Source organism: Saccopteryx bilineata, chromosome 1 (genome assembly GCF_036850765.1).
Source record: "Saccopteryx bilineata isolate mSacBil1 chromosome 1, mSacBil1_pri_phased_curated, whole genome shotgun sequence".
NCBI lineage: Eukaryota > Metazoa > Chordata > Mammalia > Chiroptera > Emballonuridae > Saccopteryx > Saccopteryx bilineata.
In genome coordinates this window covers 345,832,759-345,956,227 of record NC_089490.1, presented here as the reverse complement: position 1 = coordinate 345,956,227, position 123,469 = coordinate 345,832,759, and the positions used below count along the sequence as shown (strand labels likewise).

The 123,469-nt window shown below is 49.7% G+C and overlaps 2 protein-coding genes across 5 annotated transcripts; one reads left to right on the top strand and one right to left on the bottom strand.

Moving 5' to 3' along the window:
* The first annotated feature begins 24,623 nt into the window (after window positions 1-24,623).
* TPBGL (trophoblast glycoprotein like) lies at window positions 24,624-27,505 on the top strand. Its single transcript, XM_066253716.1, has one exon. The coding sequence runs from the start codon at window positions 24,863-24,865 to the stop codon at window positions 26,030-26,032; it is 1,170 nt and encodes a 389-aa protein (XP_066109813.1). The 5' UTR covers window positions 24,624-24,862; the 3' UTR covers window positions 26,033-27,505.
* A 15,381-nt stretch (window positions 27,506-42,886) lies between these two features.
* ARRB1 (arrestin beta 1) lies at window positions 42,887-121,308 on the bottom strand. Of its 4 annotated transcripts, none has more exons than XM_066250024.1 (16): window positions 121,175-121,308; window positions 69,222-69,252; window positions 67,408-67,468; window positions 63,545-63,589; window positions 62,699-62,895; window positions 61,339-61,398; window positions 60,393-60,460; window positions 58,157-58,292; window positions 56,486-56,570; window positions 55,967-56,039; window positions 55,502-55,639; window positions 55,339-55,422; window positions 54,144-54,167; window positions 51,653-51,723; window positions 50,792-50,843; window positions 42,887-49,448 (listed from the first exon to the last, which is right to left on the bottom strand). In XM_066250024.1, the coding sequence occupies exons 1-16, from the start codon at window positions 121,192-121,194 to the stop codon at window positions 49,337-49,339; spliced, it is 1,257 nt and encodes a 418-aa protein (XP_066106121.1). In that variant the 5' UTR covers window positions 121,195-121,308; the 3' UTR covers window positions 42,887-49,336. The 4 variants fall into 4 exon arrangements, with proteins under 4 accessions (XP_066106121.1, XP_066106131.1, XP_066106104.1 ...); XM_066250034.1 differs by lacking the exon at window positions 121,175-121,308 and adding an exon at window positions 85,044-85,176; XM_066250007.1 differs by lacking the exon at window positions 121,175-121,308 and adding an exon at window positions 72,039-72,257.
* Between the last annotated feature and the right edge of the window lie 2,161 nt (window positions 121,309-123,469).

Sequence of the window (123,469 nt, the reverse complement as noted above, 5' to 3'; positions counted from 1 at the left end):
GTAGATAACCAGAGCGCCTTGTTCCGTTCTCTTCTCTCTTCCTGATGAACATAATTAACTCTGCCAGGCTGGGAAGACTTGCTCTTAAATACTGCATGCCCAGCCCCTGCCCCTGTCCAGGCGTGAATGAGTAACACATGGAAGATTCACATGTTTCTTCCTGGGAAATGGAGGTGGGAAAGGAAACTTTCCCCCAGAAAAATAGGGGCTATAAATGGAGTCTGAAATGCGGTAGTTGGGTAAAGAAACCCGGAATGAAGTCAGGAAATTTGAAGTTTAGTTCTGGCATTGCCACTAATCTAGGTATGATCTAGAGCAGGTCACATGACCTTTATGAGTCAGTTTTTCCATTTGTAAGATGAGAATGTTGGACTAGACACTGTGTTCAGTGCTCATATTCTGAGGAGATGAAGAAGAACCTTTAAAACAGAGAGAGCAAGAGACTTGCCTGAGGTCACATAGAAAGACCATGGCAAAGCTGGGTTTGAATTCACAGCTCCCGGTTTCTACTTAAATCCTATTTCATTTGCACAAAACTTCCCCTTCATCCACATCACAGACTTTGTTGCCTGGGAATGGAGCTGAGGAAATTGAAGATAGGTGGAATTAATTTCACTAGTGCTGACAAACTAAATAAATTTTAAGATATGTAGAAATGCTGATCTCTCTGCATAAAGCAGAGAGCATAGTAGAAATAATTAAAATTGGGAGAAAAAGACCTCCTGATAGAGACAGAAATACAGGTTCTGTGACTTGTCCAAGGCCATCTAGAGAATTCTCTTAAAGATAGTGAAATCTTACCCAGATCAATGTTGGGCAGTGCCTCTGTCAGAGAAGGTAAAATATCAATCAACAAGTATACATTAAGTTATTATAGTGTGCCCAGCTCTGCACTAAGCACTTAAGCGGGATACAAAGAAAGATACATGAATTATGCTCTCTATATCTTTGATGTGCTGCTTCTTCTACTTGAAATTACTTCCAGTGCATCTATGTATGTCTAAAAATACTGCTGTTCCATTAAGGCCCAAACCAAAAGTCTCCCCTGGTGGGAAGTCATCCATAAACTTACCCAGATGCCAGTTCTCCCTCCTCTGAATCCCCAAAGCATTTTTCATTTCTGTTTTATTGTACTCAGTATCATCTGCCTTATTGGCTCTCATCTTCTCCCCAAAGAAGAGTGAAGACAGAGAGACAGATAGACTGAGAAACAGAGGGGGAGGGTAACAGGGAGCCTCTATTTTACTCAGCTTTGAATCATTCATAATATTCAAGATTTGAAATGTAATAGAATTTCAGTAAGTATTAGGAAGATGGGTGAATGGATGGTGAATATAGATGTATGGGTGACTAGGAGAAAGAACAGATGAAGGGATGGGTGTGTGGATTACTAATGGGTGTATGGGTGTCTGGTGGGTGAATGAATGGATAAAAAGATAAGTCCATGATCAGATAGGTGAATAAAAAATGAATAAATGGGTAAATGGGTTGGTTGGTAAGTGGGTAAATGAACAGGTAAATGAATGCATGAGTAAATTTGTGGACAGCTGAATAGAAGGGTATGTAGGTGAATATTGGACTTGGTGAATGGATGGTTAATATATACTTAGGTAGTTGTGTGGGTGAAGGAATAGATGAATAATCAAATGATTGCATGGAAAGATAAATGTCAGAGTAGAAGGAAGAAGAATTATGGAAAAGAAACATGGAGATGTTCCTAATATCACAAAGATCATTTTCATGGAGGCTTTCCATTGCTAATGTCAGAAAAACATGACTATGGGGGCTAGCTGACTCTGAGTTTAAGTAAAAAATGTGCTAGGCCCTGGCTGGTTGGCTCAGTGGTAGAACATTGGCCCAGTGTGTGGAAGTCCCTGGTTCGATTCCCAGCCAGGGCACACAGAAGCGCCCATCTGCTTCTCTACCCTCCCCCTCTCCTTTCTCTCTGTCTCTCTCTTCTCTTGGCTGTCTCCTGCAGCCAAGGCTCCATTGGAGCAAAGTTGGCTCGGGTGTTGAGGACGGCTCCATGGCCTCCGCCTCAGGTGCTAGAAGGCTCCGGTTGCAACAGAGCAACACCCCAGATGGGCAGAGCATCACCCCCTAGTAGGCATGCCAAGTGGATCCCGGATTGGGTGCATGCGGAAATCTGTCTCTCTGCCTCCTCGCTTCTCCAGAAAAATACCCAAAAATGTATTAAGGCCCAAAAGATCTCAGGCAATTTCAGGCTGTATCAGTGGATGTCTAATATCAAGATCAAGAAAGGTGATGTTCCTATCCTGAACTGAGCTATTCACACTGCCCTGGAGTCTGTGTTCTGCTCTGCACATCTGGGGTAATGAAAGCCACAGAGGAGTTACGTTAAGGAGTAATCTCTGAAGTCACCAGTGAGAAACTAAAGAAAGAACCAGGAGTGTTCCACCTAGAGAACAGCAAAGTCATGGATGACAACCACCATGTCTCAGGATCTGGCTGTCTTTCCTGGATGTGTCCTGTGGTCCCAGGGGAGAAGCTGGGTCCCAGAGGAAGTCACAAGGCTGATCTCTCAGCCCCTTGTGAGAAAGGCCATCACACAAGAGAAGGACTATCTTTGGGAAGTGAGCTCCCTGTATTGGGGGTATACAAGTATGATCTGAACATATCCTATTAGAGAAGCTGCAAAGTGGGGACTTCTTTGGTGTGGAAAGTAAATAAAAGCAACTCTAAGTTCTCTTCTCACCTCAAAATTAAGTCATCTCTTCATCTCTTCATTCCTCAAAAAGTTAAGTTTAGCTGTGCCTTGTGCTCAGACAGAATGTTGGAAATTTCTCCAAAGCTGAGGGTTTAGGGAGATTTGAGAGATAGATAGGGTCTTATGAGACCCTCAACTTTCTCTCCATGTAGGACTGGGGTTTGAGGATGAAGGAGGAGCTGAAAATGTCTTTTCAGAGACCCAAATGACTGGGAGAGGGAGAATCAGAGCCAATCCATGACCTAGATTCCCTGTAATTAATGAGTCTACGTCACTAATGTTTTGGATTTTGATCAACACTGTCTCCCCAATCCTGCCCAGCTCTCTTGTATGAGAAGATTAAATCAATTAGGAAGAGGAGGAGGAGGAGATCTGGCTGGCGCTGGTTGGGAACAGCAGATAATTCACTTACATAACAGGGTATTGAGGTTTGGCCTTGGCCCTTGAGTAATGGGGGTGGAGCCCAGAACACAAGCCTTTGGGGAGAGACATCAGGACTTGGGAGTGAGTGCAGAAGTGGAGTCCAGGGGAGGGGGCAGCAGTGACCCCAGGTGGAGGTCCGTCTTCCATCTTCCTGCTGAGAACTAACCCCTTGCTCTCTGGGCTGGGAGAAGACCAGATTAAAAAATCACTTTTCCCCAAATGAGGGGGTCCAGCCACCATTATCATTCAACAATTAAAATCTGATTAAGCCTCTCTTCTTAGCCTGGAATTCAAGGCCCTGCAAGCTTTCCAGCTGAACTTCCTGCTTCCAAGAGATGGGGGTGGGTAGAGAGAAAACATCCTGGTTTTCCTTTTGTGCCAGGCCCTGGCTAGACACTGGAGGTACAGAGAGAAACAGATCCAGTTCCCTCAGAAGCTTTGTCTGGCAGGAGGATACATACCCACAATGCTCTGTGCCAAGTGGTATAACGGAGGCCTGCTTGGGCACAGCCCAGAGGGGCACAATGAGGGAACCTCCCTGTCCAGTACCAGAAGGCTTCCCAGAGGGGGCAGTACTTGCACTCACTCAGCCTTAAAGGAAGGGTGGATAGTAGGGGTTCACTGGGCTGACTGGGTTGAGGGAGAGCCTTGGATGGAGGGAACAGCATGTCCAAAGGCGTGGAGATGTACAGAAGGTTGGCACACATTCAGGGAATAGGTTGGTGTGGATGGAGCCTAGAGCTCAAGGAAAGAATAAGAGATATGAGCTAGCTGGGTCCAGGTCTCACTTTTGATGGCATGCTAAGAAAGGCCTAAGGCAATGATCCTAGAGTTTCTGATCAATACACACTTCCTGAGCACTGATGGCAGGCCAGGCCCTGCACTGGAACTGGGGGTAGGTGGGAGTGGGGGAAATGAACTCAGGTCCTGTCCACCCAGGAGTTCTAGAAGGGCACACAAATATTTCCCCCTGCCAAGACTGCCAAGATGGATAACCCAGCTTGGCTCCAGGTGGGATTCAGGTCTGGCTTGAGTCTTTGGAGCTCTGCTTATTGACTGGGCCTGCCCACAACCCCTTGCCTAAGAACTGAGAATCCCAGGCCAACAGTATTGCTTGTTAAAAGTGAGCTGGCCTCGGGGGACCTGCTTCTGCCACTCAGATGGCCTCCCAAAGATCAGTGCTGTGGCAAGTAAGATTCCCATGAGCAAATTCAGGTAGATGAGAGACAGTGATGGACTGAACTGGTGTCCTGGGGAGGCAAGGCGTGGATCGGAAAACATTTAGGAGGTAGACTGTAAGGGTCTTGGGAGATGCGCAGGGTTGTTTGTTTGTTTTTTTATCTTGGGTCATGCCATCTTCTGGGAAACATGGGAGCACATAATGGGTGGAGGGGAAGAAGATAAGTTGCAATAGTTTCAGACTGCTTACGTCACAGGACTCATCAGATGGAAGGCCAAGGAGCCTCAAGAATTCAGGTGGAACACAGGCAAGCTGCCTTAAGGAAGTGGGCATGTGGCAACAGCCCTCCCTTGCCCGCTCTCGTTCCCTTGGTCTTTCCTTCATCAGCTCTCAGCACCTCCTCTCTCCGGGAAGGCTCTGGACTGAGCTGTGGGACACAGATCTAGGGTTGTCCTCCCTGTTCTTTGTACAAAAGGCCAGCATTAAGCACGACACTTCTTGCACATTCAGGATTTGCCTGCATGAAAACTTTGGCTGGGAATTGAAGCTAGTGCCTGAAATTTATTCTACTATTGAAAAGACATAGGAAATAACTTTGCGGTTGCAAGCAACAGAAACTGACTCAAGCTAAACTAAACAGAAAAAATAAATTATTGGCAGGTCCACTGAGCAGCTCAGAATGAATGAGAAAGCTGAACAACCAAATGAATAGGCAACTTGATTCATAGCCAAGGTCATACCATAGGAACAGCTGGTTCCAATGTCTCCACCAGTAGGGCCTTTAAACATCACTATAACGCTGCACACCCAGATGTAGCACCGCTACATGATATAGTACAAATAAATTCTAACAAACATTCCTCCTAGCCTAATTGTCACATCGAAGTCCTGAGCTGGTACAGCTGACGAGATTGCCAGGGGGGTGGCAGTGGGGGTGTATCTAGCCTCCTTTGGCTTTGAAGTGGAAGGTGGCGTCCTAGTTTCCATAAGGACTTGTCTAGTGGGAGATTAATGCAAAATACAAAGCCAGGGGTTAGTTTTAGGCAACAAAAAAAGGTGAAAAAGTCTATTACACCTTCACTGAGGACTCACTAAATGCTTCATGCATGGCCAGGAATTTTATATTTACAAATCTGCAAAGCAGCTCTCTTAACTCGGTAACGGTTGATCCCATTTTAAAGCTGAGAAAATTGAAGTTTTAATGGTGGAGTCACTTTCCTAAGCAAGTGATAGAGCCAAGATTCAAATACAGGTGGGAGGCGGGGCAAGGAGGGTTATTGTATAAATACATTATACTGTCTCCCAAATTTTAAACACAAAGCACTTGCACTTAAGGTTCTTAACATGTTTTTAATAAATGAGGTGAGGGGCACAGGAAAATGACTAGAAATAAATATTCCAATGTCTTCACATAGCAGTTGATGGGATGATGAGTAAATTTTTCCTGCTCCTTAATGTTTTCCAGTACTTTTATTTTTAAAAATCTTAATAATCATGAGAAAAGATAAAGTTAAAACAGTTTTAAAGATTATAGCAGTGTTAACACAATTATGAAGAAAAATATGTATAGAAAAAAAGACTAGAAAAAAAATTGTCAAAAAAAGGTCAGTGGAGCCCAGAAATAAACCCACGCCTATATGGTCAATTATTATTTTACAAAGGAGGCAAGATCATACAATGGGGTAAAGACAGTCTATGCAATAAATGATGTTGGGAAAACTGGACAGATAGATGCAAAAAACAAAACCAGACCATCTTCTTACAGCATACACAAGAATAAACTCAACATAAATTGAGGACTTAAATGTAAGGCTTGAACCAGAAAATTAGAACAAAGTATAGGCAGTAAAATCTATAACATTTTTGGCCCTGGCCAGTTGGCTCAGCGGTAGAGCATCGGCCTGGTGTGCGGGGGACCCGGGTTTGATTCCTGGCCAGGGCACATAGGAGAAACGCCCATTTGCTTCTCCACCCCCCCCCTCCTTCCTCTCTGTCTCTCTCTTCCCCTCCTGCAGCCAAGGCTCCATTGGAGCAAAGATGGCCCAGGCGCTGGGGATGGCTCCTTGGCCTCTGCCCCAGGTGCTAGAGTGGCTCTGGTCGCGGCAGAGCGACGCCCCGGAGGGGCAGAGCATCGCCCCCTGGTGGGCAGAGCGGGCCCCCTGGTGGGCGTGCCGGGTGGATCCCGGTCGGGCGCATGCGGGAGTCTGTCTGACTATTTCTCCCTGTTTCCAGCTTCAGAAAAATACAAAAAAAAAAAATCTATAACATTTTTCTTAGCAATATTTCCCCAATGTATTGCTATCAGAAACAAAAGAAAAAATAAACAAATAGGACTACATCAAATTAAAAAGTTTTAGCAAAGGAAACCATCAACAAAATGAAAAGACACCAACCATATGGGAGAACATATTCCCAAATGATACATCTGATAAACGGTTAATGTCCATAAAAAAGAATGAAACCTTACCATTTGGGACAACATGGATGGACCTAAAGCAGTGGTAGTCAACCTGGTCCCTACCGCCCACTAGTGGGCGTTCCAGCTTTCATGGTGGGCGGTAGCGGAGCAACCAAAGTATAAATAAAAAGATAGATTTAACTATAGTAAATTGTTTTATAAAGATTTATTCTGCCAAACTTAGCGAAAATCCGACATGAAGTACTTGGTAAGTAATTATTATAATATGCTTTAACTTGCTGTAACTCTGCTTTATAAATTTTATAAAGTAAAGTTACTTCCCTATTTTATAAATCACCATGACTGTGGAACCAGTGGGCAGTTAGAAAATTTTACTACTAACAGAGATACAAAAGTGGGCGGTGGGTATAAAAAGGTTGACGACCCCTGACCTAGAGGGTACTATGCTAAGTGAACTAAGTCAGACAGAGGAAGAGAAATACCACATGATTTCACTTATAGGTGAAATCTAAATAACAACATAAGCAAAACTGAAACAGATTCATAGCCACAGAGAATAGACTGATGGTCAGAGATGAGGGTGGTGGTGACTGGGGGAAAAACGTAAACGGATTACAAAGTACAAATGGGTAGTTACAAAACAGTCACAGGAATGAGGCCCTAGCTGGTTGGCTCAGTGGATGGAGCATTGGCTCGGCATATGGATGTTCTGGGTTCGATTCTCAGTCAGGGTACACAAGAGAAGTGACCATCTGTTTTTCTCCCCCTTCTCTCTCTCTCTTCCCCTCTTGCAGCCAGTGGCTCAGTTGGTTCAAGTGTCAGCCCTAGGCACTGGGGATAGCTTGGCTGATTCAAGCATTGGAACCAGACAGGGGTTACCAGATGCTTCCGGTCAGAGCACATGCAGGAGTCTGTCTCACTATCTCCCCTTCTCTCACTTAAAAAGGGGGGGAAAAAAGTCATGAGGATGTAAAGTATAGCACAGGGAATAAAGTCAATAACGTAATAACTATGTATGGTACCGAATGGGTACTGAAAATATTAAGGGAAATACTTTTTAAATTTTTTAAATTTTAATTTATTGTGTTGACATGGTTTCAAGTGTCCTGCTCAATATAACAAACACCCTCAACCTCCTGGATTACATGCCCTCCGTGTCCCATGCAAAGTCTCTTTCCATTCCCATTTCACCCCCTTGGCTCCCCTCCCACCATCCCTCCCTTCCCTCTGGGACTTGATACCCTGTTGTCTGTATCTATGTGTTATGTATATATAACCTGGCTCAAAAAAGGGAACACTTGGTAAAGTATATATTATCTAACTATGCTGTACATCTGAAACTAAGACAAAATAATATTAAATGTAAATGTAGTTGAAATATAAAAATTTAAAAACCATCTCTGGCCTGACTAGGCGGGGGCGCAGTGGATAAAGCGTCAGACTAGAATGTGGAGGACCAAGGTTCGAAACCCTGAGGTAGCTAGCTTGAGTGCGGGCTCATCTACTTTGAGCAGGGACTCACCAGCTTGAGCGCAGGGTCACTAGCTTGAGTGTGGGATCATAGACATGATCCCATGGTCACTGGCTTGAGCCCAAAGGTCACTGGCTTGAAGCCCGAGGTCACTGGCTTGAGCTCAAGGGTCGCTGGCTTGAGCAAGGGGTCACTCGCTCTGCTGTACCCCCCCCCTGGTCAAGGCATACTTGAGAAAACAATCAATGAACAACAAAGGTGCTGCAATGAAAAATCCATGCTTCTCATCTCTCTCCCTTCCTGTCTGTCTGTCCCTGTCTGTCCCTTTCTCTGTCTCTGTCTCTGTCAAAAAATGTAAAGAATTTTTTTTAAAAAGTCACTGAATTGCAGGATTACAGGTATGTTTATTTTTCTTTCAATTTATAATTTTCAAATTTTCTATGGTGAATAAACTCGGGGGAAAAAATAAGTTGTATTTTAAAAGCAAGCATAACACTGGCCAGATAGCTCAGTTGGTTAGAACGCCATCCTGATACACCAAGGTTGTGGGGTCCATCCTGGTCAGAGCACGTACAAGAAACAACCAGTAAATGCATACACAAGGAGAACAAGAAGTCAATGTTCCTCTCCCCCCCTCTAAAATCAACAAATAAATGAATAAACAATGAAAAAACCAAGCATGGAAAGTATATTAACAAAGAGATACTACTGGTGTGCCTTGCTCCTTTTAAATTTCTGTAGTCATAGTCCTAGCCAGTTGGTTGGAGCATTGTCCTGATGCGCCAGGGTTGTGGGTTTGATCCCTGGTCAGGTCACCAAAAATGAACAACAACAATCAAAAGCAAAAACAAATAAATTTCTGTAGTCGTGTCCTAGAGTAATTTGGAAGCCAAGGTAGTTCTGGGTTTTCTGGGGCAGCCTGGCAGTCCCTTGCAGTGTTTGTGTCTGCCATCAGAGCTGGCAGAGCTGGCGTGGATCAGTCCCCACAGCTATCTCAAGTTGAACACTGAGCCAGGCTGGGAACAAACCAGCGTGCCCGCCACTTGTAACAATGTGTTAGCAGGCCCTGCAACTCTGAGAGTTTTGCTCAGGAGGTTGGTTGGAATCATGCTCCCTGCTGGTTTTATCTATTTCCCAGGCTGCAAGTTTTACCTTCCCCTCTGTGAATGGGGCAGGGCTGCGCAGTCACGTGAAGTTTAGACCTCTCTGAGATGCCTTCTGTATCTCTTTGTCCCAGTCTCTTCTCTGCGCTGTCCCAACACCAAGGGCCGTGGATACACAGAGGATGAAGGTTTGGTTCGGTCTTGTCCTGGCCCCAGTCTGGTGAAGGAGCCAGTCTTACAACTTCAGGAAGACTCCAGACTATTCTCTGCCTTAGAAATGTCCCAATCAGATGGAAGAGGCAGTCCCTGTTTTTCAGGGGCTCCTAGTGTGATGGGGAGACAAGCAGAGAGAGAGTGGGGGCTGATGTGTACAAGTAGAAATCAGTCTTAGCCAATCTTAACTACTGAAACTTCCGCCCCAGGATGCCCACACCTCTCCACCCATTCCTCCAGGTGGGACAGTCACCAGCGTGACCTCCCCTGGGCTCCAGGCCCTCTGCTCCTCCCCCCGCCACCTCTCTAAGCACTAGAAGGTTTCTGGTGCCCCCTGCATCCTCTGGCAAGTCACTGCTGCCCCCCCGCCACACCCAACCCACACCTCAGGTTCTTTCTGGACAAAGCAAGGGAACCAGACGATCTTGAAGGTCCTCCAACCCAGGGGGACATTTTGTGAGTTGTTTGCTCCTTCTCAGGCCCTCCCCTTCCCTCTCCCGTGCCAGTATCTTCACTGATCTGCTCCCTCTCCTCCTCCTTCCAGGTACATCCTCTTCTTGCCAAGCCCTCTGGATCTCCAGGCAGAGGTCCACTTTGGCTCCTGCAGTGGCCAAGCTGCTGCAGTAAGGGATGCAGTGGGGTGGAGTAGAGATGGCTGGGAGAGAGGAGGGCCCAAGCCAAGGCCGAGGTCGAGGAGGAGGAGGCTGGGCAGGGCACACAGCCAGCCCTGGCAGCCCAGGCCAAAGCCACCTCAGCAGCTTCTGCTAAACTCTAGCAAGGCATCTACGCTTGGGTGGCAGCTCCAGAATGGACAGGCTTGTGGGGGAGGGGGGCATCTGCTGAGGTCAGCATAGACTCCAGACACGCTCCAGAGGCCAAAGAGTCGCAGCCCAAACCCTGGACTCAAGAATAAGAAGAGATGACACTTCCTCCTCCCTAGGGGAGATGCTCAGGTCCTGGAAAGCTAGAATCCAAGGCTGAAAGGGTCCCCAGAGGACACCTGCTGTATGTAGAAATCTCCTCTCCTGCCCCATTAGCTGTAGAGTCTTTGCTTACAAGCCTTCTGGGGCAGGAAGCTCACTCCCTCTCCACTGAGAGCTGGTTCATGCATTAATTATCGAATTGCCCCCAATGCCTTCTCTGTGCCAGGACCTGTGCAGGGCTCTGGGGGTGCAGAAATCATGTGGCCCCTACCCTCAAGGAGGTCGCCATCTAAGGAGCGAGGCGACACTGCACACACACTGTGATAGAGAAGCTGTGAGGGCCCGGAGGCAGCTCTGAGCCAGACTTCGGGCATGGTGGGGGCTGTGAGGAACTGCTTCCCACAGCAGACAATGGACCCCCAGGGGTCCTGAATATGCAGGCACCTTCAGTTATCACTTCAATGCTGACTACTCCCAGCTTTGCATCTCTAGCCCTGAAACGGCTCCTGAACTCCAGACTTAAATATCCAACTACCCATTCAGTGTCTCCACTTGGATATCTCGGTATCTCTAACTCATTAGGACCATGGCCAAGTTCACCCTCTGTGCCCACCTCGCACCTGGTCTTCCCTCTCAGGGAAGGATCTCAACATCCATAAACCAGACTCCCCAGAGCCACCCCTCCCCCTCGCGCCACATCCAGCTGTCAACAGGCTCCGAATGACAAACCCACTCCCCCGCCTCCACACCACCACCCAGCCCGAGCCCCAGTCTTCCACCCGCACTCCTCCCAGCATCTCATTTGTCTTCTTGCACTCAAACCCCTTCAATCATGCAGTGACGGTGAGCTTTCCAAAATGCAAATAAAATTGTCACCTCTCTGCTTAAAAGCCTTCGGTGGCTTCTCCTTGCCTCTGGAATAAAGGTTAAAATCTTGAATAGGGCCTGCAAGGCCAGCATTGCCTGTTCAATCGTATTCCACAGCACACCTCCTCCATCTCCTGATTTCTCGTCTCCAACCTACCTAGCTCTGTCCCCCACCTCAGAGACCTTTGTACGTGTTAATCACACTGTCACCCGCATGGGCATAGGACTTGGGCTGCCCTCCTTGCCTCTTCTAAAGGACTCCTGGGACATCTGTTCTTTGCATGTTCGTTGCCCCTGAACATCAGTCTCTGGCTCTTCGCACTTGAAGAAACAGCTGCAGGACACAGCCGGTGGCTATAAAGTCATCAGCATGCTCACAGCCTGTAGTCCCAGAACCTGTCAGCATTCCCAAATGCCTTCCAGAACTCCCACCTCTGCTCTCGTCTTCCATTTCCGGATTGGGGGTGGGGGGTTGAGAGTTGGCAAACCTCCCCATCTCTTCAGCCTGGGTCCTTCCTGGGCCTTATAGTAGAGCCCAGAAATGAAGTATTCAGACTGGTACACTCCACCTGGACCCACAACCCACGTGTTGCCTAGGCTCCCAGACAAGTCAGCCATCCTCAGGCCTCAGGCCTCAGGCCAGGCACTGCCTCCTCTGTGCAGCTTGCTGGGACCCCCTGAAGCAGGAGGCCTTGGTTTTCCTTGGGCTCCCATGACAATCCGTATGCCCAGCACTGTCAAATTTGCTTGTTTTGTCAGTTTCTCTCGTGAGACCAGAGCTCAGGGGCTATGTTTTCATCTCTGTACCCTGAGCCTGGCTCAAGGGAGGTTCCAAAGGCTCTCCTCAGAAAAGCCTCAGCGTTAGAATTTGATACTAACATCACACAATGCATAGATTTGTTTTCTTTTTTATGTAAACAATTATTCAGCTCTGTCTTCTCCCTCCTGAACTTTTTTTTGTGAAAAGGCACACCTACCAGTCGGACCAGCCTGTTTTTATCTCAGCTACACCTCTTATTAGCTGTGCCCTAGAGCAAATGCTGAGAGCTTCTTAGGGCTTCAGTTTCTTCTATTAAATGAAAACATCCTCCTCCTCTGAGGGTGTTCATAACTACATGAGCTATTATGTGTAAAGAGTATAGCATGCAGTCTATGCTCAATAATTCCTTTCCCTCTCTCCTCCCCCAGCCTTTGAGCCCCAATAAGGATCTGACATGTACCTCCATGAACTGGAACCTGTGGTTGTCACCTATTATAGGTCAGGTCAATCCAGATCATTTTGAAACCCAGTCTTGCCGTCTGACAGTCACTCTCCTGCCCACAGATTTTGATACGTTTTATTTGGCCTCATCCAGGTACTTCAAAACTACATCCGACTGAGCAAGTCAGGATAGAAGACAGAGCCTCAGGCGGGCTCCGGTCCGCCTTCCAGGATGCTATTGATTCACTCATCAATTCTCTCTGGGCAGCCCTCCAGGCAGCTAGGGCTCCCCAGGAGTAGCACTGTGTGATGCTGTCCCCCTCCCCATAAAAATACTTTGCGAGATGTTCTAAATGCCTTTTAAAGTCAAGATTCTCAGGACACTGATAGACCCCTGATCTATTACTTGGTTCTCCCAAAGGAGGAGAGTGGGGAAATTAGCCTGACTTTCTTTAAATAAACCTATGCTGGGTCCTGGGGACCACGACATTTTCTTCATCATTTTTTAATGATGTACATCAATCTTTTTCTGCTGTCTTAGGTAATGCTGTTAAGTCTGAAAATGTTTCAGTCCTCAGTGGAATGATCTCACTTAGAAATGATCAAATTAACCCATGCTACTTGCCTACAACAGTTGGCTGTTGGTTGAAAACAGTTGAAAATACTTGAGAACCTCCCTCTACACCGGAAATTGGCTTCCTGAATGAAGGTTCTCTAGGAGAAGGCAAATTTCCGTCCTGCTTTTCTGATTCCTTATAAATGCGAAATGGTGCAATCCAAATAATTGCTGTGGTAATCTTGAGTCAAACATTCACTTGTTAAAAATATAAAAACATTGTGTCTTAATAAAAGCCTAGCTGTACGTTTTAAGACCGAGAAAATAAGCTTGGCCAACTATGATTTGCAAAGTTCTGTTAAATCTGTTGAGAACACAAAAAGCCAGTACGAGAGGGAGCATAATGAAATCGAGCAGGAGTAATTTGTAATTAGAAAACCCCACGCAATTCTTCGGCCAAGGATAATGGTGATTTATCTTAAAAGCACGTGTCCCATGCTGGGCACTGATGAGCCCAATCAGACACACTCCGCTGACATCTTTCACAATACCTAGGGGCCCCTAATTGCTGGTGGGTGCAGACAGGCAAGCTTCTTGCTGCTCCTCTCAGGAGATCACAATGACTGAGAGCAGGCCTGGAGCCAACCAGCCATTCTTGCACTCACTCTGTGACCTTAGGCAACTTACTGACCTTCTCTGTGCCTCAGTTTCCTCATCTTTAAAATCAGGACTAAGAATCACTACCTTTCAGGGTAGAGGTTATGAAGACTGAACCAGATGCCATGGCAAGTCTGCCTGATTCGAAATGTGTCTCTACTACTTCCTGGTTGCTATTGGGGTGCTCAAGGGCAAGGCCAAATAAGGGTCCCCTCCTCCCACCCCATCCTGCTGCCTCTCTGTTTTGTTAGGGACACCTGGCCCCAGCTGTGTGGTTCCAGCCTGTGTGGAGGGGCACTGAGCCCACAGTAGCCCAGCCCTGAGGCCCGGTATGGCCCGGTATGTTCTCTCCTCTTCATTGCCCCTCACCCCACCCTGGACCACGCCTGGCCCTGGCCCTGGCCCTGGCCCAGCTGGATTGCTGGTGATCTGCCCAGGCTAAGCAGGGGTGGCTTGATTCCAGCAAGGGCTAAATGTTCTTTATTTTGTTTTCTCTACCGCTTACCCATCTGGGGTGGTGGAGGGTTGGAGAAGTGGCAAAGAGGGGCAGAGAAACGCACTGTGTCCATGCTCCTTCCTCCTGCCTCCCACCCCACTCCGTGGCCGAGCTGCAATCACTCCAGATTGTCTTCAGCCCTAAGAACGCCCCCCCAGGGGCCCCTGCATGGTGTCTCAGGGGGGAGCAGTGATCTGCCCATCTCTGTAGCACCTCCACCATCCCGCACCTGTCCCCCCCTTTTTAATGTCCTCCCTGGTTCAGCTTGTCCTGCCAGTTGAGTTCAATAGCTTTTCTCAGCACTTGCCACATGCCTGTCCCCTCCCCCACCACAACCCAGGGCTGAGCACGGGGGCACAGGGATGATGCAGGCGGAGCTCTGCCTTCCCAGCACTCACTTTACAGCAACAAGAGCACAGGCTGCAGAGTGCACAGCCTGAACTGGACTCTCCATGTGGCCCCTTTTAAGCCGTGTGATCTTGGATCAGCTATTTAACCTGAGTGTCCATGTCTTTACTTTCAAATAGGAACCAAAGTACCTCCATTTCAGGGCCCCTGTGAGAATTAAATACAAACATGTATGGACAGTTCTCAACTCAGTGCCCTGCATATAGTGAATGCTCCTTCAAGTCTGCCTGCCTTCACCCTCCCTCCCTTTCTCCCTCTAGCTAGCAGAGGGTCATAAAGGGGTCCAAGGGTGGATACAGAGCCCTTCCTGAGCAGGGGGCCCTAAGCGCCAGGCTCGCTGGGCCTTCGTGGGGCGAGCCCCGTGCTGGGCAGTGTGGGGCGCAGACCAGCACGGCTCCGCCTGCCAGGTGCTTTCTTTCGGCAGTAGACCCAGTCCTCCGACCTCCTTTTCTTTCTCCCAATGGCTAATTAGGGCTGATTGTGGGCTCCTTTTTAGCCTTTCCTTTTCTGAACTTCCAACTGGCTTTTTTTTCCCTTTCCCAGGGCAGGGATGGAGACACACTGGCCGGGCCAGACTGAAGCTCCCGCCTCAGCCGGACCTCACACAAAGGAGGGGTGGGAGTTGCTTATCCAGGGCATGTCACAGGGGCTGCTGAGGCCGAGCTGGGGTGGCCCCAACAGAAAACTGCTTGACTGCTCAGGCTGCTTGCTGCCCAGCCATCTATCCTGAGTTTCCTGTTCTAAGTTCAGGACTCTGCGGGGCAGCAAATACTCAAAGTTCTGGCCAGACTTCAAGGTCTTCCTGCCCACCCAAACCTTCCATGGAGTGATGAATTTAGAGACCCCCAGGATTGTCATGCCTTTATTGGGGTGGCGGAAGCTACCACACACACACCCCCAAGGCTGAATGTACAATCTACCATTTTTAAGTACAGGTGGGGAAATCTAGGGACCTAGAACCTGACCCACAGAGGGAAATCAGCACTAGATCATTCTGGGAAATAGCCACCATGAGGTTGGAAAGGGAGAGAGGCTCTAGGGTGTGAGGGAACCTCCAGTTCTTGAGGCGTAGGCTGGTGGCAATAGACAGTCTGTCTTCAAAGGGTGAGACTCCAATGCTCCAACGTGGGGAATGAGTCAGTCACGAGTCCCAGAGCCAAGGACTAGCAGCAGAGGGGGCTGAGACACGGGGTGGGGTGCAAACCTCTCCAATCTCTAAGAAAGGACTGAAAGAAACCACAGTCAAATAAAGCTGCTCCAGCTGGGCAGGAAGAAGGAGGCCATGGTGGCTGGAGCCAGGCATGGCTGTCACACACAAAGAAGCCCAGAGCAACGGGAAGGGTAGGCAGGGCAGGAAGTCGTCATACAGGAGCTCTGTGCAGAAGCAGAGAAAGAGACAAGGGCATGGGGACAGACGAGTCATCAGGAAGACTTCCTGGAAAAGGAGTGTCCCTATAGAAGTGAGGAAATCCAGTGTCCAAGATTCAGGAGGTGAACTGGAGTGGGCTCACCACCCGTCTTGAGCACCAGGGCCAGTGCTGGGGTTCCAGCTGCATTTTAGTGGCTGCCGGGCGAGCGACGCTGCCACTGCTCAGGCCAAGGTGTCCTCTGTGCTCCAGCTCCAGCGGGCAGGAGGCTGCCACATGTTCTCCTCACGCCTTCTCACCTGGAGCCAGAGCCTGCTGGCTCCTCTGCTAATGGCTTCCAGGTGTGTCCTTGGGCCCATGGGGGGAGACATCCTGAAGCACACACCCACTCCTTCCCAACTCCCACCCCTCTGGTCACCTTCAGCCACAGAACTTGGGCTGGGCTGTGCCTCCTCGCGAGAGTGAGTGTGCCTGTGCCTGTGGACCTCCATAACCGTGGACCTGTTTCTCCCTGTATATCCCGAATTCTTTCTGCACGTGTGTCTTTGCAACCATTTGCTTCTGTTTCTGATCCATGTATGTTTCATATCAAGGCTTTCCTTGACTATAACTACTTCCATCAGTGTTTATTGTCTAGTAAAAGGAAATTGAATATCACCCTTCCTGCTTCACCTCCCTAAGGCCCTAAGTTTTTATTCGAAAGTTATTTCTAGCCTAAATGGGGAGGACCTGATTTATGCTCTGCAGGAGGTGACTTAGAGACAGGAAGGTAAGAGGCTCGTTGCTGATGAACTGCAAAAATCAAGGGTGCCACAAATCATACCCCTGTGGCTTGAAGCAGGCCCCCGCTCTGGATGCTTTGTAGTCACTGGGTCCATCTTCTGGTATTCTCCTGATCCAGGCTGATGCTTGAGTAAGTCTGTGCTCCTGGACCAGAGCTCATGTTGACCACCAGCTTTATCCTCACTATCCTCACCATCAACCTCCTTTTTCTTCATTATCATCACCACTACCATTATCACTGCCTCTACCACATCACCACCACCACCATTCCCATTGCTGTCACCATCAACGCCACAGCTAGTATACCATGGTGACCATCATGGTATACTGTCACCATGACACCATTATTCCATTGCTAATGTCAGAGATTTCTAGGTACTTTTCAATAGCTATTTCTTCACCTTCCTCAGTAATAAGGACCACAATATCAGGCTAGGCACATTGGTCACCCAGTCAAAAGACTGTATTTCCCAGGCCCTTTGAAACTAGTTAAGTGTGGTCATGTAAATAAAAGTGTTGAATGAAATTACAGGAAATACTCATAAAGGAAAGAAGCACCCTTATTTGTCCTTTGCCTCCATCTGCTAACTGATGTGATGGCTGGTGCTCTAGCAGCCACTTTGCACCACAAGAATAGGACTACATTCTAGGGAAAGCAGAGTGGAGGCTGCCTTCTCATGACTGTGGAGAAACCATTCAGACTTTGGACTGCTACGTATGGACATTTTTGTGAGGAAAAAAACGAACTTCTAGTTCTGTGTTATTTAAGAGGTTGTTGTTTTAGGCATTCTGATGCATAAAGTTGAATCTAAACCTGACTAACATACATCACCCCTTATCAGTTTGTTTTTATATTCCTGGCCAATGATCTCCACGTGAGATAGAGAAGGGGGAAATGGGATATGGGAATGGGCGGGGGGGGGGAGAGGGAGGGAGAGAGAGAGAGAGAGAGAGAGAGAGAGAGAGAGAGAGAGGTGGAATTCCAGGACATGGGAATGATTCCATGATTCCTACCCTCAGAAGTAGCCATTCTGAAGGAGACAGTGGCCAGGAGAATGAAGACGTTCAGCACCATGGACAGATCACCCACTTCAGTACTGGGGGACAGGGCAGGAAAAAGTGAGTTCTTTTTGTGATGGTGGTTTTCCTCAAGATATGTTCATTAACCCCCACCCATGCCAGGTGCTGTGCCAGGAACTAATACAGCTACCAAGACAACTTTCTACCAAGTACACATTTCGTTCCCAAAACCAGAGCAAGCAAACCAACATAGGAAAGCTTCCTAAAGCAGAAGAAAGATCAAGAAGCCAGCTGTGGGGTGGCAACAAGAAGACTTTGACAGAATAAATAGAACATGGGGCGAGTGAGTTAATCAGTCTGTGAATTAAAGGACAGTAGTACTAGGCGGGAGTTAAAGAAGTGAGTTCTCAGGCCCCTTCCATGCCTCAGACACTACATCAAAAATTTCAGTTTCTGCTCCCAGGAATCTATGATACTGTGATTGTATGGAATCTATAACTACGAGTCTACAACTCCAACCCTAAAGCTCTGAGTCACTTATCTTCTGCTGTGTAACAACCCCTCCCTCCCACCAGAACTGGATGGATTAAAACAGCAACCGTTTTATTTGCTCACAATTCTGAATCAGCAATTTAGGCCCAAGCTGGGAGTTCTCTTGGTCTTATCTGGGGTCACCCAGACAGCTGGAGCCCGCTGGAAGGCCACCTGGGAGCTGGTTGGTCTAGAGGGCTTTCGCTGAAATGGCTTATTTCTGGTCTCTTCCTCTAAGAGGATTGCCTGGGTTTCTACACCTAAGGGATCTCAGAGGAACAAGAAGAGGGGAGTCCCCATGCACAAGTACTTCTTAGCCCTCTACTTGAATCACATTAGATGATGTCTCAAAAGCCAAAGGAATTCACACAGCCAGACCAAAGTCAGTGTGGAAAGGAACAGTATGAGAGTAGGGAAACAGGCAGGAGTCACTGTGGAACATTTGTGTAACACCCACGGCAGGCTCTGGGTATTTCATTCACCACCATTCATGTTACCAGCACCATGAGAGTTTTCTGTTCTGATTCAAATAGACCATGGTTCTATGGCACTACGAGTCTTTGGTTCTTAGAATTCAATGTTTTGACTCCAAGATTCTGTAATTCTGGAAGCAGAAGGCTCAGGACAGCTGAGGAGTATCATGAGAATCCAAGAGGATGCAACAAAGTCAAGCACACTAAGGTCACTCCCAGGTCTCAGCAAGAACCCACCTGACTCCCCCATCTCCATCCCTTAGCTCCCAACCTCCTTCCCGGAGAAGAGCAGTGGCATGAGCACCAAGCTGAGAATCAGAAAATGTACATCATCAATCTAGGGTGACGCCAAGCACGGCTCTTAACCTCCCAGTGTTCTCAGATAACCAACAGGGGGATATCAATCCCTGTCTTCCAAATGACACAGAGCAGTGGTGAAGCCAGGGGAACTGGGCCCACTGACCTCCAGTATCAGGAGCCTGACCCTGGTGCAGCTTAAGAAGAGGATTTTGTTCCCACCCCCTCAAGCTGCATCTGCAGCTGCTGAGACCCTGAGTTTTAAGGAAATACAAATTTAAATAGATTATTGCCCTTCGTCTATCCTGACCTCTACCTACAAAATAAAAAAAAGAGGGGAGGAGAGGGCAGAAGACAAGAGAAAAAGAGTCCAACTCTGCTCTTTCCCTTTCCCAAACTCACTCCTGCTCCCGACTCAAGTAAACATACACTGGAGTCCTGGGGCCAGCCCCTGCCTGGCCTGAGCCTCAGTCTGCTCGGCCTTTAGCTTTCCTAAGAAGAGGAGTGTTAAGGCAAAAAGTAACTCTGTGAGAGAAAATCTAGACCAGGGCAGCAAGTCATTTTACAGTGAGAGGGACCAGTGGCAACCACCAGCTGAACCGCCTTGAAGCACTGATGAGGAAAGAGAAGTCCAGAAAGGGACAGGGACCTGCTCACAGTTGCACAGCCAATCAGCAGTAGACCAAGAACAAAAGCCAGATGGGTCACTTCCCTTTCCAAACTTCAGTTTCCAATTCTAAACCGAGGATAACAAACCCAGCCTGGGGTACCACTCAGGAACCGTAAGGCACTGTGGGAAGGCAGCAGCGAGGAACATGGTTTGCCCGCAGCCTGAGTCTGGGGGTGGTAAGGGCGGGAGGAGGGGGCGGGAGCCCTTATGACTTTCAGAGGACTCGCCCAGCTCATTTACTCCAGCCTTTCCCCAGAGGCCCTGGCTTCGGAGCGGAGGAGGAGGATATTAAATATCAGAGAGTTATTTAAAAGCCAGTTGTCCGCCCCTCAAAAGCAGTGTGTGGCCTCTGCTGATTCAATGAGGAAAATGAATCTAGGGCCTATGGATTTCCCCGTGTCTCACAGCGCTGGGGGCAGGGAGGGTGAGAAACGGGAACAGCAAAGCCTGCAGTGGAGTTTTCCCCTCCCGCAAGTGCAGAAGCCACACAGAAGGGAAGGACCTGCGGCCTCCCCCCAAACCTAACGCTGGAGCTCCACCATGTCAGCCCTGCCCATTGCTCCTCACTGCCTCGGTGGGAGGGGGAGCAGAAAAAAAGGGAGGCCACCAGGATAAAGGGACCCTGCAGACTTCTACAGCATGACTTAGGAGAACCCCCAGACCACTCTATCCCCACTTTCTAGTTGGCTGGGGCCAAGTTCAAGGTCATATATTGAGAAGGTAGGGACACCAACTTGGGCAAATCATAGTATTACCTCCCCCTCGATGACCCGCATCCCTAAAAGGCCAATGGGCACAGGACTAGCCATCACACACACACACACACACACACACACACACACACACACACCTTTGTAGACAGAAAACTTAATCTGGAAAGGGAGACTTGATACAGACCCCTCTGATGAACAGAATGGCATGGGAGGTGGATGGAGGAGGAGCTACTGGCTGGGTGACCTCAGGAAAGTTGCCAAACCTGTCCAGGCTTCCTACCAAGGAAGTGGAGCTTACAGAGGGCAGGGCTTTTGTGGGGAGAAAAGGACCCCAGAGGAGAAAGTGAAATAGGGGAGGAAACAGTGCTTTGGAAAGCTCAGAGAGGGGCTCTGAAGCCTAGTGGGATAATGCAAGAATTGGGGTCCTGCGTGGCTGACATGGGGGATTCTCAACCCAGCACAGGCAGACAATCGCTCTGCTTGGGTGGGGCTGGGGTGACTCATTGTTGGGTCTGAAGGAAACCCTGAGGCCTAAGCTCTTGGCCCACAGGCTCCACAGGGACCTGACCCAGTCACGCTCCTCAGAGGGAGAGAGCCTGGGATGAGAAGGGCTGCGGCAAAGGGGGAGGAACAGGAAACCTGAGCTCCTGTCAGGCTCTGGTCCAGTCAGCTGTGCAACCTTGGGGAAAAGCACTTAACCTTTCTGGGTGGGTGTCTCCTGGTACAAGGTGTAGATGGGGGATCCTCACCTAGCTTGCCTCACAGGAATGGGACGATCAAGCCAAAGATTTTTAAATCACAATTTCATTCAATAAATGTTCCCTAGTGTCTTCTCCATGCCAAGCTCCAAGCTGTGTGCTGACAACACAGGAAATCAGACCCCCTACAACCAGGGGCTGCAGGGAAGCTCTGATGTTCTGACTACTAAGTGAAATTCAAAGAAGAGAAGGAAGCCATGAAGGCTCTCTGGAGGGGGCAGAACTCAAGCTGAGCCCGGAGGGGCAGTGGGCTGGACTAGAGAAAGTCAGTGACAGAAAGCACACCAGGTGTGACAGTCTGAGCAAAAATACTTCCACTGCACGTCTCAAGGAAGAAACACACAGCCTCAAATATAACTGGACATGCATTTATTGAATACCTATTATATGCTGAACACTGACAGCCCTAAGATGGACAGGGCTGTTCCTCCAGAGAAAAGACTCGGCTCCGATTGGCTCACAGACTTGGCTCCAGGGGGAACCTGGACAGAGAAGGGGACACCTGCACAAAGAGGGGAGGGTGGGGAGGAGGCCAGGTAGAGGCACAGAGAGACAGTAAGTGGCAACTCACTCCTTTTACTATCTACCATGAACTTGCTGTGTTGGGAGGAAGACAGAACAAGGCAAAATGACACGGGAGCTAATTAGTCACAGGCAACGCCTTGTCCAGAGTCACCTGGTGAAAGTGTGGCAGGATGGGTGTTAGGTCCCCAGCCCCTAGGTGATAACGGCTTTTCTTGTTTCAAAGCACTCTGCATTCATTTTATCACAACAGCTTTGAGAGAGCTAGGATAGAAATTCAGAAGCCCCCCACTTTTCAGAGTAGAAGCTGACAGCCTAGAGAGAGAGATCCAACGCCACACTAGACCCACCCTGGCATGCTCTTGGCCTCAGCTCCCTGGGCTCAGGATGCGATTTCCCTGTGGCACTGTACCCTCTCAGATGCAGCCACTACCTTGGACAAAGCCAAGGTCCTAACCCTGGAGCCAGGCTTCCAGGCAAAGCCCTGACAACCACTGGCTTTGGGGGCCCTGGCCCTCTGACCGCAGTTTCTCTATTTATAAAACATAGTTTTTGCATTGTGCTCTGGTACCTAACAGTTCTCGCTTCTCTTTGGGTCTCCTTTCCCCGATTGAGGTGTTTAGCATTCCCCAGTCAAGGCTGCCTACTGCCCTGCAGCCCGTTCACGGGGTTTATCGGCCAACCAGGAACCAATCACCATGGGGATCTGGAGAGGGACTTCTTGCCTTGGCAGTTGGACTGTGATTCCTCAGAGGCTGGAAGCAGAAGGAACTGGGAAGCAGAGACTTTTTCATTCATTCATCTACAAACATTTGCCATACACTGTCTTGTGCTCGTGCCTGTAGTAGAAACACAATACTGAAGAGCCAGTGCCTCCTGCTGGGTGATATGTCAGCGTTGGGGCTTGGAACTGTCACAGACCAGGACTGGGGAGAATACAAGAGCTGAGGGCGCAGCCCCAAAGGCACCTGTCTAAGCACTTGTGCTCTTATGAGAAAAGACCACATAGCTGGTTTCCTCCACAGATCAGGGGCCTGGTGGCAAGCAGGACTGGGCTCAGAGTATGCTGGCCAACCTCTAAATGCACACATGAATAGGTCTGTAAGCTTGCTCCTCCCAGAACCCAGGAACCTGCATGGGTCCAGAAGTATGAATGTTCAGGTATGAATGTGCTTATGAATCCATGGACACATATCAGGATGCATGCAAATCTATGTTCATATATGCACATGTACAAATAAGCCTGAATTTGCATGAGGCACATCTGAGCCTGCCTGGAACCCTGCACAAGTTTATGCAGCCTTCCTATGCATGTGTATTCACACTCAAGTGAGCATGAGTCTGTGTACTCACATGTGGACAACTTCACATGCACATATGTATAGACATGTCCAACCAGGCAGGGCAAGTTACTGTTCTCATTTGTCATTACCTGGGAAAGGGGGGGACGGTGGAGGGAAGGGCCAGCTCTCTTGCTCCCCCCAGCATCAACAGCCCTGGTCCTTAACATTGATCCCTGCCAGAGACCCAAGTCACAGCAGGGTCTGCCTCCTCTCCTTAAGTAGTATTGATCCCTTGGCCGATCTGTTAAATATAACCTCAGGAAAGGAGTCAACTCAACAACCACCCCTAATTCAAGAGACTGATGATTCTTAGGTGTGAGGGGGGGCCCTCTATCCCAACCAGCTCTGCTGATCCAGAATGGCCTACAGGCTCAAGTGTCAGCCTCTCCAGTCTGAATAATTCATGCCAAGGCTAGGAATGCTCCCTTCTCAGGAGCCTGTTTCTTTAAATCAGGTCTGAAGCTTCACAGTTCTGCCTCCCCTCCAAAAAAAAATCCAGAACAAAGCAAACCTATATACAGCTCAGCCCTGTCCCCCTCTGAGAGCCCACCTTCCATGCTGCAAACCTGCTCCTGTCGTTCCAACCCCCAGAGCCCCCAAACCCTCCGACCCATTCACCATTTACAGGTGAGGTACCCTGGAGGAATGGAAGGGACAGTTGATGGTGTCCAATAGCCCCAGGGGCCTGAGACCCAGTAGAACAGTCTTATGGGGTGCCTGGGTGCTGGATTAGGGAGGGGACAGCAAAAAGCTGAATCACCACACCCACTGGTCCCAAGGACTGGGGGAGTGCTTGGGGGGAGGAGTCCAGTCTGGTGGAGGAAACCAGATGAAAGAACTCCAGGCATAACAGCTGGTGAGTTGGGAAGAGGAGGCCGGTAGAGGTGATGTCGATGACTTTCTTAAAAGGGGTGGGATGGGGGCGAGAAAACGCTGCTCCCATAGTACTTGCAGTGGTGGTAACCCAGCCAGGCCCGATGTAACCGGGGTCGCAGCAGAGGGGGCCTGAGGCTAGGGATTTTCCAGTCTCTCCTGGCACAGCCCTCGCCAAATCAGAGATTAGGAAGAAGCTGAAAATGAGTAACTTTCTCAGCCCACCCTTCATCCCTGCCTGCGCTTGTAGGGGGGACGCTAAAGTCCTGCCCCAATATTCTCGCTCCACGGTGCTGATCCACCTGCCTGCTCTCCTCTGTCTGGCCCAGCCTGACATGTGCCAGAGAGAGAGGAAGGAACCAGCTTCAACATAAGAAGTAGGAGATATGAAGGGGATGCAAGTCAGAGCCTGGGAAAGCCAAACTTCTCAGCAGCCCCGGAGCCCGTGGCGGGATGAGAAAGCACGGCAGCCAAAAGCCTAGATTCTTTGGAGCCTCCCACCCCGCCTCTCTGCAAGGAGGGTGCGGAGATTCCGCTGGGGGCGGAGGAGGAGGCCGGGAGGCGGGGAGGGGGGAGGCAAACCCTGCCCACTCGGCTCGGAGCCCGGAACGGCCGCGGAAGCCGGAGGCCAGCGCGCAGGGCGAGTAGGGCACCGGGGGCGGGGGGCTCCGCTCCCTGCCTGACCCCTCTCGCCCCAGCCAGGAAAGTGAAGGCTCCTCGGATATTAGAGCCAGCGGACCGACCGACCGCGACTGCCAGCCTCTCCAGGTCAAGGATTTTTCCCACCCGCCCCCTCCCCGCCCCCAAGGCGCTCCGAACTCACTGGTGAGCGTGGCGGCCCGGGCGCTGGATGCGGGGGCAGCCGCGATGGCCCCGCGCGCGGGACAGCCGGAGCCAAGGGGGCCGCTGCTACCGGGGTTGCTGCTCGTGGCAGCAGCGCTGAGCCAGCCCGCTGCGCCCTGTCCCTTCCAGTGCTACTGCTTCGGCAGCCCCAAGCTGCTGTTGCGCTGCGCGTCGGGAGCAGAGCTCCGGCAGCCGCCGCGGGACGTGCCGCCCGACGCGCGCAACCTCACCATTGTGGGCGCCAACCTGACGGTACTGCGCGCGGCCGCCTTCGCCGGCGGGGACGCGGATGGGGAGGAGGCAGCGGCCGGCGGCGTGCGCCTGCCGATGCTGACCGCTCTGCGCCTCACGCACAACAACATCGAGGTGGTGGAGGATGGGGCTTTCGACGGGCTGCCCAGCCTAGCGGCACTGGACCTGAGCCACAACCCGCTGCGCGCCCTGGGCGCCGGCGCTTTCCGCGGGCTGCCGGCGCTGCGCTCGCTGCAGCTCAACCACGCGCTGGCCCGGGGTGGGCCCGCGCTACTGGCCGCACTGGACGCCGCGCTCGCCCCACTTGACGAACTGCGCCTTTTGGGCCTGGCAGGCAATGCGCTGAGCCGTCTGCCGCCCGCTGCGCTGCACCGGCCGCGCCTTGAGCAGTTGGACGCGCATCTCAACGCGCTGACGGGTCTGAGCCCCGACGACCTGCGCGCGCTTGAGCGCGATGGCGGCCTGCCCGCTCCGCGCCTGCTGCTTGCTGACAACCCCCTGCGCTGCGGCTGCGCCGCGCGCCCCCTGCTGGCCTGGCTTCGTAACGCCACGGAGCGTGTCCCCGACGCGCGGCGCCTGCGGTGCGCCTCCCCGCGGCCGCTGCACGACCGGCCTTTCCTGGAGCTGGACGAGGCGCGGCTGCGCTGCGCCGGCCGCGACGCCGAAGGTCGCGGGGAAGAAGTAGAACTCACCGGCCCAGAGCTGGAAGCCTCCTATGTCTTCTTCGGGCTGGTGCTGGCGCTCATCGGCCTCATCTTCTTAATGGTGCTCTACCTAAACCGTCGCGGCATCCAGCGCTGGATGCGCAACTTGCGCGAGGCCTGCCGGGACCAGATGGAGGGCTACCACTACCGCTACGAACAGGACGCCGACCCGCGCCGCTTGCCCGCCCCAGCCGCCCCCGCCGGCTCCCGCGCCACTTCTCCAAGCTCAGGCCTCTGAGCTTCGCCTGTTGGAGGTGGGGGTGCCCCTTCCAGCTGATGATTTCACTGGGGTTACCTGGCCTGAAGCAGTGGTATGAGACACCCGCGAACTTGGGGCTTTGAGACCTGCCCCTGACCGGCCTGAGACCTTTGGATTATGACATCACCCCCCTTATATACACACAGACATACACACCCGGAATCCCCAAGCTGTACCCCTTTTTTCCCAGCCTCTGAGAGCGCTCATCAGAGACCAGGGACACTCCCTTCTGATTCCAGAAACCCACCCATCCTAGGCTTCGGAACCACCAAAACAAAAACAAACCCTCCTCCTTTAAGACTTACCCAGAGACCATGTCTAAAATCCAAACCCCCTGAAATTGCCTCCACTTCCCCTGTGCTTTGAGCTCTGACATCATGGACCCAAGGACCCCCATCTCCAGCTTGGAATTATCAGTTCCCTTTTCAGAGCTCAAGTCCTCACATCGCTTCTGGTCTCAGAAGCAGAGCACTCTCAAGGAAAGGGTTTTGTAGACTTTGAGCCTTTGTTCTCATACTGGAGCTCTGAGACCTCCATTCTGCATAGACACCCACATCCTGGGGCTCTAAGAGTTGGACACCCTCCTCCAGTCAAAGGGTGTATTTCTTACCACCCACCACCCTAGGCCTCAGCTCTGTTGGTCTCTCCCATCCCAGGGATAGGCACACCTTTTTATAGCCTTAGTGTGGAGCCAATCCTCACTTCCTACCCGGCTCTTATCTCCTAGTACTCAGCACTTGCCTCTAATCTCAAACTCTCAGCTCTTCACCCCCATCCGAGTTTCATCCCCCTGCCCAAATCTTAGGCTCTTGAGTCCCCACCACACCCATAGCTTGCACTCAGCATCCATCCTGCCACTCACTAGGTCAGGGTCCAGTGAGGATCTATCCCTGTGATGTGCCCACCCCCTTTACCTCCTAAAATGAGCTCTGTCTCCAGCCTTGCAAGACAGGTGCAGATGCCACATACCCCCATCCATGGGCAGATCCCCACGGAGAAAGGAGATTGGGCCTCAGAACCAGGGTTACTCGCCCATCATGGACTCAGAGAAGAGTAAGGAAGAGGGCTCAGAGGGGCTGGAAGCTGCTGCCCACATGTTCTTTCCCAACCATGTGACTCTTTTACCCTAAAAATTCCTTGCTGCTACACACACACACACACACACACACACACACACACCCATGCCTTCCAGAAGAGGAAGGGGATCTTGCCTCCTATCTCAGGCACAAGCCCTTTTGTTCAGGGTCAGAGCCTCAGCGTCCTGCCTTCTGCATGATCCCAAAGCACAATTGGTGAGTGGGGAGGGGGCTGCCTCTCCCCGACTCCCACCTCCTTGGTCAGGCAGAATGGCTCGCCTGTGCTGCTTCCACACACTGGATCTCCTTCAACATACTGGCTTGAGGCCTGCCTTCCCACCCCTACCCAAGAAATCTGGATGTCCCTTGGGCAGTTTTCTATAAAGTCTGCAATAATCTCTGATTCTCTGCTCTGTAAGCGGTGCCATGTCATTCCTGCTGACCTCGGAACATTGAAAGGGGTTGGAGGGGACACTTGGGAGGGCATTTTGGACCTCCCTGAGGTACAGTGACCCTTGGTATCTTCTCCCAGACTATGAGGAAAGACATAGGCTCTGACTGCGCACAGCGGGATTGGGGCTAGGCACATAGACTTCCTGTTGGGATGGCATTGCTCTCCAAACCAGTCTGCTTTTTATCCTCTGAGATGCGGTCATACACAGCCAGGGTGGGACCCTGCTTTTCCTCTACAGTGTCTTACCCTTCCTCGTCACAGTGGGGGCTGGGGTTGTGGGGAAGATGTAACTGGACCGACAAATGCTAGCGTTAGATGAGGCTATCGGAGGAAATCCAGCCACAGAAAATTGAGGGAGTTAATTCAAACAAGAAAGAGGATGGATCATTTATTTACTGCTTTGGCATCATCCCTCTGACAAATTACCTGAAATTTGCTTATATCCTTTGTCATGCCAGTGTCCTGGCTGGAAGATTATGAACTGCCCCTTGAGTATGAGACAGGCTGAGAGGAGAAGCAACCTAGTGTGTGTGTGGGGGGGGGGGAGGGATAAAGTGAAACCTTGAGACATGTGGAGCAAGGAGGCAGGTGGGTTCTGGGCCAGTGGGGCCAGGCTAAGGGGCTTATCTCCTGCCTCGAGGTCCTCAGGCTGGCTTATTTCACATTTCACATCTCAGAGCCCTGGAACCACATGGTGGAAGTCTAGAATTCTGGCATTTTAGAATTTTAGGGCCATATCATCCTAGAACTTGTGCCTGCCTTCTAAACATTGAAAAGGACCTCAGTGGTAGTGTGGGAGCCATCTCAACAAGGAAACCCCTCGATAAGGAGCTCACTCTCTCTTCCTGGGAGCATCACTTTCAGCGCCAGAGGAATCTGCCTGGGACTTCCTGACAGCCCAGTCCCAGCTTTGCCATGAGGCCAGTGGCACAGCTCACTCCAGGATAGCTCTTTGCAGAATCAGAGACATGCATGAGTTCTTCTCCCAGTAAATCTCCTACTCTGGTCACTCCTCATGAGAAGAGATTGAATTCTTTTGAAGCATTCCTGTCTGCCAATAACCTTCAAAGGGTGCTCTGTCAACCCTCCAGGGCAAAGTAGTGATAGTATCTCTAACATAGAGAACTGTTTTTAACTGGTCACCTCCCCAGTTCCAAAGACATGCCCTTTTATAATATAGCCAAAGACTGCAATAAGTCCTGGCAAATAGAACATGCTATTAGCTGTGGATTCATTGTCAGCAAAAATCTTTGAGTGGTTTTTTTTTGTTTGTTTGTTTTTTTGTATTTTTCTGAAGCTGGAAACGGGAAGAGACAGACAGACTCCCGCATGCGCCCGACCGGGATCCACCCAGCATGCCCACCAGGGGCAATGCTCTGCCCACCAGGGGGTGATGCTCTGCCCCTCCAGGGCATCGCTCTGCTGCGACCAGAGCCACTCTAGCGCCTCAGGTGCGGCCAAGGAGCCATCCCCAGTGCCCGGGCCATCTTTGCTCCAATGGAGCCTTGGCTGCGAAGGGGAAGAGAGAGAGAGGACGGGGGGGGGGGGGGGGAGATGGAGAAGCAAATGGGCGCTTCTCCTATGTGCCCTGGCCGGGAATCGAACCCGGGTCCCCCCCGCACGCCAGGCCGACACTCTACCGCTGAGCCAACCGGCCAGGGCCTCTTTGAGTGTTTTATATGAGAGCTGCTGTTAAGTATAAATCAACAGTTGCCAAATGTCAACCAAGTGCCTAATGATTGCCAATTGATATTTAACCTTAGTGCCCATTAAATGTCATCTCTAGGTTGCCACCCTACTTGCAGCCTGTTAGTGGCCCTTGGTATTATGGGACCAGTATTGGTATTATCACTAGGTCCCCAGGCAGAGGCGGATTAAGGTCAGTTGAGGCCCTGGGCACAGAAGAAAATATTGGACCCCTTACATTAGAAAAAAAGTGTAAAGTTGGGGTTTTGCAGGGCCCTTTAGAAGTCAGGTCCCAGGGTGTGCACCTGGTGCTCCCACCGTTAAATCCGCCTCTGTCTCCAGGGCACCCAGCCTTGCCTCCTCTGCTAAGCCAACCATTCATTCAACCTCTGAATACAACTTGGCCCATCCCAGAGAAGCTAATGATCCGGGGGAGGAGTCACATTTAATCAAGATTTAGAGTAAAGTCTCAGGAAACTGAAAGCTCAAAGTAAGGACCCCTGACTCAAACCAGGGAGACTTAGAGGAAGTCACACTTGCGCAGGGTTTTGAAGAAGGAGTAGGAGTTTGCAGAATAGAGAAAGATCCGAAGTTATCCGCTTCTGTAAAGGTCTCTAGGCAGGAAAACCATGTTAATCGGAGATTTGGAGAATACCATTCATGGCTGGGAGTAGGTAGGAGGCTGTATGTGGGTAAGACAGATCTGTGCCCCCACATTCTCCACTGGGCAACGGTAGAGGGACCTCCGCCTTTCAAGAGGTCAGGGAAGTGGAGAGGTGTGATATGTGGGACAGGGGAGCTGCTTGGTGTCTTTTACCTGTTCCTTCTGCCCATCGTTTTTGTGCCAGGCCTCATGCTGGGCACTGGAAGCATAGGGAGGAATCAGCTCTAAGCCCTGTCTACGGGGGCCAGATGGGCAACGGGGTATGGAAGGGGCATCTGGAGAAGCCCTTAATATACCTTCTACGAAAAGGAGGGACCTGGCGGCCCTGCCCCGACAGCCTCATGCCGCCCCCCCAGCTCCAGACCCTCTCTCATCAATACCAAGGCCCCACTGAGCGGCCAGCCTCCCTCTCTCATCACATGCTGAGGGGCTGCTGCTGGAAATCTGAGGTGGGCTAGAGACTGCAGGGACTGCAGGAGCCAACTGCCAGGGGGAAGTTCTGTCCAGGATGTCCCCTTAGAGAGCAAGTACGGAAAAGGGAAAAGGGAGAGAAAAAGTGTGTAACTGTCAGAAATGTGATAGACATAAAACCAGCTATGCACTTTGAAAAACGTCAGACTCCCCAGAGTTCTGTGACCCTGTAAAAATTGTGAAATTTTCTCTCAAAAACAAACAGAGCCATCTCCTTGAGCAGTTTATTGCCATGACTCTCAGGCCTGGGGTGGGAACCAGTGGGGACCCAGCTCGAGTCCAAGGCCCAGAGCTCAGCCTGACTTGCCATGCCATTCGGTCCTTAGAAGTACCAGCTGAGATGTGACTGTGTGCTGGGTGCGGGCTTCAGCAGTGAACACAGCAGGGCCGGCTCCAGCCATCCTGATCCAGTCTGACACTGACCTTGGACACCCCTGCTCATCTATGGCTCCAGGTTCCTTTTGTCCAGGCTGGGGCTGGACTTCTGACCTCCAGAGGCACTGCCTGCTCTCACTGGAGTCCATCTCCTTCTTCATTAAGTCGCTGCCTGGCAGACTCACAGCCCTAATTTATGGGCATGGCCTTTCCCGGACTAGGAGAAGTGATGGGCACAGTAAATATCCCTGGTCTAATGCACTTGGCTCCTTCAGAGTCCCCTCCTCCGTCCCTTCACCCCTCCTTCACTGTCCCTACCCTCTTCCCTCCGTACTGCATCAGGGCGTTTTACCCAGGGCTGGCCGGTCCCATGCAGACCATTCCAGCTAACCTCTCATCGTACTGGTGGGGAAACAGGCCCAGAAAGCCAGCAGCCACCCCCCACCCCCGGGGTCACACAGAGCCTCAGGAGCAGAGCAGACCAGGGCCTAGGGTGCTCCCCTGGGGACCCCTGCCCTGCTCTGGGTCTGACTATTTACCCAGGGCTGCCTCACCTCCTAACCCTGCATCTCTACCCCTGTCCCTCCTGTGGCCAGACCCAGGCCTGTGCTGGCCTGGGGATGGAGAAAGGAAGCAGATAAGGGAGGGTTGGGGAGGACTCTTCAGCCTCCACTGGTAGTTGCCAGCAGGCCTCAGAAACCCGCTCCAGCCTCCTGCAGGCGGGAACCCTGCTGGGGGTCCTTCCTGATAGGAGGGGCACCTCTCCCTCTCCCTGAGAAGAGAAGGGGATTTGTTCGGACCTCCAAGCTCTGAGGTCCCAGACATGAAACTCATTCTTCCTGAGCCTCTTCCTCCATTGAGCAGCTGAGCCTGCTTCTGTCCTCAGTAAAGATGGGTCACTGTGATCTTGGAAGCACACCGGGGGCCCCTAACTAATGTGACCATCCATACTAGAAAACTTTGGAGAGTGAAAGAGGCCACTATTAAGAACTACATGGGGACAAGCATAAGCTAGAATTGTGCCAGGCCGGTGGGCCCTGGACTCCAGTGACTTTTGAGACGAGCTGGAGGGGAAGAGGAAAAGTGCAGGCCTGCTGGATGAGCTAGGCAGCCAGCACTGGATAGCTAATGCACGTCCTGCCCTCGACCCTGTCCTCCAGCCACGCCACACAGCAGCTCGAGCACCATTCTCCAGCCACACCAAACCACCCAGAGTTCAGTAAGTGAGCCCAGGAACTGCAAGCTCCATACCTTTGCTCCCACAGTACACTCTGCCAGAATGCCTTCCCCACACCAATGCCACAGGACAGCTCAGGAGTCCTCTCCACTTTCCGTACCTCACCCTCTTGCTCTGTACCCACCCCAGGTTATTTGTACTGATTGGTTTTCTGGCCCAAAAGCTTCCCCCAGGTGCCCTGTTCCCTTCGGGACCCCACTCCTGGTGCAGAGACATCTGAGCACTGTCCACACCCCCACAGAGATCCACAGCATGGGGGAGAAGCAATGCAGGGCTGTGGCCTCCTCCTGCTGCATGTCAGAGGCCCACTCCCTTTGACTCCCAGAATCTCCCACCTCATTGAACTGAGGTTTTGATTACATAAAGTGCCTGCCTGGCCACCTCCTTGTTGCTGCTGTTCAGTCAAGTGAGAAAATAGAAAGAAAGTGCAGCTTTAGAATTTGTAATCATGCAAAACATAATTTCACCTTAGCTTCTTGATTTTGGCTTTTTAATACAATTACAGCTTTCTGGTCCTCCGTTTGGAATACTAGTCCGGAGTCCTGTCTGATTACCTGCGCCACTGGCTCAGCCTAGGTTCCTTGCCTCCAGGGAACCACAGCGACATCTGTTGGCTGAATTGTGTAGAAGCCAAACCAGTTTTAACTTTTTTTGCATACAAGCGCCATCTTCTGGTGAAGATGTAGAAGTTCCTTCTTTCGTTTAGGCACAATCCCTTCAACAAGTATTGTATTTAAAGTGCTTACGATTGCCAAGCACTGTGCTAGGAAGGAGCTGAGGATGCAGTATTGAAGAAAAATGATAAGGTGTATGCCCTTTTAAAACAATAACAGTAATAACACATATATGCTTACTATATCCCAGGGATTATTCTAGGCACTTCAGATATATTAACCCATTTTAACCTGATGATAATTCTATGAAGTAGGTATTATTATTCCTACTTTACAAATGAATAAACTAAGGCATATAAAGATGAATAATTTGTCAAGGTGCACTAATAAGATGCCAACTTAAGCTTAGAACCATGTGCTTAGACTATAAACAAGTAAATAAATAATCAACACACTTCTTAGGAGGGAAATAAATAGAATGATGGGAGATCAGTGGGGAAGGTGCCTTTGAATGGGGTGGTCAGGCAGACCCCCTGAGAATGTGACTTACCCTAAAGAATGGGAAGAAACGCACTTTGTCAAGAGCCTAGGAAAGATCAATCCAGGCAGAAGAAACAGTGAGTGCAGTTTCTTCTTTGAGACTGAATGTACAATTATCAAACGGGAGGCAAGTCCTGACCAGTCTACCCCTACATACCTCTCTACTCAGCCCTTCTCCTGCTTCCTCACCTGGTCCCAGGCTCTACATCTTTCGGTAGATCCTTGCCCCTGTTCCTCTCTGGTCCCCCTGCCTCTAGCCTCCTGCTCTGGTCCATCCTCTACATTGCAGCAGACCAATTGTAAAAATGCATGACTCTGATCCCTTTTACTGCCCTGCTTAACACCTGGCCCATCATCATCTTCTGGTTAAAAAATCAAGCTCTTTGGACTGATTACTTGTAACCTCCTTCCCCGTGGCCATGGCCAGTGGTCTGCTGCTGGCTCTACTGCTTCCCTTCATCCTCTCTATGGCAAAGTCCTCCCAACTGCCTGTGGCCCCAGGTCGTCTCACTCCCTGAGGCCTTCCCGTGTGTCTTCCAGCCCATAGCCTTTCCACCCCTGACCAACTCCTTCTCATCCTTCAAGACTCAGTGGAATCCATTCCTCCTCTAGAAAGCTTGCCTTCTTCCCCACCTCACCCACCCCTGCTGAGCCTGACTACCTTCCCCCAGTGCTCTGATGGCATGCCATGAACAGTGGTGGGATACAGCCGGTTTGCACCAGTTCGGCAGAACCGATCTCTAACTTTCTGTTGAATTCTGTGAACCGGTTGTTAAAATGGCACGTGTAATCAGGGTTCTCTCTAAGGTGGGAGCCTGGGCAGCCGCCCAATGTGGAAATCACAAATTTACATTCCTTAGCCTTTAACGTTCATTTGCGCAACAGCATGTTCTAAGTGCCGTAGTCATGTTCATTCCGTCCACGGTGAAAAAAATGACAAGTGAGGGCACCAATCAAGAAGCAATATGGAAATATCTTAAATCACAGTTTTATTGTTTTTATTTAGGTATTATTTTATATTTTTTCATTAATATATTAAAACTCTTATAATCTAGTTTTGTGTACCTCTTTTATTGTTCTTATTTAATTATCAAATGCATGAAATAATAAGCTACCTTTTGGTATATCTTTTTTTATACTTAAAACAGTCATTAGCGCAGAAAACCGGTTGTTATTTGAATCCCTCCGCTGGCCATGAGTACCTGTCAGCCCCCATCTCCAGTATCCCTCAACGGCAATTCTAACTCTTTGATGCCGTGCCTTATGAGTCTGTGAGCTCCTTGAAGGAAAGCATTGTCTTATTTATCTTTGTGTCTGTTAGGCCCAGCCTAAGCCCCCGCAAATGGTACATGCCCAGTAAATACTGTTTGCAGTTTGTGAGCTATAAACTGTTGAGTTCCTTTTTTTTCCATCCCTTTTGCTTTTTTATTGAGATACACCTTTGCATATAGTAAAATACACTCTTTTGGCATACAGATGATTTGGACCATCAAAATTTGGAACAATTCCCCCCAAAACTCCCTCCTGCTGCCCTTTGTAACCACCCTTCTTCAACCCCAGACACTGGCAACTAGTGGTCTGTTTTCTGTCCCCATGGTTTTGCCTTTTCCAGAATTTATAATAAATAGATTCATACAATTTGTCCTTTTAAGTCTGGCTTCTTTCACTTAGTATAATGCATTTGAGATTCATCCAGGTAGTAGCTATCGCTAGTTTGTCCATTTTAATTGCTGAACATGTCCCACTGTATGTGTACCATAGGCCAGTGGTCCCTAGCCCCCGGGCCGCGGACCAGTACCGGTCCGTGGGCCATTTGGTACCGGTCCGCAGAGAAAGAATAAATAACTTACATTATTGCCATTTTATATATATGTAAGTCTGAACGATGTTTTTTTTTAAAAAAATGACCAGATTCCCTCTGTTACATCCGTCTAAGACTCACTCTTGACGCTTGTCTCGGTCACGTGATACATTTATCCGGCCCACCCTAAAGGCCGGTCCGTGAAAATATTTTCTGACATTAAACCAGTCCGTGGCCCAAAAGAGGTTGGGGACCACTGCCATAGGTCATCCACTCATACTAGTTGAAAAGCATTTTAGTTGTTTCAGGTTATTGACAATTATAAATATAAGCATTAATGTTTATGTGCAGGCTTTTGTAGTAATGTAACTTTTCATTTCTTTTGGGAGTGGAACTACTAAGTCTTGTAGCATGTTTATTTTTAAAAATTTTTTAATTTTATTGAATTTGGGTGACATTGGTTAATAAAATTATATAGATTTCAGGTGTACAATTTTATAATACAAATGTATAAGGAACTGCCAAACTCTTTTCCAAAGTGTCTGTACCACAGGGTAGGGAATATAGTCGATAATATTGTAATAACTATGTATGGTGTCAGATGAGTGCTAGATTTACTGGGGTGATCACTTCATAAGGTATATAAATATCTAATCACTATGTTGTACACCTGAAATTAATATACTGCTCACAAAAATTAGGGGATATTTTATACCTTCATATTTATTTTGAAATATCCCCTAATTTTTGTGAGCAGTATATAATATTGTATGTCAACTATAATTGAAAAATAAATTTTTAAGAAAGTGTCTTACTGCCTGACCTGTGGTGACACAGTGGATAAAGCATAAACCTGGAATGCTGAAGTCACCAATTTGAAATTCTGGGCTTGCCCAATCAAGGCACATATGAGAAGCAAGTACTATGATTTGATGCTTACTGCTCCCTCCCCCCCATTTCTCTCTCTCTCTCTAAAATCAATAAATAAATCTTTTTTTTTTTTTAAGTGAGAGGAGTGGAGATAAAGAGACAGATTCCCACATGCCCTTGACCAGGATCCACCTGGCAACCCCTGTCTGGGGCCAATGCTCAAATCAACTGAGCTATTCTCAGCACCCAGGCCAGCACTTGGACCAATCGAGCCACTGGCTGTGGGAGGAGAAGAGGGAGAGAAAGGGGAGAGGGAGGGAGATAGAAGCACGTGGTTGCTTCTCTTGTGTGTCCTGACCGGGAATCAAACTTGGGATGTCTATACGCTGGGCCAATGCTCTAGCCACTGAGCAAACCGGCTATGGCCAATAAGTAAATTTTTTTTTAAAAGTACCTTATCGTTTTTGCATTCCCACCATGAGCATTCCAGTTCCCCTACATTTTTACCAAGTTGAATTGCTTTTGCACCTTTTTGAAAAATCAATTGACACTATATGTACAAGTCTATTTCTAGATTTGGGATTTAGTTTAATCAATGTAGGTGTCTATTCTTTCAATACTACCTCACTTTATTGATTACTATAGCTTCATAGTAAGTCTTAAGATCAGGTAATGGAGATTTTCAACTTTGTTCTTCCTTTTAAAAATTGTTGGCTATTCTAGTTTCTTTACCTTTTCATATAAATTTTAGAATCAGCATGTCCATATCTACAAAAACAAATCCTACAGAAATCTGATTTGGATTGCATTGAATTCATAGTCAGTTTAGAGAGAACTGGTATGTTAACAATACTGAATCTTCCAACCCATCAACATAGTATGTGTCTCCATTTGTTTAGGTCATCTTTGATTTCTTTCCTCAACATTTTGTGATTTAGAGATGTGCATAAAGAATATGCACATATTTTGTTATATTTATACCTAAATATTTCTATTTTAGTATCAATATTATTTATATAGTATTATCTTTTTATTGGCACTGTCTTTTTTATTTCAATTTCCAGTTATTTGATTTTACTATACAGAAGTACAGTTGGGTTTTGTGGAGTTTTTTGGTTTATTTTTGTTTTTTTCAGAGACAGAGAGTCAGAGAGAGGGATAGATAGGGACAGACAGGAACACAGAGAGATGAGAAGCATCAATCATCAGTCTTTTGGTGCGACACCTTAGTTGTTCATTGATTGCTTTCTTATATGTGCCTTGACCGTGGCCCTTCAGCAGACCGAGCAACCCATTGCTCAAGCCAGTGACCTTGGGTCTAAGCTGGTGAGCTTTGCTCACACCAGATGAGCCCACACTCAAGCTGGAGACCTCGGAGTCTTGAACCTGAGTCCTCCGCATCCCTGTCCGATGCTCTATCCACTGCACCACCGCCTGGTCAGGCAGTACAATTGGTTTTTGATTGATAATGTATCCTGCAACCTACACTCATTTGTTCTGGTAACTCTTTTGTTTTATGTAAATAATCACATTGCCTGTTAATAGAGGCCATTTTATTTTTTTCTTTATAATCTGCAGACCTTTTATATCCTTTTCTTGCCTCATTGCACTGGCTAGGACCTTCAGGAGGATATTAAGTAGGAGTGGTGAGAACAATCATCCTTGTCTTGGAGGAAAAACATTGTTTTTCACCATTAAGTACAGTGTTAGCTGTGGGTTGTAGATGCCTGTTACCAGATTAAGAAAGTTGAGGGGTGTTTTTTTCTTTTTATGAATGGGTATTAAATTCTGTCAAATACTATTTCTGTGTCTACTGAAATAATTTAGCTGCATCTCATAAATTTAGTTGTTTGTGTTTTCATTTTCATTTAACTCACAATATTTTCTAAATTTCCTTATCATTTTTTCTTTGACCTATTTAGAAATATGTTGCTTAATTTCCCAGTATATATGAATTTTCCAGATTCTTTTCTGTTGTTTCTAGTTTAATTCTGTTACTGTCAGAAAACATTTTTTATTATTTAAATTCTATTAAATTTGTTAAGGTTTTTTTTATTTAGATTCAGAAATTGTTCTTTCTTGATGAATGTTCCCTCGGCACTTGAAAAGAATGCATATTTTATTGTTTTGAGGTGAAATGTTCTATTAATGTCAACTAGGTCAAGTTAATTAATAATGTAGTTCAGGTCTTCTACATCCTTGCTAATTTTTTCTTTTTGTTCTGGAAGTGTGTGGATTCATATATTTCTCCTTTCTGTTCTATCAGGTTTTGCTTCAAGTATGCATATATATTTAGATGCATATATATTTGAAATTGTTAGAACTTTTTGCTAAGTTGACACTTTTACTTCTTATATTATGTCCTTTTTTATTCTTGGTAACATTCCTTATTCTGAACTCTACTTGTCTGATATTATAACCACTTCAGCTTTCCTTTTTTGTTGTTTGTATGGTTACCTTTTCTACCTTTTTACTTTTACTTATCTTTGTCTTTTTTATTTAGAGTGTTTTATTTTCTGTAGACAGAATGTAGCTAGATCTTGTTTTGTTTTAATCCAATTTGACAATCTGTCTTTTAATTATGTTTAGACCATTTACATTTAATGTAGTTATTAATATATTGGATTTAGGTCTATCACTTTTATTTTTCATTTGTCCTACATGTTTTTTATTCCATGTTCCAATTTTCCTACCTTCTTTTGAAATATTTTAATATTTTTTAGTATGCCATTTTAATTCATCTATATTTTTTTGTTCTATTTTAGTTGTTGGTCTAGGAATTACAATTACATATACAACCTTTTTCAGTATACTTAGGATTAATAGCAGATCACTTCAAGTATAATACAGACATCTAACAAAAATATAGATCTCTTTATCTTCCTTCACTAACCTTTATATTATAATTGTCATATGTGTTCCATTTACATGCATTGGTACCTTATCAGATAATTTATAATTACTTTCTTTCAACTGTAATACTTTCTTTCTACTGTAATAATATTTTAAAGAACTTTAGATGACCAATGTGGCCTCTTATATTTACCCAAATAATTACCATTTCTGTTCCCCTTAATTCCTGAAGATACGGGTTTATCTCTGGCATCATTTCCTGTCAACCTAAAGACTTCAGAATTTCTTTAGTTTTTGTGTGTGTGTGCAAGTCTGCTGTTGACAAATTCTCTTAGATTCTCTTCATCTGATTCTCTTCATCTTTATTTTACATCATTCTTGGAGGATATTTTCCCTGGATACAAAATTCTGAGTTGACAACTCTTTTTCTTTTTTTTTTTTTTTAATAAATTTTTATTAATGGTAATGGGATGACATTAATAAATCAGGGTACATATATTCAAAGAAAACATGTCTAGGTTATTTTGTCATCAAATTATGTTGCAAACCCCTCGCCCAAAGTCAGATTGTCCTCTGTCACCCTCTATCTAGTTCTCTGTGCCCCTCCCCCTCCCCCTAACTCTCTCCCTCCCTCCCTCCCATGTCCTCCCTCCCCCCCCACCCTTGGTAACCACCACACTCTTGTCCATGTCTCTTAGTCTCATTTTTATGTTCCACCAATGTATGGAATCATGTAGTTCTTGTTTTTTTCTGATTTGCTTATTTCACTCCTTATAATGTTATCAAGATCCCACCATTTTGCTGTAAATGATCTGATGTCATCATTTCTTATGGCTGAGTAGTATTCCATAGTGTATATGTGCCACATCTTCTTTATCCAGTCTTCTATTGAAGGGCTTTTTGGTTGTTTCCATGTCTTGGCCACTGTGAACAGTGCTGCAATGAACATGGGGCTACATGTGTCTTCACGTATCAATGTTTCTGAGGTTTTGGGGTATATACCCAGTAGAGGGATTGCTGGGTCATAAGGTAGTTCTATTTGCAGTTTTTTGAGGAACCACCATACTTTCCTCCATAATGGTTGTACTACTTTACATTCCCACCAACAGTGAATGAGGGTTCCTTTTTCTCCACAGCCTCTCCAACATTTGCTATTACCCGTCTTGTTGATAATAGCTAATCTAACAGGAGTGAGGTGGTATCTCATTGTAGTTTTGATTTGCATTTCTCTAATAACTAATGAAGCTGAGCATCTTTTCATATATCTGTTGGCCATTTGTATCTCTTCCTGGGAGAAGTGACAACTCTTTTTCTTTTAGCACTTGAAAGACATTGTTCCAACCTCTTCTGGTTTCCATAATTTCTGTTGAAGAAGCTACAGCAAATCATCATGCTTTGTACAGAAGAATATACAAGAATGTGTCATTTCTCTAGATGCTTTCAAGATTCTAAAATTTATCTTTGGTTTTCAGCAGTTTGGTTATGTGTATCATAGGGTTTTATTTGAGTTTAACCTGTTTGGGATTTGATCAGCTTCTTGCATTTGGATATTTATGCCTTTCATGAAATCTCTTTTTCTGCAGTAGTATCTCTCCTCTCCTCTGGGAGTTCAATGACATAAATCTTAGACCCTATGCTATTATTCCATAATTTTTTCAATCTTTTTTCACTGTTTTTCTTTCTTTTTTAAAAAGTTGGCTTTAGAGAGAGAAAGCAAGACAAGAAGGGAGAAAGATAAGAAGCATCAACTCATAGTTGCTTCACTTTAGTTGTTTATTGATTACTTCTCATGTATACCTTAACCGGGGGCTCAAGCCAAGCCAGTGACCCCTTGATCACGCGAGCAGCCTTGGGATCATGTAAAAGATCCTGTGCTCAAGCCAGCAACCCCACACTCAAGCTGCTGGCCCACACTCAAGGTGATGACCTCAGGGTTATGAACCAGAGACTTCAGTGTTCTAAATCAATGCTCTATCCACTGCACCACCACTGGTTAGGCTCCACTGTTTTTCAGTTTGAATAATTTATACTGATGTATCTTCAAGTTCATTGATGCTTTCCCCTGCCACTTTCACTCTGCTATTAAACTTAGCCAGTTAATTTTTAATTTCAGATATTTTATTTTTCAGTGCTAAAAATTCCATTTGGCTCATTTTCTAGTTTCTATATCTCTGTCAAGAATAACTATCTTTATAGTTATAATAGCTATGAAGCTATAATAGCTATAAACAGTTTCAAGTTATAATAGCTACTTCAAAATATTTTCTAATAATTTCAGCATCTAAGTCACCTTAGAGTTGAAGTTGACATATGCTTATTATATAAATACTTTCTCTTGAGAACTGGTTATATTTTTCTGGTTCTTTTTATGGTGAATAATTTTAAATTGTATCCTAGACACTGTGAATGTTATGTTCTGTAGACTCAGTCCTGTTAAAATCCTTTATAGAATATTGATTTTGTTGTGTTTAGAGGCAATCCACTAATTTAGGTTCGGACCCTAAGTTCTGTCTCACCTTCTGTTGGTGGTGGTTCTAATTCAGCCCAAATTCCCAAGAGAGAAGAGGAAAGAAAGGGAAATTTATCCAAGGAAGATTACTTCTCCAATTTTTGACTCCAGTGCACCATCTTCCTGCTTTTGTTTAATTTTCAGAATCATTAGGTAGTTGTTTTGTATTTTTGTCCAGAGTTTTTATGTAACCAGGAAGAGAGATAAGCTATAGCAGACTTTTGAATTCCTACCCAGTTTATTTTGATTTACTAGAGTTTTAAAAAGCTAGATAAATGAAGTCCCAAAGCACCATGAAAACAATGACAGCAAGAGAAAAAACTCAAAGCTAAGAAGTAACAGCAAATACCTCTCCTGTATTTAGTCTTGGTTAGACGTCAAAAAGCACTCCTAAATTGTGATGCCCAGCCCAATGTGATTATTTCTATTTTCTGGATAAGATTAAAAAAGAGCTGGTAATTTGCCTATTTATTCCCTGATCTAATCCCCTGACCTTCTCTTGCTCTGTACTACAGGGCACTGATCATTATAAACTATATTTTCACAGATTCCTTGAAAATTAGCTCTAATTTAGTTCTGCCAATAAAAGGCACTCACATGAGATTGGAGGGCTGGAGGAGAGGAGAAAGCAGTCCTTCTTCCCCTCTTTCTGCTTCAGGCAGCATCTCCAGCAATAGCTATGTTTCTTTTGTAGTCTAGATTTCTCAGATCCCCTCTCCCTCAATGTCCCTAACACCACCTCCATTCCCCATCCTTCCACCTTACAGGTGGTTGTGATTTCCTGTTGTGTCTGATCTCTGGGTTGCCTCACCTCCTGTTTACCCTTTCAACTTTCACAACCTTTTTATAACAAGTTTCTTCAATTAAATTCATGCTACTGAAATACTGGCATAGGCTCTCTTTATCTGGACTCAGACTAATATAGTCCACGCAGAAGGGAAGAGTGAAAACTCTAGCTTAAGTCTCCTGATTCAAATGTCACTGTCTTCCTGCTGCCCTTCTCTGGCCAGGAGGGAGCATCAGGGAACAGACTACCTTCTGGCCAACCTGGAGGGCATTGCTTTGATCTACGTTGCAAATCATTTTAAAGGAACGTAAAGATTTGTTTTTTATATACAACCCATTTTCTTAGAGAGTCGTCTTGTACTCATCAGCAGCTTCCTTTTGTGTTAACACAGTATATTGTCATTTAGAACTCTGAATCTTTCATATCTACACCGTAGCTCCTCCCATGTGTTCCTTTGGAAACAGGCAGAGGGTAAGTTGTGGAAACTGAAGTGACTTCAGGAAGACCCGGCAGAGCAGAAGGTGAGAATCGAACAAGAACCAGGGCTGGGACTGGGTCAGGACCCAGTAGAGATGGTCGATGGTGCCAAAAAGATGGGCTGGCTTCACCCCAGGAATAAACCAGGGGTCGTGGGATCCAGTGGTGTCTGAGAGGATCAGAGTTTTTGCAACTTCTCCAAGGCCATAAGGTTGGTAAATGGTAGAAAAGGGAGAGGAAGCTTCCTGGCAGTTACCAGAGGGGGTGCAGGAACCAGGTGGGAGTTGGAACCACAGACGGGACAAAAAGCACCTGACCCAGACACGAACGAGCCCTTTCCACCAGTCCAGGGTATCAGGGACCACATTTGCTGATCTATGTTCTGCTGGGGGCGCATGAGACAGAAAATAAGCACAGCCAGCACTTGTCACAAAAGACCTTTAATGGTCTCTTATTTATGGTTCTTTTGTTCATTGTCCTGTTAGAGTCGAATAAATTGTAATAACTTATCTGAAATAATAAGGAACACCACAGGTACAACAAATAAACCTGGCAGGTGGCCCAGGAATGAGGATGTCACAAAATAATCACTTCACAGAGGAGCCACAGACCTGGAGACCTATCCCAGCCATCGTCACTCCCCACACCCAGGACCCATACCCAGTCACTGTGCCAGGCTGAGCACTGACTCTTATTGAGTAGACACAGGTGCCACCTCAAACCTCCAGTGTCTGTGGCTGGCCCTGAACACTGAACAGAGACGGTCCAGTAATACTGTCCTTCACTTGTTCCCCTGAGTGCTCTGCTGATCTGCAGTGCAGGCCATGATTGCTCCCCGAGTTTGTGAGGATCCCACTTCTCATGTGATGCCACGTCTCATATCCATAAACCCCATGATCCTTGCAGTAATTCTTGTGAAGCGGGCAGATCCTGGAACTAGCCACACACTACATACACGTGGGGAAACTGAGGTCAGTGGGTTCCAAGAGCACGCTCAGACTGAACGTAGAGCACTGGTGGCACTCTTCTCCCATGCCACATGGCACTCCTTCTCCCATGCCACATGGCTTGCAGGGCCCAAAGCCTTACATTTTCACCTAGAAAGCTCTGGTTGGGGGAGAGGCAGGACTCTGTGCCAGGGGCTGGTCCAGGTCTCATCAAAGTGCCACCCTCAGCCCTGATGAAGGGGCCTGGGCAGAGGTAGGAAGGACTTTGGGAGACTTCGGGTGGGGGACCAGCCTCTCCTCAGGCACCCTCCTGTGGCCCACACACTTGATTGTCCACAAATGTGGGAGTGGAATCCTATTAGAATTACTCCAGGGAAACTTGTTGCCTAAAAAGTCTTTGGACAGATCCTGCCCTCACAAGACAGTCTTTTGCTATAAAGCAGAGGTCTCAAACTCGCAGCCCGCGGGCCGCATGCGGCCCGCCCACCAATTTTGTGCAGCCCGCAGACTGGCCCGCAGACTGGCCCGCAGATTAATCCATGAAGTTTGATTAGTCTGCGGGCCGCACAAAATTGGTGGGCCGACCGCATGGCAACGAGTTTGAGATCCCTGCTATAAAGCCTCCCTCAGCATTTTTTTATGAAACTTGGACTTCCATCTGCCTGGCTTTGTGTAAAGAGGATCCTGATTCTAGTTTCTCCTCCTGTCACACTATTCCTTCTGCCACCCCATGTGCCTGGGCCAGGAGAGCTGGGTATCACACTGGGATACAGACACAAGACCTAGGGTGAGGGCTCGGCCTGTTTCCTTGCTCCACAGTTTCCCATGCTAAACAGGCCAGTATCAGGGTCAAGACCCATCCTCACTGAGCACCAGGCCCCTGCCTGAATGAAACCTAGGCCCGAGCTTCAGGGTGGAAGGCTATAAAACCAACAAATGTGTGTGTGTGCGTGTGTATAAGCAAATGTTTGGGCCTGGGTCCTGTGACCCAAGTCCCAAGTCCCAATACGGAGATACTTTGCATTGGAATGCTAGAGCCTCTCCAACATGAAAAGCAAGAATAGAACTTGTGCTTGCTGGTCTAAGATCAAACCTCAAAATGGTGGTTTGAAGAATGTTTTCTTCAAAAGGAAGTTTGAAGGTGAAACCTCAATAGGCAAGACAGATAAAAGCAGAGTTGGTCTGGTGGAAGTGGGAACGGGGTGGGTGCTGGAAGTGGGAAGTGGTGCTGGAGACCTAGCCAATGCCTCCACCCTCTTCCCACTCTAGCAGCCCCTGACAAGGCTCTGTGGAACAGCAGGGTTCCACCGCACCTGGTTTGAAAACCACTGTGTCAGAGTGTCTATAGATCATGGGCCCTGGAGACCTGTGCTTTGACTTCCCTTTCAGGGTGAAGAGTTGGGAGAGAGCGAAGGCAGGGAGGATACTCCCCATACAACAGGCCTCTCTTTGAAGCACTGTGCAGTGATTCCATAGGGGAGTATCACAGGTAGAAATCCTGTCCCAACAGGTAGGCCATTTCAGTCCTGGAGGGAGGACACAGTGATGGAGCTGCCTGGGCCAAGATGCAGGCCCAATGCAGGTTTATGCATGAGGATGAGGAAGTCTGTTTTGGTCCTTGTTAACTTTAAAAAGAAAAATATCAGAATAGCTATAGGCCTATGGACAAGAGACTGTATAAGAGTTCAAGATTCGGGGCTAATGTCTTCCTCTGGGACGGGTCAAGAATGTCCAGTTCCCAGTCGGTGGCAGGAGAGAAACTGCCTTTGTATGCTGTTGAGACCACTGGGGGGCAGGTCAGCTGGGGCTCAGGTCTGTGTGAGAGGCCTGGGTTTTCCCTGAGCCTGAATGCCTCCCAAGGATCATCAAGCAGCACTGGCAGCTTCAGCTGACCCTGAAAGGGGCCTTGTACTTTGAAGGGAAGGGGCAGGCATTTTCCGCTCCACCTCACTCTTGGGTTCTGTGATGGAGTGCTGATTCAGGGCCTGGGGCTGGGGTTCTTACTAACCTGGGACCAGAGCCAAGGCTTCCTGGCCTCTATGGGGTCCGAGGGATGAGAGATGTGGGTGACACCAAGCCTGGGAGGGCCCAAGATGCCCTCAGTCCCAGCCACTGACAATCTCCATGTCTTGTCTCTCTGTCCTCGTTGTTGCGACCATTACCTGTCCCTGGGCTGGCACCCTCCTGTATACCTGTGTGGGCACAGCATTCCTGGATAGCGTCTCAGTTTCCCCCTCAGCTGGATCACCAGAGCCGACCTGGCTACATCTCATTCTGGTTGATATCTGACTAAGTGAGAAGAGGGCAAGAGATGACCAGTGGGAGGAGTGCTCAGCCCACAGCAAACTTCCTGTGTGACCTCGAGCCACTCTCTTGTGGTGGCAGGTCAGCCATTTGCAATACACAGGGCTGACTTTTATCTTTATTGACTTCTATCCAGCTGGGCCTCAGCATTCCTTGAGTGGGGTATAGCTGTCCCATTTTATAGTCAGGGAAACTGAGCCCAAGAGGTTGAGTGACTTGCTCAAGGCTACTCAGCTGGTTGATGACAGTCAGAATGGAGAGACATCGTGGACTTCCAGGCCAGGGTACTTTTCACTGCACCCTGTGAAAACCAGCTCGTCAGCAGCTCCCCCGGATGAAGCAGGGTCCCAAGGGAGCCCCCTCTCGCCTGTCCGGGTGCTGAGGCTGATGAGGTCCGTGTACTCCAGCCGAATAAGCTCGTCCTTCGTTTCACTGGGACTGATTTCTCCCGTAGTTAGAATGCTGAGGCCTCCAGCTGACCCTCTGCCTGGGGACTTCTCAGTCCGGGCCACGGTCTTCCCGACTAGCCTGCTACCTACATGCCACCTTCAGGGCCCACTGGAAAGTCCCAACGTGGCACCACATGGCCAGTGCAGGCCTCACATGTGTGCAGAGAGAAAACTGACACTGTGGGCTGGTGCCTGGGGCCCAGTGGGGCTCCCCACACCCCACTATACTCCAAGGGCTCACGTGAGTCCAGAGGGAGAGGGGCCCTGTAGAAAAGGACTCGGGCACGTTTGGGAGCTGCAGGGAGCGTGGGGTCTGGAGCAGACCAGAAGTTTGGAAAGATGATCTGGGCTTTTCTTTCAGAAAGAGGCCAGAGGAAACACTGGCCTGGTGTCCCCCCGAGCTGCAGTACATGGCTGTGCGGGAGGGTGCCGGACCAGGGCAAGGAGGGCTAACCTCCAGCCTGTGCACCATTCACAAAACTGTACATTCGAACGTAGGCTGACTCCACCCGGAAAGGGCACTGATTCTAATTCACATCAAGGCACTAAATGGACTAGCAACAGCCATGGAACCCTCAATAAAATGGCTCCATTCTTCCCCGACGACTTTTCCCCGACCATGAGTTACCTGAGGACAGGGGCTGGGACTGACCCATCTCTGTGTCTTTGCTTGGCACCAAGCAATTTAAGTTATCAGCCAAGGATGGTTAAGCCAAATTCAAATGAACTTGACCACTGCCCTTCTGCAGTCCTGCACTCAAAGAGTGAAAGGCTAGATGGGGCTCTGGTGCTTCCTGCGGCTGGAGAAAGTTCAGGCTGACTCTGGGATAAACCCACGTGATAGATGTGGAGGGGGTGCAAGCTCAAGAAACCAGAGGCAAGTCTTTTGTGCGCACACATTAGAGATGAAGGAGGAGGTGTGTGGGGCAGTGGTCACCACAAATCCTAATGTGTCTCATCCCAGCCCCAGTGGTTCCAGAGGGAGACGCAGGCGCCCCTGCGCTTGTGGTGCGTTGTGCCAGCATGTTGTCAACCCTGCAGCTGCCCGGCGAGGTGCAAACTGCCCAGCAAGCTCTGGTAGGGGCTGCGTGCCCGTGGCACCTGCAGCTAGGACTCCAGGTCTGGCCAGGGGAGTGTGACTGTCCCAAGCTGACTTGATTCTCACCTAGGTAGGAGTCTCTAGGGTTGAGTCTTCGTGAAAGTCAGAAGGGAAGGGCTAGAGTGCAGTGCCAAGCATGGGAACTGGGGAATCCACCGTGGCAAATAGCTGCCCAGTCCAACCCAAAAGGGGCTGGACAGAACAGGGCTGAGATTCAACTTGGATAATAAAATTTCATTGTCTCCTTTTTCAGACAATTCTAGGCTAGAGATAGAAGGAAGCAGGAATTGAGGAGCCAGCCCCTTGGACCCGTAAATCAATATATTTGCTTGGGTATAAGGTAAACCTCAGGCGTCTGCATCCACAAGGGGCCATGAGTTACTTCAGGCCCTATCATAAGCACCCCTCCACCCCAACAGGCTCAGCAAGTACAAACTCTGTCCTTGTGTAATACTCAGGCCCCAGGGCCGAGCAGCTCGGGCTAGTATGGCCACACTTTGACATCAGGCAACCCTCCAGAGGCCCCAGAAGGGGCCTTCTCAGGCCTGGGGTGGGAAAGTAGGAGCTCTACCTGGCCCTGCCACCTCCGGGGTCTAATGAGTCCCCTCTGGAGGCATCCAGAACAAAGTCAGTGGCTCTGGCTCCGCCCTCTAAACCAGAAACTTTAATGTTCACAAATTCTTGGAAGCCAGCTGGGCGGGCCCTGTGTGATCATCTGGTCTAACCCATTGATTTTCCAGGTGAAGAACTGAGACCCAGAAAGAGAAAGGAACTTTCTCAAGGTCACACAGTAAGTGAGGAGCAAAGGCTTTTAACACTTCCTACCTTATCATCTGCCTGCCCTGTTGCCTTGGAAACACCCCAGGTCTCAATCACACAAACACCATCCAATGGGTACTGTGTCACCATGACACTGGGAGCTACCAGGGGGGTCATCAACTCCCCAAGAAAATAAAGGGTTCCTTGTTACCCAGCAGCCCCCTACCTTTTAGGTGAGGGCATCCCGATGGACCCTGCCTGCCACCTTTTGGGGGAGGACCCCTTTGGTCTGTGGGTATGGTGGCCTCAGGCACTCTCTCTCAGCCTGCAGGACCAGGACAGCCCAGCCCTGGAGAACTGCAAGGGAAGGCAGAACCTGACACCCTCTGGATGTCCAGCCTTATTTGCCATGGGGTCACCAATCGTTAAGTCCATGAAGACAGGGGACAGGGCAGACTCTCCCCCACTGCCCCTGCACCCATCTGTCGGTCACCCTTCAGGAACCCTCCTCTGGAGCTTTGGCTCACTCTGCCTGGGGTTGGGGGAGAAAGGGGTGCTTTCTCGAGACCCCTCCCTTCTCTCTCTCTGTGCATATTTATAGACAGGACACACACATAAGAAACGAGGAGGTTATATCCTGACAATACTGAAATAGACTTGGGCGAGTTCACGCAGCTTGCCTTAGACTAGGTAACTGCTGGTAAGAAAGTCAGTCCAATTGCTTTTCTCCACTCCTTGGGTTAACACCAATGTCACCGTCAGACACAGTGGGACACGGGGCAGAGATGGGGGTAGAGGGGAGAGCTGTTGAGTGGGTCAGAACTGCAAAAAGCTATTGAGAATCTATCCACAGTCCACCCTCCCAGCCAGAAGAGGGTCGCCTTCAATGTGGTCACCTTTTAGCTGCCAGGCTGTATTAACCACCTGGGACTGTGGACATCCTCTCACATATCTCGATCCCCCATCCCCACCCTTCCAAGCCCTGGGCTCTCTCCTCCCCCCTGCTCCCTATCCCAAGTCAAATTCCAAGGCCAGAGCCAGGGTGGCCTTTCTGCAGGTCAACAGGAAAAGAGGGAGGACGGAGAGGTGACTGCAATGAGAGGGTTATGGTGGTGCATGTGGGCCCTGTTGGCATGGTGATGTGGGGCTCAGCCTGAAGCCAGAGGTTTACCACCACAACCTGGAAGACCACTGGGCCCCCTAGTAGAAACTGGAAGAACAAAGGGGAGGGGGCACCAGGACAGGAAGAAGACAAATAAGCAGCCTAGCGCAGGCGAGTGGCCCCGGGGCTGCCCGGGGAGGGCCGGCCGTCTATCTATTGTTGAGCTGTGGAGAGCCAGTACCATCTTCCTCCTCCTCCTTGTCGTCCTTCATGCCTTTCAGTCTCTGACGGGCAAAGTCCTCAAACACAATGTCGTCATCGCTGGTGGGAAAGACAAGGAAAATGGGAGGCTGTTTGCAGGGCAGGGAGAGCAGGCTTACTTAGAGGCATCAGAGGGCCAGCCTGCCGGAGGGGCCTCGGCTACTGGCCTCTGGGCTGACCTTGGGCAGAAAGGCCTGCCAGGCTGGCACGTCTGGTGACTGAGCTAGTGCACATGGTTTGCCTCAGACTATGTGACTGCTGGTAGAAAATCAGCCTAATTGTGACCAGTGACAGTGGGACTGGTCACATCTGGCCTCTAGCCAGTTGTGGAAATACCAGAGGAAGGCATAAGTTTGCCTTCTGTGTCCGAGAGCTGAAAAGTGACCCGGTTTTTGAGGAGTTGTGCTTGGGGGGCAGGGGGGGCTTGGGCCAGAGGAAGAACTTATTCCCACTGTGAGAGGCCAGGCCCCCAGCAGTTCCACAGCCTATTCTGAATCCCCCAAGAACAGGCCCAAGAAACCCCACCCAGTCACTGAAAGGAAGCATCTTGGTTTCTGCACAAAAAGGGGTGGGTTTGGCCCACTGGAAGAGAAACTGTGAGCTCACACTCAACCCAGAGGGACCTCAGAGAGGAAAGGCTTGGGGGTGGCAAATCTAAGTAGGGGGGCAGAGGAGGGGTCGGTGGGGAAGGGGGTACCTGAGTGAGGTTTCTAAGGACTAAGGACTGCTTCCAAGCACAGGAGTTCCCTTCTACCATGAAATATGCCCACTCAGGCCACCCAAGCCCCTTTTCCCCCAGAATTCAGCCAGCTGTGTGAGGTGTCCTCTTGGAGTGACTTGAGACCCCAAATATCTTCTGGGAAACAAGGGAAGAGCAGATTTGGATGGAGCTGGCATAAAAAAGCTGGTTTGCCCTGGACGTGGTTCGTGATGTCGGCCCAGGTCCTGCCCCTCTGGTCACTGGCCAGAGACCTGATGGCCTTTGGCCGCAGGAAAATCCACATCAGTTCTCAGGAGTCAAAAGCAACAATACCCCCAGAGCCTTCCCACCCCACAGCCTGATTTGCTGGTTAGGTGCGGAGAGGGCAGGAGAGCCCCAGCCCAGGGCTGTGACCCAGCCCTGTGTGAGCTGAGCAGGTGCTGTGGACGGACTGGCGGACGTGCAAGGACGAGAGAGGAAGACAGACCCCAAGGCAGGAGGAGGAGGAACAGGCACGGAGGGTCCTTCAAGTCACATGCAGGCAAGCGGGTTGCTGAAGAGGTGAGCAAAGGTGGCTCTCAGCAGGCGGGGTTAGCCCAGCTGCTCCTCAGGGGTTAATAAGCATATATGCAAATGACCCTGTTACCCCACCCACCTCCCCGAGGCCCACCCTCCAGACGTCTGCAGGCAGGGTTTGGCTTACTTTGTGTCAAGTTCTATGAGATTGGTATCTACTGGCGCCTCGTTTTCTGGAACTAAACACAGGGTGGGTGGGCACCCATGGGTTAGTGGTGAGTGGGTATGGGGGCACAGGTCCTGCCCCAGAACTAAAATGAGGAGGGCAAAGAAAGAAGGGAGTGGGGAAGGAAGGTCGTCCCTGGTCTCAGAAATGCCCCAAGTCATCCTAAAGGAAGGCTGAAGGGCTCAGGGAGGTTCCGGAGGCCCTTGAAGCCCCAGGGGAATGGGAAAGCCTCTGGACCCAGCTCTTTTTGGCATATTTCCAACATGACTTAGGCTTATTTCTTGCATGCATGACTTTCATTAATTCTAAAACAACCTTTTTTCCCACACATTTTCACATCTCTGAAGTTGAGGTATTTTTACAATCAATGGTATTGCAAAAAATGTGGGAACATTTTTCTTTCCTTGTGGTACATACTAGAATGTCTCTATTAACTGACATAGTCTTAGACTTAACGTAGTATGACCAGTCCCGTATTACTTGGAAAAATGATTGGGTGGCATGTCCAGGGGTCATCTTATCCTTTCCCCCACACCTGGATGTGAGACAAGGGTTCCACGCATGGGCAGTGGGCCACCCTCCACTCCCAGCCTTGCCCCACCCCGAGAGAGAACAGAGCCAGACCTCTCTGTCTCCTGGGGAGTTAGATGTAAACAAGCAGTGTGGGCCTCACAAAAAAATCCTGGGGAGCTGGGGAAGCAGGAAGACCTGGGCTGAAGGCCGACCCAGAGGGGCTGACCCAGATGGGAAAACAGCAGCTGGTAGAGGAGAGGGTTGGCTATCTAGAAACCTGTACCCCAGTGACCCACAGATCGTGCTCACCTTCCCGATGCGGGGGTTCCTCTTTGGGCTTGGGGTGCATTAGGGTGAAAGGCAGCTCCACGGCCACATCACTGAAACGGAGACCCAGACCCAGTGAGCCTCAAACCCACTCTCTGTCTGTGAGACGCAATACCTTGTCAGTGTAAGGGCTGGGGAGGCTTTTATGGTCAGAAGCAGCAGCTCTGAGCTGAGAGGCAGGAAATCTGGCCTCAGGTCCTGAGTTTGCCATTCTCTGAGCCTCTGTCTTTCTTGGAGTTGAATTAGGAGACTTCCTCTCCTGACTCCCAAAAGAATGGAAACCTCCTCTTTCCTGAGAAGGATCCCTGGTTTCCCATGAGCTGGGAGGAGGCATAGGGGTAGAAAAAGATTGCCCAGGACATTGTGTGCATCTTGGTCACTGATATTTCCAGAGGTGCCAAGGGACCCTGCCAACCTCAAATCACCATAGCCAGCCCAGTCCTCCCTGACACAGCCCTTCCCAACATCCTGGTTGGAACTCCCCCACCCTCATCTGTCCCATTTCCCAACATCTCCAGGAGGCTCCTGTCAAAGTGCTTGGATGGCCCTACCCCTGCCATCTCGATGACACACTGCTAAGGTCAGTTTAATCAAATTCAAATTGAATGGGACCCAGGCCCTGGGGCTGTCTACATTGTGCATAGAGGCTCAAAGCCTTGTGGGTATGGAGATGAGGGGGGACAGTGGGGGAGAACAAGAGGGGGTGGGGTGCTGTCACCAGCCAGTGCTTCTGAAAGACAGAAATGTAACACCAGACATTTACATGGTGCTGACTGTGCCAAGGACTATCCTAGAGCAGGGGTCGGGAACCTATGGCTCGCGAGCCAGATGTGGCTCTTTTTATGGCTGCATCTGGCTTGCAGACAAATCTTTAATAAAAAAAATAATAATGTTAAAAATATAAAACATTCTCATGTATTACACTCCATTTCCTACCGCTCATGTTCATGGTTGCAGGTGGCTGGAGCCAATCACAGCTGTCCTCCGGGACAACACCAAATTTTTATTGGATAATGCCTAACGTACACGGGTCATTGTATGGCTCTCACGGAACTACATTTTAAAATAATTGGCATTCATGGCTCTCTCAGCCAAAAAGGTTCCCGACCCCTGTCCTAGAGTGACTCTAATCTTCACAACCATATGATTGCACCCAATGTACAGACTGGGAAACAGACATAGGAGTAAACATATCTTCCCCAAGGGCACACAACTGTTAATGGGAAGGGACAGACAGGATTCTGACTCCATAATTCATACCCTTACGCACCCAGTGATAACAGTGGGTGGGAACTGAAGTGATTCCTACCCACTCTCCACTCTTACAAAGGCAGCCTCAGAAGCCCCTGCTCTCAGCTTGAGGTGCCGTCTGTCCACTGTGAGTGCTGCCAGGCACATCCTCAGCCTACTGCCCTTGCTGCCCAGGGCCTGTCGGGAATGAGGGAGGAAGGGACAGGGGACACAGGGGACAGGCAACCGGAAAGGTCTGTTCTGCCAGCCCCACCACTCACCTGGGGGCACTTTACACCTTCAAGTCTCACTGAGCTCATCTGGAAAATGGGGATGACAACACCTACATCCTACAGAACCACTAGAACTTCCAGGAGATGCTGTAGGTAAAAGGCTTGGTCACACTGTGAGGCTTGTGCCTTGGTGAGAGCAGGGAGGTCTCGTAAGGCTATTGAAACAATGGGCTCTTTCTCTTTCCTTTTTCTTCCAAAGGGGATTGCTTTTCCAGGTTCACTTGGAACAGTGAGCTCTCAGAATGGAAGCTGGTGGAAGACTGAATGTGCCAGCCTCCACTAGAGCCATACAGGATACGGATAGAAGAATCTGGACCTTAACCTGCCACCAGGCTCTGAGTGAGCAAGGACCAGGGCTGTGTATGATCCCTCTCTGGAATCTCAGCACCCAGCACAAGGCTGGGCACAAGGCTGGGTGCAGGAAATCTTTACTGAAATATACTGAATTGAATGGAACTGAATTTCACCTTTCTAAATGGACTGATTTCTTAGGATGAGGAATATTGCCATTGTGTCAGAAGGAGGCAAAACCACTGCATTTGGGGCACACACATTTTTGGATGTATGTGGCTCTCGAGCTGGCAACAAGGGAATCTCGTCTCCTAAAGCAGATCTCCACAGGACCTCTCCTTAGCAACACCCGGCCAGCAGTTCCTTCTCATTAGTGCAGAAGTTTGAAAGCCATGAAGCTGGCATTTCTCCAAAACAACCTATAATTCAGACTAATTTGGAGCTACTCCCTAGATCAGTAAAGCCCACTGCGCTGTCTACAAAGGTCCTTATCACTGGGGTGTGATGCAAGAGCAGGGTGAGGTTTTTAAAAGAAAAACTGCATCCCCCGGTCCTTCAGGGGAGGGTTCTAGTCCCAGCACATGACATACGATTCATTCCAACTAAGTGCCCTGCAGTTCTGGAAGGTGGAACAATCAGGTGGAAGGGAGGGACTTTACCTGGATGCAAGGTCTCCCAACAGGCTGGGTGGGTCAGAGGAGGCGGGAGAAGTGGTCAGGAGAGGTTCAAAGAGGAAGAAACAGAAAGCATGTTCATTTCACCACCTCGGCTGCCCAGCGGGGTAGAGAAGACCCTGGGACACAATCCCACCCACCCCCTGCATAGCTGTCACTGCTCATTCAGAAATAAACAGACATGACATGAGTCTTCCCCTGGGGGACTGAGATCCAGGTCCAGCTCAGTCAAACCCCCTACAAGGCCTGGCTGAGCCCCAGGATCCACATCCACAAAGGAAACATAAAAACTAAGCCCCATGCTGTCCTCCTGGGAAGCAGCTTGGGATTCACCGAGGATTCTCCGGGGAGCAGAATGGGGCTGCAAGGGTTGCAGGACACGAGACTTGGGTTGCGATTCTGAGATGCTGTCCTGTAACGTGTGGTCAGTGCTGCATGCCACCATCTGCGTGGGGCATTATTCTCCTAGTAAAGGGGACTGAACATCTAACGCTCTTAGCTTTCCAATCTTTTTGTAGAAATTTATGAATTATAAAAAAAAAAATCCCTGTGGAAATTTAGAAATCCCAATTCTATGTTTATAATAACAACATGTAGGTCCAATATATGGGGAAAGTAGATTTTCCCGTGCACTGCTGTGACCCAGCACCCAGCCCATGACCTGAGAGTAAGGGAGGTGACTGCAGGAAATGTCTGGGCCTCTGTTTCTCCATCTGTAGAATGGGAGAGTCAGAACACCCCCAAACCAGCTGTGGGATTCTCAGCCCCGTTAGCCATTTCCCCAGCAGATTAGCATGGGCATGAGTGGGGGGTGGGTGCTGTATCCCAAGGTACAATGAAGGGCACAGAACCCTTGGATCTCCTACACATAGACTCTGGGAAGACTCCCCCCACCATGCGCCCAGAGAGGGGCTAAGGCAGAGGGGAGGAGAAGGAGAAAAAGATGGGAGGGGCAAGGAGGGGCTGAAGGCTTCAGAAGCAACAGGATAAAGGGGCAGAGGAGGAGGAAGAGAAGCAGGAAGGAAGAAGAGAGGGAACAGGAAGTCCTCAAGCTTGGTTCACCCTCGAGGTGGATGCAGCTAGGAAGTCCAGCAAACAGGTAGAACAGGGAGGTAGGCTGCAGGGGTTAGGGGCGCTCCCCTCTGCACTCAGGGGCCCCGGGCCAGATGGGCGCACTCACCCGCCCCGAGACACCACGAGCTTCACTTTCACTTTGTAGGAAACGATGATGCCCAGGATCTCTCGGTTGGCTCCTTCCCTCAGCCTGCAAGGACATGGGGAAGCCAGTTCGTGGGAGCTCACTGGGTGGGGAAGACAGGGCAGGGGTGAGGGCAGGTCCTCACAGGGTGCTGGAGGCCAGGTTTGTGTCTTCATGCTTGAGCTTCCCATCCAGGGCGAGGCCCCGCTTCTCTCGATTGTTGGCCAGGAAGGGGGTCAGCGTGTAGACCTTGCAGAACGTTGAGCTGGGTGCCACTGTGTCACTGGGAAGAAGGGAGGTGGGTGTAGCAATACCCACTCCCCAGAGCTAACCCCAGCCTAGCCAGGACATCTCAAAGACCATAGTTACACTTTAAAAATGGCCTTTTAGTGGTTCTTGTCCTTGCCTGTAACATGCATTCTCTTGCAGCTAAATCAAGTGGATGTTTTCTAAAACGCTATTCAGGATTATGTACCATGAGTGGCAAGGAAGTCTGAAGCCCAGCCCTCTGCCAGGTGGAGAAGGGACATCTGAGCCTGTAAGTAGGCCAAGGGTTTCTCTTTTCCCCACCCAATCCCATGCGCCCAAGGCTGGGCTTATGTTCACTTACTCTGCCTCTTCCATGGCCACAGGGCACTTGTACTGGGCTGTGTTGAAAAGGCAGATGTCTGCATACTGGCGCACTGGGGCGGAAGAGGGATATGGGTGGTGGGAGTCAGCGACATAGCTCCCAGGCATCCCAGGCACCCTGAGTTGGGGATGTGTAGCACCAGGCAATACCCAGAGTCACCTGGGGCTTCCACAGGAGACTGTCCCCATCCTCCACCCCAAAGGCAGCCCAAACACACCCTTTCCCCTTCCATAACTAAACCATCTTCCCCTCAAGGACAGCTTTGCCCCAAATCCAAGAAACTTAACAGGAGGTGGCATAAAGAGTAAACTCATTACCTGGCCAATAAGCAGCTTCAAAAGCTTTACCCTTTGGCTTAAGCAGGCCCTGGGCTTCTATGCGGGCCAGTAGTTATTTATAAAGCTGTTAACAAGCCGAGAACCTTCAGCTAACCCCTACCCTTGAGAGGATTGCCCCCCCCCTTGCCCACCCCCTGGGCTGGGCCTCTGCCTGGGGTACCCGAGATCTTGATCTTCTTCACTGTCTTGTTGGTGTTGTTAGTGACATGAACATTGACGCTGATGGGTTCTCCGTGGTAATAGATCTGGAGAGAAGGGAGAAGGGTTGGATCGGAGGACACCAAAGCTCTAGAGAGGGGGAGGCACAAGAGACCTCACACACATCTCCTGGGACTCCCCAGACCTTGGCCACTCTGACATTGGCCCTTAGCTTATCAGCCACTTTCCAATGACTCTAAGCCACCAGGCATGTTAGACTTCAGTTCCTTTGTAGGACCTTGAAGGATAACTGAATTAGAAGGTACTATTCTACTCAGCCGTAAGAAATGATGACATAATGTCATTTAAGACAACAAGAATGGACTTTGAGAATATTATACTGAGTGAAATAAGTAAATCAGAGAAAGCTAAGACTTGTATGATTTCACACATAGGTGGGATATAAAACAGATTCATGGACATAGAAAAAATAAAGTGGTCACCAGGGGGAAAGAGGTGTGGAGGAGAGGGGGGGGAGGTGTAAAGAGGAACAAATATAAGGAGATGGAAAATGATTTGACTTTGGGTGGTGGGCATACAACATAATCAACAGTTCAAATGCTATAGAAAAGTTCACCTGAAGCCTATGTACTCTTATTGATCAATGTCACCCTGTTAAATTTAATTTTCTAAATATAATTTAAAACTTAAAAAAAAAAAAAAGAAGAAGAAGGTGCTGTTCCTGGGCTCCAATCTGGGTTTAGTCACCAGAAACAATGAAAACAATAATAAGAAGAATGAGAATGAGAGTGGTGTGACCTTGGACAGGCTAAGCCTCAGTGTTCACCTCCGTCCAATAGGGGAATCGGACTAGGCAATGACGTATAAAGTTCCTGCCAGCTCTGGTTGTCTGGAAGTTTAGGCACAAGTGGATCTCGAAGAAGCAGAAGGTGAGGAGGGTTGGCCCGCTCAATAAGGGAACCTGCTCTGAATCTTTACTGAAGGACCCCAACTTGAATCTTGCCCCAAGTACTTGCTTTCAGCTGTTCCCAAAGAAGGAGAAGAGATGCTCACGGCTCCAGGATGAAGGTGGGGGGCGGGGGGCGGGGCAAGAAGATGGCCACAACCCAGAATCCTTCGGGAGGCACACTGATTTCTTAAGTCAGTTACACCAGTGGTCCCCAACCTTTTTTGGGCCACAGACCAGTTTAATGTCAGAAAATATTTTCACGGACGGGCCTTTAGGGTGGGACGGATAAATGTATCACGTGACCGAGACAGGCGTCAAGAGTGAGTCTTAGATGGATGTAACAGAGGGAATCTGGTCATTTTTTAAAAATAAAACATTGTTCCAACTTAAATATAAATAAAACGGAAATAATGTAAGTTATTTATTCTTTCTCTGCGGACCGGTACCAAATGGCCCACGGACCAGTACCGGTCTGCGGCCCAGGGGTTGGGGACCACTGAGTTACACCCTTCAGGTTCATGCCCCCTTCTGCCAACCCTTTAGGTCTCAAGAGGCTTCCCCGAATCCCCTGAGGAAAAATTCAGGTCCCCTGAACCCTGTGCTCCTGGATCTGGGGGCAGAAGCTCCTACCTGAGGAGTCCTGAGGCCAGGAAAGAGCTAGGATCTGAAAGGCCCCGCCCTGGTAGAGCAGTCCCCATCCCCCACCAAGTCTGAGCCTCCTACCTCTTTATCCAGGGAGGCCTCTAGATGCAAGGGTTTGTCCGACATGAGGAACTGCCTGGTGGTCTCGGCTGTGGGCTGGGGGCCAGGCCTCTCTGGGGCATACTGAACCTTCCTGATAACCAGGCGCACAGAATTCCTAATGGACAAGGGCAGAGCGAAAGATGACCAGAGTCACCTGCCTCCATCCCCTTCCCTTGCAATCCTCACATCCATCTCCTGCTCAAGAGACTGCTGCCACCGCTCCCCATGGCCTTAGACTCCAGTCCAAACTGCAGAGATTGGAATAGGAGCCTTATCATCTGGCCCTACGCCATCCTCCTCCATTCTGTCCCTAGCCATCGCCACCTTCTCACTATCATCCTGGGTGGTCCGTCTAGCCCTTTCTCTGAAGCTCCACTTGCACTGGGTCCCTGCCTATAATACTCTCTTCCCACCATATCTGCCTTCATTTTCTTCCTTCTCCAAGGCCCAGCTGAATGCCTCCTTTTCCAGAAAACCTTCTTGGTTCACCCACTTGGATCTTCTCCTGGTCTGAACTCCCACATCAGGGCCAAACCACCCCATGGCAGCACTGCATGTATGTCCGTCTTGGTAGCCAGGGATGGTAAGAAAGGGACTATGTCTCACTTTCTGCTGATAGGGTAAGCTCCGTAAAGGCAAAAATTTTGGTCTAAATTGTTCACTGCTGCATTCTCAGCAGTGACAATGTTTGCCATATAACAAATGCCTGCTAAATATCTATTTAATAAGAATATGCAGAGGAGACACTGACCTTATGAAGAAACAGGGCCTTAGAGAGGTGACAGGTTCAGTGATGGGGCAGGGATTCAGTCAGGGGTTGCAGGCCAGGGAAGGGGGAAAAGATTCAGTGAAAGGTGGAGGCCCAGAGACAGGATGGGGCTCTATGAAGGGGACAGGAGCTCAGGGAGGAACAAGGACAGGGAAAGGACGGGGACTCAAGGAGGCAGTCTCCATGACATGCCAGATGGGCTGGCATCCCCGCTTCTCAGCTAAGCTGCCTTCATTCCCTGGAACCGGACAGCCAGGGTTAAAGTCCTAGCTCTCCCCTTACTAACTTATGACCCTGAGTGAATTAACCTCTGTGTCTCAGTTCCTCATCTGAAGAACAGTGACAGTATCAGGACCAACCTCTTAGGGTAGCTATGAGGGTTAAATTAGTCCATACATGCCCATCACTTTGAATACTGTCCAGCACTTAATAAATCTTTGATAAATGATAGGTGTTGTATCATTATTAGTAATAACTCTAGTGAGGATTTAAAATGTCCCATTGGTGGTGAGGTGAGGAGCAATGTGTTGCTTGCTCCTCTTCCTTGCTTTGATTAGGCTCCACCCCCAAAACCCACAACTCCCCTCCTTTCCCCTGGTCTCAGACCTTAAGAAGAAATGGGGGAGAAGCAAGGAGGAAGGGTCTCATTCCTCCCCCACCCTGATCCCCAACACGCACAAGCTGCCGAGGCTGGAGATAGAGATGCATGCAATACATCCTGAAGTCACCAGGTGGCACACTCACCCCACTCCCTAAGAGAATGCAGTTCCCTCTGCCAGTCTCCTTTGGAAATTGTAACAGGCAAGGTGTAGTAACTACCTGAGTTGAGGGCTGAGGCAGCCCACTGGGGCAACTCAGGGCCAGCTGTTCCAGGCTGCCAGTCTGGGCTGTATGTCTGCCCAGGGCTGTGCCTCTCCAAGGGAACACTTCCCTCTCTGAGACATGAGTTTACCTCCCCCTCATTTGCCCCTAGGTGGGTTCACTTTCTCTACTCCCCTCTCTTGCTTAGAAGCCTCCATTGACACCCCCCGCCACCACCTGCTGCTGATGGCCTTCCAGGAGGAGAACTGGGAAATGGGGTCTAGGATGGCGTGGGAACAACTAACTCACTATTTAAGACAATCTAAATTTCAGAGTTTTTCCTTAACAAATTAAAAAGGCATGCACTCTGCAAGGGACGAGACCAGAGTCAGGGAGATGGCGAAAGCGGGTACAATGGTGTAAAGTAAAAAATGCCAAGTCGAGTTAATTGAGTTACCTCCCCCAGGAAGCCCTCCATGACCTGCCAGCCTTCCAGAGTTCCCTTCTCAGAGCTCCCGAGGCTGGAATGTGTGGCCTCTCCTCAAATGCTTCCAGGTATTGTTACTTATCTCTTCCGAGGGACCGGCCTCTCCCTCTCTCTGCCAGCAGACAGCCCACGCCCAAGCCAGAAGCTGAGCCACTCACCGCTTGTGGATCTTCTCTTCCAGGTTCTCAGCACAGAAGGCTTTGACTTCATAGTCCACACCACAGGCCTGTGGGGAAGGGCTCGCTCACCACAAGGCCTGGGAGTGGGAAGGGTCCCAAGAGCACGGGCAGCCACCCTCTCGTTTTATAAACAAGGAGACTGGAACGGAGCCCCCAGCCCCCACAGTCCGACAGGCCCTTGGTCTGACTCAGGAGCCCTGTGGTCGGCCCCAGGGCTGAGCTGCCTCCTTCTGTGGCTGCCTCCCCCACCTGACCTTCCCACAGAGCTGTTCCCTGGCTTCCTCACCAGAGGTCATCCAAACCACCCTAACTGGACTCCATTCTAGGGCTGCCTGCCTTGTCTGGGTGGCCATCCTCACCGGGGCGGCCATCCTCACCGGGGCGGCCGCCCAGACACGGCAGCAGGAGCCTCGGCACCCTGTCCGGGAGCACGCCCTGTGGGCAGACCGGGCACTGGGCACATTGCTTTGGCTTCTTACTCCATCCTCTCAACCACAAGAGGAGGCACATCCTTTTATCTCCATTCCGCAGATAAGGAAATTGGGGCTCAGAGATCCGAGGCCTGTGACAGAGTGGTATCACTTCTCTCTGAGCCTCAGTTTCCCCACCCATGAAGTGACTGCACCTCCATATGAGGTGTGAAGCCAGGCAGTAGTCCAGAGAACATCTGTTCCTGTTGTAGCCCACACCAAGGTCAGTGAGAGGAACTCAGGAGAGCCTCTGGACACGTAACTGAGTGTGGGGTAAAGATGATGCCGTATCTGCTGCCCTCTTTATAAAGAGACAGATTAGATTGGCCTAGGTACGAGAAGGCTTCTACAGGGCAGGGGTGAGGGTGGTTTTAGCACGTCCTGGAGAGAAAGCCAGGGACCGGGGGACACAAGTATCTTGTACTCAGAGAGATGCCCCTTTTGAAATGACCCACCTTCCCTGTGTCTTCAGGTCCTGGCTGCAACGTCACCGAGCATGGGAGGTTCAGAGGGATCTAAGGAGACAGACAGAATGAATCTCCTGTCACATTTACCACTTACCTCCCATGTCTCCCACCCCCACACATTCATCAGACCAGGGGTCCCGAAGGACAGGCATGTCTCTTCCATTAGATTAGGTGCTCCAAAGGCCAGCCCATGTCTCCCGCATCAGACCGTGCCATGCCGTGTCCCACATGGGGCAGAGGGCACCTCCAAAAAAGCCAAGGAGGCCAGTGTTTTCTTAACTGAAGGGTTTACCTAGCCCAGCCCTCTAACAACAGTTGAAGAAGGTCCTTCCATGATGTCTATTGCGGTGGGCAGAATAATAGCCCCAAAGATGTCTACATCCTAATCCCCAAAACGTATACCTATGCTACCTTACATGGCAAAAGGGACTTTACAAGTGGGACAAAGTTAAGGATCTTGGGATGTAGAGATTACCCTGGATGACCCAGGAGGGCTCGATGTAATCACAAAACTCCTGAGCAGTGAAAGCAAGACTGGACATGGATGGGGGAGAGGAGGCTGCAGGCAAGGACCCTGCGTGTCTCTAGATGCTGGAAAGGTTAGGAACAGATTATTCCCTGAGCCTCCAGAAAGGACGCAGCCCTGCTCACATTCTGACTCTAGCCTGGGGTTGGAGGTGGGGAGAGGCCCATTTTCGACCTCTGATCTCCAGAACTTTAAGGTAATAAATCTGGGTCCTAACTGGCAGTTTTAATCACCAGCAGGTTTGTGGTGGTTTGTGAACGGCAGCCATGGGAGATCAATACATTCACAAAGGAGAGGATGGTCCATAGCCTCTCCCCTTCTCTAACCCTCCAAGAAGGCAGGAGAGTCCACTTCATCCCAGAACCAGAGTCTGAGAAACAAAAAAATTCAAAATCCAGAATCTTGGAACTTCGGACCAGAAAGATGGCAGAGCAGGGAAATCCACTCCTTGCCACCCCTCGTTTGAGCCGGGCTGAAGCTGGGCAAGTAGACAGCCAGTCTGAGGGAAGAGACAGCCTTGTAGTGACCCAGGGGTGAGAAAGGGCCCCTTCTTTCTCTGCAGTCCCCTACACCCCCTTTCCCTCACCAGTGAGCTGGAACCTGGAGGGTCTGAGGAGTGACTCAGAGGTAAGGTGATGCCCCTGGCAGAGGCCAGGGAAGAGACACTTACCAGGCAGTGTGACAGGGCCCTAGGTCCCAGCGTACACCAGGAAACCAGGTGGGATGGAGCTGCTTCCCCAGCTGCCCCCATATGCCCACCCAGGGGGCTTCCTATAGGTGGTGCTTCCGGAATGGGGCCCCAAGGGGCTGCCGGTCCCTGACCTCGAAGGTGAATGGGTAGGCGTGCTCTCCCAGCTTCTTGATGAGGCGTTCCTGCAGCCGAGTCAGAGGCTTCTTGTCCTCGGGGGCTGGTGGGAATGACTGCACATTGGCCACAAACAGGTCCTTGCGGAAGGTCAGGCCCAGGACATCCAGGTCCTCCCGGCCGTAGCGGAAGGCACAGGTCAGTGTCACATAGACTGTGGGAGCAGCGGGCACTGAGGAGGGGCCTCAGAGGGCAGTGAACAGCCACCCTTCCACACAGAGCAGCAGCATCTATAGTCCTACCTAAGAGTGGCCTGACTGGAGGCCACAGGTCTGTCCCAAAGTGCCTGTGGGGAAGGCTGCACTGCCCTTGGGACAGGGGGACTGGGTACCTGGAAGAGCCACCCATGGCCTGGCACCTGGAGTGGGTAGGCGCTGACTGCTGGGACATTTCTGTCCTCCATCGCCCCTACTCTAGCCCAGGGCATGTGTGGAGGGGCATGGATGGAGGAGGTGAGAGGGGGGAAACAAGTGCTGCTTGGGACCCAGAGGGCATCAGGTCTTATCCAATCTCACCCCTGCCTCCTGCCCACCCTATTCCCTATTCCCAAGCCAGCCTTTGGATCATTGTGTAAAAACGCTCTGGGCATTAAAGGGGTATGGGGCACGGGGCAGGGCTGCCCCAGGCCGGAGGAGGCCAGGGCACCTGCTTGGATGTGCGTTGGGGCTGTGGACGGAGAACCAGGTGGGGATGGGCAGGGAAAGGCAATACGATTGGCTGCTGCCCTTCCTGGAAGTCAGAGAGGCCCTAGGCTGGAGGTCTGGGGGGGGGGGGGGCTGGACAGGCTGGGAGTGGGGCCTCACCTCTCCTCTCCTTGAGGTACTCAGGATCCACCAGGACCACACCATCTGGAGGAAGGACAGAGGGTTGAGCAGACTCTCCCAAATCGATCTCTCAAACTCTTAAGCCTTGCCAAACACCAAGCCAAACCTAAACCCAACCATCTGTCTGTCCAAAAGCACCAAGAGAGAAATGGGGAGGCCAGCACCGAGGGAATGGCACCACCACGCCCCACCTCCCGCCCCCAGGTTGGCCTTACAGACCCAGCTGGTGACCACTGCAGGTTACTTAACTTCTCTGTTTCTTCATCTAAGAATAATATGGGTCCTAAAATCCCTATTATCAGGTATAATTTAAAATGTAGAAGTTTTGAATTGTAGAAGAGCCATAGGGTGCATGGCTCCATGTATTCTGTAACAGCCTCTGCAGGATCTGGGCAGCGCCCTAAGATTAAACCCATTGCTCCCTCCGCAGAGAAACGTAAATATTCTCACTGAAAGGCCAAAGAAGGCATAAATAGTCTCCTATCCATTCTGGTCAGGTTTTGCCATGAAATGAGTCCTGTGTCAAATTTATGAACAATTTTAGGCCTTTAGAGCCTCTTGGATTTGGGGTTTGCAGACCAGGGTTTGTGATGCTGTTGTCCCTACCGCACAGGGCTCCTATGAGGGCTCAGTGAGTTAATATGTGTAAAGAATTAGATGCTGCCTGGCATGGGTGACACCATGGAGAATGTCCCAAGGCCTGGCCTTGGGAGTGTAGAGTCCAGACAGACACAGAGGACATTTTCTCTGCCCAGAGCGCCGGGAGGCCAGAAACACTGGTTTGAGTTCATCGCCTTGCCTGACATCCCCAGTCATTCTAGCCAAACTCAACCCAGCTTTAGCATTGAACAAGCAAAATTCTCTCTCTGCCCACACCCTAACCCAACCACCCCTAGGGTGAGCTGGGGAGGAGAGGCACAGGGTTACATTAGCAGCTGTGGGACCTGTGAATACACTCCTGAAAAGCCACTGGCCCTTGCCCTGTAGAAAACCTTGAGAGCTGCCCCTGAAACTCCTAGGCCCATCCCTAACTGTCCTTGCACCTGAGCCCCAGCCCCCATACTAAGAATAACACACCCTTGTACAATTTTGAAAGCATCTGTTCATCCTAAACCCCTATATGAGAAGTTGCTATTGTTTCCATTTTACAGATGAGGACACTGAGCCCTGGAGAGAACTTCTCGCCAAGCACCACTGAGGGTAGAGCCGCTGCAGCGGCAAAGAGGCCTGCTGAGTGGAGTCCTGGGCGCATCTCCGAAAGCCAGGGACACCAAAAGCAGGGACATGGGTGTGAAGCTCTGAACACCGAGCTCTGAACACCAACCAGCCCATGCTGCCCCCCACAGCTGACCTCTCAGGGAATCTCAGAGGGCACATCTGGAAGTGACTGCCCAGAGGGCCCTGGGTCTTATCCCAATGTTGGGCAGGCCCAAGGGCCAGCTGGTCAGGGGAGTGAGTGCTCACTCAAACCCAGAGCTTACCATGTGCCTTCCTCCCTATTGCTGAGGGCATTCCCTCTGTGCCTGGGTACCAGAGGCTAAGTGGAAAATCAGTGTAGAGGGCATCTCAATGAGGGCACACCTTCCAAACAGCGGCGTGGAGGGGGGGGAGGCTCCCGGAGGGAGGGAAGCTGTAACCAGGTCTTAAAGGGCAAGTAAGGCCTGACCAGGTGGTGGCGCAGTGGATAGAGCGTCGGACTGGGATGTGGAGGACCCAGGTTCAGGACCCCGAGGTCGCCAGCTTGAGCGCGGGCTCATCTGGTTTGAGCAAAGCTCACCAGCTTGAACCCAAGGTCTCTGGCTCGAGCAAGGGGTTACTCGGTCTGCTGTAGCCCCACAGTCAGGGCACATATGAGAAAGCAATCAATGAACAACTACGGTGCTGCAGCGAAGGACTGATGATTGATGCTTCTCATCTCTCTCTGTTCCTGTCTGTCTGTCCCTGACTATCCCTCTCTCTGACTCTCTCTCTGTCTCTGTAAAAAAAAAGAAAAAAAAGAAAAAAAAAAAAAAAGGGCAAGTAAGGGTCATCATGAGATGACCAGGGGGAGCTGCAAGGCAGTCCTCTGGGACCCGCAGGGCCGCCCATGAAGCAGGCGCTCTTATGAACACATGTTCAACAGCTCTCTGGGTTCCCAGGGGGCTGGGGGCTGGGGGCTGGTTCCCTCCTGTTGCTATCCCTGCCCCAGCCTCTGCGCCACCTCTGCTGCTGTCCTTAATAGGCCAGTGGGTCTCGAAGCAGCCACAGGTGAACACGGGGACGCTTGCCCATGCTCTCCAAAGGTTCAGCTCAGGGAGGAGGTATAAATGGCAGAGTGGATGATGAGCTTCAGAGGACACCGAACAGCGTTCCCAGACAGGGGTTGGGAGGGAAGAGTGGGGTCATTGCCCCTGGGCAAGAAGGGAGGAGCCAGGCTGGGAGCTGGAGGCTCCACAGCCTTGGGGCCCTGCTCACACCCTGCTAGACCCAGGAACTCCCCAGGTCTCCTGTCCCAACCTCACAAAGGTCCTCCTCTCAGATCTGAAACTTGCTGCTGTGCTCTGCTTCCACCTGGCGCGGTCACCACGCGCTCAACTCAGCTTGCTACTGCCCTCCTGGTCCCAGGACAGCCCCAGGGACGTGAGGACAGAGGCCAGTCTCTGAACTTTTCTCCAAACAACACATTCTAGTTTCTTCACCTGGACTTAGTCTCATGCAGTTCCCAGTGCCCGTCCTCCCAACCTGTCACCTCTACTGGCCTCACTTCGGTTGGTTCACATCTCTCTTTCTCTCTCTTTTTTAACGTCCATTGTATTGATTTGAGAGGGAGAGAGAGATAGAAACATTGATCTCTTCCTGTATGTGCCCTGACCAGGGATCAAACCAGCAACCTCTGTGCTTCAGGATGATGCTCTAACCATCTGAGCTGCCTGGCCAGGCTGTTCATATCTCTATTTAAAAAATAATTTAACCACTCTGGGCCTCATTGTCCCCATATGTACCATAGGGGTCATTTGGGGCTTCCTCCCTCCAACAGTTGTGAGAACAGGTAATGAAATCAAGCTCTTCTAACAAGAGCTATGGTTCTTAGAATCCTAACCAGGCTGAATGTACCTTCCAAAGGGACAGTCAGCAATATCTAAAAACACTTTTTGTCATCCCAGGATTGGGGTACTCCCTATGGTCTAATGAGTAAAGGCCAGGGATACTGCTAAATATCCTACAATGCACAGGATAGCCCCAGTAACAAAGTATTACCCAACCTAAAATGTCAAGAGTGCTGAGGTTGAGAAACTAGAATAAGACCTTAGAAGGTGCCTCAGCCTCCAGCAGGACCGCAAGTCTGTGTGAACAGTCTCCATTTCACAAGCCCCAAGGCCCTCCTTCCATCCCCCAGCCCTGGCCATCAGGAGGCCGCTGAAAAAGGTTCTATAGAGCCAGGCAGCCTGGGGTTTGACTCCAGGTTCCTTGATCTACTAGCTCTGTGACCTGGAGTAAGTCACTTAACCTCTTGGGCCTTGTCTCCTCATCTGTGAAGCTAGATATTAAGAGTAGTTACTCCCAGTGTCTGGGACAAGCCTTACTATGAGGGGTGGCTGCTGTCATCCTCATCCTCATCCTCATTATCATCAGGAAGCCTCCCCTGCTTCTCACCTCCACCCTTCTCACCGGGCCCTCAGCTGAGGGGAAAGCCGCTGCCCAGTAAATGTTTGTCGACCGAAGCAGGAAGCCTCTCTCACCCCATTCTTGGCACCAGAAGCCTGAAGGTTATTCCTGGGCTGCTTCCACATACCCTTTTCTGGAAGGGGCGTGGCCAGCCCCGTTTCCCCCACTGCCTTCCTCCCTGGCCTGCGGGCACTCACCCACAGGGTCCACAAGGTCGATGTGGTCCACAAAGTCCCGCTTCCCCAGGTAGACGGTGAGCTGGGGAGGAGAGGCACAGGGTTACATTAGCAGCTGTGGGACCTGTGAATACACTCCTGAAAAGCCACTGGCCCTTGCCCTGTAGAAAACCTTGAGAGCTGCCCCTGAAACTCCTAGGCCCATCCCTAACTGTCCTTGCACCTGAGCCCCAGCCCCCATACTAAGAATAACACACCCTTGTACAATTTTGAAAGCATCTGTTCATCCTAAACCCCTATATGAGAAGTTGCTATTGTTTCCATTTTACAGATGAGGACACTGAGCCCTGGAGAGAACTTCTCGCCAAGCACCACTGAGGGTAGAGCCGCTGCAGCGGCAAAGAGGCCTGCTGAGTGGAGTCCTGGGCGCATCTCCGAAAGCCAGGGACACCAAAAGCAGGGACATGGGTGTGAAGCTCTGAACACCGAGCTCTGGCAGAAACCCAGTCACTTGAGGGCCGGTGTTCCCAGCAGTGAGGAATCTAGAGCTGGTGCCCTATGTGGTAGCCAGCCTGCAGGGCAGACCCTGAGCTAGAATCCAGAGGGTCATCCTAGATGCTTCCTGTGCCTCCACAACCCTTAAATCCTGATGAGTCCCTCCATCACCGTGCTCAACCCACCCCCACCTCTCCCTCCCCACAGCCACCCCTGCCTGGACCCTCCATGGTCTGTGGCTTGGGCCTTAAACCCCCTCCTTCGCCAGACTGACTCTCCTAAAATGCTAATCTAATGATCCTATTCCCCTCTGAAAACCCTTTAATGGTTCCTCAGTGCCCAGAGCTGAGATGACAAATGCATTTCATTTTATTACCAATGCCAACTCTGGTCAATTGGTAGGAGCTGCCTGAGGCTCTGTGCTGAAAAGGAATCTAGCTAGGATGGAATCCCGGCTCAGCAGGAAAAGTGGCCGGTGATGTCTGCTGTAGGAGCACAGGATGTGCCATCTGCCAGCCCAGGACAGGAGTCCAAGCCCCTAAGCCTCCCCCACTGGGGCTCCTGCTCCCTCGGCCTCCCTCTGGGCGCTCAGATGCAACTGCTGCGATCTCCCCCACCCTCCCTGTGATTTATGCGCATGCCCAGAATGCCCTATTGACCCTGCCTTGCCTAGAAATACATAACTCCTCGGGGCAGCCCTCGCTGACCACCAGCCTGGGTCCTGCAGTCCCCGGGCAGCCCTTTATCTCACACCTGCCACTTTAAATAGAAATAATCACCTTCCATGTCCGCTTACCCCATCTGGCTAGGAGTGGCATGGGCCATGCCTTCTTTATCTGTGTATATCCTGCTCCAGTCTCCACCCACTTGCTGGGACCTGACATGAATGGTGTCAGTAACATCTCTTTGCTGAACTGAGAGGAGAGCAGGATGGAGCCTGGGGCCCGTGGGGAGAAGGGAAGCAGGACAGGCCCTGGGAGCTGCCAGGATAACGGTGACACCAGGTTCTGCTGAGAGGCTCCAGGGGCCCCTCACACCAGGAGAAGCAGCGCCCCTGAGGCCCTTGGCACTTACTCTAATTACTGCACTCACTCGGAAGTCTCTCTATGATAGACTGCATCTCCCCACACCTCAGCAGGGGCTCCCTGAAATCCAGGGGAATTGTACCGCCCCAACCCCAGACAGAAAGTTTCCTGAGAATGCCCCTCCCTTTGTGGCTGTGGGCTCCTAACAGCCTCAGATTGGGGTGTGCGGGGTCCTGCATGGTCAGTAGACATGCCCAAGAGAGGACAAGAGTTTGGGGTCAGGGAGGAGCTGGGGTGCACCTGCTGTAGACTCACCTTTCCATTTGGGCTCGCCTTCTTGAACACCCTGTGGAGAGAAAGAGAGGGAAGGTCAGGGTTAGCATATCCCATGCAGCCGAAGGCTCCTGCAGGCCATCCCTCACCAAGACTGAGGACAAGAGGTTGGGAGTGGTTTCAGGTCCCTGAGCCTTGAGAGCCGGAAAAATACCCAACGTAGTTAGATCTCACCACCTCCACCGCTACCCCACGCAAACCTCCATCATTGCCATCATAGCTCTCCTGGGCTCTGGCCAATGCCCCTCAGTCTATTCCTCAACCAGCAGGTGGAGGGTGTCTTTCGAGATGTAAGTCAGACCATGCAGCTCACTTGCTCAAAATCCATCCAGTTCACACAAAGGACAAGCCTCGTCTGTGTGTCTGCCCTGCCTCTTTTACCTCACAGCATGCCTCCCACTTTTCTCCCTCAATCCTCCAGCCACACGACCTCCTCGCTGTTCTTCCAACACACCTGGTGGTTCCTGCCCCAGGGCCTTTGCTCTAGCAGCCCCTCCCCTGGAACCTCTTCCCTCAGACCTGCTTGCCCAGCGTTATTTGATGGGTCTTCAACCTGTGCCCCGCCCCAGACCCCCTCTCCTTCTCTCACTGTACTTTTCTTTTTTCCAAAGCACTCACCACGTTCTAACCTACTACTATATCACTTCTGGCCACAGGCAGCCCTGTCTACTCTGCTACAGGGTCAGATCCACAGGGCTGGCCTCTTTGTCTCTCTTCACTGATACATCCCAAGTGCCTAGATGTTCAATAAGTGTGTTAATAAATGGCAGGCAGCAAAGACTCAATAAATACTTGGTGAATGGGTGAAGGAATGAGCTAGTGAAGGCGTCAGCTGAGAAACGAAGGCCCAGGCAGGAAAGGGAGGGGATGTACCGATGGCCACACAGCACAGCAGCAGATGTAGAGGCAGGCAGAGGCCTGGTCCACAACTCCCACCCAGAGCTCGCTCTGCCTTCTAGGGCACACTGAGGTTAGCAGCAGCTCCCCTGCCCTCTCCCCCAGACTGATTCTGGGAGCCTGAGACCCCTTCACCTACCCCCCCCCCCATCGTCAAGCCCTAGAAATGCTGAGAAATGCTGGGAAGGAAAGAAGAAAGGTGAAGGATAGAGACAGAGACCCAGGGAATAAGAGAAGGTCTTAGAGGAGGGAGAAGGACATGGCCTGGAGGAATGGAAATAAAAGATGGAATTAGAGATGAAAAAGCAAACATTAAAAAAGAAAAGAGGGAGAGAGGAACAGTCACAAGCAGAGAGAGAGAGAGAGCAAACATGAGGCAATGGAGCAGGCTCATGTGCATTTGGGAGGAATCCCATGGCCCAGATCTCTCCTCAGGAGCAGGAGGTCCAGCGGGCATCCAGGGCAAGGCAGGGGGAGGTCAACGAGGTCACAGCAACAGTCGCTCCTCCAAGGAGAGCGGGAAGTGGCTCGGTGTTGCCTCCACAGCGCCCCCACACACACCTACCCCTTGTTCTGGGGCCCAAGAGAACACTGATGGGTCTGAGCTTGGCTTGCAGAGAAGGGCCTGGCACGTTCTTCCCCCACCTCCCCTAGGAGTTCTGAGCTTTTCTCCTCCTCATAAATATTTATCAGTGTTTGGAGTGTGAAGATGCCACAGTCAGCCGGAGTGTAATAACTGCTAAAGTGAGAAAAAATACAGATCACGTGGTTTGAACAAGCAGCTCCCAAATTGGGCTGGATCTGCAGAGGAAACCAGAGGTCCCTAAGAGGTACAAGTGGCATCCTGGCCAAAGAGGGGGCGGGGCCAGGCTGAAAAGAGTGATAATCAAAAAGGGAGGAAGGGAGCTAGGAAGGAACTAGCATTTGTTAAGTGCCTAGTTAATTATTTCTCTTAACAGCACTATGAAATAGGCATCCTAACCCCTATTTTATAGAAAATGAACTAGGGTTTCAGAGAGATGTAGTAATTTGCCCAAGAACACACAGCAAGCAAGGGGCTATGTCAGGATCCAGAACCAGTTATACCTGTCGGCCTCCAGAAACTGGATCCCTTATACCCAACCCTGCTGCTGCTTTCCCAAAGTGGGTGTTTTTATCAAGTGAGAACAGAAAAGAGGGTAAATGAGGGCAAGGGAGGGGCGGGGGAGAGGAAGAAATGAAAGGGCCAGTAAGAGGTGAGAAGGAGAGTGAGGGTGACAGGAGGCAGGAAGCAGGGCCAGCGGTGGAGAATGTTCTGTCACTAACTCAATCAGCCCCTAGGGCCACCTCCTCAGGAAGTCTGGACGCTGATGGCTTCCTCAAACAACAACAGCAGCTGCCCATGACCTGAGAGCATGTTTTGCCCTAGTCATGTTTCAAAATATTTTTCCCAAAACACTGCTGATTCTTCAACAATCCCATTTCGGAGAAGAGGAAACTGAGGGTCAGACAGGCAAATTGTGGCTACCGTTTCACTCTGTCGCACAGCCAAGCCCTCCCTGAAACAACTCCACCAGCTTCCTGACCCCAATGCTGTCAGCAAAAAAGCCCATGTGGGGGTGCCTCCAGGTCACCGGGACCCTGCACATGCGCAGCCCTACATAGCTGGCTTCTGCCTGTTTGCTTTGAAGAGGAAGCACAAAGGCACAAGACTGTGGTCAAAGCCAAACTTCCAGACTGTGACATGGCTGGGTCTGGTATACCCCCGAGTCCCGCCTATGACCCACAAGCCTGATCCTCAGTCAAAGACAGGTCCCAGTGGTGTTCTAGCTGATTAAGGCTCACTGGAGACAAGGAACAGAAACACACTGAGGGGAGCTCAAGAAAAGGAGGAGAGGTGTGATAAGAAGACAAAAATCTCACAGGAAGAATGCGCAGGCAGGATGCTCTGGATTAGGAGCCAGGAACGGGGAAGCCATCGCCTCTCAGACGGTTGTGCTCTCACTGCACCTCTCCCTCTGGGGCTGCGTGTTCCCCAGGCTGCACTGCTCTCCGTGCGGCTGCTCTGGACCAATACTCTCTGCTTACTCAGAACTTTTCTGCTCCTTCATCATTTTGGCTCGCATCTGGCTCTCACTGTGATTCTCTGTCTACTCTGCCTCTCTGTTCAGCTTCCCACTGTTAACTGCTGAATGGTCCAATTCCAAATTCCCAGGCGAGGGAATTCATTGGTCAGGTGTTCCATGCCTGGGCCAATCAGTTCTGCCTAGGGTGTGTCATGAGGTCCATGAGACATGGGCAGTAGAGAGTCTAGAAAGCAATGTTTTTCTAACTAGGGGCCACAACCCATTCAGTTAATGATTAAATCAACTTAAAGAACTGCCACCAACACTTTGTTGTAGTTTTAACGGAACAGATAATAAAGCATGAGGTGCAGATAGCAAGGGTATAGTAGATATTGCTCTTTTCACCAATACTCTATTCCCCTCTAAGGCTAGGCAAATTTCTCTAGTCCTGTGAAGTTAGGCACGCCCATGTGGCTTGCTCCAGCCAACAACACATGAGTAGAAAAGCTACATGTAATTTCTAGGCAGAGCACTTAATGACTGGTGCATGCCCATTGTATTTTTCCCTGCAGCCTATAACAAATGACTACAAACTTAATGGCTTTAAACAATATAATCTTACAGTTTTGTGATTCAGAGTTCAAAATGTACCTCACTGGGTCAAAATCAAGATGTTGGCAGGGCTGTGTTCCTCTCCAGAGGATCTAGGGGCAAATCTGTTTCCTCGCCCTTTCCAGCCTCTAGGCCACCCACATCCCTTGTTTCATGGCCTCTTCCTCCATCTTCCAAGCCAGCAACCTCAGCTTGGGTTCTTATCACACCACATCACTCTGACCTCTTCAGCTTCCCTCTTCTACTGTTAAAGACCCTTATGAAAACATTCGGTACCCTATTTTAAGGTCAACTGATTAGCAACCTTAACTCCATCAGCAACTGTAATTCTCCTTGGCCATGTAATCTAATATATTCAAAGGTTCCAAGGATTAAGTTTAGACATCTTTGGGGGCTATTCTTCGACAAACCACACCCTCGGGAAGCAGCAATGATGTGGATGGGGAAGCCCCTAGCAAGTTAAGGCCAGGGCACTCCTGCTACACAATAGACTTATAACATGAGAGAAAAAGAAAAACTCTAGCAGCACGGAGATTGGAGGGTTGGTTGTTATCGCAGCAGAACAGCTTTGCCCGGCTGATGTGAAAAGTAAGTATGATTTGGTGAAACTCATTTTAGGGGAACTGAGTTACCATGTTAAATGAATTTTATGCTGCAATTTTTTAAATTTTTTTTTCTTGTTTATATTATTACTATTTTTTTTTTTAAAATGAAGCTGGAAACGGGGAGAGACAGTCAGACAGACTCCCGCATGCGCCCGACCGGGATCCACCTGGCACGCCCACAAGGGGCGACGCTCTGCCCACCAGGGGGCGATGCTCTGCCCCTCTGGGGCATCGCTCTGCCGCGACCAGAGCCACTCTAGCACCTGGGGCAGAGGCCAAGGAGCCATCCCCAGCGTCCGGGCCATCTTTGCTCCAATGGAGCCTTGGCTGCGGGAGGGGAAGAGAGAGACAGAGAGGAAGGAGGGGGGGTGGAGAAGCAAATGGGAGCTTCTCCTATGTGCCCTGGCCGGGAATCGACCCCGGGTTCCCCGCACACCAGGCCGACGCTCTACTGCTGAGCCAACCGGCCAGGGCCTATATTATTTTTTAACAGCCTTTCACATTTTCTTCAGTTATAGGTCACTTCCTTCACTGTTTATTTTCTTTTCTTAAATTGAATTTATTGGGGTGACATTGATTAATAAAGTTACATAGGTTTTGGGTGTTCAAATTTTTTTTAATAGAATCTTTTTTCCATTGACTTGAGGGGGGAGGGCATCGACTCCTTGTTCCATTTAGTTATTCTATTTAGTTGTATACTCATCAGTTGCTTCTCATATATGCCCTGACCGAGTATCGAACCTGCCACCTCAGAGCACCAGGACGACACTTTTTTCATTAAGCCACCCAGCCAGGACTCAGGTGTACAAGTTTTTTAAAGTGTAAAATCCATTGTTCTAGAGAAACATGCCTAAAACAAACATATTCTAGCAGTGTGTGCAAACCTATTGGATCCTGTTTCCTGATTCAATTCCATCAGGGTGGTGTTGCCAGGCAGGCCAGCGGGTCAACTCTCCATTAATAAATCAGGATTCAAAATAATATATTTGGCAGGAGTTCTATTTGTATTCAATAAATACTAAAAGAAAAAAATGATAAGATGGGCTGACCTGTGGTGGTGCAGTGGATAGAGCATCAACCTGGAACGCTGAGTTCTCCCGTTTGAAACCCTGGGCTTTCCCGGTCAAGGTACATATGACAAGCAATCAGTGAACAATTAAAGTGAAGCAACTATGAGTTCTTACTTCTCTCCCCCCTCCTTCTCTCTGTAAAAATCAATAAAAATTTTAAAAATCTTTAAAAAAAAATGATAAGATGGCAATACTCCTCAAATTGATCTACAGAGTTAATGCAATCGCTATCAAAATCCCTACTGGTTTTTTCTGCAGAAATTGACAGGCTGATCCTAAAATTCATATGGAAATAAAAAGACCCAGACTATCCAAAATAATCTTGAAAAAAAAAAAGTTGGAGGGTTCACATTCTGGAATTCACAACTTACTACAAGGCTATATAGTAATCAAAACTGTGTGATACTGACATAAAGATAAATGTATAGATCAAATGGAAAAGAAGTGCAAGTCCAGCCTGACCAGGCGGTGGTGCAGTGGATAGTGCGTTGGGCTGGGATGCAGAGGACCCAGGTTCGAAACCCTCAAGTCACCAGCAGGCTCATCCAGTTTGAGCACAGGCTCGCCAGCTTGAGTGCGGGGTCACTGGCTTGAGCATAGGATCATAAACATGACCCCATGGTTGCTGGTTTGAGCCCAAAGGTCGCTGGCTTGAAGCCCAAGGTTTCTGGTTGAGCCCAGGGTTCACTGGCTTGAGCAAGGGGGTCAGTTGCTTTGCTGTAGCCCCCCAGTCAAGGTACATATGAGAAAGCAATCAATAAACAACTAAAGTGCTACACCAGATTGATGCTTCTCATCTCTTTCCCTCCCTGCCTGCCTGTCCCTCTCTCTGTCTCTCTCTCTGTCTCTGTCACAAAAATAATAAGAAGAAAAGAAATAAAAGAATTATGATTCCAAATATATATATATTATATATATATATGCGCAATTGATTTTTGACAAGGGAGCTAAGACAAGTCAATGGGAAAAAAATAGTCATTTCAATAAATGATACTGAGACAACTGAATATCCATAGCCAAAAGAATAAAGTTTGACCCCTTACTTCACACCATGTATAAAAATTAACTCAAAATGGATCAAAGACCTAATGTAAGAGTTACAACTATAGAATTCTTAGAAGAAAGCATGACCTTTAAAAATATATTTTGGCCCTGGCCGGTTGGCTCAGCGGTAGAGCGTCGGCCTAGCGTGCGGAGGACCCGGGTTCGATTCCCGGCCAGGGCACATGGGAGAAGCGCCCATTTGCTTCTCCACCCCTCCGCCGCGCCTTCCTCTCTGTCTCTCTCTTCCCCTCCCACAGCCGAGGCTCCATTGGAGCAAAAATGGCCTGGGCGCTGGGGATGGCTCTGTGGCCTCTGCCTCAGGCGCTAGAGTGGCTCTGGTCGCAACATGGCGACGTCCAGGATGGGCAGAGCATCACCCCCTGGTGGGCAGAGCGTCGCCCCATGGTGGGCATGCCGGGTGGATCCCGGTCGGGCGCATGCGGGAGTCTGTCTGACTGTCTCTCCCTGTTTCCAGCTTCAGAAAAATGCAAAAAAAAAAAATATATATATATATATATATTTTATTTATTGTTTATATTTTAGACAGAAAGAGGAAGGAAGAGAAAGAGAAGAAAAGAGGGAGGATGAGAGAAAGCAAGAGAGACATTAATTTTTTGTTCCACTTCTTTATCCATTCATTGGTTGATTCTTGTATGTGCCCTCACCGGGGTTCAAACTTGCAACCTTGGCATATGGGGACAATGCTCTAAACAACTGAGCTACCCAGCCAGGGCAACATGACCTTGAATTAGGCAATGGTTTCTTAGATATGACATCAAAAGCACAGGCAACTAAAGAAAAAAATAGATAAAACTGACTTTATTAAAATTAAAAACATTTGAGCTCCAAAGGTCACTGTAAGGAAAGTGAAAGATAACCTACAGAATGGAGAAAATGTTTTCAAATTATGTATCTGATAAAAGTCTAGTATCCAAGATATACAAAGACCTACTTTGCTTCTATAATAAACAGGCAAATAACCCAATTAGAAATGGATAATAGATTTGAATAGATAGTTCTCTGAAGAATATATACAAGAGGTCAATAAGCACGTGAAATGATTTTCAAAATCATTAGTCACCGTGGAAATGCAAATCAAGCCCAGAGTGAGAGACTTCATACCCACTAGAATAGCTATAATTAAAAAAAGGATAATAATAAGTGTTGTCAAGGATGTAGAGAAACTGGAACCCTCATATTGCTGGTGGTAATGTAATGCAGTGAAGTCACTTTGGAAAACAGTTTGGTAGTTACTCTAAAAGTTAAACATAGAAATACCGTATGACCTAGCAATTCCATTCCTAGGTATATACTCAAGAGAACTGAAAACAGAGATGTTCACACAAATGAATGTACATAAATATTCATAGCAATGTTATCCATAATAATCATAAAAGATAAAAAACAAATATCAATCAATAAATGTATTTTAATGCAATATATACATACAACAGTATTATTCAGCCACAAAAAGAGACAAAGTTCTTACTGATCCATACTACAACATGGATGAACCTAGAACACATTATGCTAAGTGAAAGAAGCCAGTCACAAGAGACATACATTGTTGGATTCCACTTATACGAAATGTCCAGAATAGGAAAGTACATAGAGACAAAAAGTAGATTAGTGGTTGCCAGGGGCTGTTGCAAGGGGGGGAATGAGAAGGATTACTAATGGACAGGAGTTTCTGTTTGGGGTGACGAAAATGTTCTGGAATTAGATAGTGGTGATGGTTATACAACTTTGTGAACAAACTAAAACTGTGACTATTACGGTATTTTTTGCACTAAAACTGTGACTGTTATAGCATGTAAATTACATCTTAATTTTAAAAATAAAAGTAAATACAAACCCCCCCCCAAATGAAAGGACATGTGCTTAAAAATTAATAAAGGTTAAAAGAGACTCCCTCCATCCACCCACTTCTTTCTATCTCATATTTTTCTATGTTGTACAATAAGCATAAAAAACTTTCATAAAGTTGCCAGGGCTTCCTTAACAAGGTATGTCTCAAGTCTTGGGAAAAGGCAAGTCTGGAAAAAATATAGTACGTCAAGTAGAGAAATATGGACCCTGTGACTCTGACCCTTTGCAGTTAGAATCCTCGGTTCCGTAATTTTACAATCCAGAGTCCACATGTCCTCAGATCCCTCTGCCAGTCTGCAGTGCAGTGGCGGCGATTAGAACTGATTTGTCTTCTGCACAGCTACCTCCTTTTCCAGGCAGCCTTCCCTGACTCTCCATGACTGGGTTAGATGCCTCCCAACACCCACACCCAGTGTGTCCCCAGTTATAGCATTTTCCACACTTTGTAATGGTCTGTTTACTCAACATCTGCTTCAGTTATATCACTTCAGTGAGAACAGGGATTTTTTATTTGTGTTATTGACACTAGATCCCTGGGGGCACAGCATGGTATCTGGGGCACAGCAGGCACTCAATATATAAATTACAGGCTGAATGTTGTTGAGTGAATGTTCTTAGAGGGAATTAGTCAAAAGTGAGTATGGATGAAGTTTAAATAGATGGTGGTTGGCAATGATCCTTTTCTTTATGTTAGTGGACTCCAGGGAGCTCTTCTTCTGCCTATAGTTCTCTTTGGCTGTCAGGATCAATGGGCATTGGGCTTGGGAAATGCTTCATAGGGGTAGGGTCCCAGGCACATCAGGCTGAGTCAGGAATATAACTGATATACCAAAGCAGGCAACTGCTCAGCTTTGACTGAAGGCTCTCCCACTTATTATTACTCACACACATTCGCACAGCCCCTACTACTGCCAGGCTCTGGAGACATTGAAATAACTCACAGTCCCTGCTGACAAAAGACCACAGTATAGCCAAGTAAGAGACACCCACCAAGCATGATATCTAATGTGCATAACAACATCCTATGAGCGAGGTGCACAGCACACATGTTACAATATTACATTATTCCATCTAAATATTCCCATTTTCTCAGAGAAGAAACCTGAGACTCAGAGATCCCTAAAAACTTATCCAAAGTCATAACGCCAGTATCAAGAGAGCAACTTCATGAATGGGCCATCTATGGGGAATCATTTAGACAAAACACATCTTAACATCAGAAAACTCATCCTGGGGAGAGTATCCATGAACACGGATTGACTACTAGCAAACGTGAGGGAACACTGGTAACACTCCATTCCTTTCTGAGCACCGGAAAATTCATGTTGGAGAAAACTGCTATATATTTCAATGGTGAATGTGGGAAGACCTTTATTTTTTTATTTTTTTACAGAGACAGAGAGAGAGTCAGAGAGAGAGGGATAGACAGGAACAGGAATGGAGAGAGATGAGAAGTATCAATCATCAGTTTTTCGTTGCGACACCTTAGTTGTTCATTGATTGCTTTCTCATATGTGCCTTGACCATGGGCCTTCAGCAGGCTGAGTAACCCCTTGCTCAAGCCAGCAACCTTGGGTTCAAGCTAGTGAGCTTTCGCTCAAACCAGATGAGCCCGCACTCAAGCTGGCAAGCTCGGGGTCTTGAACCTGGGTCCTCTGCATCCCAGTCTGATGCTCTATCCACTGCGCCACCGCCTGGTTGGGCAGGGAAGACCTTTAAAGATTATTCAATCTTCAGTCAACATCAGAAAACTCATCCAGGAGAGAAACCAGGTACTAGTTTCTGCTTTAAGTGCATTGTAAATATTAATTCATTTGTTCCTCTAACAACCTTATAAAAAGGTACTACTATCATCCCCATTTCACAGATGAAAAAACTGAGGCGGAGAGAGCTAAGTAATTTGCCCACGCTCACAGAGCTAGTGAGATGTAGAGCTAGCTATTAGAGCTCAGGCAGTCTGGCTCTGCAGATCGCACCTTTAACCATTCACAATATTATTACCTTTTGGGTGGGAATGTGTGGTTCTGTCCAGGACATCAAGAAAGTCTTCAAGGGAGGATGTGGGAAAGAGAGAAGTAACAGCACTGCAGGCGGAGGCCTGACAAGAATGACTGAGTCCCCTGGGTGCTTGGTATACACTGGCAGGCTGATGTGGCAGCAAGGGCATGCCTGAGCAAAGCACCAGGGAGGAGGATGGGCCAGAGAAAGACCCGCCGATTGCCAGGCAGTCCTGGAGCACCTCCACGCGCCGGGCCCTCGGCTGGGTGTGAAGGGTCTGGAATGCCAAGCTAAGGAACTTGGACCATATATATAGAAGGCAACGAGTAGGCATGGGCATATGGGGGAAGGAAGAAGGATTGGCTAGGACTGTATTTTGGACACACAGACACTCCAGACCCCATAACCCTCCCCAGCTGCTGCCTCTGATAGCAATCATGACCTAGCTGGGTAGTGTGGGGGCCATGCAAGGGGGCATTAACTCTCAGGTATAGCCGCCCCACATTCTGACCCACTTTGTGGGTGTAAGAACAGCCGTCCGGGAGCAGAAAGGTGTGAGGAGCAAAGAGGTTTCTAGGGCCCTTATCACACTCTCCTTGGTAGCAGAGTTATTTGTGTAGCAGCTTGTCTCTGCCAGCATTGAACAGCCCTCCCTGTGTCAGAACACAGCCTGCCTGTTTACCCACCATTAGTGCACCTGCTTTTCAGGACAGCCCAGGTGGGGGAAGGAAGCAGGAAGACAGGAAATGTCGTCCCCATTTCTCAGATTTGTACAGCCTGTTTCATTTCCCAGATGGAGAAATCAAAACCCAAGGGAGGGAAGTCTTACACTGGGACCAGGAAACAGGCTCAGAAACTTGCTGGTGTGCTCAGAGCCACAGAAAAGGAGAGCCCTGGGATTCTGGCGCTCCTGTCTCATCCTGGCTCAAAATCCCTTGTGGCTCCCTTGGGCCTCTGCAGGCTCACAGGACACATGCTACAGTCTGACAGGTTGGAGAGGCCGGGTGGTGAGGGGTGGGGAGTCCTATGCAGACAGCAATTCCTCTGGCCTCCTGCTGTATTCACGGGCTCACTTTTCTGGCCATGATCCAGATTTGTGGAGATTTTCAGGGGCTGCAGGGTGAAAAAGGAGGGGAGCCACCACGTGGTCATGACAAAGGGGAGAGTTTCTTAAAGGAGAATAACCTGTTTTCTGGTAAGCCAAGGAAATGAAGATCTGAAAGTCAAAGACTAATGATTATTTCGACAAGTGGGCTGACAGCCAGATCCCAAAGAAGCCAGGGAGGGCACCTGAACGCTCTCCAACCTTCCGTAGGGTCAAGAGGCAGGAAGGGAGGCTGCTGTCAGAGGAAGCGGCGTGGGCACTGAAGCAAGCAGACCTTGCCCAAGTCCTGTGTGACCCCGGGTGAGTGTAGCACCCTCTCTGAGGCAAAACTTTCCCTGATCTGGAAAATGGGAGTGGTATCAACCCCATAGGTTGAAGGTATATATTATATAAAGACCTAGTACAAACAAACAAACAAACAAACAAACAAAAACACCTTGGTGCCTAGTAGGAAATTAATAAAGGGAAACTGACATCAATTGTACTATAATTATTACTGTTGTTTTCATCATTGCCCCAGCCAATAGTCTGTCCTCTCCTCCAGTGCCCAGGGGAGAGTTCTTACCAAATGCCTCTCAGGTGAGAAAGTCTTGAGGGTTTGGGGAGGTGGTGATGTTGCCCCTGCTGGAAACTGGGACATTTTTCTAATTATCTGTCTCCCTCCTAGTCCCAGATGAAGAACAACAGTTTAGGACTAATCTAAACTCCAGATTAGTCCCTCACATTCCAGAAATCTCCAGAGACAAACTTGCTATTCTGTCTTTCTGTCCTAGCCTTTCCATCAGTTTTCCCTCCTGCAGTCCCTTCCACCCTTCCTTCCCAATATCACCTCATCCAAGCAGTCTTCCCTGCCTGCTGCAGCTTAAAGTGCCCAGATGAGGACTCCTCTCATCTGGGCGGTAGGGAGTTTGCTTGCTCCTTCCCTAACTTCTTCCCTTCTTTCCTCTTTTCATCCGTCTTTCCTACTTCTCTCCTTTCTTTTCTTCCTTTTACTTTTTCCAATCTCTGGCCCCGGCAGTTCTTACCTGCAGCCCTGTGCCCCATCTCCAAGGCACCGATATTCTGAAGCAGGGAGACAGATGCTCCACAAATAAACTGTCCCTCAAACATAGAGTGGGAGAGTGGCGTGAGATGATGCATAAGGTGCCCAATCGGCTCCAGGCACACCCGCACTGCTCCCTCCCTCTCCTCATCCTGCCCTGCATCCCTCACAGGACCTGCACATCCACCTCTCAGTGGACGACCTTGGAACTGAAACCCTGACAAACTCCGAGACTGGGAACCCTCTTCCTTCGGTCATTCATTCTCCTTGGTACATAGTTGGTGATATATATAGATATATATATATATATATATATATATATATATATATATATATATATATATAATGAATAAACGAGAGCCAAACTCTTAAGCTCAAAATTCAGAAAAATAGGACCTAGGGCCATGTGGCAAATCAGAGGCTTGCCACCAGGATGAGACACGGTGGACAGCTGGACTTGTATGATCTAAGCAGGAGCTCGTTAGATACCGGGTGGTCCCTGCCACACACAATCCATAATTTCCCCAGTGGAGAGATTTTGTTGAAAGTTTTATTTGTTTTGTTTGCCAAATTAAATATACAATTTTTAGGAATACAGAATTACATACTATATTTCAGGGGTAGTCAACCTTTTTATTCCTACCGCCCACTTTTGTATCTCTTTTAGTAGTAAAATTTTCTAACCGCCCACTGGTTCCACAGTAATGGTGATTTATAAAGTAGGGAAGTAACTTTACACTATAAAATTTATAAAGCAGAGTTACAGCAAGTTAAAGCATATAATAATAATTACTTACCAAGTACTTTATGTAGGATTTTTGCTAAGTTTGGCAGAATAAATCTTTATAAAACAACTTACTATAGTTAAATCTATCTTTTTATTTATACTTTGGTTGCTCTGCTACCGCCCACCATGAAAACTGGAATGCCCACCAGTGGGCGGTAGGGACCAGGTTAACTACCACTGCTATATTAAAGTAAAATATCAATTCAGAAGCATTATATTTTTTTCCATTTTCACATTTCATAAAACACCAGAACAGAACAGTATAGTGGTGCATTTCCAACTCCAACTCATCAACCACTCTGTCAGTCTGTCAGGGGCGGAAAGCTCTCTATAGTCATGGGCTCTGCAAGGACTGACAGCTATGGCCTAAGGTGGCAGCTCATTTGGGAGAGGAAATCTACGCCTTACATTTAGCCACATAAGGTGCCTGTGATATGCTGGAGCTGCATTCTCAGGAATTTTGAGAGCTAGTTGTTAAACACAACCCTTGTCAGGGGCTCTATACTAGGGGTGAATTTGCTCCCCCACCAGGGACATTTGGCAATGCATGGAGACATTTTGGGTTGTCACGGGGTATAAAGGGACTACTGGCCTCTAGTAGATAGAACCCAGGGATGCTGCCTGCACACAGGTTGCCCCCTTCCTGCCCCCTACAAGGAATCCCCAGTCCAAATGGTTTTTGTTTTATTAATTTTTTCATTTATTTACTTTAGCAAGAGAGGAAGGGAAGGGAGAGAGAGAGACAGAGAGAGAGAAACATTAATCTGTTCCTGTATGTGCCCTGACTGGAGATCAAACAGTAACTTCTGCACTTTGGGACGATGCTCTAACCAACCAGGCTATCTGACCAGAGCCCCAGTCCAAATGTTCATAGTGCTGATGGTAAGAAATCCTGATCTAAACTTATAATTAAATAAATTATATTACAAACAAAGGGAATACATACTCAAAACTTATCACTTACTAATTATTTTACTAAATTTTACAATGATGATCTTGATCTGATATGATAATCTATTTATGTCTACTAATCTATCTGGTGAGAATGCTATATGATGTGTCTAACTGTACCTCTTCCCACCTCCATGTTCAATGATATCATGGCAGCAGTGTGAAATCTATGGTGGGAGAATTTACACCACAGAAATTGGCAAATACCACAACCTTTGCCCCCTTTTTCTCTGAAAGACTAATTGTTACCAGTACATCACTGGTGTAACCCTAAGTAGAGAAGAGAAATTCAGAAGCCTAGCGAATGCTTCTAAGGTCCAGCCCAGGCAGACAGCTCAGCACCAGCCTGATGCAGCGCAGAACAAGCAGCTGAACATGGCCACATGCACAAACTCTATACATGTCATCTATACACATATGCACGCCATACCTGACCCACACTTAACATACCCACAGACACATGCACCCCACATACCCACAGATACCACACCCACCACACATATACACAACACACCCCATACCACACCCATGACACCACAAACACATTGTACATACTTGCCTCATATACCTACACCAGACTCTACTATAAATACTTCATACCTCACACCACATGTACATTATACACAGATATTTATACATACTACACACATACACAGACACCACACACACAAATACTAAGCACACCTTACACACATCTCACATACAATCCCACATACCACATAAATATGCACTCCTACAGCAGCCCTGAGGAAAACTCAAACAACGGGAAAATAAAAAGAATACCAGTCTGGCCCAACCAGGTAGTGGCACAGTGGATAGAACTTCAGCCTGGGACAGAGGACTAAGGTTTGAAACCCCGAGATCACCAGCTTGAGCACGGGCTCATAGGGCTTGAGTGCGGGCTTGAGCGTGGGATCATAGACATGACCCCATGGTCGCTGGCTTGAGTCTATAGGTGGCTGGCTTGAGCCCAAGCTTGCTGGTTTGAGCAAGGGTTCACTGGCTCGGCTGGAGCCACCCGGTCAGGCACATATGAGAAAGCAATCAATGAACAATTAAGGTGCTGCAATTAAGGTGATGCTTCTCATCTCTCTCCCTTCTGTCTGTCTGTCCCTGTTTCTTTCTCTCTCTCTCTCTCTCTCACTCTCTCTCTGGCTCTCTCTTTCATGTGCACGCTAAAAAAAAAAAAAAATGCCAGTCTGGCTGACCACATTCTTGGGTGTCTGAGCAACTTCACCTTTCCTAGCTTCCCATCTGTGGCCCAGCCTTCTGCACACACCACCACACCCAACCCGCTGAGGTGAAGGTCTCAACAGCCCCTCACCCCCAGGGACCCCCTCTCTGCACCCAGCTCTCCTGGCCCCTGGAGCCCTAGCTGAGTGGTCTCCCATCCTGCTCTGTGTGAGCCTGGCTGGCTGTGGCCTCCAGGGCCTGGCTTCCACCCCTCCCCAGAACCCATGACAAGCAGTTCCCTGGGTGGCTCCACCCACCACTTTAGCTGCCACCAGGTGCTGGTAAGTCCACACCTTCATCTCCAGCTAGACCCTCTCTGACTTCACATCCACCAGCCTTGGGACATCTTTACTCATATGTCCCCCGACTTTTCAGACAAGTACCAAACAAATATCCTGTCTGCCCACACTTGTTCCTACCCTACGTTCCCTGCCCCTACCTACCTTAGAGGTCACCACACAAAAAATGCTCAATATATAGCTCAATTATATAAATTTTATAAAGAGAGGAGTAAAACTTCTTTATGAGGCAGATAGAAAGTCTTACCCCATTTTACAGATGGCAGCCCTGTGTCTTGGCGAAGTTAGAGGACCAGCCCGGGAGCAGCAGCCCAGACAGGGGGCTGCATGGGACAGAGGGAGGCCCTGGAAGAGCCGGCAGCAGCCAGGCCCGGGCAGGCCTGCGGGATCGGCTCCCCAGACCCAAGCGAGGGGGTTAGTTACAAAGAAAAGGAAAAGGCGTTCCTGATAAGCGTCCTGTTTCCTCTCCTCCTCTGGGCTTCTCAGGCCTTAGAGGGCGGATGTCTCTGGGCTGACAGCACTCAACTTACACATGGACCAGCCGAGGGTGAGGGTCTCCGGGGCCCTTTCCTCCCAGCAGTCTGGCCTGCATGAGAACAGGGGCTCCCTGGAGCAAGCACTCAGGCTCCCTTCGCCGCCTGGGGGAACCTCTACCCTTTATCCCCAGCAGAGATACTCGGCACAGCCAAGCCTCTCTTGTCTATCAGATTGTCCCATAATGGCACCTCCACTGGGAGTCTTCCATGTCACCCTTACTTGTTATGGGGACTCCTCTACAGTCCCCCTTCTTCCCCTTCCTTCCTGCCCCACAGCAGCCAAGCACATTACTTTGCCCAGTGTTCTGTGGTTATTACATATAGACTGGGCTCTCCATGATTGGGGGGGTTGGGGGGGCAAAGAAAGGCAGAAGTCATCAAATGGGGCTTCTTGAGTGAGAATTGACAAGATGAGTCTCCCCCATAAGAGGGGGCCAGCCTGAGTAAAGAAATCAGATGTCCTCTAACAGATGAAGATTTCCCTGAGGGTGGTGGCCATGACTCCTTCAGACAGAAGGCTTCTGCAGGACAAAGGTCATGCCTCCTTCCTCAGACAAGGAGCTGCCGGAGGTCAAGAGGGCTCTGTCCCCTGCAGTAGACAGGGAATCCCAGAAAACAGGAGCCATGTTCCCCACCAGACAGGGTCTTTCCTGGAGGACAAGGCCATGCCTCCTCCGCCAGACTAGGAGACTCACAAAGGGACAATCCCCATCTGTTACTCCCACAACAGTTCTCAGAACAGACTTCTGCTCAGTCTAACATAGACACAGAGAAGGGCTTCCCTGTGGGGTAGAACTGGGGGGAAACTTGCCCACAGCATCCCTTATACAGAATCCCATGCCAACTTCTCACTCATGCCTTCAACTAAACTGAAGCTTCCTTATCATCCTTAAGACAGCCATGTGTCTGAGCAGAGGCCAGTGGCCGTCTGTTCTGGCCAGGGCCGTCAACTTCTCACAAGATAGTGAAATGGGCCATGAGAGATCCAGACAAGAAGATGCCCAGGACTGGCTGTTTACCTAGCTCTAGTCTGGATGTGTCCCGATATGTGGGCTGAACGGTCTCTACCTCTAACTGGCAAAACTCTTCTCCTGTGGTCACTAATCCCCCACTCCCCAACTTCCCAACTCTATCAGCACCCAGCCCTGCCTGGCCTGGCAGGGGCAGTCAGGAGGAGGAAAAGCAAGGCCCTTTCCAAGTCCCTCCTTGAGGCCATCCCCAGGGGATCGTCCCTGAGCTGCGTCTAAGCTGCCTCCCAATCGCCTTCCCTGCACTCATGACAGCTCCAGGGAGCTGCTATTAGTTAGCTTCAATCTATAAAGTGCTTTGCCCACACGTTTTATGAGCTCAGCACTGGGGGCTGGAAGCAAGAAGTGGAAATAAGTGAACCCAGGTCACAGTCAGAGCAAGGGAGCAGCTGAGCCCCGAGACCAAGGCCCAGGGCCAGCACTCAGTAAATGTGGGCCCGATGCACATCTGCTGAAAAGTAACCTGACTGGACTTGTTAACTTAACCTGGGTATATTTTCTGATTAAGAAATAATAATGATTAGCCTGACTGGTGGGGGCACAATGGATAGATTGACCTGGGATGCTGAGGTCCCAAGTTCAAAACCCCCATGGTCACTGGCTTGAGCCCAAAGGTCGCTGGCTTAAAGCTCAAGGTCACTGGCTTGAAGCTCAAGGTTGCTGGCTTGAGCAGGGGGTCACTGGCTCAGCTGGAGCCCTCCGGTCATTGCACATATGAGAAGCAATCAATGAACAACTAAAGTGCTGCAACTATGAGTTGATACTTCTCATTTCTCTTCCTTCCCATCTGTCTGTCTCCTCTTTTGCTCTCTCTCTCACAAAAAAAAAAATAATAATAATAATAACAATAATTGTTATTATTATAATAATTATTGTTATTATTATTATAACTGATGTTTATGAAGTGTTTAATACAAGCAGGACACTATTCTAAATATTTTATGAATTCATTTAATCTTCATAAGAACCCTGTAAAGTAAATACTCATATTATTATTCCTACTATACATATGAGGAAATTTAGAAATAGAGAGGTTAAGTAATTTGCCCAAAGTCACAGAGCAGAAAATAAGAAATGTATCATCTGCTAGATAAGTTAAGAAATAAGGCCCTGGCCAGATAGCACAGTTGGTTGGAGTGTCGTCCCAATATACCAAGGTTGCAGGTTCAATCCCCAGTCAGAGCACCCAATTAAAAAAAGAAATAAAAAAGAAGTAAAAATATAATAATGTTTCTGAATTTTAAAAAGAATTAAATAATTTTGAAAGATACAGTTTATCCTAAGTGTGTTCCAAAATTAATACATTCATTATTGGACTTCATTATCGGACATGCTTAGGATGTAAGAAGTTCTCTAAAGAGTAGCCTAACAATGTAAAACGGGCTCATCGGTCATCTCAAAATCATAGTCATCTTTCTTTTGAATGTTTTATTACAATTTAGAAAACAAAAAACAATTTTTTAAGATTTATCATGTATTTGTTATGAGCTAGGTAACTTTATATCATGTTTAATATGGAGAGATAACGCAAGGAAAAAAAGGCATTATTTCCTCGAGGGAGGCCTTGGTGCCTAGGCTCTCCCTCTAAGAGGGTGTCGATCTCCTGTACTTCCTTGATGTTCGCAGCCCCAGGACAGGAGCTGCTCCAGGACAAGGACTGTGCTTGGGACCAAGGTACATCATCAAGGAGTTACGGGCTTGGGCCGGGCAGGCGTGTCTCTTAGCCTGCATTTCAGCTGTCTGGAGTGTTAAATGAGGCACTGGTACATAGTTAGAGCTCTGTGAGTGGTGAAAATACTAACCACCACCACCACCACAGTAAACAGGCTGGCTGAGTGGCCTTGGGCTGGTCCCTGTCCGTCCCTTAGCTGGCTCGTGAGCTCCCAGAGAGGGTTATATTACCTCACAGGAGCTTGGGCAGCTGAGAGAAGATAATGGATATGAAGAGTTTCTGGGAGGCCAGAGTGCTGGGCAGAGACAAAGGTCTGTTATTAGGACAAGGTTTAAATTATCGAGCATTTTTAAGAAATGCATTTCCATTACTTCCAAGAACACATGGGCTTGCAGATGAGGTGATCCAAGCAAAGCCAGCCAAGAGCAGCTGTCCGTGATGCAGCAAGCAGCAAGGAGCATTCTGGGGCACCCCGAACTGCTCCCCAAACCACACCTGCCTTTCACACCGGCTCCCTTTTTCTTTCCTGGGAGGCTACGAGAAACCTGCCAGGAGGAATAGTGCTAGCCTCCTCCTTATCCACCAACCTGTCAGAACCAGCTCCACCTGCCCCAACTCAGATGCTCATTTTCCCCTGAGCCCCAGGGAGACCACACAAATGGTGATAGACATGGGGAAGAGCAATTGGGAACAGGTCCGGACCTCTATCCTGGCACTTACTGGTTCTTCACCTCACCTATCCTCACCTGAATAACGGATAGAACAACCTACCTCCAGGGTGTTGAGGGGAATGAAAAAGAGGATGTCTGTCTATGCCTGGCACATAGTCCAAGTTCAATATATGGTAGGATTCGTGCACTGAGAGGCAGCAGAATGCCACGGTGAACAGGGTTATCCAGGCCCCACCTTCGTGTGACTTAGAGTCTAATGAAGGAAAGACTTAGGTAATCACATGCAAGAACACACAAGGGTGGAGGAACTTTGACCACCATGCTGCATCTCCCAATATTTATTTGGCACTATGTATTTAGTGGGCCAAAGGCACTGGGACATGGGCCTCCTGGGGGTGCTTAGTGTAATGGATAAGATTATGAAATACACTCCTTAAGGCCTGGGCAGCCCCTCCCTCAACACTCTGCCCTCTCCTGGCTCAGGTTTCACCTTCATCAGGAAACCTCATAACCAACGTGCCCCCCTTGATGTCTTGATTATCAGCAAGAGGTCCCAGGCACAGGCATAAGCATTAACACCACAGAAGGGGAAGGACCCTTAAACTTTGATGACTTGGCCACCAGCTTTGAGCTTGACTGAGTTTGACTGAGTCAGTCATGGGGGCCTGCTCACTTCTAAGGAACAACCTGCCATGTGAGGACCTTGCCCACGTCAGACCCCAGGAGGCCAGCTTGAGAGCCTTTATCATTCTGCCTCTTTCCTGCCAGAACGACAGTGACCTTGAGAAGCAGAGGGGTCTGTGGTGAATGCATACTCACATATGATGGGTGTGACAAATACACACACCAACAACTATCCTGCAAAAGGAAGGGGTTATAGAGAGGGTGACAGTAACTCTAGAAGGGAGAGGCTCAGTTCTTCCCAGATGGCAGGGGCTGGCTGCTGAGGAAGTTACAGAGAGCAGGGGACATCTGAGCAGGGACTTGAAGGATGGTTAAGAGTTGGCCAGGTTGTCAAGGTGCAAGAGAGAACATTAAAGAAACAGGCATACGCATTGAATTACACATCCAATTCAGAGCGTACCTTTCAAAATCACTCTTATTGGATTCTCTCAAATCCCAGAATGCTGTTATTATCTGCCTCTGCACCCATCACACACACACACACACACACACACACACACACACATAAAAGTAAGGTGTAATAAAGGCAGATGATGAGCCCAAGGACTGAGCAGAGGGAAGAGAGGGGACAACACTGGCTGAGGTGGCCCTCTTCTCACAAAGGGTGGCGGGTATTTTTCTCAAGCAGAAACTCCTCACTTCTGGCCCCTGCTGGTCTCCCTCCTATCCCCAACATACATACACACTCCTCCAGGTCCCAGGGCCTCTCAGAAGAAGTGTCTGGCAGAGGGACAGAACAGTGTGGCCCGGTCCAGGCCCAGGAGGGAGGGAGAGAGCTGACCATTCTTTCAAGCCCAGCTTGGAGGCTCTGCCCCACCCTCTCCCACGTTTACTGAGCCCTGATCATCTCAACCTCTCCCCCTGTAAATCTCTTCTCCTGGCCTCTCCTCTTCCCTTCTCTCCCCGAGGCTGCTGCCAGCCTCTCCCTCTCCTCCCTCCACCCCATACCCTCCCCAGGGATCAGTGAGCTCAGCCTTTCCCATCAGCCATCCCTGGGAATGATGGGAAATGCTCAGCAGGCCAGGAACTGAGAGGAGGCCAGCACATCGAGAGGAAGAGAGGAGTGCTTTTTGAGGGCCACTGGGGGCATCCTAGGGGCAGGGCTCAGTGTTGCTGCTTCCTAGGAATCCCAGGCTAGGCCACGGGCACAGTCAGCCTGCCCATGCTCCATGCTCCAAAGGAGGTGCGATCCCATGCTGAAGACGGATGGGGTCTCACCGTATGGATGGGGAGGCAGGGCTCAGAGAAAGGAGGGAAAGAAAGTGTATTGAGTTATATTAACCAGTGTCACCTCAATAAAATTCAATTAAAAAAATGAAAAAAAAAGAAAGTGCATTGAGGGACTGAGTGCCATATCCCAGGTCCTGTTTGAGCCTTTCACATTTCTTGTCTTTTTAATCCTCACAACCACCCTCCAAGGCTGAATAATGGCCCCTAAAATGCCTATGTCCTAACCCCCCCCCAACTGTGAACATTCCCTTATATGGTAAAAAGGACTTCGCAGATGTTATTTAGTTGAGGATCTGGAAATGAGGAAACTACCTTGCATTATCTGGGTAGGCCCAGTATGATCACAGGGGTCCTAATAAGAGGGAGTCAGGGGGCTCAGAGAGAGAAAAGGCAATGTGACCACAAGAGCGTTGATAGACAAGAAGATACTGCACTGCTGCTTTAAGGTGGAGGATGGAGCCAGGAGTCAAGGAATGCAGGCAGGTCCTAGAAGCCACAAGAGGCAGAGGAATGAGTCTCCCTTCAAGCCTCTGAAAGGAACACAGCCCTGCTGACCCACTTTAGGACTTCTGATCTCTGGAACTATAAAAGAATAGATGGGTGCTGTTTCAAGCCACTAAATGTGTGGTAATTTGTTACAGGGCTGTAGGAGACGAATATAGTAGGTAGTCCCGTTCTCATTTTGCATATGAGGAAACTGAGGCTCAGGAAAGGCACGAGACTTCCTCAGGTCCTGCATGCTCCCCTCCACACCACACCCGCTTCCTGGAAATCTCCGAGGGTTCTTAAAGCCGGTGCCCCTCGGCCAGGACTTCAGGGCTGAGGATAGTCTGAGGAGCAGGAGGGGCCAGCCAGTGCAGGGCTGAGGCTGAGGACAGGAAGGGATCTGGGGAAGTAACGCTCTGCTGGCAAGGGGTTATGTTATGGCCGGGCCCTCCTGGAACTGGTAACTGAGTCCTGTCCCGCCCCAAACCGTGAAGTAGGGAGGCATGTGGGAAGGGCCCTGGCTACACAGCTGGGCTGGGTGTTTGCAGGATTAACAGGGATTAGATGAAATCCCCTCATAATCTCTCTTTGATCCTGATACAATCCCTAGGAGGAAGGCTCTACCTTTTCCCCATATTACTGGTGAGAAAAATGAGATTTGGGAGTGAGTGACTGGCCCAAGGTCTCACAGCTAGTAAAAAGTAGGATCCAGGTATCGATAATGACTGACTTCACAAAAAGCATCACAACCAGTACTAATGGCTGTAAGTGCTGTGAGCATGATGCTGTTAACTCATGCTAGCTAGCATTTTCAGTCATTCTAGATCAGGGGTCTCAAACTCGCAGCCCGCCGAACAATTTTGTGTGGCCCGCAGACTAATCCATGAAGTTCAAAATATTTTGGATAAAATTAAGTAAGCCTAGGGGCCTACTTGTATTTTTCATTTCTCTAGCATCCTAGCTAGATATTAGCTTAGTTACCAGCAGTTGTGATGCGAACTACAGTTTCTGGTCGTTTTGTGACACTGAGTAAACTGCATGTACGATTGTGCTTGTTGTACTGATTTTTTTTTGTTTTCAACTGCAGTGAGAAAAGTGTTGCGTAACAGTTGCCTTTTGTAGACCTAGTGCGGCCCGAACGGCTGTGATCTTGCTCTGCGGCCCACATGCTGAGTTGAGTTTGAGACCCCTGTTCTAGATGCAAACCTGACCAAATCTCTCCCCTGTCTAAAACCCCTTAACCACTCTGCCCTACAAACCCTCTGCAATCTGGCCCTGCCCTCCCTTCCAGCCTCCTCTCCATGTTCCCCTGCCCCCCACACACACACACACACTCTCCAGCCACAGTGACCTTGGTCAGTTCCCCAGAGCCATCAAGCTCTTTCTAACTTTGGAATCTCCCACAGGGCTCCAGCTCCACCAGCCCTGGGCCACGTGCACTTGTGGTGGAGAAACCACAGGTTCTGGCCATGCCCACTCCTCCTAGTGGGTAGGGAGAGGGTGCAGAGTCTGGTGTCAGCCCCAGATGGCAGGAGGCCTGGGAGGGCCGAGAAAGCTGGTCATTTCCTACACAATTAAGGCAACAGCACCCTGGATGTAGGACAGGGTGTGTGATGTCACAACCTGGGTGACAGGCCCTCCCAGAAACGCAGACCCCAGGACACTGGAGCTAAGGGAGCCTCAGAGAACATCAGGTCCTGCCCCACGGGGCACACATGGCAACTCTGAGGCCCAGAAAAATGCAGGAGTCAATCCTGCCCCACAGTATGTCACGATGGGAGTCAGTCTGGGGTAGTGATTAAGGCTTTGGTATCTGCCACTCACTAGCTGGGTGACCTTGGGCAAAGAGCGAATCACTCTGTCACCTCTAAAATGACAACGATGACAGCACCTTCCTTATTGAATGCCTGGGAAGGACTATATTTCCTATGTATAAGATGCACCTTAATTTGGGGGCCTGAAATTTGAAAAAAAAATGTATTACATAAAGTTATTGAATTCAAGTTTTATTCATCACAAAATTTATACAACTCCTCATCCACACAAAAAAGCGGGAAATGCAAGTAAAAAAAATCTACAAACACTATAAGATGCACCAGTTTTTAGACCCCAAATTTTTCGGAAAAGGGTGTGTCTTATATATGGGGAAATACGGTACCTGGTGCAGCAAAACCTGTGATAAATCATTGCTGCTGTCACCACTGGGAGAGCTGGGCCCAGACTGAGGGCTGCAGATGGGAGTCCCCTCTCTGTTCTATAACCAGAGAGTTAACTTAACCCCCAGGCTGGACTCCCAAGGGAAAAACAGGCACTTAGCTATCTCCAAAGCCACTGCTTCTGGGTCCCCAAAGCTGGTCGGTCCTTAACTGATTATCTCTAGGAAAGGGATTATCAGCCTTATTTTCCTTAAAGTTAAAGAAAGTCCCTACCACCACCACCACCAGGGAGCAAGCCTGGGATGGAGGGGCTCCTGATCCAAACCTGGGCTCCCCACTTCCACACTGAGGCGGGTGAGAGGAAGGAATAGACTGTGGACTGAGCACTCCCTGCAGGGGGCGCTGTGCTGGGGCTTCCATGCAATCACCTTACCTCCAGCTCACCGCAGCCCACCAACAGGAGGCGATGAGGCCCGTTTTGCTAAAGAGGAAGCGGAGGTTTCCGGAGAATTAATAACTTTTCTGCCTGCGGTACCAGCTGGCAAAGCCACATTCCTGCCCTACTCCAGGAGGCCTCTGGGCCAGCGCCCATTCCTGTTCTAAAGCGCTGTGGTGTAGGGCTTTGCTGAAGGGCAGGCACCCAGACCAGGCTCTAAGGCCTGGAGGCCACCTCCTGACCTGACTTCTGTCCCCTGCACCCATCTCCTCCCTCTAGGACTTCTCATCTCACCTCAGCCAGCCCCAAAGATCTCTTATTAGTAACTGGGAAAATAACACATCGTAACGCTGTTGCCACCATCTGGACAATGCTGTCCACCTTGACACTGAGTTCACATCCACTTCGCCTCACTTCATCTCAGCTTTCTACTCATTAGGCACTTCCTCAGAAAGCCTCCCATGACACCCAGTTAGGTCAGGTCCCCCCATGAGGCACTCTGAGAGCACTTCCCACAGGGTGCGTCTCTGGCCGGCTGTCTCCCTGATTCAGCCCATAAGCCCCATTAAGCCACTCTTCACTTGCCTGAGCCAGGCTCTGGGCCAACTGCTGAACGTAGGCGTCATGTTCAATCTGCATGATTACTCTAGAACATGGGGACTATCACCGCCATGTACAGATGAGGGCAGAGGAACTCAGAAAAAGTGACTTCCCTAAGGATACCCAGCTGACCCGCACCCAAGACCAGTCACATAATTTGGGTCTGATGCAAAATGAAAATGCAGGGCCCGGCTCTGGCCAGTTGGCTCAGTGGTAGAGCGTCGGCCTGGCGTGCAGAAGTCCCGGGTTCGATTCCCGGCCAGGGCACACAGGAGAAGCGCCCATCTGCTTCTCCACCCCTCCCCCTCTCCTTCCTCTCTGTCTCTCTCTTCCCCTCCCACAGCAAGGCTCCATTGGAGCAAAGATGGCCCGGGCGCTGGGATGGCTCCTTGGCCTCTGCCCCAGGCGCTAGAGTGGCTCTGGTCACAACAGAGCGTCGCCCCCTGGTGGGCGTGCCAGGTGGATCCCGGTTGGGCACATGCGGGAGTATGTCTGACTGTCTCTCCCCGTTTCCAGCTTCAGAAAAATACCAAAAAGAAAAAGAAAAAAAAAAGAAAAAAGAAAATGCAGGGCCCCTGCCCCCTGGCTGGATAGCTCAGTTGGTTGGAGCGCCGTCCCAAAACGCAGAGGTTTCCAATTTGATCCCCAGTCAGGGTACATATAGGAACAGAGGTTCCTATCTCCTACTCTCTCCCTTCCTCTCTCTAAAACCAATAAAATAAACATTTTTTTTAAAATAAAAAGAAAGAAAAGAGAATGCAGGGCCGCTTGTTCAGATTTTAAGAGGGAGACGGAGAGCACTAAACCAATCATGAGGCCCTTCTGAGACCAGGGCCCTGTGTGATGCATAGGGCACCGGCCCATAGAGCCAGCCCCTGGGTATTCATGTCTGCTGACTCCGGGCCCAAAGCCAGGCTCCTCCCACTGAGATGCCCCTGGGCACCTGTCCATAGGCAATGCTTCTCACACTTGAGCCTGTGTCAGCATCATCTCAGAGGCTTGTTAAAGCCCAGCCTTCTGGGTCCCCCCACCCACCCCCAGAGCTCCCATTCAGTAGGTATAAGGTGGACCTGGGAATTTTCATTTCTAATTGTTGCATTTCTAAAGGTGATACTGGGGTCCTGAGACACTGAGACCCATTGCCCTAGGGAAGGCATGTGAGGAGGGAGACGGAGATCAACAGGGGCATTCCCAATCCAGGGCCTTGGGGAGGAGAGACTTAGGGGAAAGCTATTGGGACTGAGGATGCCCATAGTTCTTAAATTATACTCAGGCCTCAGGCCAAAAGGCCAGCTCTGCTAAGAAGGAGAGCGGTGTGAGGGAGGGAGGAGAGGAAGGGGAGGAAATGGGAAGGAAAAAAGAAAGCTTTACACAAGTACCTTGTTTAATTTCTGTAGCAATCCTTTGAGGTGCCTTCTATTATCTTTATCATAGAGGAAACCGCACTATAATGGAGTCAATAATTTGCCCAGGATCATAGCCAGGAAATTATGGAGACCACAGTTGAACCTGGTTCTATTTTACATGTTGCCATAAAGCCTGCTTTAACCAGACGGCCCTTACAGGTTCTAGTCCCATGACTTGCTCGACCCAGGGGAGCAGACCCAGTAACCTTGGGATGGAGTCACACAGTCCCAAGGCCTGGCCAACCCCCAAGGCCCACCCCTCCACTGCCTGCCTACCTTCCAAGCTCAGGCCAGCAGCACAAAGACTTGAGCCCCAACTAAGGGAGCTCATTGCTGGTATCATTCCAGCAGGCCAGGGTGTCCAACCCTGACCAGGGGTTCCTTCCACATCCAGGCCCTTCTCTCTAGCCTCCCCTCTAGGCACCTGCCCTACATGCCCTAAGCCCCACATTACACACCTCTGTTTCAGAGTTTGCACCGGCTGTTCCTTCTGCCTAAAATGCCCTTCCCACCCTGCCTATCTGTCCAACTTTTATCCGCTTTCCAAAACTCCAGGTCAAAAAAATATAACAACAAAAAATACCCAGGTTAGTTCTACTTCTTCTGGGAAGTGCTCCCTCAACAGCTTGCCCATCCTCACCTCTACCATGCCACTCCCTGCCTCCCCAGCTGCTCCTCTGACCTGCTCCAGGCACCGTGCACGGTGCTGAGGACACAAGGCCCAGACTGAACTCTGTCAGGCCAGGGTATGGGTCTGCTTCACCCTGTGAGTCTCTACCAGGAAGGGCAGACAGAGAGGGGGTCAGTGAGGGTCCCCAGCAGGTGACAGAACCTCTCCTGGGGATGTGACAGAGGGAGCAGGGGGTAGGGGGGAAGTAATGCAAATTCTACATTCCAAGCCACTGCCAGGTTGTGGGGAGCAGCTCCCCAATGCCCCACGTCAAAAGTAAAGATCCTTGACAAAGGATCACAAACCACCACCAACTCAACACACGGCATGCTGTGTGCCTCTGTGTGGAGGGGCCACATTGGCCATGGGCTCCTCCAGGAAAGCGAGGCCCAGAGAGGGAAAGGGATGAGCCCAAGGTCCCACGCAGAGCAGGAGGCAGCCACAGAGTAATCCTGTAGCATCCTCTCCCAGGAGATATGGGTTTTAAACAATGGAGGAAGGAGAAGGCGATGTGCCCCCACCCTGAGAGATGTGCCCTGCAGACAGACCTCTCCTCAGCAGCGGAAGGCATTAATGCATGCACTCTGGAAAGCCGCAGCACACAGAACCCCCACGTGGGAAAGGATGGTGGCTGCCTAGCTGAGTTGGGGAGAGGCTGGGGTAGAGCCAGGCTGACAGAGGAAGCATCCTGAGAGGCAAGGGGGAAAAGGGAGGATGAATGAGAAAGGAGGAAAGAGCCAGACACGCAAACACCTCCGCCTCCTCTTTCCAACCAAAACAGAATCCCCGGCAGACTGAACCTGCGAGGAGGGAGACGGGGATAGAAGCTGAGGCCTCAGAGGGGCAGGTGGCAGGACAGGCACTGGGGACGGGAGCCTCGGGAAGTTTTAGGGGCCGGTAGTGCTGGGGGGTGGCAATGTTGGGGAGGCCCCACAGCCACCAGGGCTGGCCCCACTCAGTACCCACAGGGGCAAAGGCACAGAAGGAAAGGGAGGTGAGCTCTACCAGGTCACTCCTGCTGCTCCACTCAGGCAACAACTCTTTCCAAAGCCCCCAGATCTGAATTCTGGGCTAGGCTGGGATCGACACAGAATTAGTGGAAACGCAGAAAATATAGTGGAGCAAAACTGATATGATGGAAAGCCCACAGTCCAATGGGAAACCCAAGGAGTTCAAAGGAGGAGCGTGAGCACTGACACTGCTCTGAACTCCCATACAACCAGGGACTGACAGCACTCAGGCCCGGCCATGAAGCCTCGACACAGGCCCTTTCTCTGGGAGGAAACGCTGCTGGGCTAAGAAGTCAGGAGGAGCGGTGGGACCCAGAAAGAGGGAGGTGTCACCTCTGTCTCCCAACCCCACTACACATGCACGCATGCACACACACACACACACTCAGCACGGGGAGCTGTGGGGCTCGCAGGGACCTGGATTCTGGTCCTGGCTCTGGCTCTGCCCCCTGGACAAATCCCGTGACTTCTGCTGCTCTCTCCATTCCCTTGCCCGCACAATGGGAGAGAGAGTCCCAAGGTGAAGCACAGCCCCCTGGACAAATCCCGTGACTTCTGCTGCTCTCTCCATTCCCTTGCCCGCACAATGGGAGAGAGAGTCCCAAGGTGAAGCACAGGCCTCCAAGTAGGTAAGAATTGAGGTCTCTAGTATAACTTTGGCACGTGGGAGAAACTCCCACCCCCACACCAACTCCCACCCATCCCTGCCCTGGCTGGCTCCCTCTTCCCTCAGGCCTCCGTATGGTACAGCCAGCCTGGGAGAGGTCAGGAGGGTAGGCAGCCAGGCCTTGCACCCAAGGGGGAGAGTGGCCCTAAAGCAAATGCACTTCCTGTCCAGGGGCCTTTCTCTCCTTCCTCTCCTCTCCCTCCCCCCACATATGTCCTTACCACCATTTGAGAGGCTTCATTGTGATGACTAGTGTCTGGGCTTTCCCTCATAACCCTCATCTGACTGGCTCTAAGCTGCTAGAATTTAGGGGTCCTTCTTTCATTCACTCTGTCATCATAGTGAACTAGTCTGCCTTGGTTGACAGCTTCACTAGCTTGAGGCAAGCAGTCAAGTGACTCCCTCTCCCTAGGCCTGTTCCTGCATCTGGGAAGAAGGAACGAGAGTAGAGCCTAACTCAAAGGATTTAGTGTTGTTCTGAAGATTAAATGAGCATAATACCTGGCACCTAGTAATAACATATTAGCTCTATTATTATTAATAATATTCGACAAATACTTACTGAGCACCTATTATGTGTCAAGCATTGTTGTCCACCAGACATTACATTGGTGACTAAGGCAGAATTGTACAATGAAACCTATCTAGATGAAGGTTTCCTTCTGGCCAGAAAACAGTAGGGCCCTGCACCACTCCAGGAGGTGCTATGGCACAGATCACAATGCCAACAGCATCCCCTGTAAGTGTGCAACACAACAGCCCTGCAAGACAAGCATCAAACAAATGGTGCACAGTGATTTGACCAGTGCTATCGGGTGCAGTGCTCCAGGAGGCCAGGATGGGCGGCCTGACCAGCCTGAAAAGTCTAGTAGGCTTCCCAAAGAAGTGATATCTGAACGAGAAGCCAAAGAAGAAGCAGTAAGAACTCTGAACGGGGAAAAGGGTGGAAATGTTGTGTTGCGACAAAATGGAACAAAACTCTCAGTGGGAAGGCTCGGGAAAGGGGTGGGGTGGAACAAGACTCACAGCCGGTACTGAGGGAGGTGGGGAGGTGAAGCCAGCAGGGGCAGGGCAGGAGGGCCTGGTCACCAAGCAGCCCCAATCGGGAGTTGAGATTTTACTGTCGTTTGTGTCATGATGTGCACAGGGTTTCAGCAGGGAAGAAACATGATGCAGTTCCACTCTAACATGCTCATTTTGACTGCTGGCTGGAAAACAGAAGGGCTGAGGGGCTAGTATATATAGACACAGAGATCAGTTAAGGAGCAGGATCAATAAAAAACAAAAGTGCTCTGGGTTCAAATTCCCCATCTGCCCTTTATTAGCCAGAATACAGTTCACAACAGCACCGGCTTCTTTGGGTGTTGTGGGGATTAAACGCACAACTTCTCATATGTAAAGAACGTGGAACAATATCTGGCCCACAGAGTGCTGAGTGTTTAGCTGATATTTTTCATCCAGGTGATAAATGAAGGTGCCCAGAGTAGAGAGGCAGCAAGGAGAGAGAGGAGTGGCCAGAGTCCAGGGATAATATCACCAGGTCCCTGTAAGCAGCAACTGCTCCAGCCCAGAGCCAGCTGCAACCACCACGGACCCTGAGCCAGAACTGCGTGAGCAATTCCCACATTCCTGACTCATAGAAACCGGGAGACAAGAAGATGAATGTTGTTGTTTTGAGCTACTTAGCTATTGGGTGACTGATTATGTAGCAAAAGATAAATGAAACAACTCATATTGAGAGTTACCTTGAGAGAACCTTCTCTCCCCCATAAGCAAGAAACTCACCTTAGGAGCAAGAAAGGTGTGCAGGGAGGAGGGCAGCAGTCAAGCCTGGGATCCCTGCGGCGTCCAGGATTCTGTCATCAGGAAGTGATCGGATAGCTTCAAAGCTAACCATTTTAGCATTATTTTTTTAAGATTTTTTTTAATTTATTCATTTTTTTGGGGGGGGGAGGGCAGGAAGCATCAACTCTTATATGTGCCTTGACCAAGCAAGCCCAGGGTTTCGAATCAGTGACTGGTCCAAGTCGACACTTTATCCACTGTGCCACCAGAGGTCATTTAAGCATTATTTACAAGAGCAAAACACTGGAAATAACGCAAATGCCTAATAAGGGAATGGTTCAAGAAACTGCAGAGCATTCATATAAAGAACTCTTGCGTGTCATTACAAATACAGAAATTAGGAGAAGTTAATGGCATGGGAAATGCTGAAGGAAAAGAAGCAGTAATCATATGCCACGTATGGATTAAGCACACTTGCGTATGGATACACTAGTGGGGGCTGGCTACTCCCACAGGAGGCAGAAGCATAGTCCCTGAAGACTGAAGCTCAGGCAGGGTGCCCTGCTTCCCACCCCAACCTCTACCCTGGCTGCCCAGTCCCCAAAGATTGTCCACTTTTTATAAACTGAATCTCAGCAGACATGACACCTCAGGCCCATCCCAAACATGGGCTAGCGACCTATGTGGTTCAGAGGTCTGGAGGTCAGAAAAGGCTGAGAACCCCAGAACTCAGCCAGCCTGACTTGTCTGGTGACACAGGGGCAAACTAAGGCTCAGGGACTTGCTAAGGTCCCCTCAGGCCCAAGGCACCAGCTTACAAGCACAGGGCATTTTCAAATGCTATGAGGAGCCCTGCCTGATCCAGGGGGAGGTGGTGCCTGTTCAGACAGCTCTGGAGAAGCAGGAGGTGGTGGACAGTTTTCACTAACAGCTGAAGCTGCAGGCACAGCAAGGGGAGGCGAGTGCTGCGGTTGTGACCCCCATACCAGGATGTGAGGGAGGCCCCGAGTCATGCTCACAGCTGTGTCCCCAGAAGGCAACCCAGGGCCTGCCTCAGTGGGGGGTGCTCAGTAAACGAACAAATAAATAAAACATGTGAATGAGTGTTAATAACAGTAGCTAACACTTACAGCAGGACTTACTTTGAGCCAAGCACTATTCTATGCACTTTGTAGATATTAAATCATTTAATCCTCAGGTTTCCATAATAAAAGATAAAGATTCCCCATAATTAAAACTTTATTATTCCCATTTTATAGATGGGCAAACTAAAACAAAGAGAGGTTAAAGAATCTGCCTGACCAGGCGGTGGCGCAGCGAATAGGGCATCGGACTGAGACACAGAGGACCCACGTTCTAAACGCCAAGGTCGCCAGCTTGAGCGCAAGCTCATCCGGCTTAAGCGTGGGATCACTGGCTTGAGCATGGGATCATAGACATGGCCCCCTGGTCACTGGCTTGAACAAGGGGTCACTTGCTCTGCTGTAGCCCCCTGGTGAAGGCACATATGAGAAACTAATCAACGAACAACTAAGGTGCTGCAACGAAGAATTGATGCTTCTCATCTGTCTCCCTTTCTGTCTGCTCCTATCTGTCCCTCTCTCTGTCAAAAAAAAAAAAAAAAGGAACCTGTCCAAGGCCATGCAGCTTTGAACCCTGGCTGCCTCGTTCTAAAACCCTTGGTGTTAACCAGTCTGCCACCCACTCAACACCTCCACCCTGAAACAGCTGCTCGCTCCCACACCATTCCTTCCCTAGTAGCCTCATGCCAACACCCATGTCTCATATCCAATAATCCTTCCTAACAGATGTTGCCTTTTTAATTAGCAATTTTAAAAAATAATTTATTAGGGTGAAATCTACATGACATAAAATTTATCATATTATAGTGAATAATTAGTGGTATTTAGTACCTTCACAGTGTTGGGCAAAAAAACTACTACCTCTATCTAGTTCCAAAACATTTCTATCTTCTACAGTAAAATCCCTCACCTGGGAGTAGCTTCTTCCCCTCTTTCGACCTTCCCCCAGCCCCTGACAACCACCCATGCTGGTTTTCTGTGTCAATGGATATATCTATCCTGGACATTTTATATAAATGGAATCATACAATATATGGCCTTTATGACTGGCTTCTTTCCTTTAACATAATGTTTTCAAGGTCCATTCGTATTGTGGCATGGATCAATATTTCATTCCTTTTTATGATAGACTATTTTTCTATGATATGAATACACCACAATTTGTTTATCTAGTCAACCATTGATAAACATTTGGGTTGCCTGTTTCCATATTTTGGCAACTGTGAGCAGTCACTGTGGCCTTTTGATCCACACCATGACCCTGAGAGTGAGTACTGTTGTTCTATCTTGTTCCCCAGAAGGCAACAGTGAGGTTCACTTATGGTAGAGAGGTGACTTGGACTGAAGCCCACCGCCTCCTGGACTATAGAGTCCTTCTCTATGTTCTCGTCTCCCACCAGCCAGTCACTCATCCCCCAAGTCACACCTTTCCTGAGCATCAGTTATATACTAGGCTCTAGGCCAGGTGCTGGAGACACAAGAGTGAATCTCCACCATAGCCTGAAGCCACAGGGATGGGCTCTTGCTCAGCCCAAAGGTTCCAGGATCCTGGCACATCATGTTCAAAATTAGTACAAAATTGCTGTACAGGAATGCCCTGCTCCTTTTTCTCTCTGGGTCTCAGCTTTCCTCCCTGCAAAAAAAGGAAGGTGGCCCCCAGCAGAAGGCTCCAGAAACCTGCACAATAAGACTGTCCAGTGGAGCAGAAACTGCCAGACTCAAAGGGCCTTCAGGAAACACAGAATTCACAACCCTGGAGAGGGGAGGATGTGTGGGACCAGGACAGCCAGTGAGGCTTTCCCCTGCCAACCAGTCATTTCCCCTCTCAGACATAAATGCACTAGAAAAAGCCCTATGCTAGGAGTCCCCATTGTGCCTTCCTGCTGTGTAACCTAGAGCAGTGGTCCCCAACCTCTTTTGGGCCACGGACCGGTTTAATGTCAGAAAATATTTTCACGGACCGGCCTTTAGGGTGGGATGGATAAATGTATCACGTGACCGAGACAAGCGTCAAGAGTGAGTCTTAGATGGATGTAACAGAGGGAATCTGGTCATTTTTAAAAAATAAAACATCGTTCAGACTTAAATATAAATAAAATGGAAATAATGTAAGTTATTTATTCTTTCTCTGCAGACCGGTACCAAATGGCCCATGGACCGGTACCGGTCCACAGCTCGGGGGTTGGGGACCACTGACCTAGAGCCAAACCTTCTCTGAGCCTTCTCTGCCCAAAGGCAGGGGCTCAGGGATTGAGGATTCCAGATTCTAGGTTGGGAGGAGTGGGCTGGCCTTAGAGGGCCTTTCCTGTTGAAGACTATTTCCCAAGCCATCTCTTTGTGTAAGATGGTATGGCTATGACCACTAGAGACTCACAGAGGCCACCCCTTCCAGACCACCAGGAAACTGCCTTCTGCCACACATCAGCCTGTCAATGGGACCAGCCTGAGAAAGTGTCTGGCAAACAGTATCAGCTGAGTCACTAACAGTCCCCACTGCCTCCTCAGGCCTCCCTCACACATGACAGGCCCCCCCCAAACATGTGATGAATGAAGAAATGCATGAACAAAGAATGAATGAATGAATGAATGAACAATCCCTTGGTGATTTCCCAATTTCTAACTCCCTTCTTTCGTCTATTTTTTTACACAGCTGCCATGTGAACCTTCAGATCTTGCCTCACATGCAAGCTGTGTAGCCGTGAGCAGACTGCTTCACTTATCTGGTCCTCAATTGCCTCATCTGCAAACAGGAACACTACTTGTGTGGTAATTAGGAAGATTAAAAGAGAAAGCAGCTGGGCCATTAGCCCAATTGGCTGGAGTGTCATCCCAACATGCCATGGGTTCAATTCCCAGTCAGGGCACATGCAAAAGTCAACCAAGTAAATGCATAAATAAGTGGAACAACAGGTAGATCTCTCTCTCTCTCTCTCTCTCTCTCTCCCCCCCCCCAAATCAATCAGTAATTTTTTTTAAAGAGAGAAAGCATATACTAGCACCTCAAGAACTAAGAAGGAGTCCAGCCTGACCAGGCAGTGGCGCAGTGGATAGAGCATCGGACTGGGATGCACAGGACCCAGGTTTGAGACCTCGAGGTCGCCAGCTTGAGTGTAGGCTCATCTGGTTTGAGCAAAACTCACCAGCTTGGACCCAAGGTCGCTGGCTCAAGCAAGGGGTTACTCGGTCTGCTGAAGGCCTGCAATCAAGGCACATATGAGAAAGCAATCAATGAACAACTAAGTTCGCAACAAAAAACTAATGATTGATGCTTCTCATCTCTCTCCATTCCTGTCTGCCTGTCCCTATCTATCCCTCTCTCTGATTCTCTCTCTGTCTCTGTTTAAAAGAAAAAAAAAAAAAAGAACTAAGGAGTTCAGGAAAAGCTGTTGAAGAAAAAAGTGTTTCTCTTTGGCTCCCTACTGCATCCAACCCTTCCCAGCTCTAATCCTCAAATCCCTCTCTGTTCCAAAGGCTGGAGGGAAGAGCCTCACCCCTAGGCTGGCCCCTGGCTGGATATAACTGTTTATGCCAAGCCCAGCCTCCGAGGGACAAGTTATTTGCTCTGCTTGTAATTAATTGCAGAAGGCCCGGCTGGGTAATAAACTCTGCCGGGGAAACATAAACAGTTTGTACAGAGCTCCGAATCCATTGTGAGGCCAGTAGAGAGGGTCTGAGAAAAGGATTGTTCTCCCCAATATCCTCCTAACCAGAGGCCATGAGGTCACTGCAGGTCAGAACTGGAAGGGCACCTCAGAGATCCTCTGCAAAACAGCAGCTGACATGACTGGGTGCTTACCTGGTTCCAGGCACAGCTGAGCACTCAGTTATCTGGGACCACTATTTCCCCATCTTAAAGAAGATAAAATTGAAGCCGAAAGAGGTAGAGTGGCTTGTCCCAACTAGAAGGTGGCTGGGCTGGAAGAGATACCAGGTCTGACTTTAGAGAAGGCAAAGAAAAGGACAGCCATTTAATCAACAAAAATGTACACATGCCCCTTGTGCCAGGCAATGGGACCTGGAGACAAGCTCTGGTGGCCCTTGCATTCCAATGGGGACAGGCAGATCTTAAATGTTGACCAAATAATGATTTGATTACAAGGGTGATAAGAAGAAAGAAAAGAGTCCCTTGTGCAGCAAGCCACAGTTGACCATTCGGGCTCTGAAGGGCAGAGAACACGCAGTAGGTGCACAGTAAGTGAGTTTGTTTTTCCTTTGGGCCGGTACAGCTTCTCACCAACCAATTCAAAGTGTTTCGAAGGTACTGTGGCAGAGCTGGAATATAATGATGGAAGAACAAGACATAACCCCTGCCCACAGGGAGCCCACAGTCCAACGAGGGGTAAAGGGGTAAAGTGCCAGACAGGTTGATGAGGGCCATGGGACAGAATGAGAGACAGTCAACATTTACTGAACACCTCTTTTTGCCAGGCACTGTGCTAAGCCCTACATTATCTCACTTAAGTCTTATCACAACGGTGGGGTGGGGGGTGGGGGGGGGGGAGAATGCTAACACTCCCATTCTAAAGATGAGAAAACTGCGGTTCAGAAAACTTACATGACTGTCTCAAGGTCACAGACATAACAAGTAATAGGAATGAGATTTAAAACCTGCCCTGACACCAAAGCCCATGTTCTTTCCTCATAGCCCCCATCCCAGTCTCCTCCCTCCCCACTTAAGTTGGGAGGGACAGGAGGCAACCCAGACTCTTCTGGGGGAAGCAGTGCACCCCGCTGGCCTGGCTTCCTTTCTGGGCAGCAGAAGTCAGTTCAGCCTGCCTGAGGAGTTTTACTCAGGCAGACACCTTCCCCCTCAGCCCCAACCCATGAGCAGGAAAGGTCAGTCCAGATGTCCACCTTGCCCTTCTCCCACAAAAAGGGCCAGTTTACAACAGCTCCTTCCAAGGGAACTGAACTTCACAGCTTATTAACACTTTCACCCTCTTAGCTCATCTCACACCCCACCCCCACCCCAGAAGCTGTGTCCCCGCAGCCAGCATCAGGCACAGCACAGGTGAATTCCACAGCAGAGCTGGCCCGTCCCAGTGGAAGGGGCAGGCTCCCCCAGCCATCTCCATCCAGTTCCCACCAACATTTACCGAGCTCCCATGACAAGCTGAGGGCTGTGCCAGGCAGTGTTACCTATGGTATATTATCTAAACCATCCTATGGCCCTTTTGGGTAGGAATCATGGGAATCGTGTCCACTTCGCAGATAAATAAGATTGAGGGCAGAGAGACCTTTTCCAGTGTCTTATTAACACAGCAAGCAGGAGCTGAGCAGGGCCTGGCCCAGAACTAGCTCTGTGAGATGCTTCAGGTCCTTCCTCAGAAGGGAGGGCTCTGACGATGACCAGGGCCACAGGTGGGAAAGAGATCTCTGCGGACATGCAGCAATGTGGCACCAACGTCCTGGCACAAAGCACTACCCAGCCAGAGCAGGAACAGACCCCAGCTGAAATAGGCCTGAAACTCATGGAGTTTGGAAGCCCTCTTAAAACACACACACACACACACACACACACACACACACACACCTTCCTTTTGCACATTTCACAAAACCCCTGGGCACAGACGCATTGCTCTACCTTGGAAAGGGCCCTGGAGTGCGAAGGGCCTGAAGCTGCAGCCGCACCAGCCTCATGGTGAATCCGTCTCTGGGCTGGAGGAAGGGCCCAGAGGCGATCTGAGCACAACCCGCCTTCACAAAGGCCCTGCCTCCAGCCCAAAAGACAGGCGAGGCTCCTGAGGACATTCCTTCTTCTTGTCAGGTGTCCTGCTGCTACTAAACCCTCCCTACAGTCGGTCCACGTCTGTTTCTCTCGTGCTGTGGTTTCAGAGAAGCAGAGCCCATCTGAGTGCAGGGTGTGTGTGCACACAGACGCACCACTGAGTTTCTTTGTGCCTCCTGCACAACCCAGGGAAAAGCCTTTTATGAGTGGGTGGGCAGGGTCAGTCCCCACCTGCACCTGGCACCAGGGGCCAGCAGGAGCAGCTCTACGAGAACCACACCCCCAATATTTGAAGGGTATGACACGGTTTATCAGTGTTCCCACAGCCCACAGCCCACTTGGCCCACACAACAGCCCTGGAAGATAGAGCAAGCCTTATCGTCCCAGTTTACAGAAGAGGACAACAAATGACACTTGTTGTGTACCTGCCGTGTACTAGACATGCTGAGGCACCTTCCACAAGTGACATCTCACAGATACCCTGGCAGGAAGGGCTGTATACCCATGAAACATGTGGGAAAACTGAGGCCTCACCCAGCCTCTGGGTATGGGCCTGAGGATGGGGCTGCAGCCCTGCTCTCTTACCCCTCGTCCCTCTCTCAGAAGGCAGTGGGTCCAGGAGCAAGAGGCCTCCAGCTTCCAAGGCAGAGGAGCAGCAGGGGGCTCATTATAGGACTTCCCAGTAAAGGTGGGAATCGGCAACTGACTCCTCTCTGGATGTGTCAGAGGAAGAGGGCACAGGCCTTAGAAGCCTGAAACCTGCTTGACAACAACAGCCTTATAGACTCAGGGCCTTTTGTCCTCCCATACCCCACCAAGCTGCAGAGGGTCCCTCTGTCCCTCTCTTATGACTCATTCAGTCATAATCCATTTTATAAACCCTTATGGAGAACACAGCATAGGGTGACCAAATGTCCCCTTTCACCCAGGACTTGGTTTCCCATGATGCAGGACTGAGACAGTCCCAGAAGAACTGGGATGACTGATCACCCTAATGTACTACGTATGGCCTGGTGCCGGGCACTGAAGATACCCTGTGAATGCTCACTGCCTTCAGAAAGCTTCCAATCTGAGAGTGGCTCTCACTCAATGAGGAACCACTTCCAAAGGCTCAACACCTCGCACACATTATCAACGGCAACCTTATAAGGAGGGTATTATCACCTCTGTGGTATACATAAGGGAACTAAGGCTCAGAAAAGTGATGTGACCTGCCCAGTCATAGAGCTATAAATGACACACTAAGACTTGAACTCAGAACCAATGAGACAGATTTTAAAAAAAAAGGCAAGTTCTAGCATGAACATTCAGAAAACAGAAAAATATAAAGATATGTTTTATTTCATCAAGTTTTGCAGCCCCAATGTCTGGTATGTCAGAAAATGTGTGTGGAAGGAAGGCAGGGAGGAAGAGAGGGAAGGAAGGAGAGAAGGAGGCCGAGAAGAGAGGTATATGCCTAATTTAATCATCTTCAGGCTAGGAAATCTCAGCCCCTAATTCAAAATATATACATTTCCCCTTTCACAGTTTCAGCAGTTTTCCTTCAGCACCAAGGCCAGGAAGGAAGTGAAAAGAGGGAAAGGGTGCTTCTTCTTTGGGTCAGCAGCTCAGGGCTTACTTCCTTCAGGGAATCTTCCCTGATTCACCTCCCCACCCAATTCTGGCCCCCCATTTATAAGAGGGCCCTGTCGGGTGCTGGCGTCTAAGAGGTACCAAACACACATCAGCCCTTTAGCACAGGAAACTGACATGTTAACGGCTGACACCACCATAGAAGCCTGCAAGGAGCCTGGCTCTGCCTGGGCAGGGAGCAAGGCGTCAAGGGAGGGCACCATGCCCAAGCACGCAACAGGTGCCCAGTGCAACACGTTCAGTTGAACTGTATTGATGTAAAGGTCAACCCTAACATATAAGGGAGATGTCATCAGTCAGAGGAGGAAGGCATTCCAGACAGAGACTGACTTGAACAAAGACACACAAGTGTGGAAAGTAAGAAGAGTGGAGGAACATCCAAAGAAGTCAGTGTAGCCAGAGCTCTGGCTGTGTGGTCGGAAGAGTTGGGAAAGGAGGTGGGAAGAAGTCTGGCACAGACCATGAATGACCTCCAGTGCCACCTGAAGAATGTGGACTGTCCTATAGGAAATGGGGAGCATCTAATTGGGTTTTAAACTGGGAAGGACAGGGCCAGATGTACATTTCAGAACAAGAGGAGGGTTGGAAGGGCTTAGGCTGAGCAGATGGACAGCAGCCAGAATACCACTGCAATAGTCCAGGCCGGAAGTGGGGCTTGTACTATGCTGGTAGCCGTGGAATGGGGAGAGGAAAAACACTTTGGAGATGGGGGCATGTATCCGTCACGTCAGGCTGGGAACCCCAACGGTTAGGATTAGGATTTCTCTTCTCCTTGCACATACACCCCCTAGCCCTACACTCCGAAGGAAGCTGAGGCTGGAGAGAGCCGGGTCAGTCTGTGGTCTGGGTCAGGGCCCAGTCTGAGAGTGGGTCATGGTCCTGTGTTTGAAAGTTCTTCCTATTAAAAACTTTTGCTTTTTGGTGCTCTCCGTCTCTGGAGCATGCATGTGCCTTCCCCCTCCCCCCACGCCTATGCATTATCTTTACCATTCTCTCTCCTAAGCTCCAAGGGCCCCTTCTTTTGTCTGTGTAACTTGATTCTTTTAATTTTTTTCCATTGATTTAGGGGGAGGCTAGAAAGAGAGAGAATGAGTGAGCAAGAAGCATCAACTTGCTGTTCCATTCAGTTTTGCACACAGTGGTTGCTTCTCATGTGTGCCCTGACCAGGGATGGAACCTGTAACCTCTGTGCACCAGGATGATGCTTCATCTCCTGAGCCACTCGGCCAAAGCTGTACCTTGTTTCTTGAGCCTGTTTCTTCTACCTCTGTGACTTTCTAAATAAACTTTCTCTTATAGTTTGGGGGGGCTTTCACTTTTTTCCTTTTCTTTTGCAAAGTTGACTCTGCAAAATGGTGAACATCAGAGATGGCTGGAGTATTTCAAACATGCACACTGAGTGGCTGCTGAAGTCAGCACTAAAATAATGAGAAATGAATATGTGCATATTAACCACTTGGTTATGCGTGTGATCATCTTTGTCATTTGTAGGATATTTTCAAAAAAAATTATTGCCAAAAAAAAAGTTCTTACTGAGTTTAAAAATGCTTCCAGGCTTCTTCCACTGCCCTGGGGCTATCCAGACCCTAATAAAATCAACCCATTAATGTGCTGGGTGCTTTCATTAGCACAGAAAGAACAAAGAAAGCATGGAAACTTTATGCCCAGAGGCTGAAAAACTCACCACAAACACAAAGCTACTAATAGAGGGGAGGAAAGCATGCCAGCCCACTGCCTCTCTCCACCACGCCCCTGGGCCCTCAGAGGTGCAGACAGACACATGGCCCCGTCCCACTATCACCCCACAGCCCCAAAGCCCAGAGCTGTTTCTCATAAGACGTGGTTTCCCGACTCTTTCATGTCCATTGCTCATCTGGGCACAGTCTGGTCTCTTCCGCCAAGGGAAGCCTTGCTCCCCCTGCCCTCCCCCAGGGGAGACCCGGAAAGATCCTGGTTTCCAATGTTGTGTTTGCTGAGCCCAGTGTCTCCTAATATACCTGCTTCGGTTCCTATGTCCAGGTCCACGCACTGACTGGATGCCGTGTGGCAGAACTTTCACGTTCGCCCTAGGTTTTGTGTCCTTTAGAAGTCTGCTGGCCCTGGCTGGTTGGCTCAGCAGTCAAGTGTCGGCCTGGCATGTGGATGCCCTCCCCACCCCCCGTCAGGGCACACAGGAGAAACAACCATATGCTTCTCCACTCCCCCATCTCTCTCTCACACTCTTCCTCTCGCTCTTCCTCTACTGCAGCCATGGCTCAAATGGTTCAAGCAAAGTTGGCCCCAGGCACTGAGGATGGCTCCATGGCCTCAGCCTCAGGTGCTAAAATAGCTAGGTTACCAAGCAGTGGACCTGTGGCCCAGCCAGGCAGAGAGCATCACCTGTTAGGGGCTTGCCAGGTGGATCCCCAGCGGGCTGCAGGAGTCTGTCTCTACCTCCCTACTTCTCACTTAATGAAAAGAAGTCTGCGGTCCCAGGATAACCCTCATCAACAGCAGATAGTCTGACACTGTGCCTGACACATAGTGGGTTCTCAGGTAAGTCAGTCCTGGTTGAAAACAACTGTCAGAAAAACCACCAAGACAAGCATCCCCTCTGGCTCAGCTCAAACTCATCTCCCAACCTAGCTCCAGTGTTCCTTCCTCTGAGGGGCTGCCTCCGACCCTTACTGTCTGGGCTTGCTCTGCCTGAGTATAACCTGATCCCCATTGCCTCCCTTCTTAGAGTGTGTAGTGATGATCCAGTTCCTCTCTTCCAAAAGGTATGAGCAGCCTGAGGGCTAAGACTTGTCTGTTTCCTCTTCATACCTCAGGTGTTCAACCCAGCACCGCAATGTGGCAGATACTCATGGAAGCATTTGTGCATGGGCACCTCCCTGGGAGAGCTGAGGTGGATGAACAGAAAGGGTACAAACCAACCCTGAAACCCGTAGCCTGGAGGGTGGCGTAGGGGGTGTTCCTTGTCATGATGTTCTCTGCCACCCCAGAACCCAGAAGGAAAGGGCATGGCTTTAGGTGGAGACAGGAGCAGGGCATCCCACTAAGAGAGGCATGCCCCCGGGACGGGCCAGGCGGCTTCAGGGACAGGCCTTGAGTGAAGTTCTGGGCCTGGCACCCAACAAACATGGAGAAATGTTTGTGAAACTGAACGGAACACTCTGGTTTCGGAGAAGAGCCCCTCTGGGGGCACTCTGCAAGCAAATTAGCTCAGGACACAGCCTGTTTCCTCTAATGAGGCTTCTTCCCCTTGCAGCTCTGCTCCCAGGAGCACGGGAAAGCCAGCAGCGTGCAGAGCCGACCCCAGCAGCCTGCACCAAGGTAGTGCACACAACCTTCCTCCAAAAATGGTATGGGCAGAACCCACCATCACCCCAAGCAGCGGGGTGGCCACAGGGACCTCTCAGGCCTGAGAATTCTGCACAGACCTACACGTCCTCCGTGGCCCCTCTGGGAAGGAACGAAAGAAGGAAGCCTGGAGCAGAGCTGACTTATGTAACCAGCTTCCTCGGGAGTCAGAGGCCCTGGCTGTCACAGCCCAGAGCTTTGGGGAGGCGTGGGGGGAGGGGATGGTGGCTTTCTTCGCTGCCTTTGCTGCCTCTCCTCCAGACCTGGCAGACTTGGGCAAGCACTGCTTTCCAAGCACCCAGCTCCAAGGAGGCACCTCCCTCTAGGGAACCAGGAAGGGCTGTTGTCTGAGTGTGTGAAACAGGGCCTGCTGGCTTCCCTGGCAGAAAACCAGGCTCTGGGCTCCTCACTGGCACGTGGGGCAGGGGTAAGGGAAAGAGGCCTCGGGCCCTCCACAGCACCTTCCCATGCCCCTGGCTTCCTGGTCTCCAAGTCCTCCCCACTTCCTCCTAGAGAATCAGCCATGGGTGAGGGGATAAATGGGAGGAGACCCAGGCTGCCCCAGCACCACTCTGCTCCACCTCTCCCCACCCTGGGCAATCTCACTTCCCTTTCCTGCCATCATAGGAGCTTCTCGTCTGGCTCAAAGCAGTCCCCCAACCCCCACACCCAGCTGAGTGCATAGTCCAGGACAGGCCAGAAAGGGGTGCAGAGACAGAAAAGCTGAGATCCACTCCAGGTCTTGAATAATAACAATGACTTTTGATCAAGACCTTACCCTCTCTGCCCCAGCCACCTATTTCTGTGCAATAGTAGTATTATTACACCTATTTCACAAATATGAAAACCAACACCCAGACACTTTAATACCCTCGCCCAAGATCATGGCGATAGTGAGTAGTATTGCTGGACAGCAAAGCCACATCTGTCTGACTCAAATCCATACTCTAAACCTTATGGCTCTCCTTCGGGGAGCCCAGGCCCTATACACCTTGGGGGTGCTACTTGGGAAATTCCTAGACTGATAGAAAAGACACTGTGCAGCCTTAAATGGTCGCTCTCTGAGGACACTAATTTGCTAGGACAGTCATGAGCACAGGGAGGGAGAAGAGCATGACAGCTGCCTGCTGCCACCACAGTCTTGCCTTCTGATGACCCTGCAGCAACTCACTTTCAGGCTGGGTCAGACTGTGTACAATCTGCTCCTTCCAGAGGACAGGGATGCTAGGGACCCCGCTAGAACACAGCCTGCTGTAGATGCCCTCTCCCCTTCCAGCTCTAGAACCAGGAAGGAAAAGTCCCAGAGGCCTTCTGGGCCAACGTCTCTCCTACTTTTGCTTGACACATGGAGAAACTGAAGCCCAGAGAAGAAAGGCAGCTCTTCATGGTATCACAGGGACAGTGAAGAAGTGGGGTCCTTCTAGGCCAAAACCCCTACCCTGAGTCATGTCACTTGGTGACATGTCCCGTATAGCACCTTCTCTCATCTGTCGGTCTTTCTCCCTGCTTTCCTACCCACTTCCTGATTCCCTTTTCCAGCTGAGCTCAGCAGGCCCAGCATTTGAATCCACTTGCATAGCACCCCTCTCATTCTCACATCTCTTCTAAGCCTCAACATCCCCACCCCCTTTCCCTCCACTCCTCTGGGCCAAGGAGCAATTCTTTGGTGGTTTCATTAGCTGATTATGACCTTAGGCTGCTGGATGCAGTGCCCAGAACTCTGTCCCAGTAATTAGGTGGGTTCTGAGTACTTGCCCAGTGGAAGTCGATGGGGAGTTCTGTGCTCTCCAGCTACATAAAGAGCTCCTTGATCACCAGTGGGTCATCGGAAGCCATGGTCCATTCCTCATGCCAGGTCAAACCACACTGCACATACGGTAGCCAGGTCCAGATGTCCTTTCTAAAGAGGAACTAGTGAGCCTCTCGTATTATTGCCCAGACCCAGAAAAGGCTCAGTGATGTCTGAGAACGAAGATGACGAATTTACCCCACCCCCCTGGAGGTCAGGAAAGGATGGCTCCATGGTTTGGGCACTTACTTAGAAGGTAGGATTTGGACAAGCAGAGAGAAGTGAGGATGGCATTCTAGATGGGGGAGTCGTGGGAGAAAGCAGAGAGGCTAGAATGAGCCACCACAACCTTGCCAGGTAGCTCTGGCTCTCAGAAAACACATTCTCCTAGCAAGGTAAAGCCGATCATCTAGGGACCTCTGCCTTCTGGGTCACAAAGAATAATCTAATGCCTGTAACTCTGGGCCACTTTTGGACATTTTAAAACCATCAATGATTGTACCACTGTCTTTACCAAACACACTGCTTACCCCCCAAGTATATCTTTTCCCAGTGAAATACCTACATTCAGTCTCCTTCACTAAACAAATATTTATGGAGCTCAGTGCCGTGCCAGGTCTACACAGGTGCTAGGAACAACAGACCCAGGCTAGGTGCCCTTGGCCTCACAGAGAGAACATCACATGTGTGCAAATAACCAAGACCCACACAGTGCCAGAGAGAGAGAGAATGGCACAAAGATCACAAGGCACTTGGAGATCAGTAAAGGCTTCCCCGACGACGAGGAGGCCACATGTGACCCAGTCCTTAAAGGACAGGAAGGGCATGGGCAACTGTGTGGGGTCAGGTCATCACCCCTGTACTGAGGGCCAATGATAAAACATGCTTGTGCTAAGCCCTTTGGGGCCTCAAAAATAAATAAAGCAGGGTCCCTCAATGGGGGGGGGGGGGCTCACAGCCTGATGAGGGAGGAGACCCAGTGAGAGGTCATCCAAGAGCTAACTTCAGTCTCTGCCCTGTGCCAGACCCTGTCTCCAAGCTTTATATATTTTTACTCGCTTGATCTTGTGCAAGCACTATTACTGCCCCATTTTACAGATAAGGGAGCTGCAGCAGAGAAAGAGTTAAATAATCCTGGCAGGTCACCCAGCTGTTAAGTGGCAGGGCTGGCATTTGAAACCAGGAAATCTGGTTCTTACTAGAGCCTACCCACTATTCTAATCAGCCTCTAATCTATGCTAATCAGATCACAGAGGAGGCTGTGGACACCCGAAGAGGGAGGAGGGTGTGGGAGGAAGGGAGGAGAGTGTCCATGAGAAGGAAACAGCCTAGGCAAAGAGAATGAAACTTTCCAGGACCTGAGGGTTCCTGATGCTTTGAGAGGTGGAAGACTGTGGAGGTGAGGACTCGTGGGGGAAAGTGCAACCCACATCATCACCCAGGCCCAGCTCCCTGGCAGTCTCAGCCCCTGCTCTGGGGCAGAGGCCTAGCTGCCCAATCTCCCACTTCTGGCTCTTCAGAAGAAAGATAGAAAAACACACTAACAGAACATAAGAAAGGGGTAACTCAGCCAATAGAGCCTTATACATGCTGGCTAATTTGATTTCCATAGGGATACCAGGACCCAGAGAGGGTAAATGCCGTGCCCAAGGTCACACAGCAAGGAGTAAGCATGAGAGCATACCTCCAGGACCCTCCTGAGACAGTATATTCCAGCTGTCCACTCCCTCACTCTCTCCAGGTCCTTAGCCAAAGTGCACCCATGCCACTGATTGCACAGGCTAGGAGAAGGGGATGAAGGTGCAAAAGAAAGCAGCAAGCAGCTCCTCTCCGAGTGCGCCTAGAAGCTCAGGGCCAGAATGGGAGGGGCCTCTGCCTCATCCAGGACCATACCTATTCAGTTTCTGGGCCTCTGGGTGTACCCAGAGAGAGAAGCTACACCCTGCATGGCCACTTGAGTGCAGAGTCCTGCCTTCCTGGCCTGTCAACAGCCATAGCACCCTACCTTGCTCCACACTCTCTAGACCAACAGACAGATCCTTCTCCAGGTACAGTGGGCACCACTGGACTGGCTGTAGTCTCAGCTGGGCCCAGCCCAGACTTGAGCAGAGGGAGAGCTAGCTATTCAGTGGTTGTGATGACTTTAGTCATACAGAACTCCAGGGACCTGTCTGGTCCAGTCTCTGGGCCGTGGCCTCTTGGGGCCCTTGTCTGGCACCAAGTCTCCTGGGAAGGAACAAGCAGCTCCTCTAAAGTGGGACTAGAGATGTCTAGGCCCAGGAAGGAAGAGGTGTGTCTCCAGAAAGATGACCCTGCCAGGGCCCCTTGGGGGATAGGGAAGGGAGTTGGGACAACAGAGTCCTTTGTTCCCCTCTCAAAAGCAGCCATCCTGTCCTGCCCCACTCCCTCTGTTCCACACCCACTACTAGGACACAAGCCGCTCCTGGGGCAGGACCTTTCCCCACACAGGAAGGAGGGAGGATGCCTGAGAGCCATCAAGGATAATATCTGCTCTAATTCCAAGAACTGTGCTAGAGACATGGCCCCAGTCTAATGTAGGCTCTTCTTTCTATCTAGGTCACATAAGCTTCCCCATGCCCCAGGACCCATCTCAGGGGTCACCTCCTCCAGGAAGCCTCCTCCAAGACCCCTAGCCTGAATCAGATGCCCTTCTTTCAGGAGTCAGCACAGACATGCCTCCCCTGTGACCAGCTCACACTATCGAAATGACCCTCCGAGCCTTCAGCTGAGACTCATGCCCCAGGGCCCCCTACCCAAGCCCCACCATCCAGATCCTACTCTTCCTCCAAGTGGCTTACCCCAGCTCCAGGCACCAAGAACAACATCTCCTCTGCACCTGGACTGGCTTTGTCCTTACCACTCCATCAAAATCCCTTCACCAAGTCAACAGCAAGTGCCTATGGGCTAGATCCCAAGGGTCTTTTCCCAGTTCATCCTCTGTTGGCCCTTTCCTACTTCTTTGGCTCCCAGGACACAGCCTCCTCTGAATCCTCCTCCTCTCTCCACCTTTAGCCACAGCCTGCCATCGTGCTCTCCAAGGCCCCAGCTGTCCCTAACTATCCTCTCTCCACAGGCCACACCTTCTCCCTGAACCAGGTTACCCACCCTCCCTCAGTCAACTACCATCTCTATACAGAAGACGTTCACATCCCCACCTCCCACTTCCATCCCTCCCCTCTCCCCAACCCAGATCCTGACCCATCTCTGCAGAAGTATCCCTACATCTTCCTCAGCTTCCAGTCTGGCTCCTTGCCAAGCTGCTCCCCCTTGCAGGCTTCATTAGATGGTCAGTATGGTCATACTGGAAGCAGTTTCAGGAAGCCACTCAGGGCATGCTGACCCCAGGCTGGTGTTCTTCCATTGCCACAGCCCTATGGTGTGGTTAGCCCACGACTCAGGACCCCTGACCCCGTGCTTTAGTCTCAGGCAAGGAGGTCCGAGAGGAACAAAGAGAGCACGGAGAAGTCAAAGGCCAGAGGCCGGCCTGGAATCAGGGATCTAGATGGTAGGTCAAGCTCCATACTTCTGTTCCCAGCAGCCCCACAAGTGACCCTGGCCAAAGCCACAGGACTTCCCCATGTTCTAGCCAAGATGTGTCACACAGAGCTTTACCACCGAGAGACAACAACCAAGGCTCACAGACAGCTGACGATTATGTGACCTCATCATGCCCGCCCTCCTCCCCCACCAAAGATAAGAGTTAATAGGCAACTATAGGAAAGAAAAATCCATTCGATCTCACTGCTTCTCAGGAAGTCTCTCCTGTTGTCTAACTCTGATCCCTCACATTGCCAGTTGAGCTAGTAAGAACAGCAGAAATCAGAAGGGAGGCACAGCTTGAGGAAGGAGTCACCAGGGAGATGGGGTAGGCCAACTGTGAGCCAAACAAGTCCCTTCCCTCTGAGTGAAAGCATACAGCAACAGAGGTACTTTGTGGGTTCAGAAGCTCATTGGCTAAATGGCAATGGACACATTACTTAATCTTTCCTGGTCTGTTTCCTCATCTGTGAAATGGGAACAGCAGTCTCTATTTTAACAGGATCATTGGGAGAACTAAATGAGATCACAGCGTGTAGCTCCTGACACATATCAGGTACCCAACCAGAAGCTAAGTGGCTCCACCTCCTTCTTCATGTTAAGCAGCAGGTCTGTCCTCTCCACAGAGAGCTCCCTTCCCTCAGGCCCCTCCTCAGCCTGCTCGCTGGTCTCCTTGCTTCTAGGATTGCTTTTCCCGTCCACCCTCCTAGCCACTGCCAAAGGCCCCTGAGATGAAAATCTACTCCCATCCCGCCCCTCTCTGAATCATATTCCATTCAGGGGAAAACCCTCATTCCTGAGCTTGACATTCCAGGTTACTGATAACTGGCTTGTGTTTACCTCTTAAGGCTCACCCAGCACCCCCAGCCCAACCCGCAGGCTGTAGGTGTTGTTTCATGCCTCCAAGCCTTTGCACCCTTGGCCAGGAACAACATCCCCAACCCCCCACCTCCTTGTCCTCCTCATCTTTCTAGATGTAACTCAGTAGCCCCAATGCCACCACCTTCCCAGGAAAGCTTCCCTCACCATTCCCCCTGCCAGGACTGGGTTGGGGACTCCTCTTAGCCTCCCACAGCACATGTCACCTGTATTATAATCATCTGCTCTGCTCTCAGACCTTTGGGGACAGAGTGGAGCCATTCACCGTGAACCCCCAGCCCTGGCATTCAGTCAACATTTGCTGACCAGATGTATGATTGCTCACAGCTCACCTTGTTAGAGTAGTCAGCATACTATCTGCCCTATTTTGAGTCTGACACCCAGGTATTTGTTTCTCCCCTTTGACTCCAAAGCTCCTAGAGGGCATTGACAGTTTATGGCTAATTTGACTAATTCCCATTGTCACTTTCATATGGGGATGCAAATCCAGCCTCGGGGATGGATGTGATGAGTCCTGATCCTTAGAATATTGGATTTTTGCCGCTTCCTCGTCTAAATCTGAGATAAAGCCGAGTCCCACAGCTCATAGAACAAGGCAAGGTACAACCTATGATTGATTTTGCCCTTCTCTTCCCAATTACTCAGGAAACCTGCCTGGAAGGAAGAGGAAAGCCAACTGGGCCTACAGGAAAGACTAAGAGGGTAGCAGGGCTACCGTGGGTGAAGGGTAGCCAGGTCTGGGCTCCAGGCTTCAGACAGCACTTCCTATGCTGCCCAATGAATTCAGTAAACACAAGGAGAACCCTGAAAATTTTAAGTATTAATAATTCCGTCTGACCAGTGGTGGCACAGTGGATAAAGTGTCGACCTGGAAATGCTGAGGTCGCCGGTTCGAAACCCTGGGCTTGCCTGGTCAAGGCACATATGGGAGTTGATGCTTCCAGCTCCTCCCCCCTTTCTCTCTCTGTCTCTCTCTCCTCTCTCTCTCCCTGTCTGTCTCTCTCTCTCCCTTTCTCTCTCCTCTCTAAAATGAATAAATAAAATTAAAAAAAAAATAATAATAATAATTCCAATGTCCGGATGAGAAAACTAAGTGAAGCCATTGCCCAGTGTCTCCAAGGTCCCCCATGAGTTAGAGGCAGAGCAGGGGGATTCACGGAAAAGGTCCTGTCTCCAAGGATAGGGTCTCCAATAGGTGCCTGGCTGCTCACGGTGTCCTCATTCTGCTGACAACCCATGGCAGCAAGGGACCAATGACACTCTTGCCCAAGTCATAGAGGGCAAGCCAAGGCCCAAGAGGGACTGAGTCACCCTGACGGCGAAGCGGCACAGGAAGAATGAAGGAGAGCAAGGGCTCCTGACTTCCTGCAGGGAGAAAAGTCTGACCTCAATGGTCAGAAGGATCTCGGCTTTGGGGGACATGGATGTGGAAGAGAGAGTCACACATCCTCCTACTGAGGATAGAGAGCTGGTCATAGTGCTAGCCAGCCGGCTGCAATGGGCACGAGCCATCAAGGTGCATGTAGACACCTCACAATCTTCTGAAGCCCTCCCCACCAGCCTGGGCCTCCAAACACAGAGCAGGGCACCCCACCCTGGCCTTGAACCCAGGGCCCACCAGGCACATGGCAGTGCCCAAGAATAAGTCACAGAGAAAAGGGACCAAGTGGGTTCCAGTCTAGGCCCTGCCTCTGACTCCTCCTGACCTTAAGTCAGGTAACCTCTCTGGCCCCTGGTTCCTCTCCCGGAGAATAGAAAGAGGAAAATTAACCTTGAAGAGCTGTCAGGAGGATGTCTGGGAAGCAGTTTCTAAATCTTAGGAGCACCAGTTACCTCTGAGCCTCAGTTTCCTCTCCTGGAAAATGGAAATAATCTCTGAAGAACCTTTTTCATACTGTTGAGAGTGTGTCAAATAGCAGTGGGTGTGAAATTGCTTTGTCAGTGGTCCCAAAACATGACAACCACTGGGGTCATTTCTCCCTAGTCTATTAGCTCTTTCAGCACAATCTTTGATCTCCGCACTATGCTTAGTATGCAGCAGGTACTTAATAAATAATTATTGAAAGCAAGGAGAGAAAAAAAGAGGGAAGAGAGGAGGAAAGACTGGGGCAAAAGGATAGGAAAGAGGAAAGAATGAAAAATGCAAGAGGAGGTTACAGAAGGGGTAAGAGAAGATAAGGGAGAGCCTCTTTTAGAACTTAAGGAAGTGGGCAGACTGAAGGGGCAAAACTAGGGTGCACAAGCTGAGCACCTGACCAGGGACTGTCCCCAGGGGCCGCCCTGCCCCAGCTCCAGCCCCCTCCCCTTTTTTGTCCCAGTTTTCCATTTCAGAGGCATACCCTCTCCCTTTCGGAGCCAGGGCAGGCTCCTCAGAAGATGGGAGCCCCTCTCCCTACCCTCAGCTCAAAACGATCCTGGCTGGCCACGCCAGATCTCAGGGAGGTCAGAGGGAAAGGAAATAGAGTGGATAGAATACCGTTTTCCCAGATTCCAGGGGGGCCTCCTACCGTGTGATCTGTCTTTCCACTTCTTGCCATGTGGACAGTAGAGTGAGTGTGTCAGCAGCCCCAGGGTCTATTAGCTTGTGACCATGGGTGCCAGTCTGTGTGGGCATTAGCCTGGTTTGTGTCTAAAGGGGTCAGTGTTGGTAGGGTCTTGCAAACATCGTGTTAGTGAGATATGTGCCAGCACAAGTACTCATGTCAGTAAGGGTGACAACACGTGTATGCCAGGGAAAGTGTTTGTTACAGTGAGCAAAAGTGACAGTGTATGTGTTGTGTGTACAGTGTAGGCCAACATGTGTGTGCTGGCATAAAGGTGTGTTAGACCTGATGTGTGTTGGAGCATTGCCTGTGTATGCCAACATTATTGTCAGCAAAGAATGTGTTGACAAGTATGTACCATTGAGTGTATGACAGCGTCACTGTATGTGATAAGCGTGTGGCTGTGAATGTCTCTGTGTGTGTGCCAGCATGTGCCCGTGTGTCCATATGAGCGTGTGTGCCATTGTGTGTCAACCTGCCCCTGTGGTTCTCTGCGTCTGATGGCCAGTGCTGGGTGTCAGCGAGTGAGTGTGCATGAGTGTGTCTCGGCTCCGAGGAGCCATGAGCCAGATAGGGCTGCCGGGTCCTCGCCTCTCTGTACCCCCACCACGGCCCTGCCAGCGCACGGGAGACCTCGGGGCAGAGAAGAGCCCAGTGCCGCTGAGCCAGGCGTTGGCGGTCCTGGGGTGACCGCGAACGAAGAGCCAGGGCGCGGACGAGACCTCCTGCCCGTGCCCTCGACCAGGTCAGCCCCACGCGCAATGGGCACGGCCACCTCCCGCACTCACCGCGTCCCTTTGTCGCCCATGGTCCACGGCGGCCGCAGGGAGGTCCACGGCGTAAGCTCCCAGGCTGGAAAATCCCCAGCCGGCAGGAGGAGCGCGGACCAGCCGGCTCTCGGTTCCCTGCTCCGCCTCCTCCTCTCTGAGGCCGCCGCCGCCGCAGTCCCCGCCTCCGCCCCCGCCCCCGCCCGGGTCACCGCCCGCCGAACCGCCCGCCGCGTAGCACAGCACCCAGGCCGCGGCCAGGGGCGTGGAGCAGTGCGGGGAGAGTGCGTGTGTGTTTGTGTGTGCGCGCTCCGCCCAGTCAGCTACTAGGGCAGGGCGGCTGGAGGTGTCAGGGCCGCAGTGCATTTAGAGGTCCACACGGGTGCGTGTCCAGATGCATGTGTGTATGGTGTATGGTCTGTACGTGAGTGCACACGCCGGGGTGGATAGACGTGCGCGTGTGTGCATGCGATTGTGCAGGTTGGGGTACGTATGCACGCCTTTTGCGCGGGCCATTAGGGATGTATTTGTGGGGATGGAATGGTGTACACTGCACTGCACGTCTTTGTGCATCTGTGCGTGTGTGCAGGAGCAATTACCCGCGCGCACATGGGGCAGCCTTTGTGTGTTCCGAAGGGTTAAAGCCGAGGTTCTGCCCAGCCCAAAGCCAAGGTTCCTGGCCGTGGGTGGGGAGGGATGGTGGGCGACTCTGGGTGCCTGGTAAGGCCGTTGCCCTCTGCTCCACCCTCCCCCAACCCCAACTCCCCACCTTTCTGGAGAGATAACACCCAACAACTCAACAGAGACAAGAAGCGGGCGGGGGGAGGGCTGATGGAGGTGGGAGGGGGATCCGAGGGAGCAGGGGCAGCGGTCTTGGCTTCCCTAAATGAAAAGAGGAAGCAGTGAAAAGAGGAGATAAAGAAAGAAGGCATAGATCTAGCCCTGGGCGGCTGAGAGTCTGGCCTGGTGGCATAGCATGATGGAAAGCACCCTGGCCCAGCTCCACAGGCTGCTGTGGGTGGCCCCAGACACCAGTCCTCCCAGAACCAATCTCCAAACATGTAAAGTGGGACACTAGTACCAGCTTGCAGAGTTGGTCATAGGTATTTGCTGATGTCTCCTGAGTGCCTGACACATAGTAGGTGCCTAGAAGATGTTAAGCCATCCCCCTGCAGCTGCAGGCCTCCTGGTGTCCTTTGAAATCCTGGCTGGGCCCCCACTTTACCTGAGGTTACTCCTGCTTTGTAGATAGAGAGTGTGAGGTCTTTCACTGCGGGATTTTGCTCATTGGCCCTGATAGGTTCCTGATATTGGCGTATTAATAGGAGGAAAGGAAACTATCATTTACTCTTGTGATTGTGGGTCTGTAAACATCTTCTGCAATTATGCTCAGAAACAGACACCTATGCTGGTTATATCTATAGTTGGGTAAGGAATTACTGTAATTATGTCCAGATGGCAAGTGGTAGAGGGTTGGGAATTGATAGGCAGACAGGGTGGTCCAGGGTCTGGACAATGTTGAGCTAGTAGAGTATGAATTAAGGCTTTGAACTCTATTCCTGGCCTTGGCCTTTGGGCTTCACCCTCACTCCTTCGAGGGAAGGAGAAGAAGCCCCTGCTGTTTCAGCTATGGTCAGGGATCTTGAGAGAAATCCACCAGAGTCCTGTGTGATGACAGGAGGCTCACTCTGTGAGCCCGAGAGTTCCCTTACCAGGATGAAGAAGCCAGATCCTGCCACTCTCTGCACCAGTGTCCTCACCTAGAAAACAGGAGTTCAACCAAACCACATGATCCCCAGTGAGTCTCCTCATGATGATGCCCAAAGCATTATTTGATTCAACAAAAAATATGTTGAAATTACTTCCAAGTAAAACAAATAGCCCAGGAAGATGCATCAGATGGTTTCAAGTAACTTCTGCCAGCACACAGCTCTTCCCGGCCCAGTTTGGAAAGCATGGCTCTAACATTCTTGGGACACTAAGCTGATTGGTAGCCTGTGGAATCAACAAGCAGGATTTCAAGTACATCCTTGCTCACCTACAAACTTCATGAGGGGGTATATGGTGTGCCTGGAACTACCTGATGCTCACAATTCTATGTATTAAGTGCTCTTTTCCCTTTTTTTAAAAAATAAATGAGCAAACTAACCCTCAGAGAAGCGAAATAGTTTGCCCAAAGCCATAGCTTTCTCTGGACCTTGGCCTCTGATCTTCCCTCCAAGGCTCTCCCTAAAGAGAAGCTAATATATAGTAGAGCCAGAGCTTGGCCTTTTATTTACTGTTCATTCAATAACTGTTTGTTGAATGTATCATACA

What these genes read in the sequence shown, in the direction of transcription:
- TPBGL (XM_066253716.1), top strand. Translation starts at nt 24,863, where the DNA reads ATGGCCCCGCGCGCGGGACAGCCGGAGCCAAGGGGGCCGCTGCTACCG.
- ARRB1 (XM_066250007.1), bottom strand. Translation starts at nt 72,094, where the DNA reads ATGGCTTCCCCGTTCCTGGCTCCTAATCCAGAGCATCCTGCCTGCGCA. An exon ending in AGGCGAGCCCAAATGGAAAG is followed by an intron (nt 67,469 to 69,221) that starts GTGAGTCTACAG and finishes TCTCCTCCCCAG; the next exon opens with CTCACCGTCTACCTGGGGAA. An exon ending in CTCGTGGTGTCTCGGGGCGG is followed by an intron (nt 54,168 to 55,338) that starts GTGAGTGCGCCC and finishes TGACCCACCCAG; the next exon opens with CCTGTTGGGAGACCTTGCAT.